General features: G+C 50.4%; 4 protein-coding genes across 10 annotated transcripts; 2 read left to right on the forward strand and 2 right to left on the reverse strand.

Moving 5' to 3' along the window:
- Nucleotides 1-736: 736 nt before the first annotated feature.
- ZMIZ2 (zinc finger MIZ-type containing 2) lies at nucleotides 737-16,361 on the reverse strand. Of its 4 annotated transcripts, none has more exons than XM_082846197.1 (18): nucleotides 16,229-16,361; nucleotides 10,045-10,179; nucleotides 9,770-9,884; nucleotides 9,248-9,450; nucleotides 8,812-9,004; nucleotides 8,283-8,546; nucleotides 7,951-8,127; nucleotides 6,863-7,031; nucleotides 6,100-6,244; nucleotides 5,813-6,023; nucleotides 5,065-5,170; nucleotides 4,714-4,871; nucleotides 3,990-4,057; nucleotides 3,673-3,741; nucleotides 3,157-3,401; nucleotides 2,494-2,663; nucleotides 2,170-2,409; nucleotides 737-1,478 (listed from the first exon to the last, which is right to left on the reverse strand). In XM_082846197.1, exons 2-18 carry the CDS (start codon nucleotides 10,092-10,094, stop codon nucleotides 1,371-1,373), a joined length of 2,691 nt encoding a protein of 896 aa, XP_082702323.1. In that variant the 5' UTR covers nucleotides 10,095-10,179; nucleotides 16,229-16,361; the 3' UTR covers nucleotides 737-1,370. The 4 variants fall into 4 exon arrangements, with proteins under 4 accessions (XP_082702323.1, XP_082702321.1, XP_082702322.1 ...); XM_082846195.1 differs by having other exon boundaries at nucleotides 8,779-9,004; XM_082846196.1 differs by lacking the exon at nucleotides 737-1,478 and having other exon boundaries at nucleotides 1,524-2,409.
- Nucleotides 16,362-26,641: 10,280 nt separating this feature from the next.
- Nucleotides 26,642-103,417, reverse strand: OGDH (oxoglutarate dehydrogenase). 2 transcript variants are annotated; one of them, XM_082845986.1, is made up of 23 exons: nucleotides 103,349-103,417; nucleotides 89,853-90,101; nucleotides 75,179-75,370; nucleotides 73,294-73,396; nucleotides 58,969-59,084; nucleotides 55,689-55,843; nucleotides 55,403-55,549; nucleotides 54,788-54,878; nucleotides 54,232-54,411; nucleotides 49,932-50,060; nucleotides 41,475-41,654; nucleotides 40,982-41,134; nucleotides 40,182-40,284; nucleotides 39,879-40,007; nucleotides 39,380-39,530; nucleotides 39,012-39,139; nucleotides 38,665-38,843; nucleotides 38,120-38,191; nucleotides 37,405-37,533; nucleotides 36,749-36,821; nucleotides 28,154-28,317; nucleotides 27,801-27,955; nucleotides 26,642-27,703 (listed from the first exon to the last, which is right to left on the reverse strand). In XM_082845986.1, the coding sequence occupies exons 2-23, from the start codon at nucleotides 90,072-90,074 to the stop codon at nucleotides 27,583-27,585; spliced, it is 3,072 nt and encodes a 1,023-aa protein (XP_082702112.1). In that variant the 5' UTR covers nucleotides 90,075-90,101; nucleotides 103,349-103,417; the 3' UTR covers nucleotides 26,642-27,582. The 2 variants fall into 2 exon arrangements, with proteins under 2 accessions (XP_082702112.1, XP_082702113.1); XM_082845987.1 differs by lacking the exon at nucleotides 103,349-103,417 and adding an exon at nucleotides 102,084-102,163.
- Nucleotides 103,418-115,460: 12,043 nt separating this feature from the next.
- TMED4 (transmembrane p24 trafficking protein 4) lies at nucleotides 115,461-118,474 on the forward strand. The gene is made up of 5 exons (XM_082846323.1): nucleotides 115,461-115,627; nucleotides 115,830-115,930; nucleotides 116,043-116,168; nucleotides 116,428-116,574; nucleotides 117,008-118,474. Exons 1-5 carry the CDS (start codon nucleotides 115,501-115,503, stop codon nucleotides 117,155-117,157), a joined length of 651 nt encoding a protein of 216 aa, XP_082702449.1. The 5' UTR covers nucleotides 115,461-115,500; the 3' UTR covers nucleotides 117,158-118,474.
- Nucleotides 118,475-121,058: 2,584 nt separating this feature from the next.
- On the forward strand, nucleotides 121,059-130,191 carry DDX56 (DEAD-box helicase 56; the record flags this gene model as incomplete). Of its 3 annotated transcripts, none has more annotated exons than XM_082846282.1 (14): nucleotides 121,059-121,118; nucleotides 121,208-121,369; nucleotides 121,944-122,104; nucleotides 122,250-122,420; nucleotides 122,533-122,623; nucleotides 123,208-123,452; nucleotides 123,717-123,836; nucleotides 124,347-124,460; nucleotides 124,558-124,652; nucleotides 125,782-125,855; nucleotides 125,994-126,083; nucleotides 126,778-126,883; nucleotides 129,455-129,528; nucleotides 129,938-130,191. In XM_082846282.1, the coding sequence occupies 14 exons, from the start codon at nucleotides 121,059-121,061 to the stop codon at nucleotides 130,013-130,015; spliced, it is 1,641 nt and encodes a 546-aa protein (XP_082702408.1). In that variant the 3' UTR covers nucleotides 130,016-130,191. The 3 variants fall into 3 exon arrangements, with proteins under 3 accessions (XP_082702408.1, XP_082702409.1, XP_082702410.1); XM_082846283.1 differs by having other exon boundaries at nucleotides 129,941-130,191; XM_082846284.1 differs by lacking the exon at nucleotides 122,250-122,420.
- Nucleotides 130,192-132,672: the final 2,481 nt, after the last annotated feature.

Genomic DNA, 132,672 nt, shown 5'->3' on the forward strand with positions numbered 1-132,672 from the left:
TCTCTCCACTTCCGTTCCCTCAGCCAGAAAAGCCAGAAGCAAGGCTGCAGAGGGACAGAAGGCCCACACCTGGGGTTCCAAGATGTCAGCAGGCAACGTGGAGCCCGCCCACACCAGACGCTCCCCCCGCGGCAGGTGTCCGGGGGCGCCCTCCCTCCTCCCCCAAGGGACACATAAGCCTTTTCTGCTGGACAGGAAGGCCCTCGGGGAGGCTCAGGCAGCTAGCACACAGAGGAAGGCACTCGGTCCGGCCCCTCCTGAGGCCTCTGGCCCCATAGCTGGCTCCCTGCCTGAGGCAAGCCCACACAGTGACGTGGTGGCAGATGCGTCTCCCAGCCCTGGTGACACTTCACCAAACAGCTCTCCTGCCAAAGCCAACTTGGGAAATTCCAGGGACAAGGAAATTTACCCGGGGTTGCGAACAGCTGGGCCTTGGCTTGGAGCAGGGAGCCCCGCCCAGGCGCAGGACGCAGGTGGAGCAGGAAGGAGGGACTCACCAGGTCCACCACGAGGGAGTCCTTTAATAGAGATGGGCGGACAGGGGACACAGCTCGGCCCTGCACCTGCAGGCTGCGGCTCCTCCCCCACCTGGCGTGGCCCCAGGGTGGACACGGGAGAGGTGTGGTTTTAAAAAACACAGTGAGACCAATTCTTCACTTTCACAGAGAAGGGGAGCTTGGGGGAGCCGAGTCCGAGCCCCGCCTCCAGCAGGAGGGAGCTTGCCGCCCCCCCCCCCCCCCCCCGACCGCTGTCTGCACACGGCCAGGGCAGGAGCCCCGGCTGCACAGAGGCCCAGCCACCCTACATCTGTCAGCGTTTCTACGCTAGGTACACTGTTGTGCTGTAGAGGCCCCACCCCCAGCGTCAGCCTGAAGCCTCGGGTGGGAGGAGGGACACCCCCAGCCCCTGCCACAGGAGGCTGGGCAAGACGGGGCCCCGGGACAGAGCAGCCCCGCTCCTCACCGGCCCAGGGCCAAGGGGTCATTGAAGTAAAAAGGTCAACGGTGGACAAGATGCAGGCCGGTGAGAGCAGGCAGGGGTCGGGGGGCCAGGGGCGGCAGGTGTGCACGAACCAGGCAGGGCTGGACAAGCATGGGTGGGGTGCGGACGGGGCAGGGACAAGGGCGGGGCTGGGGATCTCATCAAAAACAGTTCTGCAGCTGCAAACTGGGCCAGCGAGCACCACCGCCCAGGGGTCCCCTCCCAGCCAGTGCAGGGCCGCCTCCAGCCTCCAGGGCCAGGCGTCGGGGCGCGTCCTGGCTCCAGGTGTACGTGTGGGGAGGGCCGCTGGTGTCGGGGGGGGGCCGGGCTGGAGAGGAGGGTGTGCGACATCTGCGGGCATGTCCCCGTCGGCCAGGTGGTCAACAGGATCAGTTGTTCTCGAAGAGAGCGAGCAGGTCGTCACTGCTGTTTGTGGGGAGGTCGGGTGGGCCCAGGTAGGACAGCAGCTCGTCGGGGTTCGTCAGTTCCGGGAGCAGCTGAGGACAAAGCAAAGCCGCCAGCTTTGGGCCTGGGTCCCCAGCCGGGGCGCGGCACAGCCCTGACCCCGGCACAGGCTGGCACTGGAGCCCCTCAGCCTGCTCCGCACAGGGGCTCCTCCAGCGGAAGACTGCTCTGTGACCAGGAGTCACCTGTGACAAGCTGTTCAAGGACAACATGGAGCACCCAGGACCGTGAGGGCTCCCTGACGTGAACAGGGCGAATGCAGAAGGCGGGATCCCACTCCCTGGGATTTTCTGCTTTGAGCTGTGCTTTCTACATTTTTTCACGTTGAACTTTGTATTCATTTACCATGGTCAAGAGACAGTCACCTGTCTTTTTTGCACTGAGTCTGGCTCACATACCACCTGTGAGTCAGACAGGTCAAATCAGACCCTAAGGCCAGGGTCACCAGCTACAAGCCAAGTCTTCTCGGGGACTCTGCCCATGCCACGGTGGCACCCAGGTCCCCAGGGCCAGATGTCTGGACACAATCACCCACGGCTACTCTGGATACCTCACACTCGTCAACAAAAGCGCTGACGTCACCCGACCAGCTCTCCCTGCGTCTGGAAGTCACGGTGGTATCACTGTCCTCCCTTCTATGAAGCATGTGGACCCTGGGATGACAGATAAGCCACACCCCAGCCCCGGCTCCAAGTGCTCCCCAGCACGGGGCCCAGTACTCACGTCCAGGCCCGGTTCCGGGGCCTCCCCTGCCCCAGACACGGGGGGCCCCATCATGCCTGTGGCAGCACTGAAGGCCAGCTCACCGATGGGACCCGAATTCACCGGGCCCAGGGGCTGCCGGGATGCCGGGGGAGGGTTTGGATGGTGCAGCTGGGGCCCTGGGGGGCCTCCAAGGTTGGGGGCGTGCAGCCCCGGAGGCCCAGGGTTATGGGCCGGGTCCAGGTGACCCGCTGGTGCCATCTGAAGGAGGAGAGAAGAACCTAGTAAAATGGCCCAGGGGCTCTCCGGGTGGACAGCTCGTCAGCCCCCCGCCTTGGCACTGACCTGGCCTGGGAGGCAGGGGGCAGATCTCTCCGGTGTCAGGAGGCTGCTGGGAATGTCGGACTGATAGGAGACAGGGGGGGGCCCCGGGGTGAACTCAGCAAGGGTCGGGGTGCTGGGCGTGGTGGGCGGGAAGGAGTCGGGGAACGTCCCGGGTCCCAGGAAGCTGGAAGCTGAGAGAGGAGAGCCAGGGGGCTCATGCCGGTAGAGCACGGAAACAGGCCAGCCACAGCGTGGGCAGGACTCACTGAGCTCACCCAGAGAACGTCTGACTTTACGAACTTGCTATTCGGCAAAGGGCATTTCTTCTCATTGCTGCTGGGGGAGCTGGCTGATGACACTGCCAGGAGGCTGCGAGGGGACAGGAATGGGACCCACCGCACCCAGACACTCCCGCACGCGTGGTCGGACGGGGCCGGTCCATGGAAGTGTGCCAGCACAGACCTTTGTTCCAGACTACTGGGGAGGTACGTGCAGCTGCAGCTGGAGGCCCTGCTGCCCATCCCCGCCGGCTCGGCCGAGGCTGCGCCTATGCCACCAAGTCCCCAACCAGGCCCCCAGGCTCGCGGCCCTCGGAGTGACACGTCCACAGGCAGCAGACTGGTGGGAGAGGACGGATCATTTGCCCAGGGCCGTCTGTTTCTAGGGCAAGCCCCCTGTACTCACCCTGGCTGGGGTAATCGCCGGCAGCCGGGGCTGAGGGGGGCTGGAGGGGGGCGAAGGGCGCGGCCCCAGGGCCCAGGGCAGCGATCATCTCCATCACGCTGGGCATGAGCACGTGGGCGGGGCTCACGGTGCGGCAGCGCTTCAACGCCGGCCCGTCCGGCTCCTCCTTGACGTGCACGTCAGGCTTCACAGGCACTGGCTTCCAGCTGCACGTGGGGTCGATGGTGATCTCCTCGTAGTCAGTGCTGGGCGGGGACATGCAGGGCTGGTCACCACCTGTCCTGCTGCCTCTCCTGGCCCTGGGCCATTTTTAGGCAGACCTCCCACTCAAATGCTTGTGGCCACCCAGCACATTCCACGTGCTTGTGGGCTGCGGGCCTGGGTCAGATGTGGATTCCGTCCACGGCCTGGAGTCGAGCCCGCTCCACGCTGGATCAGCATGGGGTATCTCCCCACCTGTCCCAGGGCTGCCCTCTGCTGACCAAAGATGCTGGGGTTGCAGGAAAGGAGACTCACTTCTGAATGTAAATGAGGATGCCCAGCATGTACTGGTCCACCTCCAGGCCCTCCAGCAATGCCGTCTTGCTGTAGAAAACCAAGGGGACACACAGCTCAGAGGGCTGGCCCAACCTCTTCCCGGGCACAGGCCCTGTCATGTCTCAGCCCCCGGTGTGAGGTAACCCTGCGTGACGTCACTGCCCTGAGCCACTCCATCCCTCCTAGCCTGTGCTGTGAGCCCCACACCTGGCTTGTGGAAGGAAACGCCCATTAACAGCCTCAGAGGAAGTGCCACCCGCCCCCAGAGCCGTGGGGACCATCTCTGACACACTCACTTGCACACGGGGCACCTCCAGGTCCCTCGCTCACAGTTGAGCTGTAAATAGGACTCCAGGTCAAAGCACTGCAGAGAAAGGGCGAGACAGTTCCTCACACTGGGGCCGGGGCGACCCGGCCATGCTCTGTGGCTTCAGGAACTTGGGGCTTATTTACTGCCTGCGTGAGAAGGCTCGGCTCCCAGGCTTTTACCACGGCATCATCCTAACAGATGTAAGAGACGGGACAGCCTACGCAGCCCTCCCTGGGAATGACGTGTGGCCAAAGCAAGAACTGGGCAGCTTTGCCCAGTCAGGGAATGACTTCCAGGACGTGGTGTGGAGGAAAAACATGATGCAGAGCGATGTTTACCGCTTATGTAACCAAAAGGTGGGCGGGGGGGTGGAGGGTGTGTGTGCACGTACTTGTCTGCACGCAGAGCGTTTCTGCAGAGACAAACAAAGGCGCTGCTCCTGGGGGCAGGGTGGGGAGAGGACAGCGCCCTGCATCCAGGATGCCGTTTAAAATCGGACCCCAAGAACGCAGTGAAACGGCTGTTACGCTTAGAATAATGTTAGAAGAAACAAAAGCCCAGTTTGAGGGGAGAAGGCAGGGGAGCCAGGCCACCTGCCCACTGGCCGGCCTGTCCTGTCACCTGCCAGCCGAGGTGCTCAGAGGCCACTCCCGCTGAAGACAGTTAAAGGGCAACGGAAGTTCTGGCAAAGCTCTGCAGTGGCCACCTACCTGAATGTGGCGACAGTCATGGCCTCGGGCAGGGAGCTGGATCCTGCGGAAGGTGATGGGGCACTTGAGAGACACCTTGATGGCCGTCTGCTCCACCCCGTCCTCTCCGTTGGGCCCAGGGGTGCCAGGGATGGTGCCGCTGCTGAAGTTCCGCTTTACTGACATCAACAGGGGAAAGGAGGACGTGGGTGAGGGCCGCCAAGCGGGACCCGACCACTGCTGGCTCAGCACCTCCGAGGGGCGTTCCAGGGCTGACTGCTGCTCTCGGCACACAGCCCCCGCCCCAGAGAAGGCAGCCTTGTCTGTCATGGGGCCGGCTGCCTGGGGCCGAGGAACACAAGGGCCACTCACTCTTGGTGATGCAGTGCTCGGCGGGCAGGAGGCGCTTCTTGAGGAGACCCTGCAGCACCGAGCGGACGGACGGCCGGTGCACCAGCTGCAGCACGAAGAGGTGGGACTGCAACAGGAGGACCCGGTCAGCGGGACGTGGCCCGGGGAGGCGCAGCGCAGGCCCGTTCTCCTCTTGTGGCTAACGCACAGGCAGGCCACCTGCTGCCCCTCCCCGGGGAGCCCAGGGGACCAGGCCCACACGTATCTGGAAAGCTCACTGTGTGTCTGCACCAACCACGGCCTCTCTGTCGGAACACAATTATCTGAGAGGCCCCTGAATGTGCCCTGCCTACAGCAACCACCTTTATCCACGCTGGTCCAAGTGAAAACATCCCAGAACTGCATCGGGGATGCCCGCCTCTGCCCCCTCCCACCCGGGCTGATCAGTGCTGTGCAGCTAAGTGCATCCTGCCTCTTCTAGTCCTGGATCCGGAGCCTGCTGGAACCTGAATGACTCCTTAACAAAGACTCAGGGTCAGCTGGGACTCAGGACCCTGTGAGCTTCCTCCAGGAAAGAGGCAGGCTCAGCTAGTTTCCCTTACATAATTAACACAAGCATCAAATTTAGTCACTGAACCTAACCCGAAAGCAGCAAGGGCATTTTTATTTGAGATCCTTTACTTACAAGGCCCAGGATGGGAAGAAGGAGAGCCAGTGCCTCTTTCTCTAGCCATGACGCCCCCAACCCAGCCCCGCGGAGGGCACTCACGCAGCAGCAGGCCGTGACGGTGATCTGGATGGTGTTGCGGCCCGGCTGGCACACGTGCTTCAGGTAGAGGGGCTTGTGGGAGGTCTTGTTGTCACCACGCTCGATGGTGAGCGGGGTGGCGTTGACGCTGACCTGCACCGAGGCCGGCCAGTTGGTGTTCATCTGCCGGTCCTCGTGGTGGTAGCACTTGAACTGCAGCTCCAGGTCCGGCCTGCACGGGAAGGATGGATGCTGAGAGCGAGGGGGCGGTGCGAGGGGCTGCAAGCTGGGGGCAGGCACCCACTCACCTCAGCATCAGGGTCTTGTAGACGGAGTCACGGAGCTGGAAAGCGTGATTGCTCACGGCCAGGTTGTGCTGCAGGCGGAAGGGCTCCAGGACCACCCCGTCCCGCACGGGGAAAGTCAGCCGCAGCTCGTCACAGGGGCCACTGCCTGGAAGCAGGCCATGCCGGTGTGAGCAGGCCACCTACAGGATGGCCACCAGGCCGAGCGGCCTGCCCCCGCCCCATCGCGGGGGCTGTGGCCCCTCCTCCCCTGCCATGGGGCTGGGGCTTGGGCAGCATCTCTCCCGGGACCCTGGGCTCGGCCTCCACCTCCAACGGGAACAGATCTTGGTGTCCCGCCATTCTGTCCTGCTCCAGTAGGAGCCCTGAGAATGATCCCTGAATCATGACCAGAGAACATGCCCCACCAACCCCAAAAAATGGTGCCTCTGGTGCTTTCAGAGGGGGTAGGAGGCAGAAGAGGTGAGAACGGGCCCCTGCTGTCACCCTAGTACTCAAGCTAGGGTTTTAGGACCCCCAACTGCTGCTGCAGTGGTCTCCCAGAAAGCAGGAGTTCTTAACCAGAAGTGGGCTTCAGGGGGCCCCTGAAACCATACACAAAACTGTGCACATGGCTATTTTCCTACAGAGGAGATGGATGCTTCAAATGGATTTGCAAAGAGGTCCATTAATAGAAAATGAAGGTGAAGGCCCCCTGCCCCCGCCAAGGTCCCTGCAGGACTCTCTGGAGCCCTGCCCATCTGTCCCGAGAGCAGACCTCACTCACCGGGTGGTGACGGGTGCAAGCTGCTCACGCCGGGCTTGAGGTCGGGCAGGAAGGGCGACTTGACCTCCTGGCTGGTGGACATGTAGGGGATGCTGCTGCCGGGGGTCATGGGCGGCGTGGGGCTCCCTGGCAGTGGGGAGCTGGGGTAGCCGGGGATGGAACGGGCGGGCTGTGGGGTTGAGCAAACAGTCAAGGTGGAGTGGTGTAGGGGTAGAGTTTGTTCTTGGAGCGCCCAATGGGAACGGTCAGACCAGGAACGGGCAGGGAGTCCACGCCTCCTCCTGCCTGGGCGCCCTCTCTCCAGGCACCCACCCCATGGGCCTCCCACCGCCCATACCCCACTCAGGCCGGGCTGGCTGTAGCTGGCGCTCCCCCCGTTGAAGCGGGCACCCTGCCCGCTGAACTGCTCTGCGGGCTGCAGGAGAGAAAACCGCGTGTGCCTGGGACTGCCGCCTGCCCCTGAGCGCTCACAGGGTCCTGGACTTGACCCTAGGAGAGGGCTGGGGACAGGGGGGCCCACCACACACACGGGTGTTGGCTTCTTTCTTCTTTATAACTTTTTGTGTCTTCTAAATAATCTACAGGGAGCACGTGCTGATTTCATAATTTTAAGAATGACCATTACAGAAAAAGAGCTGACCCCACGCATCAGAGGGGTTTACGAGGAAGCCACAGAGAGGCTGAAAGGACACAGGTACACACACCTCCTGTCCGCCCTCCAGCGGCACTCTTATCGCTCGGGCCCCTCCCCTCAAGAGCTCCTGGCCCCTCTGGCCTGTCCCCTTGCTGGGCTTCTCTGCAGCAAGCAGAGGGGATGGGGACACTGTCCCTGAAGGACACGCAGGTGGCGTGGGTGCCTGCCTGCTGCTCCATACACTGAATCTCACAGAGGGGCCTTTCGTACCTGGACTCCCCTCCTGGGAGCTGCCCTACGCTGATCAGGGCCCCCGGGAAGCTCCTGGTTGCTCGGCCACCCAAGCACACGCGAGCCCACTCGCCAGCCCCGGCTGCCTCAAGGTCCGCCTGTGTCCCACAGGGCTTGGCGTGGGCCAGCAGGGGCTGCAGAGGCCCGGGAGAAGCGGCCCTACCTTGTAGTGCAGTCCCGCGGGGCTGGGGGTGGACAGGGACTGGCCCGCACCCTGCTGCAGGGGCAGCCTGTGCCCAGGGTAGGAGGACGGGGCGGGGGGCTGCCCGGGGCCAGGCGCGTACTGGGTGGCGGCGGGCGTGTACTGGCCTCCTGGCAGGTACTGCTGCCCAGGATACACCTGAAGGAGGAAAGAGGCAAAATGGCCAGGAGAAGAGGTGCTGGGGAAGCCCGTTCCCAGGGAGGGAGGGCGGTACCCACCCTGTCAGGCACAGCCGACTCTCCCTCCACACAACGGCTCTGAGGGCACTCGGGGTGGGGGGCCTGACCACTCACCTCACTGGAGTAGGCTCTCTTGACGCCCTGTCGGGGCAAGGGCTGGGCCTGGGGGGGCCCAGGGTACCCGTGCTGGGGCAGGCGCTGCCCTGCATATAGGGGCGCTAGGCCCGCTGCCCGGGTGGGGTTCATGCCCATGGGGCTCATGCCGGAGGGGCCCATCAGCCCTCCCACGCTGGCAGGGTTCATGCTGCTGGGGACACTGGGCCCCCGGGGACCGCCGTGCTGCAGGAACTGGCTGTTAAAAGACTGTCCGGCCCCCATCTGGGAAAATAAGAGAGGAACCATCCAGGCCTTACCCACCGCTGTGGGCGCCAGCCTTGTGCCCACCCCCTGCAGGCGGGCTCCCCCTCGCCCCCCCCCGGCCTGGGTTCTCTCCCCTCAGCTCCCTACTCCTTTCCCGCCTCATCTTCATCGGCCCCGGCACACAGCGTGCGTGTCCCCAGGGCCTCAATCCTGGCTGCCTGACAAGACCCTGCCTTCTGCACCAACGCACACGGGCCGCACAGGAGGAGCTGCGGGGCCTCACCGCTCCGTACTGGCTCAGCTCCTGGCTCTGCTTCTCCTGGAGGGCGGCCACGGTGGCCGTGGCCGTGGCCGTGGCCGTGGCGGCAGCAGCAGCCACGGCAGCAGCCGCCGCTGCTTGAGTGAAGTCGGTGGAGGGCCGTGCGGCGTGTGAGGGAAGGCCCAGGCCCCCCGGCCCCCCCGGGCCGCCCGCATACCTGTAATAGACAGACGGCTCAGCTCAGAGGCGCTCCCCTGCCATCTTCCGGGGGGTACACGGCACCCGAGGGGAGCCCCATTCTTTCCCACACACCCTCCTCGTTAGCTTGGGAGCCGGCAGGAGCCGCAGAGATGCAACGTTCAACACATCAGTGTCACACAGCTCCCAGGTGCCCAGCAAGTTAGCAGCGTCGCCCCCAGAGGGCTCCTAGCACGCCTGCCAGGGGAGCGGTCCTGCTTACCCAGCGGTGAAGCCGGGGCCCCCGGGGTAGCCCCCGCGGCCATACACCCCTTGCTGCACGTAGCCCTTGTTGGCACCGCCCTCACCGAACGCCTGTTGTCCCAGGCACTGCGGGGAGTTCAGGGCAGAGCTGCCGCCTGCCATGCCGGGCATCATGGAGCTGCCGGGGGGGCTCCCTGCGGGGCCCATAGGGTTCCCCAAAACCTACAAGGAAGCAAGAATCACCAAAGGACACCATCTAAACAACTTGCTTCATGCCGTGGTTCTAAAGTGCTGGAAAGGAGAGGCTGGGCAGGTGAGGAGGTGGAGGTGGGGGCAGAGGGGAGGGTGGTCCAGTGGGGGGGGCAGCTGCTCACAGGTGGGGTGTGGAGGCCAGGTGAAGACAGGAGGAGGAGATCCCACGCCACGTGTGGAAGAACTGGTCTCTGAGGACGTGGGAGACTCAGGAAACCCTGGCTCCACTTCTCCGAGATCTGAGGGGGGCTCTGGCGCCCCTCGGGGCGGGGCCCAGGTGTGGGCTCACCTGGCTCTGCGCCGCGTTGCCGACTCCCCACACGGTTGTGACCACGGACAGCGATCCTGCTGGCTGAGTGGCACTCTGTTGCCAAGGCACCGCCTCATAAGCGAATGGACCATCACTATAAGGAGAGGGGCAGGCGGGGAGGCTTGGTCAGGAGGCCGCAGGTGCCTAGAACCCCGCCTGGGAAGAAGCGAAGGTTGGGAGCAGAGGGGTCCCGCTCTACCACCCACCCGTGTCCTGGGGCCCGAGCGGGGAGGGCAGCAGGAGACCCCACTCACCCGTGTGGCGCGGGGGGCAGGGCGGGTTTCATGGGGTTCATGGGGTTCATTGGCTTGGGAGCAGCCTTAAGGCCAGGTCTGTGGGTGGCAGGAAGCAGCCCTCACTGGTGCTTACGTGGGACTCAGATGCTCTGGCTGCTGGGACAGGAGGGAAGGAAGTCAGTGGAGATGCTGCCGGGAGACCCCTATCAGCACCAAGCCCCGTCCTTCCTCTGCTCCAACCGATGAAGGGTAGGGCAGGTGAGACGGGGACCCGGGGGCCCGCTCAGGGGGCTCAGGGAAGCCCGGCATTGGCCCTACCCACGCTGCCCACCCTGGCAGATCTCTGCCCTCCCCAGCCCGGAAGCCAGCACTGACCCTTTCTGACCGGGCCCTGCCACCTGGAGCCCCCGGAATGGTTCTGGAAGCAGACTTTCTGATCCCCCAAACTTTCCACGTTCTCCCTCCCCCACACGAAAGCCTGGATACGCATAAAAGCCAGGGGACATCCAGAACCCAGCTGCCAGAATCCCCTGCCTCCACCCCACCCGAGGGGGGGGCGGGGAGGACAAGGCCAGAGGCCTAGGAGTGCCAGACAGCAGGCGTCACCTGCTCAGGGTCTGGGGCCTGCCCACTATGGGGAGGGGCCTCTGCATGCCGGAGGTGGGGGTGGGGGTGGGGGTGCAGCACCAGGTCAGCTAACCTGCAGCCTGGGGCCAGGCAGGGGCCGGAACTAGGTGTGGAGCCAGCAGCCCATCCCTGGCTGGCAGACCCCCAGCCCCAGGGCTTCTCCCCAGAGCAGCAGAAGGGCGGTGCGCACAGGGGCAAGGCGGGAAGACTGACCCCCACAGATCCCGGTGACCCGCACGGTGAGCTCCCAACAAGGCGGGGACGCACACACAGCGCAAAGGGCGGAGGGTTGGTGGGCACCCAACAGACATGGCAAGGGGCCAGCGGGGACACAGCAGCCATGGCCGGGGGACACGCATGGAACCTGTGAGCCCGTGCTGGGATGGGGCACCGCTTCCTCCCACTCTGTGGGGCTGGCTCTCTTCCCCTTAGCACCTCAGAAAACGAGCAAGGCAGCAGCCGGCTGCCCCTCCTGGCTGCCAACGCCTCCGACACCTCCACAAGCAAACCCTCCACCAACCAGGCCGAGGGCCCTTGCTGGCACCGCCAGGGCCACCTCTCACGCGCACCTCCACCCAGCCTAACCACAGAGGCATGCTGGCTGTGGCTGTCTGGGGGTCTCCGGGGACGCCCCTGTCAGTCTTCTCTGGGTCGAGGTTCCAACCTAGAGCACCACTGCCTTCTAGGGGCTGCAAGGCCTCACGCGCACGCACACACCACCTGGGCAAGCTAACTTCTGGTGGCTCAATCCCACCGCCTCAGCACTCACAGTGCCACCCACCCAACCCCAAGGCTCGCATTCCTGAGCGCTGACCAGGACCTCACCGTCAGGGCAGCCCAAGCGAGGCAGGATTATATCGTCATGTCCTCTGCAAATACAGTCCTGAAGGCGGCACGCGGGGGCCGAGTCCCTGACCAGGGCCCCAGCGCAGGTGGGGGATACAGTGGGGGCTGTGACTTGGGCCCAAGGCCTCCCACAGAGCACTGGGGTGAGTGGTTCCCAGAATCGCAGCAGAGCCAGGGCTGGGAGGAAGGTGATGGACCGGTCAGACAAGAGGAGTGAGGCAGCTGGCGTGCCTGTCCACCTCACGCCTGGCCCTGCTCTCCTTCCTGACGCCCCTCCCAGAGGAGTCGGGCCCCAGACCACATGCCAACCAGGAAGCAAAGGCCAAGAAAGCAGGAGGCTGGTGGCTCCAGAGGGCTCAGGGGCCCCTGGACTCAGCCCTCGGAGCCAGAATCACTGAGCCAGGCAAGGGAAGGCTGGCTGTCCCCAGCGAGGACAACCCCCAGGTTGGTGACACTGCAGTGGGAGGCTGGGGGTGGGGAGCGCTGCCGACAGCCAGAAACGCCCCCTAAACCTGCTGAGCGGGGCCTGGAGCAACACGCAGCGCTTTTAGGACTTAGAATACAGGCGGGCTGCTCTAGACTGTGGTATTGGCAGAGGGACAGACACACAGGTCAATGGGACAAACTAGAGAGCCCAAGACAGACCCAGACAGAGTTTCTGACAAAGGTGCAAAAAGTATGCACTGGGGGAAGGACAGCATTTTCAACAAATGTGCTGGAGCTATTGGACGTTCACAAGCAAAAGACAAAAACAAAACAAAAAAACCCTAAACTTAACATCTTATACAGAAACTAACTCGAAGTGGGTCACAGATTTTAAATGTACAGCACAAAACCGTAAGAACTTTCTTAGATTTGACACCAAAAGCATGATCCATAAAAGGAAAAACTGGAAACTTTTGTTCTGTGAAAGACCCTGCTAAGAGGATGAAAACACAAGCTATAGACTGGGAGAAGTATCTGCAAGCCACGCATCTGACAAAAGACTAGTATCTAGAGTACATAAAGAATTCTCAAAATGCGAAAGCTAAAAAAAATGAGAAAACAGGCAAAAGACACGAAAAGACATTTCACCAAAGAAGGAATACAGACGGCAAATAAGCACATGAAAAGATGTTCAACATCACTGGCCATCAGAGAAATGCAAATTAAAACCACATCGAGGTATCACTACACACCTATCACCATGGCTAAAATAAGAAATAGTGATACCACCAAATGCTGGCTAGGAGAAACTGGATCTCCCATGCATGGCTGGTGGGAATATAAAATGGTACAACCACTCTGAAAAACGATTCGGTAGTTTCTTATAAAACTAAGCATGCAGCCACTATACAACCCAGCACCTGCACTCCTGAACATGTATCTCAGAGAAGTGTAAACTTATGTTCACATAAAAATCTGGACGTGAATGTTTACAGCAGTTTTATTCCTAATAGCCAAAGAATGGAAACCCAGATGCCCCTCAGCGGCGAAGAGTTAACCAACTGTGAGCCTGGAGGCATAAAAAGGAAGAGCTACTGATACAGGCACCAACCTGCAGGAATCTCCAGAGAATCATGATGTGTGGAGAAAGCCAGTCCCCAAAGGTTACACACTGTATGATTCCCTTTATATAACATCCTCAAAATGACGAAATTATAGAAATGGAGAGCACACTGGTGGTTGCCAGGGGTTAAACGTGGGGAGAAGGGAAGCGAGTGGGAATATAAGAAGGTGGGGATGGAAATACATGTATCTCAACTGTATTGATGGAGTTAGTACCCTCCTGTGATACTGTGCTACAGTTTTGCAAGATGTTACCACTAGGGAAAGCCAGTAAAGGATACAGAGCTCTTTGTGTTATTTCTTATAACTGCTTATAAATCTATAATTCTCTCAAAATAAAAATTTACTTAATGTACAACCGCGACTAGCTCTCTCTCCCCACAGAGATGCCCAGGGCAATCCTTTCCCAAAGCTGGTTGGATTGGCCAGGTCCACTCTGCTGTCCCAGAAGCAAAGGACAGGGAAAAGCAGGAGGAAGACGGGAAGACAGCCCCCCCCTCCCCCCGGCCTGGCCTGGGTCAGAGCCTCAGGGCAGGTGGAGCACGCCGGAATCTAGGACTGCTCAGCCCCACTCTGAGTTCGCAGGGTGGGGTGGGGCCTAAGACGTGCATTTCTAACAAGTCTGCAGGTGCTGCCGCTGCTGGTACTCGGACCACAATCTGAGAGCCCAGGGGAGCTGGGGAGGAGGGGGACAGGGCAGGTGCAGGGCGGGGGGGCCCCCCGTGGAGGGTGCTGGCCTGGGGCCCAGGGCAGCTTCCTACATCACGTGACTCTGGGGAATTCCAGCCCCACGGCTGTGGACGAGACCACAGACATTTCCAGTTCCCCCTGAGCTTTCTGTGCGGGGGCAGTGACTTCCTGACCTCCTGCCAAGCTCCTAAACCAAGTCTGGTCTCCTCCCTGAGAAGCCCCAAACTCTCCAGGTCAGGGACCCCGTGACCCTCTGCTCCTGACAAAGGGAGAGGCGTGCTGTGAGCACAGACCCTCCTCCCACCTCCTGGCCTCAGAGGCAGAGGTAAGAAAGAGCTTGGGTGTGTGTGCTTCCTGCCGGCTGGGGGCTCTCCCTGTACACGGACACTCGCTGGAAGCCAGGACCTCGGCAGAACGTCCTGGCTTGAGGTCAGTCTAGAAGGCCACAGGGTTTTCTGGGGGTCAGATTACATCTTCCTCCCGAAAAAGAGCTACAGACAGCTCACTACCCAGACCCTTCTTCCCCAGGACCTCACAGCGCCTGCACCACAGTCTCCAAAGGCAGACATTAATTAACATGGGTCCGCCCTCTTCTACCTCCGCTCCGTTACCCCCGCCTAGTCACCCAGGAGCAGCAGGCCCCGCGACACACCACCCAACCCCAGGAGGGCAGGGACTCGCTGCCTCCCCCCGCAGCAGGGGGCCCACAGTTCCCAAGGTTCCAGTGACGGGCCCCAGCCAGAGGAACACCAGACACGCTCAGAGAACGGAGAATGATAGCTCGAGCATCGCAGGACACCATGGGGGGGGGGGGGGTCACATGCTCCAGTGGCTCAAAGTCCTGCCCTTCTACTTGGGAGACCACACACTGACTAGCATAAGTGTTAAGAGTTCATCCAGGGGCTTCCCTGGTGGCACAGTGGTTGCGAATCCTCCTGCCAATGCAGGGGACACGGGTCGAGCCCTGGTCCGGGAAGATCCCACATGCCGCAGAGCAACGAAGCCCGTGCGCCACAACTACTGAGCCCGCGTGCTGCAACTACTGAAGCTGGCGCGCCTAGAGCCCGTGGTGCACAGCGAGAGAAGCCACTGCAATGAGAAGCCCGCATACTGCAATGAAGAGTAGTCCCCGCTTGCTGCAACTAGAGAAAGCCCGCACTCAGCAACGAAGACCCAACACAGCCAAAATAAATAAATTAAAAAAAGAGTTCATCCAAAATGCCCAGGAATGAGCATTTCTGAATGGCCCAGGTGTGGGTCATTTCAGAGAACAGTTGAAGGGTTGCACTCTTCTGGGCCTCAGTTTACAATGTGTAAAATAGGTACGTGGTGGCCACTCTAGGACTAGGAAAAGGGAGAACACGTGACCACCTTTAAGTCATCAGCCCCCAATCCCATCCTGGACCCAAGCGCCAGTGGACACTCCATGGGGAGGCCTGGCTGCCCTTGGCGATCAATCCAATGATCAGGAATCCTCCCCGGGGCATACCCTACCAGTCTTTCACGAGTGGCTCTGAATCTGTCATTCATCATCTCACCTTTCTCTTCCCAGCCAAGAGCCACCCTCTGGGTGTGACAAGTCCCCAAGGCCAGTACTCACGGGGTGAGGCTGAGATTCCTTCACTTATCCTGTCACCTCTCTCAAGCTTCTTCAACGGAAGCTCTCTGGTTCTAGTATGACAGGATTTGGTGGGTGAGTCTGTGTTCGCCCTATCAACTGTCTTACAGATCGAGTCACATGTTCTGTGTATTTCCCTGTGAAATCTTCTGAGATAATATTATACGAAGGACTTAAAGACATCACCATGGATATTCTGCAACTACCGGGAAGAGCGTATGGGGAGCAGGCTGTAGGGGAGCAGGTCAGGGGGGAGGTGGGGAAGGTCCAGAAGAGCAGGGCAGGGGTAGCAGGGTAGCGCGGTGGGGGGTACAGGGCAGCGGGGAACAGATGCGGGAGGCTAAGGCAACACACGCCGGGGGGCAAGACACCCTCCCGCCTGACTTCAATATGTCCTGTTGGGAACAGGGTATCTCCACCAAAAGCACGGCTGGGGGCTGGAAGGTCAGGGTCGCCAGCCCCAGAGCCTATCTCCGCGGACCTTACATCCGCGTGCCGGCGGCGCGCACGGCCCGGAGGGGCCCGAAAGGTGAGCTTTCAGGCCACACCGCGGAGAAGAGGCAGCGGGACCAGCTTGGGCGAGGGCCCGGGTCAGCCTCTTGCCCCAGACCCCTCGGGTGCTCGGCCGGATTCCGGCCAGCCCCAACAAAGGCTCAGGTGAAGGGTCGCCTCGGCGCGCACGGGGCCAGTCGGCCCAGGACCACGACGCACGCGCGGCAGGTGCGGCAGGTGGGCGGCAGGGCCGGCTCCAGCCCCGCCGGGGCCCCGCCGAGGCGCTGCAGAGCCGGGCCCGGGGACGCCGCACCTGCCGCCGCCCGCACCTGCCGCACCTGCCGCCCCCGCCGCCCGCACCCGCCCGCCCGGTCCGCTCACCTCCAAGCGGCCCGGCCAGGCCCCTCGCCGCCGCGGCCCACGGTCCGCGCCGCTCCATGCGCTCAGCCCGCCCTCAGCGCCGCCCGCCGCCCCGGGGCCGCCGCGGTCCGCGCCATCTCGCCGCCGCCCGCTCCGAGGGCACAATGGAGCCGCCGCGCTGCTCATGCATATGCATGACGCCGCGCGCCGGCCCCGCCCCCAGGCCAGAGCAGTGGAGCCCCGAGTCGGCGCTCAGGAGCGAGTGGCCGCGGGCCTGCGCAGGCCAGGGCGGCGGGCCGGGCGGCGGGCCGGGCGGGGGCGGGGCGGGGGCGGGGCGGGGCGGGAGGGCGGGTTGGGGGCGACCTGTGCTCCCCGCCCCCTTCACACCTTTCCAAACGCGGCGTCTGCAGAGTCACCCGCGCTTCCTCTTCGCTCTCCGCCGGGGCGGGGCGGAGGAGGCGGGTCCAGAAAGAGGGCGGGTCCAGGAGAAGGGGTGGGACGGGGCGGGGCCTAGAAGAGGGCGGGGCCTACGGAGGTGACCCGGTGTCAACCGGCCACTTCTGGGAGGGGTCTTGTAAGGAAAACCACGCGGAACCAAACAAGTCGCTTTCCTCGCTGTTCTTCCCTCTTCCCAGAGGGCGGCCCTGTTGAAGCGTTCTTAAAGTCATTCGAGTTCTAGCCAGATGAAGCAACCTCTGATCAGTTGGCATCTTCATATGCTATTAGCAGCCTTTATTTGCAACTATTTTCTACCCTTCCTTTAGGAAGACCACGTTCTCCCGATTACCCACAATTTTTTTATTGTGGTAAAATACAATATCAAAGTTTACCATCTTAACCAGTTTTAAGTGTACAGTGGCATTAAGCACATTTCCCACTGTTGTGTATCCATCACCACCATCCATCTCCATAGCTTTTTCATCTCCTAAAACTGACACTCTGTACTCATCAAACAATAATTCCTCATCCCCCTCCCACCCACAATTTTACTTTCTGTCTCTGAATTTGACTACTCTAGGGACCCGTTAGAAGTGGAATCATACAATATTTGTTTGTGACTGGCATATGCCCTGAAGTTTCATCCCTGTTGCAGCTGGCATAATTTCCTTCCTTTTGAAGGCTGAATAATATTTCATTGTGTGTGTATACCACATTTCGTTTATCCATTCCTCTATCAATGGATGTCTCACAATTAACTGTTTTTTAAATTTTTATTTATTTGGCTGCGCCGCGTCTTAGTTGTGGCATATGGGGTCTTTGTTGTGCCGTGCGGGAACTTTAGTTGTGGCATGTGGGATCTAGTTCCCTGACCAGGGATCCAACCTGGCCTCCTGCATTGGGAGTGCAGAACCTTAGTTACTGAACCACCAGGGAAGTCCCACAATTAACTTTTTTTTTTAAACAATTCTTCATTTATTTATTTATTTTTATTTAATTTGGCTGCGTTGGGTCTTTGTTGCTGAGTGGGGGCTTTCTCTAGTTGCGGCCAGTGGGGGCTTCTCTTGTTGCGGAGCGTGGGCTCTAGGCACATAAGCTTCAGTAGTTGTGGTATGCAGGCTCCGTAGTTGTGGCTTGTCCCACAATTAACTTTTAATATTGCTGAAATTTCTTCCCTCAAGGTTATCTGAACCCTGTGCTCTGTATCCTTTGAGAACCATTACTTCATTGAACAAATATGGCCGGCCTGCTGTGTGCCAGTCACTGGTCTGTGCTCTGAACGCCCCAGTGACCACGTTTGAAAGTCCTCTCTGGCCCCACTAGAAGGGACAAAGAGAAGGAAATGACTCACCAGGTAACAATGTTTCCATCAGGGCAAGGGTTAGGAAGAAAAATAAAGCAAGACCGGAGGATGGGAATGCTGGGAAATGGGAGGGGGGAATTCTCTAGAGAGCTGGCCCCGAGAAGAGACAGCGTGAAGGGGGAGGCAGACCCCATGGAACCTGACCGTCTTCTGCCTCCAAGAGGCTGTGAGTTTGGGGGAGTTGCAGGCAGGTTCCTGGAAGAGGCCAGAAGTGGCCACACCAGGGTGCTGCATTTGAACTCTGCAGGCAGCTCTGTTACCTCCTCCCAATGCCACTGGGAGATGCTGTTTGGTGCCCACTCCCATCTTTGATTATGTGGATTGTTAGAAGAGTCTCCCTTAGGGGACTTCGCTGGAGGTCCAGTGGTTAAGACTCTGCTCTTCTGGGACTTCCCTGTGGCACAGTGGTTAGAATCTGCCTGACAATGCAGGGGACATGGATTCGATCCCTGGGCCGGGAAGATCCGCGGAGCAACTCACCTCGTGCGCCACAACTACTGAGCCTGCGCTCTAGAGCCCGTGTGCCACAACTACTGAGCCCACGTACCACAACGACTGAAGCCCGCGCACCTAGAGCCCATGCTCTGCAACAAGAGAAGCCACTGCAATGAGAAGCCCGCACACCGCAATGAAGAGTAGCCCCTGCTGGCCGCAACTAGAGAAAGCCTGCATGTAGCAACGAAGACCCAATGCAGCCAAAAAAAAATAACAAATAAATAAATAAATAAATATAAAAGACTCTGCTCTTCCACTGCAGGGGTCGCAGGTTCAATCCCTGGTCAAGGAACTAAGATCCTGAAAGCCACGCAGCCAAAAAAAAAAAAAAAAAAAAAAAAGTCTCCCTTATTTACTGGAAAAAAATCTGCCTCCCTAAAATCTCCCGTCTACAACTGTATAAAATGAGAATCCTCATTTTGGTATTTGACAGCTCTTCAGGTATTAGAAGAAACTTACTCCCTTGGAATCTGCTGTTGGAAGACAAACACGCCCAGTTCTTTAAGTGTTAACAGCCACAGGATTTCCAGACCCCATACGGATTGACCACTCTCCTTCAAATGCATGACAGTTAGACAGTATCCTTTTAAAAGTGACACTGAGGGACATCCCCTGTGGTCCAGTGGTAAAGAATCCACCTTCCGGGACTTCCCTGGTGGTCCAGTGGCTAAGACTCCGTGCTCCCAATGCAGGGGGCCTGGGTTCGATCCCTGGTCAGGGAACTAGATCCCACATGCTGCAACTAAGAGTTCGCATGCTGCAACTAAGACCCGGCACAGCCAAATAAATACATAAATTAAATAAAAAAAAAAAAGAATCCACCTTCCAATACAGGGGACGCAGGTTGGAACCCTGGTCGGGGAACTAAGATCCCACGTGCCATGAGGCAACTAAGCCGGCGTGCCACAACTACCGAGCCCAAGCACTCTGGAGCCCGCCCATTACAACTAGAGAGAGAAAAACCCACACGCCACAAGTAGAGAGAAGCCCACACACCACAACAAAGAGCCCACATGCTACAACGAAAGAGCCCGCATGCTGCAATGAAGGTCCCGCGTGCCTCAACTAAGACCTAATGCAGCTAAAAATAATATAAAAAAGTAAAAATTAAAAAAAAAAAGTGACACCAAGAACGGGACACAATATTCTAAATGTGGCCCGCCTAGCACAGCATGGGGGCTTCTGTGGGCCTGCTCTTTCCTGCAGTTAATGTGGCCTAAACCAGAATTTGGTTTTTAACCAGGACCTTCAGTTATTATGACTGGCTCTTAAGCACAATAATTTGACGTGATCTCGGCTTGCAAAACTAACTTTTAAAAGAAAAAACTGCTACTTTTTTTGCAACATATTCTAATTGTAGAGAATACAGAAAAATGTTCATAACAAATCAAAACCTTCCACTGTACAAATGTTGAGAGAGGGCTTCCCTGGTGGCGCAGTGGTTGGGGGTCCGCCTGCCGATGCGGGGGATGCGGGTTCGTGCCCCGGTCCAGGAAGATCCCACATGCTGCGTTGCGGCTGGGCCCGTGAGCCATGGCCGCTGGGCCTGCGCGTCCGGAGCCTGTTCTCCGCGGCGGGAGGGGCCGCAGCGGTGGAAGGCCCGCATACCGCAAAAAAACCCACAAATGTTGAGAGAGAATCCTTGTTATTTTGGTCTATTTTATCTCTGATGGTTCTCTCTGCATATCTGTGTGGTTTGGAGATTATAGCCTTTATGTGGTTTTGCATCCTTATTTTTTCACTCTGTTAACAAACATTTCCCTTCTTATTATCATTATCTGTGATCCTCATAAAATAAATGCTGCAAAGATTTATATAAAAGGATGCTTGCTGTGGCATTATCTATGATATTGAAAAATTAGACACAAGCTGTATTCATTCATTCAACAAACTTTTGTTGAGCTTCTATTTGCTAGACACTGTTCTCAGTGCAGGAAATGTGGCAGCTAGTAAAACAGACAAAAATCCCACTGTTGTGGAGCATTCATTAGTAAGCCAATAGTTCAATTCTCCTAGGTAATAGTTTAGTAAAACATCCCCATAGGTTGGAATTTATGCAGCACCCAAAATCATGTTTTTGAAATATTTAAAGGTATGAGAGGGACTTCCCTGGTGGTCCGGTGGTTAAGACTCCACACTTCCACTGCAGGGGGCACGGGTTCTATCCCTGGTCGGGGAACTAAGATCCCACATGCCGTGGGATCATGGCCAAAAGAAAGAAAGAAAGAAAGAAAGAATAGAAAAGAAAAATAGGATACAAAGTTGTATGATGCTAGCTGGTAAAAAACATTTATGGAGCAGACAATCTTCCACAAGCCACTAATCATTATGAGTAGAGAAAGGTACCTTAACAATAAAGACATGGATCAGACACTACCTTAACCAAGTCAGCATCACCAAGTGTGGGACCAGCTGACATCCTATGCCCTTGGTGTGATGCTCAGTGTTGACACAGAAAACTGCATTTGGAAGTTCCAGCCAAAAAGGTTCAACCTGAATTGAATCATGAGAAATTCTTGACTGCCTTTCCTTTGTTTCTGCATTCATTCACTCCTGTAATTAGTAACTGTTTGAATCTGCCCTTTGGAACTCAGGGAAGGTCTAGGAGGCTGAAAGCCTTTTTCCTATAAATAAGAAACGGGGGAGGGCTTCCCAGGTGGCGCATTGGTTGAGAGACCATCTGCCGATGCAGGGGACACGGGTTCATGCCCCGGTCTGGAAGATCCCACATGCCGCAGAGCGGCTGGGCCCGTGAGCCATGGCCGCTGAGCCTGCGCGTCCGGAGCCTGTGCTCCACAACGGGAGAGGCCACAACAGTGAGAGGCCCGCATACTGCAAAAAAAAAAAAAAAAAGAAAAAAAGAAACGGGGGACATGCAAAGGCTTTTGTACCCTAGAGGGCCCCACAGGGTCCTGCTCTATTTCAAGGACACCAGAAAGACCAAGAAGTAAATGCAGTGCCATGATCCTTGATTGGACTCTGGATGGAGGAAAAAGACATTATTGGGGGGGCTTCCCTGGTGGCGCAGTGGTTAAGAATCCACCTGCTAATGCAGGGGACGTGGGTTCAAGCCCTGGTCCGGCAAGATCCCACATGCCGCAGAGCAACTAAGCCCGTGCGCCACAACTACTGAACCTGTGCTCTAAACCCTGCGAGCCACAACTACTGGAGCCTGCGCACCTAGAGCCTGTGCTCCACAAGAGAAGCCACCGCAACAAGAAGCCTGCGCACTGCAACGAAGAGTAGCCCCTGCTCTCTGCAACTAGAGAAAGCCCGTGCGCAGCAACGAAGACCCAACACAGCCAAAAATAAATAAATAAATAAATTTTTAAAAAGAGAGAAAAGGGTAAAAAAAAAAAAAGACATTATTGGGACACTTAGGGAAATTTGAATAAGGGCCAGAGATGAGATAATAGCATTGAACGGATGTGAAATTCCCCGAGAGTGATGGCTGCACTGTGGGTTTGGAAAATGCCTTTCTTCTTAGGAGACTGTCAAGGAGAAGTATTTAAGGTGAAGGGTCATGAGGTCAGCAACTAAGCTCACATGATTAAACCAAAACAACTAAGTGTTTGTAGATAGAAATAAAGGAATGTGTCATATTAGATTTCCCAGCATTAGCTGGGAAATCTAAAAAAAGTATTTTTAAAGGCATTAAAAAATGATAGGAAGGAATGAGCCAAACTGTAAGGATGGATGCATTATTTGTAGATTTGGTAAAAACTATTTAAAATTCTTTAAAATACTCTTGATGACTGCCTAATTTATTTGATAGGTGCTTCATGATTTTCCTTATAGGCAATAGGAAACTGAAACCAATCAAACAGGGTAGAGCACCAATATCGTGGTTTTTTTGTCTTTGTGTTTTTGCGGTACGCAGGCCTCTCACTGTTGTGGCCTCTCGCGTTGCGGAGCACAGGCTCCGGACGCACAGGCTCAGCGGCCATGGCTCACGGGCCCAGCCGCTCCGCGGCATGTGGGATCTTCCCGGACCGGGACACGAACCCGTGTCCCCTGCATCGGCAGGCGGACTCTCAACCACTGCGCCCCCAGGGAAGCCCCAATACCGTGTTTTGAGAGTACTGACTCATCGGGTGAGGGGGGACCACAGCCACGAGATATGTCAGACTCTCCACGTAAGCAGATAGGTTAGGGTGTCCCAGAGAAAGAGAACCAGGCATGGCTTTCTTGACATAAGAGAAGACGTTTTTAGCCTAAGCCATTTTGTGATCTAAGCCAGACCAGAATGCTTGGTCTTGAACAGGTCTCAGTAATTAAAAATCTTAAGGATAGTGAGGGAGTGTAGGAACAAGGGAGAAGCAATCAAGAAACAATAGTTCAGGGCTTCCCTGGTGGCGCAGTGGTTGAGAGTCCGCCTGCCGATGCAGGGGACACGGGTTCGTGCCCCGGTCCGGGAAGATCCCACATGCCGCGGAGCGGCTGGGCCCGTGAGCCATGGCTGCTGAGCCTGCGCGTCTAGAGCCTGTGCTCCGCAACGGGAGAGGTCACAACAGTGAGAGGCCCACGTACCGCAAAAAAAAAAAAAAAAAAAAAAAGAAACAATAGTTCAGTGATAAAAAACAGAGTCCTAGTTCCTCCTCAAGGAATATATACGTGGGGCTACATCCCACAGGCCTACGAGGCCTGTACCTGTTCAGCTTCCAGACCTGAGAAAGAGCCCAGAGTCAGCCACAGAGACATCAATGGTTTAAAGGATGGGGAAGCTTACAGTTCTAGAGCAAGGTCCTGGAGCGACTCCCCGGTGGGCGTGCTGGACTTGGCGGAAGTCGACGCTCTGGGGGGGGGGGCGGGGGAGGTTGCCAGTTATAGGGGGAATTGATGAGTCAGATTGGCTCATCGGTTACCAGGGAAACCAGCGGAGGGGCACGCCCCTCACCGCCCCTTTGATAAGAACAATCATTAGCTGGGGTTTGGAGCAAGTAGGAAGGTCAGTCCTGTGAGCAGCATGTAGGTGAAGCAGGCACTGGTCGAGCAGGGGATGGACAGAGAGCAAGAGAACAGACACCTCGAGTGGCCTGACCGTACACAGTTTCTCCCCGAAGAGCAAACCTGGGGAAGTTTTAAGCTAAGAGTACATGCATGTTCATGTAGCGGCTTCGGTATTGGAGAGAGTCCAAGCTTTACTTGATTGAAGTCACGAGGGTCAGAAGACGTCAACATCATCATTAACCTTAGGTTCCTGTTGATCTAGTGGTTGAGCACCTGAGGGGGGCTTAAATTCTGCAAAATGGCTCAAGAAAGTGCTTCAGGCCAGTCTTTACCAAAGAAGCAGAACTGGGAGTCTGGATAACAGGTGATTTGTTATCTTTGCTATTGTTACTTCTCTTGCCTGATAACAGTTTGACCTTTTTTTCCCTTAAGATCATTATTACTGAGAACTGTTTAAGGGCAAACTCTTAAATGTTCTCATCACAAGAAAAAAAAAAAATGGAAACGTGTTGACATACGTGAACTAGACTTATTGTAGTGACCATTTCACAATATATACAAATATCGAATCATCATGCCGTCAATTTTATTGGATTATAGTTGATTTACAATGCTGTGTTAGTTTCAGGTGTACAGCAAAGAGATTCAGTTATACACATACATATACTCATTCTTTTTCAGATTCTTTTGTCATATAGGTTATCACAGAATGTTGAGTAGAGTTCCCTGTGCTATACAGTAGGTCCTTGTTGGTTTCCAATTGTTATGTTGTACACTTGAAACTAATATATGTCAAATATATCAATTAAAAAAAGGGTCAAGAGGGAGTTGAGGTCCTGGGGGGAGGTGATGGGGCTGCGGGGAAGGGGTCTGCCTTGGTGGGAGTGAGGCCCTGGGGGAGGCGAGGGCGTGGGGGAGGGTAGACTACAGTGCAAGGGTTAAGTGCTGGGGGTGAGGCCGCACGGGGAGGGGCAGAGCAGCCCTGCTGGAGGGGACCTGGACCCCATTCCTTTCAGCTGGGTGTGGCAGCTGGGACTCCCAGGGGACAAGAGCTGGGGGAAATCTGAGAGGTGTGGTTAGCTTTGTAGTCCGGCCCCAGGTGAATACTACCCTACTGGGCAGCTCACTGCCCCACCTGATTGAGGGCAGAAATAGGTTTGACACTGATTCCAACTCCACTTCCAATGGAGGTAAAATCACCCCAGTGGGTGGACACCTGACACGTCAAGGGTGAACTATGGGTAAGGCCTCAGCCCCACCTGTGCCTCACCCCGAGCCCCTCCTCTCCCCCCAGCACCCCCCAGGCCCACCTGTCCTGGGGGCCGCTCCCGGGAACAGGGACGTGGCAGGCTGACCCTCTTCCTACACTTTCACAGGTGCAGCTGTCAGATGGGCCTTTTTTTTTTTTTTTGCGGTACGCGGGCCTCTGATGTGGCTTCTCCCCTTGCAGAGCACAGGCTCCGCACGCGCAGGCTCAGCGGCCATGGCTCACGGGCCCAGCCGCTCCGCAACATGTGGGATCTTCCTGGACTGGGGCACGAACCCACGTCCCCTGCATCGGCAGGTGGACTCTCAACCACTGCGCCACCAGGGAAGCCCAGATGGGCCTTTAATATCCAGAAAGGCCAGGAATCCACGTCAGGTGGCCCAGGCACTCTCGTGCACACACACATACATGCACGTGCACACACTGACATGCCCACACATGCATGCTCTCACACACTGGTCCGGGTCCTCTGGAAGTCTAAGCATATAGGCTGCTGTCCTAGACTGTGAGGCTTCTTCCTTCTCACCATTGCTCTTTTCGTTTTAGGAAAGGGGCGACTGAGAACCATAGCAGAACAGAGCTGACCAGAGAAGCGTTTGTCTGGCGGGTGGCCCAGCGTGGCCTGATTGCCCCTCATCTGCAGACCCAGGCAGAGCTGTGGGAGTGGGAGAGACCCAAGTCCCTCGCCCTGTCCCTTGCAGATGGGCCAGTGGTGGTGGCTCCTGGGAGCCCTGAACTCCCTCAGGTACCCCACCAGGAAGCGCCCAGACCCCCTTGGGCTCTTGGCTCCCCTGTACCCACCGACCACATTAGAAGCAGCAAGAGGTGAGGGCGAACTTCCATCTCGTGTCTCAACCCGATGTGCTCTGCCTCGGGGTAAGAGTGGAACCCTAACTCACCACACAGAGTGAAGGATGGGGACAGCTGCCCCCTTAGAGCGCCAGAATTCTCTCCAGGGAAAGGGGCTCCTGACTCCTTTTTTGCCTTTTAGCTCTAATCTGCCTGGCTGACCGCATCAGACACGGGGACAGGGTGCTGGTTTTGGAGCACACACAGGAGCACAGGGGCAGGTGACAGCTTTTCCCCTGCCGCTACCTGCCCAAGGCATGCCAGGCCCGGAAGACTCTTGGGCAAGCCACAGGACAAAATGAAGACATTCTGAAAAGCCTTCATGGACAAGGGACCCGGGTGTGGCCCAAAGGATGGGGTGAACGGCAGGGGGCCCCACTGCTGGAGGGTACCCCCATGTCCACACCCAGGCCTTTCCCTGAGCTCTTTTTCAGTGCCGGGACCTCTCCAACCCCCAGAAAACCAAGGCTGGCGTCCTGTGGGCTGAAGGCAGTGGGGCTCTTGTCAAGAGGGGACACGGCCTCATAAGGGCTCCGCTGGCACGGCTGGCTCCCCTCCAGAGGTCCAATGAGCTGCTTGGGCTCCTGGAGACTGCTAGCAACGTCCCAGGGCGAGCCCACCACCCACGCTGGCTGGCTGAAGCACAGACTGCAGAGTACTTTTTTTTTTTTTTTTTTTGGTGGTACGCGGGCCTCTCACTGTTTTGGCCTCTCCCGTATGCGGAGCACAGGCTCCAGACGCGCAGGCTCCGCAGCATGTGGGATCCTCCCAGACCGGGGCACGAACCCACGTCCCCCGCATCGGCAGGCAGACTCTCAACCACTGCGCCACCAGGGAAGCCCCAGAGTACTTTTTTAGATGGAGTGTTGGGGGACCTGGGAGCAGGGGACACTCAGAAACCAGGGTGTGTCCAACACAGTCTGCAACAATGATGACGGCGAGGCCAGGCCGGAGGGAGGAGGCTGCGACGCCACCCCTGTGCTGCCCCGCAGGCACGCAGGCCCTGCAGCGAGGAGGGGCTGCTTCCCAGGCAGGGCGGAGCAGAAAGAATGACACCACACAGGCCCAAGGATAACTTAGTTTATGGGTCAAGCCAAATGCAATGCAAAGTTGTTTTCGTTATTTTTTTTTTTTAACCAAAATAAATAAATCAGATCTGTCCCTGTGACAGGTCAGGGGAGCTGGCCCCCGGCCTAGTGCTGCCCCTCACTCCTGGCCCTCCTCTCCCCTTCGGACCAGCTTTGGCACAGCAGAGAGAAGGATGCTTCGGAGTCTCCATCGTGTAGAAGGAAAGAGGAAAGGAGGTGGAACTGGAGGTTAAGGGAGGGCAGGACCCAGATGAGCAGCCTGCGCCTGCGCCCGAGAGCCCCAAGTGGCGCTTCCCGCCACGCACACCCCACAGGCCCGGGTGCCACCCAGCTCTAGGCGGGTGGAGTGTGCACGGCCCGGGACCCTCTCGAGGGGAGGAAGTGGACGCTGAGGAGAGCAGACCCGCCCTCTCTGTGCAGGTCAGTCTTGGGCCGTCTCCCACCAGCCAGCCCGCGGCAGTGCCCTCTGCTCACTGCGCGGCGAGGGTCCCGACAGAGCCCTCCCACCCCACAGAGCCTCTGACCGTGGTGGCTCCTCTGAGGGGTCTGGGCTCAGCCTGAGGAGAGGAAGCCACCCTGCTGGGTGACAGGGACCGCCAGCACAAGGGTGTGCCACATGAGGCGGGCCCTGGGGGTGATCCGGGGGTGAGGGCAGATGTGACCCTCCCAGGACTCCTGCGGGGGCTGCCTCTCCTCCCCCCGATCTCCACTGCCTCCATGAAGGCTGCTCAGCTGGACAGAAGTCACAGAGCCTGGGGAGCACCTGGCCTGGGGGCAGCCGAGCACGTGGGGGAGCGGCTTAATTCCTAAGTGAGCGAGGAGGGGGTGTGTGTGGTGCAGGGACGGGCAGAGGCGCGGGCAGCGCGGAGCACTATTCTGTAGTGGAGAAGCAAGGGGCGGTCGTGAGGCGGAGCCCAGGCAGCATCTACGAGAACTTCTTGAAGGCGTCCAGGTCGAAGGCCGTGTCCAGGAGGCGTTGCAGCTCCGTGAGGTGGGTCTTCTTGTTGCCGGTGGCTGGAGCCGCTGCTGGGTCCCGGCCGGCGTACCTGAGGGGAGCGACAGTGCGCGGTGATGGTGAAGGCCCCCGAGGGGCCCGGGCCCCCTTGCCCTCCCCGGGCCCCAGCCGACTGCCCGCGACCTTACCACACAGGCTTGGCGCGGTTGATGGTGGTCCGCAGCCTGGGCTTCACGTAGTCGTAGTAGCCTTGGTTCTTGTGCTCCTCCTGGCACCAGGCCAGCTCGGCGCTGGGGTACTTCTGCACCTCCTGCAGCAGGAGGTCGAAGGGGAAGGGCGAAAGCTGGGGAGAGAGAGAGGAGCTCCTGTCAGGAGAAGGTGCTCAGAGTACTGGGCGAGGCTGGTGTCCTAGAGGGGCTGGCGTCCCAGGTGAGGAGCTCAGTGACCCCTGAAGGATGTTCTGGCAACTCTGGGAAAGCTCTGGGGTCCAGACACCCAGAGGAGGAACGCCAGGACCGGCCTGGGCACCACCTGCCCTCACCTGCTCAATCCTCGTGATGGCCACTTGCTCTGCCATATCCCGTGCTTTGCGCTCTCGGGTAAGATCATAGTACACTTTGCCGGTACAGAAGAGAAGTCTCTTGACGTTTTCTGGGTTTTGGGCTGCAGGGCCGTCTTCTGGGATCACCCGCTGGAAGTGGGTACCTACAAGAGAATCCCCACAGCTGGGGGTCTGCTCAGGACTTGGCTGAGGGTGTCCAGGGCCCTCCCTCCACGAGGTGGGGCTGTGCCACAACTGACACCAGAACATTTAGTTTCTGAGGGTTAGGGCTCTCCCCCACTCGCCAGCCTGTGATGCCCTTGCATTAATCCACACTGAGAGAGCCTAACCGGCACAGTAGGCAAGGCCAGCCTTGAGGAGCAAGGGACATCAGTTCATTCTTCAGAACGACCTACCTCAGACTTCAGGGACAACTAGGTCTAGAAGACCATCCCATGACCACTCTGCTCAGACTCCTCATGAGTTTACAAATACTAAAATTTGCCACAATGGAAACTAGAGCAAATACTCAGATGCTCACGGCCGGGACCATTCCCCTGCGAACAAGGCCGACTTCAGGAAGCTGCATTCAAAATGAGGGGTTCCCTTAATGACACATAAGCAACACACAACATGCTCACATTCACGTCCACACGCAAATGCTAGGATTAGAAGGACACTACCTTCACATGAGAAAGGCCAGATATGAGAGACCCACCGCGAACATCATACTCAATGGTGAAAGACTGAAAGCATTTTCCTAAGACACAAACAAGGCAAGGATGTCCGTTCTCACCACTTCTATTCAGCATAGCACTGGAATTTCTAGCCAGAGCAATTAGGGGGGGAAAAAAAAAAAAGAACTAAGAAGTATCTAAATTGGAAAGGAACAAATAAAATTATCTGTTTGTTTTACATGTAGAAAACCCTAAAGATTCCACATACAAAAAAACCCTGTTAGAACTAATAAATGAATTCAGCAAAGTTACAGGATAGAAAATCAACACTCAGAATTCAGTTGTATTTCTATGAACAATCCAAAAGTTAAGAAAAAAAAATCCCGTTCAAAACAGCATCAAATAAATAAAATTACTTAGGAATAAACTTAACCAAGAAAATGAAAGACTTGTACACTGAAAACTATAGAACATTACTGAGAGAAATTAAAGAAGACACCAATAAATGGAAAGTCATCCATGTTCATGGATCGGGAGACTTAATATTGCCATGATGTTAATATTATCAAAGCAATCTACAGATTCAATGCAATCCTTATCAAAATCCCAATGACAGGGACTTCCCTGGTGGTGCAGTGGTTAAGAATCCGCCTGCCAATGCAGGGGACGTGGGTTCGAGCCCTGGTCTGGAAAGATCCCACATGCTGTGGAGCAACTAAGCCCATGAGCCACAACTACTGAGCCTGCGCTCTAGAGCCCGAGAGCCACAACTACTGAGACCGCGTGCTGCAACTACGGAAGCCCATGCTCTTAGAGCCCGTGCTCCGCAACAAGAGAAGCCACCGCAATGAGAAGCCCGCTCAGCACGACGAAGAGTAGCCCCCACTCGCCGCAATTAGAGAAAGCCCGTGTGCAGCAACAAAGACCCAACAGAGCCTAAATAAATAATACGTCTTAAAAAAAAATCTCTATGACATTTTTTCAGAAATAGAAAAGTCCACCTTAAAATTCATGGAATCCCAAAGGACCCTGAATAGCCAAAACTATCTTGAAAAAAGAAAAACAAAGCTGGAGGACTCATGCTTCCTGATTTCAAAACTTACTACAAAGCTACAAGATCAAAGTGGTACTGGCATAAAAACATATATAGACCAATGGAAGACAACAGAGGGACCAGAAATGAACCTTCACGTATATGGTCAAATGATTTTGACAAGGGAACCAAGACTATTCAATGGGGAAAGGAGAGTCTCTTCAACAAATGGTGCTGGGAAAACTGGATATCCACATGCAAATGAAGCTGTACCCTTACACCATACAGACACACTAACTCAAAATGGATTAAAGACTAAACACAAGACTGAAATTATAAAACTTAGAAGAAAACATGCGGAGATTGGTTCAAGATGGAAGAGTAGAAGGAAGTGCGCTCACTCCCTCTTGTGAGAGCACCAGAATCACAACTAACTGCTGAACAATCATCAACAGGAAGACACTGGAACTCACCAAAAAAGATAGCCCATATCCAAGGACAAAGGAGAAGCCGCAAAGAGATGGCAGGAGGGGCGCAATCACAATAAAATCAAATCCCACAACCGCTGGGTAGGTGACTCACAAACTGGAGAACAATTATACCACAGAAGTCCATCCACTGGAGTGAAGGTTCTGAGACCCACATCAGGCTTCCCAACCTGGGGGTCCGGCAACGGGAGGAGGAATTCCTAGAGAATCAGACTTTGAAGGCTAGTGGGATTTGACTGCAGGACTTCGACAGGACTGGGGGAAACAGAGACTCCACTCTTGGAGGGCACACACAAAAAGTAGTGTGTGCATCAGGACCCAGGGGAAGGAGCAGTGACCCCTAGGAGACTGAACCAGACCTACCTGCTACTGTTGGAGGGTCTCCTGCAGAGGCAGGGTGTGGCTGTGGCTCACCGTGAGGACAAAAAAACTGGCAGAAGTTCTGGGAAGTACTCCTTGGCGCCATTAGCCCCACCAAAGGGCCAGTAGGCTCCAGTGCTGGATCACCTCAGGCCAAACAACCAACAGGGAGGGAACCCAGCCTCACCCATCAGCAGACAAGTGGATTAAAGTTTCACTGAGTCTTCCCACCAGAGCAACACCCAACTCTACCCACCACCAGTCCCTCCCATCAGGAAACTTGCACAAGCCTCTTAAGTAGCCTCATCCACCAGAGGGCAGACAGCAGAAGCAAAAAGAACTACAATCCTGCAGCCTGCAGAATGAAAACCACAATCACAGAAAGACAGACAAAATGAAAAGGCAGAGGACTTTGTACCAGAGGAAGGAACAAGATAAAATCCAAGAGAAACAAATAAATGAACTGGAGATAGGCAACCTTGCAGAAAAAGAATTCAGAATAATGATAGTGAAGATGATCCAGGACCTCGGAAAAAGAATGGAGGCAAAGATTGAGAAGATACAAGAACTGTTTTAACAAAGACCTAGAAGAATTAAAGAACAAAAAGAGATGAACAATACAATAACTGAAATGAAAAATACACTAGAAGGAATCAATAGCAGAATAACTGAGGCAGAAGAATGGATAAGTGACCTGGAAGACAGAATGGTGGAATTCACTGCCGTGGAACAGAATAAAGAAAAAAGAATGAAAAGAAATGAAGACAGCCTAAGAGACCTCTGGGACATCATTAAACACAACAACATTCACATTATAGGGGTCCCAGAAGGAGAAGAGAGACAGAAAGGACCCGAGAAAATATTTGAAGAGATTATAGTCAAAAACTTCCCTAACATGGGAATGGAAATAGCCACCCAAGTCCAAGAAGCACAGAGAGGCCCAGGCAGGATAAACCCAAGGAGAAACACGACGAGACACATAGTAATCAAACTGACAAAAATTAAACACAAAGAAAAATTATTGAAAGCAACAAGGGAAAACGACAAGAAACATACAAGGGAACTCCCATAAGGTTAACAGCTGATTTCTCAGCAGACACTCTACAAGCCAGAAGGGAGTGGCATGATATATTTAAAGTGATGAAGGGGAAGAACTTACAACCAAGATTACTCTACCCGGCAAGGATCTCATTCAGATTCGATGGAGAAATCAAAAGCTTTACAGACAAGCAAAAGCTGTGAGAATTCAGCACCAACAAACCATCTCTACAACAAATGCTAAAGGAACTTCTCTAAGTGGGAAACACAGGACAAGAAAAGGACCTACAAAAATAAACCCATAACAAGAAAATGGTAATAGGAACATACATATCGATAATTACCTTACACATGAATGGATTAAATACTCCAACCAAAAGACACAGGCTTTTAGACATATGCTGTGTAAAAGAGACCCACTTCAGACCTAGGGACACATACAGACTGAAAGTGAGGGGATGGAAAAGATATTCCATGCAAAGGTAAATCAAAGAAAGCCAGAGTAGCACTACTCATATCAGATAAAATAGACTTTAAAATAAAGAATGTTACAAGAGACAAGGAAGGACACTACATAATGATCAAGGGATCAATCCAAGAAGAAGATACAACAATTATAAATATATATGCACCCAACATAGGAGCACCTCAATACATAAGGCAACTGCTAACAGCTATAAAAGAGGAAATAGACAGTAAACAATAATAGTGGGGGACTTTAACACCTCAGTTACGCCAATGGAAAGATCATGCAGACAGAAAATTAATAAGGAAACACAAGCTTTAAATGACACAGTAGACCAGATAGACTTAATTGATATTTATAGGACATTCCATCCAAAAACAGCAGATTACACTTTCTTCTCAAGTGCACATGGAACATTCTCCAGGACAGATCACATCTTGGGTCACAAATCAAGCCTCAGTAAATTTAGGAAAACTGAAATCATATCAAGCATCTTTTCCAGCCACAATGCTATGAGGTCAGAAATCAATTACAGGGAAAAAAATGTAAAAAACACAAACACATGGAGGCTAAACAATACATTATTAAATAACCAAGAGATCACTGAAGAAATCAAAGAGGAAATCAAAAAATACCTAGAGACAAATTACAATGAAAACATGATGATCCAAAACCTATGGGATGCAGCAAAAGCAGTTCTGAGAGGAACGTTTATAGCTATACAAGCCTACCTCAAGAAACAAGAAAAACCTCAAATAAACAATCTAACCTTACACCTAAAGGAACTAGAGAAAGAAGAACAAACAAAACCCAAAGTTAGTAGAAGGAAAGAAATCATAAAGATCAGAGCAGAAATAAATGAAATAGAAACAAAGAAAACAACAGCAAAGATCGATAAAACTAAAAGCTGGTTCTTTGAGAAGATAAACAAAATTGATAAACCATTAGCCAGACTCATCAAGAAAAAGAGGGGGAGGACTCAAATCAATAAAATTAGAAATGAAAAAGGAGAAGTTACAACGGACACCGCAGAAATACAAAGCATCCTAAGAGACTACTACAAGCAATTCTATGCCAATAAAATGGACAACCTGGAAGAAATGGACAAACTCTTAGAAAGGTATACCCTTCCAAGACTGAACCAGGAAGAAACAGAAAATATGAACAGACCAATCACAAGTAATGAAATTGAAACCTTGATTGAAAATCTTCCAACAAACAAAAGTCCAGGACCAGATGGCTTCACAGGTGAATTCTATCAAACACTTAGAGTAGAGCTAACACCCATCCTTCTCAAACTCTTCCAAAAAATCGCAGAGGAAGGAACACTCCCAAACTCATTCTGTGAGGCCACCATCACCCTGATACCAAAACGAGACAAACATACTACAAAAAAAGAAAATTTCAGACCAATATCACTGATGAATATAGATGCAAAAATCCTCAACAAAATACTAGCAAACAGAATCCACCAACACATTAAAAGGATCATATACCATGATCAAGTGGGATTTACCCCAGGGATGCAAGGATTCTTCAGTATACGCAAATCAATCAATGTGATACACCATGTTAACAAATTGAAGAATAAAAACTATATGATCATCTCAACAGATGCAGAAAAAAGCTTTTGACAAAATTCAACACCCACTTATGATAAAAACTCTCCAGAAAGTGGGCATAGAAGGAACCTACCTCAACATAATAAAGACCATATACGACAAACCCACAGCTAACATCATTCTCAATGGTGAAAAACTGAAAGCATTTCCTCTAAGATCAGGAACAAGACAAGGTTGCCCACTCTCGCCACTACTATTCAACCTGGTTTTGGAAGTCCTAGCCACGGCAATCAGAGAAAAAAGAGAAATAAAAGGAATACAAATTGGAAAAGAAGAAGTAAAATTGTCACTGTTTGCAGATGATATGATACTATACATAGAGAATCCTAAAGATGCCACCAGAAAACTACTAGAGTTAATCAATGAATTTGGTAAAGTTGCAGGATACAAAATTAATGCACAGATATCTCTTGCATTCCTATACACTAATGATGAAAGATCAGAAAGAGACATTAAGGAAACAATCCCATTCACCATTGCAACAAAAAGAATAAAATACCTAGGAATAAACCTACCTAAGGAGGCAAAAGACCTGTACTCAGAAACCTATAAGACACTGATGAAAGAAATCAAAGAGGACACAAAAAGATGGAGAGATATACCATGTTCTTGGATTGGAAGAATCAATATTGTGAAAATGTCCATACTACCCAAAGCAATCTACAGATTCAATGCAATCCCTACCAAATTACCAACGGCATGTTTTACAGAACTAGAAAACATGTGGCAAAAGCTTCATGACATTGGGACTTCCCTGGTGGCACAGCGGTTAAGAATCCGCCTGCCAATGCAGGTGACAGGGGTTCGATCCCTGGTCCGGAAGATCCCACATGTAGCGGACCAACTAAGCCCATGTGCCACAACTACTGAGCCTGCGCTCTAGAGCTCGTGCGCTACAACTATTAAGCCCACGCGCCACAACTACTGAAGCCCATGTACCTAGAGCCTGTGCTCCACAACAAGAGAAGCCACCACAATGAGAAGCCCGCGCACCACAATGAAGAGTAGCTCCCGCTCGCTGCAACTAGAGAAAGCCTGCGCGCAGCAACGAAGACCCAATGCAGCCAAAAATAAATAAATTTATTAAAAAAAAAAGCTTCATGACATTGAATTTGGCAGTGATTTCTTAGATGTGACTCCAAAGGCACAGACAACAACAAAAAGAAGAGAAAAAGTGGACTTCATGAAAATTTAAAAATTTTGTGCATCCAAAGACAACACACAGGGACTTCCCTGGTGGTCCAGTGGTTAAGACTCCGCACTCCCAATGCAAGGGGCACGGGTTTGATCCCTGGTTGGGGAACCAGGATTCCACATGCCGTGTGGTGCAGCAAATAAACAAACACACAAACAGGCCTGGAAAAAAAAAGACTACACACAGATGGAAGAAAATAGTTGCAAGTCACATATCTGATAAGGCATCAATATCCAGTAAACAGAGAGAAATCTTACAACCCAACAACAAAACAAACAACCCAATTAAAAAATGGGCAAGGACTTGATTAAACATTTTTCCAAAGATAACATACAGATGGCCAATAAGCACATGAAAAGACGCTCAACATCATTGATCATTAGGTTAACAAAAATCAAAACTGTGATGAGATACTACTTCATGGTCACTAGGATGGCTATTATGAAACAAAAACAAAAACCAAGAAAACAAAAATAGAAAACACTAGTGTTGGCAAGAATGTAGAGAAACTGGAATCCTCGTGTATTGCTGTGAACCAGTATGGAAAACGGTACGGTATGCCTGAAGAATTACCATATGACCCAGCAATCTGCTTCTTGGTATATACCCAAAGGAATTGAAAGCAGGGTCTTGAAGAGAGATTTGTACACCCATGTTCATAGGTGTACTAATAATTTTAGCCATTATCCCCAATGGCTAAAATGTGGAGGTAACCCAAGTGTCCACTGACAGATGACTAGATAAGCAAAAAGTGGTATAAAAATACAACAGAACATTATTCAGCCTTAGAAACGAAGGAAATTCTGACACCTGCTACAACATGGATGAAACTTGAGGATACTGTGCTGAGTGAAATAAGCCCGTCACATAAAGACACATACTGTATGAGCCCACTCACATGCAGCTCCTAGAGCAGCCAAACCCACAGAGACAGAAAGCAGATGGTGGGTGCCAGGGGCTGGGGAAGGAGTGGTGATGGGGGAGTTCTTCAATGGGTGCAGAGTTTCAGTTTGGGAAGATGAAAAAAGTTCTGGGGATGGACGGGGTTGATGGTTGCACAATGACGTGAATGTGTTTATTAATGCCACTGAACTGTACACTTAAAAATGGCTAAGATGGTAAATTTTATATTATGTATATTTCACCATAATAAAAAAAAAATGGGAAAAAAACCAAAGAAGGGGTTTACCTTGACCGAAGATTAAAGGGGGCTCCATGGCTGGGAGCAAGTGGGCTCCCCTGGCCCTGTAAGCCCGGGGTTGTGTGGGGCCACTGTGTGCTGTCAGCCACCTGATGTCTGCTGTCCGGGGGGAAATCTCAGTGCTGTGGGCCTCACCTCACACCACTGAGCTGCCATGTTACGTGGCAGCCCCTACCCACCGGTGCTTCTCCTCTTTTCCTGGCGGTGAGCTGCCATCAGCCCCCCAGGAGCAGTGCCCAGGCAGCAGCGTGAACTCTAACCTCAGACTCACTTCACTGCCTCTGAAAGAGTCCTGCGGGGGTGCACCCAGGCAGGGGTCACAGACCCCAGTGGGACGCGAGACATGCTGTTTGACCAATTTGCACATGAGCTCTGACATCCAGGCTGTCGTGTTCAGTGGTCTTTACCCAACAACCAAAAACTGTGGCAAGGACCAGAGTGAGACTGACCAGAATAAGCCCCCCACAGAGTAGCAGTGAAGACCCACTCCAAATGCTCACCCCGCTCAAGCCTACCTGGAAGCATCTCGTCAAAGCTGGATCTGGCCTCAGGGTGCCGCAGCAGGGACTTGGGGGTGAAGATGATTAACTGAAACACAGCAGCACAGGCTCAGGTTCTAAGGATTCCAGAAGGAGGGCCAACAGCAAGGGGCTGCCCAGGCCTCGCCTTCAGAACAGGCATCTAATGCTGCCCTCCCAGCTCTACGGTCAGGTCAGCGGGATCCGCAGGGTAGAGGTGAAGAGAAGGAAAACAGAACGATGCGGTTTCCCCTCGTCCCCTCTCCTCCGCCCTGAGACACTGGGCATCCACTCCTCCAGGGTCTGTCCCAGCCTGCTCGGAGCCCTGGGTGCCCCCTACCCTATACCTGGGGAAGACCCCTGAGCCTTTCCTGACGTCCTTGCCTGTGGCCAGGGCTGTCCTGTCCCATGGGCCTGCCTGGCCCTGCACTGTGGCCGGCAGCAGCAGGGGGCATTCTCCCCTTGGACCCTTCACTCACACTCCTACTCACCCTTCCACACCTCACCAAGGAGACTGCTTCCTGGGGGCTCAGCCCTCCTCCAAGCTCAACGCACCATCTACGACCACCCGCCCACAAGTCCATCCTCCCATTGGGCTGGGGCCCTGGAGTTCTCAGGCCAGGCCTCTCTGAGCTGGGACACCCCCAACTGACCGGCTTCCGGAAGGGCAGGAGAATCTGGCGACGCAGCACATGGAAGAAGTTGCCAGGGGTGGAGCAGTTGACGACAACCCAGTTGCAATCGTACAGCTGATTTATGTCGAAGTTGGCTTCCTTAAGGTCCTGGAGCAAGGAGGGAAAGGGCCAGAGGCCAGGCGGCACTGAGCACCCCGTCGCAGGGGGCATCAAGGCAGAGGGCCTCACGGCCGCAGCCTTAGGGTGCCACAGCTCCTCCAGAGATGCACACACAGGGGGCACTGACGAGAGCTCAGCCAGCCAGCCCCACGCTCTGAATGGGATTCTCAGTCCCATGTAATCCCTATTTCTCTGAAAACTACTGCCTGGTCTGGGACAGATACAGGTTCTACCTAAAACCAATTCTGATGTTCCTTAGAAACAGAACCCTCCAAATTTCCTTTTAGCTCTTAAAATTTCACTAGAATCACCCCAGAGTTCTTTCCTCTAAACTGTTTGCCTGAATCAAAATACAGGCAGTATCACTCCTAGAAGCTTCTGCTGTAGCTTTCAGCGCCTCTGCTTTCTACAGCAGCAGGGACGACAGGAGGCAGCCTGGCACTGTCTTCTGTGCTCTAAGAAGGCCTCTCACTTTGTGGAGACCAGCAGGCTCGGGGCCCACCTGCGACTCCCGAGAGGCACAGAGCAGTCGTGCCTTCAGAGTTGCCCACAGACGCCCAGGTGTGCCACTCACCGGCAGGACGTCTGGGTCGTCATTGCACATCTGCAGGAACCGCTCCGGCCTGGCAGAGGAATGTTCCGGACCCTGGAATCAGACACACAAGTTACAGATCAGGAGCTTCCCCCATGCTGACCGTTGCATTCAGTACATCTCTTCCTTAACCAACTTGCTCATTTTGGTCTGAAAAACACCAAACTGTCTCTTTATTGCTGGCAGTTTAATTCCTTCTCCTCCTGCACATGGAGCATGGAGGGGGCGTTTCCACATCAGGACAGGGCCCAGCACTCCTGGTTCCTCCTGGTTTCCAAACCCGGTTCTTAAGCAAGCCCCCCACAGGGCCTGGCGGAGGAGGAGGGAAGAGAAGAGGGAACACCGGAGCCTGGGAGGTCCCCGTCCGCACTGCCACTTCTCATCAGTAACGGAGCAGGACCTGCCTCTTGCCTTCCAAGGGAGGTGGGGAACACCAGCAGAGCCTGTACGGTGCCAATTTCGGGGTCAGGGTCCTAGGCAGGCCCTTCCCACGTTCTAGGTCTGCCGGGAAGGGGCGGGGGCCTCACCATGCCCTCCATGCCGTGGGGCAGCAGCAGCACGATGCCGTTCTGCCGCACCCACTTGGCTTGTCCCGGGCAGATGAACTGGTCGATGATGCACTGGGCCGTGTTGTGGAAGTCACCAAACTGGGCCTCCCAGAGGACCAGGGCGTTAGGACTGGCCATGGCAAAACCCAGCTCAAAGCCTGCAGGGCAGGAGGGAGGGAGAAGACCGGACAGGAGTCAGCTGGTGGGCGGGAAGGGGGCTGCAGGGAGGAGGGGAGAGTGGGGCGGAGGGGAGGAGGGGCAAGGGGTGGCAGGGGAAGCAGCGGGGAGGCGGCAGGGAGGAGGGCCTCGCAGGCTGGGGTGCTCACCCAGGACCCCGTACTCGGACAGCGAGCTGTTGCACACGGTGTAGGGGGCCTGGTTGGGCCAGAGGTGGTTCATGGGGATGCAGGTTCTCTTGTCCACATTCTGGTCGTGCAGCACGTGGTGGCGATGGCTGAGGGAGAACAGCACAGATTAGCGGCAGAAGCCAGCCCCGTGCACCGCCGGGGGAGCACAAAGCCCCGTTCTTAACAGAAGCGTCTCATCAGAGCCGGGAAAGGGTGCTTCTGGGTCTGAGCAATGGGATCTGATGATTTTCTCCTGGCAGGGATTTTCTTCTGGGAGAGGAACTCCAGAGCCCTTCCTTTCCATCTCCCATGCTTTGAAGGGCCCACAAGAGCACCGGGACCATTACCTGAAAGTGCCCCGTTCCACGTCCTGGCCGCTCAGCCGGATGTGGATGCCCTCCTTCAGGAGGGAGCCGAAAGCCATGTACTCCGCCAGAGCCCAGTCCACCGTCCTGTTCTTCACCAGCTCCCCACGGGTCTTCAGGATCCGGCTCAGCCCTGCAGAGACAGGGTGCTCACCAGCCGCCCGGCACCCCCTCTCGGGACAAGAGCTGAGCTTCCTTTGGCCCCAGCTTTTGGGAGTCCTGACTCACCGGGAGAGTGGGGAAGGGAGCTGAGTGGAGACCAGGCCAGAGCGGCCGTGACATCCCATCCCTTCCTCCACTGCTCCGCCGGCTGAGGACCTCGCCGGGGCAGGGGTGAGGTGAGGCGAGGGCTTCCCTCATCCAGCCACCCCGGCCTTGAACGAAGCAGGGACCTAAGGTGGGCGAGGACTGGTCTCATGCTGGGACACAGTTGGCACTGGACTCGGCCCAACACTTCCAAAGGTCCGGGTGGCGCCCTTACCTCCGTGAATGGTGAAGTTCTCCACAGGCACGGAGCTGGCCACGTTCCCAATGTGCGCGAGAATATCCTCCGTCAGGCCCGTGGAGGGGCAGGTCATGCTCCTGGGCTGCCCGTCCAGCGTGAAGAAGCCTAGCAGAGAAGGGGCAAGCTGACGCACAGGTGCCACTCCTCAAGGAGCCGTGGACACGCGAGATGCTGTGCAGCGGTGGCCAGGACCGAGAGCCGAAGTCAGGGGTCCGAGTCTAGGGCCCACAGGGTGTTGTGGAGCGGGGAGGGGGCTCACTGGTGGCGTTCCTCACTCACCAGGCCAGGGGGAGTCCAGCCAGTGCTTGATGTGCAAGATCTTCTCGTCCTTGGACCTGGTGAAGGCCTCCTCACAGATCTTGTCATACTTGGAGATCTCCTCCTGGAGGGTCGGGCCCGACACAGCCGTCAGGGCCGCTCTGCACAGGGCACGCCAGCCACACGGCCAGTGCGCGCCTGCACCTCCTGAGTGCAGAGTCCCTCAGACTCCACTGGCCTCCAGGCCTTCTCCTCCCAACACGCATCACCCCTGAGGTCTGTGGGAAGCTTCTGTTTTATTGTTTTCATTCCCGTAGCTGCTTCTCCACAGTTGCTGGCTGCAGATCCTGCTCTAAGTTGGAGCCCTGTCCCCGCCCACCCTCTCACCATATTCTTTCGGATGAGTTCTCATGGCTCCGAGCACAGCCCCTGAATACGCAGCCCTGCTCCATTTCTCCATCACCCTGCACGGGCCTTCGCACTCATAACCAGCCAGAACTGACCAGGTCACAGCAGGCCCTTTACGAGCTGGATCCCTCATCAGCCTCTCGCCCTCTCACCCCTGTGCACTGGACTCTGTAAGCCAAGGAGGCCACTGCCTTGTGCCAAAGTGCTCTCAGGTCCCACCTCCCTCACCCAACTCCTCAGTAGCCTGGACTCTCCAAGAAGTTATGCACCGAAATGCTATAGTTGTAAATATTTCACGTGTTCTCACTTGGATCCTAATTACTCTGCGAAAGCGAGCATTTGCCCTGTGGTGGGCCTTCTCTATCCCTCCCTGGCTCTGGAAAGGCCCACTGGGACCAGAGCCGGGGACGCACCTCATACTCAGGCTGGTTGACCACGCCCTGCGACACCAGCACCTCGGCATACTTCTGCAGCACGGGCTTCTGCTTGCGGATCTGCTTGTACATGAGCGGCTGTGTGAACATGGGCTCGTCCATCTCGTTGTGGCCATTGCGTCGGTAACACACCTGAACACAGCCAGGAGACGCCAGCATCACGGACCATGTTGGCTGGGACCCAGGACCCACGAGGACCTGCCCCCATTTCTCCTATGTGACACCTCAGTTTACCTCTTCTAGAATTAGGGTCCTGTCTCTCACTCCTTCACTCGCTAGAATTGCTTTGACTGTCACATGAGATGAAACGAGAGTGACCTGGGGCTATCTCGGGACAGGATTCCAACTACCTTCTTCCCCAGGTCAGGTCACCCAGGCAGAAGATGCAGGAGCCCTCAGGAGGGGCAGTGAGGTGCCCTGGCTCTAGGGAGCCCTGACCCCTCTCTTCAGGACACGGGCTAAGGTCACTCACCAGGTCCACCACCACGTCCTTGTGGAAGGTGCTCCTCCACTCGGCTGCCACCTTGCACACGTACATGACTGCCTCCGGGTCATCCGCATTCACGTGGAAAATGGGGGCATTCACGACTCGGGCCACATCGGTGGGGTAGGGTGAGGAGCGGGCCATGCGTGGGTCGGTGGTGAAGCCGATCTGCAAGAGACAGGCAGCTTGGCCAGGGGGCTTGGGCATGCTGCTGAGCATGGGTGGGGCAGAGGTGGGGCAGGGCAGAGCAGGCCCACCCTCCAGGCCAATGGCAGGGTGGAACCAGGACAGGGGGTGGAGCCGAGGGCAGGGCAGGATAAGAGGGCAGGAGCAGGAATGTATGTGTCTGAGGGTGAGGGCGGGGCTCACGGCAGGCAGGGTGGAGCCTGAAGGCCACTTGCTGGAGGCCACTTGGCTGCCCTTGGCCTACTCTAAGACAGTTCCCAAAGGCTATTTTTTTTTTAATTGTTTTTTTTTTCCTATTCTGGTAACAAAATTCATACATGTTCAACAGAGTTTGGAAGACAGTTTAATGAAAAATTAAACAAAGTCACTATATTCTACCAGGTTCAGTGTAAATATTTTGATGTTTTCCTTTCCAGATGATTTTCTTTGCATGCATACACATGAAATATAAATATAAAATTTCAGATCCTATCATTTCTGTAGTTTTGCACTTTGGTCACTTAACATTAGCATTTTTTTCTTTGGAAAGAAAATTAAAGGCCTCACCACTTAGATGTACTGAAACTTAATCACATATTCGTAATTTTATAACCTGCATTTAACATTTATTTTCATGGGGACTTCCCTGGTGGTCCAGTGGTAAAGAATCCGCCTTCCAGTGCAGGGGATGTAGGTTCGTTCCCTGGTCGGAGAACTAAGATCCCATGTGCTGCGGGGCAACTAAGCCCGCGAGCCACAACTACTGAGCTCACGCGCCTCAGCGAGAGAGCCTGCGTGCCACAAACTACAGAGCCCACGTGCCACAACTAGAGAGAGAAAACCCACATGCCACAACTAGAGAGGAGCCCGCATGCCACAACGAAGAGCCCACATGCCACAACAAAAGATACCGCATGCCACAGCTAAGACCTGACGCAACCAAAAAAATAAAAAGGAAAATAAAGAAAATACCTAAAATTTATTTTTATGGACTACTTCAAACATATAGAAAGTATGATAATACTATAATGATCACCCATGAACTCACAAGCCAAAATGAACAAATCTTAACAGTTTCAGGACTTTTTATACATTTCTGCTACAGCTGGCCCACACACAGAGAGCACGGCCCTGAAAGTGGAGGACATAGTTTCTACATGTTGCAATATGTATTCCACGTGTCCATAAACAATATATGGTATATTCTTAGGCTTACTGTTCACTAAAATTTTGATATCATTCAGACTTATGGAAAAGTTGAAAGCATACAGAGAACTCCCAAGTCTTTACTCAGATTCACCAACTGTTGCCATTTTGCCCCTTTTCTTATTCATGCTCTTTCCATTACACACGCACGCACACACATACATTTTTCCTAAACCATTTGCAGGTAAGTAGCAGACGTCCCTATTCCCTAAAACATGGACATTTCATTACCAGCCAGAGTGCAGTTCTCGGCCCAAGCAATTTAATATTACAGAATACCGTTATCTGACCCTCAGTAGACACATTCCACCAATTGTCCTAACGATACCCAGTCTTTCTTGCCTCAGTCCCATATCCAATCCAGCACATCACCCTGCATTAGTTGTCACCTCTCTCTAGTCCCCTTTAATCTTGAAGCCTTCTTGCTTTTCTTGGGTTTTCATAGCACTGACATTTTGGAAGAGTATTTCCATGTCTTTTAAACCATAGAGATATACAGTCTATGTACCTTACATATGGTGTCATACTTTATATGCTGTGCAAATCCTTTGCAACTTGCTTTCTGTTCAATATTTATATTCATGGTTCATCCAGGGTGAAACATGTACCTCTACTTCCTGTAGTAGAGCTTAGTGAAATCTAAGTACTGAATAGTATATACCACAGTTCATTTATCCATTCTCCTGTTGTTGGACATTTAGTTGTTTCCAACTTGTGGTTAATACACTGTTACTGTACACATTCTTATGGAGGTTTTCTCCAGCAAGCACTGAGTTTCTCTGCAGTACTCCTAAGAAGGGAAAACTAAGCCACAGGGTCAGAACATTGCACCTAAATACCATCGAGTGCTCTCCAAAGTGGTTGTACCACTCACCCTCCTACTAGCAGCATGAGTAACCTGCATTTACACTCACCATGTTGTGACCGTTTCCCCAGGATATTAAATATTTTAATGATTATATAATACTGCTTCCTACGGCTTTGCCAAAATTTATACAAAGACTCTTTGGTTTTTATAAACATTCTTTTTTTTTTTTTTTTTTGTGGTACGTGGGCCTCTCACTGTTGCGGCCTCTCCCGTTGGAGAGCACAGGCTCCGAACGCGCAGGCTCAGCGGCCATGGCTCACGGACCCAGCTGCTCCACGGCATGTGGGATCCTCCCAGACAAGGGCACGAACCTGTGTCCCCTGCATCGGCAGGCGGACTCTCAACCACTGCGCCACCAGGGAAGCCCTCTTTTTTTTTTTTTTAACTTTTCCCTGAAAAATCTTTTCTTAAAAAAGTAAATTTATTTATTTATTTTTGGCTGCATCGGGTCTTTGTTGCTGTGCATGGGCTTCCTTTAGTTGCGTCGAGCAGGGGCTACTCTTCGTTGCACTGCACGGGCTCTAGGTGCATGGGCTTCAGTAGTTGTGGCCCGTGGGCTCTAGAGCGCAGGCTCAGTAGTTGTGGCGCACGGGCTTAGTTGCTCCGTGGCATGTGGGATCTTCCCTGACCAGGGCTTGAACCCATGTCCCTGCATTGGCAGGCAGATTCTTAACTACTGCGCCACCAGGAAAGCCCGATAAACATTTTTTTTTTAGTAAGTTTTTTTGTTTTTAAAATTTATTTTATTTTTATTTTTGGCCGGTTTGGGTATTCGTTGCTGCGTCCCGGCTTTCTTTAGTTGTGGTGAGTGGGGGCCACTCTTCATTGTGGTGCGTAGGCTTTTTGTTGCGGTGGCTTCTCTTGCTGTGGAGCACAGGCTCTAGGCACACAGGCTTTGGTAGTTGTGGCACACGGGCTCAGTAGTTGTAGCTCGCGGGCTCTAGAGTGCAGGCTCAGCAGTTGTTGCACACAGGCTTAGTTACTCCGCGGCATGTGGGAATCTTCCCGGACCAGGGCTTGAACCCATGTCCCCTGCATTGGCAGGCGGATTCTTAACCACTGCACCACCCGGGAAGCCCCCCCACCCCGCCCATAAACATTCTTATACAAAAGCATTTAGCAACTGATGGCTTCCTTAGAAGAAAAATTCAGAATAGGAAATCCTACGTGTGTCCTTAGAGAAACAAGAGCCTCAGCAAAGCACGTCTTTCCTTTCCTGCTACAGATCTTACTGGCCCCATGTCATGATTGATGTTATCAAAAACAGTAAAAAGATTTAAGAAAACATTAGCAAAACTGTAGTTTTTACAGAAGTCTGAGAATTATTTATTTATTTATGATGAATTGCTTTTACATAAACTCCTTTATTACACTGACTAAAGAAAAGATTAGAAATAGTCACAAACTGATGAGAACATTAAAAAAAGATGTACCAGGGAGAATTCTGATGAGCACTTACAGAGAACCTTGATCAATCCCAGGGTCCATCTGGGTCTGGGTCTCCCCATAGGGAAATGAGGGTAGGGACCAGGTAAGACAGTGATCATAATATGAACATTACAGCTAGAACACCACAGAAAGTGAACTGCTTCGAAGTTTTGAGACCTCAGTCCCCCAGCTGCCCTCCCCAATATCCACCACTGTTACCGACTTCATTTTTTTTATTTTTTAAAAATATTTATTTATTTATTTGGCTGTGCCGGGTCTTAGTTGTGGCATGCGGGATCTAGTTCCCTGACTAGGGATTGAAGCCAGGCCTCCTGCACTGGGAGCTCAGAGTCTTAATCACTGGACCATCAAGGAAGTCCCTGACTTCTTCATCTTTAAACACATATGGTGGGTGTACGCATACCCACCCACTCACACACACACACACAGATGCAGCTATACTCCACGTTCTGCTCTGCACTTCTTTTCCCCACTTAACGTACCTTATAGTTCACTTCAACAGTATATATAGATCCCACTCTCGCAAATGGTTTTATTACACTGCGGTTGCAGTTAACTTACATTAGTGCTTCTTTATGGGCCAGGCACTATTCTGAGCACTTTATGGATATTAATTTATATGTATTAATTCATTTAAGCCTTGTAACACATGGATGGATACATCATAAACTACTTAACCAGCTCCCTACTGATGTAGTGGTAGAAATTCTGGTTTCTAGTCTTGCTGCAGCAGTCATAGCTTCCCCACAATGCCCCTCCATACTATTTACTTATTTCAGTTTTGTACATTTATTTTTTCTTCCAGTTTTATTAAGATATTAATTGTGCAGCAGTGACATATATATTATGTACATATTATATATATATATATATATATATATATATATATATATATATATATATATGTATATATTTTGGGCCACACTGTGTGTCTTGCAGGATCTTAGTTCCCTGACCAGGGATCAAACCCTGGCCCTGGCAGTGAAAGCACCGAGTCCTAACCACTGGACAGCCCGGGAATTCCCCAAGTGATATCTTTAAAGAAGACATTTGGGAGTGAGTGTACTAGTAGGAAAACCCCACAAAGTGGAACTGCTGGGTTTGAGAGCCAGAGGGGACGCGAGAGGCAAATGGTCTATCCTGGTTGGAGCCCTGTTTCCTTCAACCCTGCAGCTCTGTCCCTGGCTGCCCCCATCCACGCCACTACCCCTGCTCCCACATGTGCTGGGTGCTCTGCAGCTTTCAGGGCTACCGCGTCAACCTGCAGATGCAGCTGGGTGGGCCTGAAGGCCCCAGATTTGGCTAACTAAGGCCCTCACCCAACCCGGACTCTGCACCTTCTTCCCTGTCCCGTTTTCAGTGTCTTCCCCACCCTATTAAATTTTATCCGGTGCAAAAAAAAAAAAGGAACAGGGGGCTTCCCTGGCAGCGCAGTGGTTGAGAGTCTGCCTGCCGATGCAGGGGACATGGGACATGGGTTCGTGCCCTGGTCTGGGAAGATCCCACATGCCACAGATGGCTGGGCCCGTGAGCCATGTCTGCTGAGCCTGCGTGTCTGGAGCCTGTGCTCTGCAACGGGAGAGGTCACAACAGTGAGAGGCCTGCATACCGCAAAAAAAAAAAAAAAAAAAAAAAGGAACAGGTCTGATTGTTGGAAGTTCTTTTCATTCAGCTGAAATCTGCTGCTTCCTGGTAACTGCTATGCATTGGTGCTGACTCTGCCCATTATATTCCTTGCTTCGTGAAGCATTCATTTATTTGAAAACAGCTCTTATGCTTCTAGGAGTCTTCCATCTTCTGGGCTACATGGTCATGGCTTCCTTTTAGGGTAATTTTCCAGATACTATGCCATCCTAAGACTCTCTCCTCTGGACACAGTCTCACTTAAGTTCAACCAAAATGCTTGACCTTCTGTCATAAGAAGTTTGACAAACCAAAGGCTTACCTGTACTGTATTTGTGTAATGTGATTCTTTTTTTTTTTTTTTTTTTTGTGGTATGTCGGCCTCTCACTGTCCCCTGCATCGGCAGGCGGACTCTCAACCACTGCGCCACCAGGGAAGCCCATGTAATGTGATTCTTAAATTGAAATACTGTTAAATGTTTATATTGCCAAGATGGAAGGTTTCAAGTCAATGAATAAGAAATAAGAAACTAGAAAGAGAAGACTAAATTAAACCCAAAGCAAGTAGAAGGAAAGAAATTACAAAGAGCAGAAACCAATGAAATAGAAAACAGGAAAACAACAGAGAAAATGCAATGAAACCAAAGCTGTTCCTTTGAAACCAACAACAAATCTATATAACCGAGAAAAAGAGAAAACACACAAATTACCAGTATTAGGAATGAAAGAAGGGATAAAACAACAGACCCTAATAAGAGAACATTGGAAACGTTATGCTCATAAATTTTACAACTTAAATGAAATGAAAAAATTCCATGAAAGACAGAAGTAACCAGAGCTCACTCAAGAAGAAACAGATAACCTGAATAGTCTTGTATTTACTAAAGAAATGGAATTTACACTTAGAAAAAAGTGCTCATAGGGACTTCCACTTCTGGAAGATGGAGGAGATGTACCTTCCCCTCCTTCTCCTGCTAATAAGTACAATTAAAAACCCAAGGCATTATATATATAAGACAAACACTGAAGGCAGACAGAAGCAAGCAGATCAGCCGGGGACCTCCGGTCCCGAGGAACGACTTGTGATCATTCCCAGGGCTATCTTTTTGCCTCATATAGCCCAGATTTAGGGCTAGGGAAGCAGGCAACTCAGAAACGCCAACAGGCATAGCAAAAAGACGTTTCAAGGAAAGTTGACTCTCTCTGTCCAGAAGACCAGGAACAGGCCAACTAGCAGTACAGAAGATTTTTAGACAATCATCACCCTGCTGCAGCCAACCCCACAGAAAACACCGTGGCCACCCCCACTTGCCCCAGCAAAGGCCCGGTGTCCCCAGCAGCCCCCCTAGGCTGCTGGTAATTAGGCAACCACTCCATCCCTGGTATTAGTGGCGGCTACTTGGGAAGCAGTAACAAAGCACCCTTGTCCCACCCTCCGTCCCCTCCCTTCCCTGGGTATCAACAGACCTGGGGTGGGGAACCTGGACCCCTACCCCACCTGGCAGTAACAAGTGTCCCCCAACCCCGACCCGAAATGTCCAGAGGACACCTTCTATAACAGGAGATTTAAATAAGATTCTGAGTTTCATAACATATCCTCAAAATGTCTGGTTTCATAAGAAATCACTTGTTATACCAACAACCAGAAAAATCTTAGCTTGAATGAGAAAAAGCAATCATTAGAAGCCAACACTGAGATGACACAGATTTTAGAATTACCTCACAAAGACCATAAAATTAAAATTCATAAAATTCAAAGCAAACTTCATAAAAATACCTCAATAAAAATTATGAACATTCCTAAAATACATGAAAAAATAGAAACTCAGCAAAGAAACAGAAGATACAAGAAGAACCAAGTGGAAACTTTAGAGTTGAAAAAACAAACAAACAAACAAACCCCCCCGGGGGGGGTGGAAATCAGGGGAAAAAACCCCAAACCTGAATGGAGGCGCTCTATAGCAGAATGGAAGGGAGAAAGGAAAGACTCAGAGAACTTAAAGATGGAACAGAAATTACCCAATCTAAACAAATGGAGAGGGACTTCCCTGGTGGTGCAGTGGTTAAGAATCCGCCTGCCAATGCAAGGACCACAGGTTCGAATCCTGGTCTGGGATGATGCCACATCATCCACGGAGCAACTAAGCCCGTGTGCCACAACTACTGAGCCTGTGCTCTAGAGCCCGCGCACCACAACTACTGAGCCCACATGCCACAACTACTGAAACCCACGTGCCTAAAGCCCGTGCTCCACAACAAGAGCAGCCACTGCAATGAGAAGCCCGCGCACCACAGTGAAGAGCAGTCCCAACTAGAGAAAGCCTACGTGCAGCAATGAAGACACAACGCAGCCAAAAATAAACAAATAAATTAATTTTAAAAAAAGAATAAATAATCAAAAAACTCCCCAAAAAACCGCACCAAAAAAACCCAACCAATCAACCAAGCAAAAAACTCCTGGGATGGAATTCACCTGACTCTGGAGACTACTCATGGAAAAACTTTTTTCTTTAAAAAAAAAAAAATCCCCCTGTGTCTTGGGCTTCCAATCCCTGTGAATGATCTTTGCTGTACTCTTCCAGATTGAAGACCATTCCTGTTAGCATCTCAGCCCCTACCCAAAAAGCAGTAAAGACTCTCTGTGTTTGGTCATCTGTTTAAAACACAGTTCAGAGGTTGTTTTTAGACCTTTCTCTTTCCTTGGCACCTTTTCAATATCTATTTTATGAAACAACCTATAATGAATTATTTCCATTAAAATTAATAGTTTAAGAATATATAATGCCATGAGAAAACACTGTGGTAAATAAGAAGTGGATATAAAACTGTGTATGGAACCCAGTTTCTTAAAAGAGGAAAGCCATCTATATGCTTGTGGATATAGAAGAAAATATTCTGAAATAACACCATGATCTTAAACACTGTAATTAAAATCTCTCCACTTTAAAGAAAGTTTCCTGTTTGTCCAAGTTTATTAATCAGAAAACAACAAATGTATTAAATGATGAAACCATGTCATTCTAAGTAAGGCTGATGTGAGTGTAGAAGCCTCAGGAGAAAGTCTAATTGATGCTGTGGCCTCCACAGCCTTCTCTGCTGCAAAGACCCCAGAGCCTGCCTGGAGCCCAGGTTACCTGGTTGTTGACGACCACGTGGACAGTGCCGTGAGTCGTGTAGGACGGCAGGTCACTCAGGTGGAAGGTCTCGTACACGATGCCCTGGCCGGCAAACGCAGCATCCCCGTGCAGAAGGATGGACATGACCTGCAGACATGCAAAGGAGACCCCAAATGTGACATGGTCCTGACCACCACGTCCACAAGGCACACTGGAGATTCAGTCACAATCCACTTTTCAAAAAATGATGTATTTTGAGATAATTTCGAACTTAGAAAGAAAATGGCAGGAAGGCACAAAGACCCCCAGGCCCCCCCAGCACCCCCTTCCCCCTGAGAATGTGCTCCACGAGGGTGCCCTCCATGTCTGCACACCAGCCACCCTGCCATCGTCTGCTGCAGAGCCAATGCCCACCACCCCTGAACCCACCACGCAGGACCCTCTCATCAGGAAAGCAATGCTGGCCCAGACCCCACGTGGATGTGCTCTTAGGGGCACGCCTCTTTAGCCTCTCGACCTGGAGCAGCCCATTGTGTCTCCCGTCTCCACGTCGCGGACAGGCCTTGGGCTCCGATGGTCCTGTGTGACCAGACTCAGGAACGGTGCATTCCGTACCAGGGGACGCCAGAGCTGGCCTACCCCACGTGGATGAAGTTGACTTGGATCACATGGATAGATAGCTGTTTCTCCCTTTTTTTTTTTTTTTTGGTCACGCTGCGCAGCATGTGGGATCCTAGTTCCTCAACCAGGGATCGAACCTGCACCCCCTGCAGTGGAAGTGCAGAGTCTTAACCACTGGACCGCCAGGAAGTCTGTGTTTCTCCCTTTAAACTCGCCATTTCTCCTCGGTAACGAGAACAGTGAGGAGAACTTCTAGATCCTGCTCCTTACCACACCTCCACCCACCCAGCAGTCTGAGTGGCACCCCTGGGATGCTGCCAGGTGTCACTCCTACCTTCACACGCTGGCATTCCACAAAAGCTTTCTCTTCTCGACTTCTATTTATTTGTATGAATATGTGCTCCCGGATCCCTGTTTTATCCAGCTGGCTGTAACTGACTAGTATCTGTAGTTATTTGGATGCTCACACTGCCCCATACTTGGCGTGGGGGTCCCGTGCCATCTGGACAGGCCCCATGGCTCGTGGGGGCCTCCGTGCTTTCTGGCACAACAGAGATTTCAGCCCCCTGCTGCACTGTTCCTGCCCAGCCCTGGAATCAGACACTTCTCTAAGGAGCCTGGTTCCTTCAGTGGAGGACGGCACTGAAGACTAGTATTTGTGTGCTCATCACCACTAGAAACATCACACTTCTAGGCTCTTTCAGCACAGAGCCAAAAACCAGATGCACAGGTTCACGTACACAGAGATTTCTAAATCTGTACACTGTACAACTATGATGCCTACAATTCCAATCCTTTTTCTGGGCCTTCCTCCTTCCGCATTTATAAATATCTCCTACACCATGAGACACTGTTCCCACTGTCCTCAACACATTACCTGTTTGCTTGGTACAGCCCCACGGCCCTGCCACCCCTGCTCCTTGACGCCCTCTTGCTGTGTTTACTCAGCTCCTGTCACCTCCCTGGTCCGCAGCGCCAGGAAGAGAAGGTCCACGTGCTCTTCAGGGACAAAAATCTAGATTTTTTTTTTTTATCAGAACCCCATGTGTCCTGCCCTGAGGGACACAGGGACGCTGTCTGGGACAGGTGGAAGTGGACACAAGTGTCGGGTCTGCGCAGGGACCTCCTCAGAGGATTGCAGCCTTGCCAGGGCCCAAACGACCGGGGGACACGGTGCCTCTTCCTGCTCGCCAGGACGTGCGTTTCTCTGCAGAGCCTTCTCTGTACAACCTCGGCCTTCTGCCGTCGGGCACCTCAGGGTCAGCCTCCCCTCTCCTCACGCTGTTTCTCTTGATCTTCTGGAGAAGCTGTATTGTGCCCCTTGCTAGGCTGCACTCGGTCCCTTGTGTTCCTCAGCGCAGAGCTGCTTGCTAAAATCACACACCCTGGCGGCCCGATCTGGACCCAGGTAGGAGCGGGCCTCCGTCCGTGGCAGGCCACCCGCGGCACTAGGGAGCTGCTTTCCCACATGAATGCCCCAAGGGCCACATCAGCCCTGAGCCAAGCTGGGTCAGGCTCAGTCTTGCACCAGGTTATAGAACAACCTTGGCCACATTTATAGAAATTACATAGTTTTTTCCTGAAACACTGAAGGTTATGTAACAAATACTCTAGCTCCCTGGATTCTGGGTTTAACAGAAATCAGATAATTGCCTGAGGGTTTGGGAAGAGTAGCCAGGAGAGCAGGTGTGAAGGACTGGTGGGGTCTGGACCGGCCCGCTGAGCACGGGCAAGGGTGGGCTCAGATAGAGGGGCAGGGGCAGGGGCCTGGAGGGATGGGCCGTCCACGCCAGGCAGGGCACTCCCATGGACAGGGCACTCCCTCAGACAAGTGCCTGGTGACCACACAGGGCTAATCAGCCTCTCCTGGCCTCACAGGATGGATTGCTGTGATCATCTGAAGCATGTTAGACACCCTCCACCACTTCTCCCTAGTTCTTTCATTCCTTTTCAGGATGTCTCCATCATTCTAAGCAAGCGATGCTGGAGTGGCTTGTCGTCTGTAATTTATGAACGTGGATGTCACAAAGTTTTCTGCAATCCTGTTCCCTTCCCTGGCCCCAAATGCCTGGGCAAGGGCCCCAGCCACAGACAGCGGAAATGCTGGAGGCACTGGTCACTGATGCTGGTTTCCTCCCTATCCGTCCCCGGCCACTGTGTCACTGGTGGTCTCGGGGGCTGCACAGGAAGCCACTTTCTACCCTCTTGGAGTTTCTGAGGCACCATCCAGGCCCCCAAGCTCAGCAAAGTAACTCTCATGTCCCGACACCCTCCCCATGGGCCACACTCTTTGTGGTGCAGGAACCACTTCCTGTTCCCAATGCCACCTCTGGTTGGGATCCCGTTACCCTCTAACCGTCCAAACACAGTACGAGTAGACTCACAGTGTTTTAAATTATAGAACCTAGTAGACTAATGCTTGGTTCCACCTCTAAAAAGTCTGACCCCTCTCCAGGGCATTCCTGGGCCAGGCTGCCCTGCCCAGCTCCTCCCTGCTCTGCCCACAGCACAACCCCACCTCCATCCTTGTCCTTCTTTCATCTCCAGAGAATGTCCTTTTCTTCCCGTCTACCTAAATCCTGCTGTTTCTTTAATTAAATACGACAACTACCTACTCTATCGATGAGAGGATTTGACTGCCTTTCATTCCACTTCCTTCCACACCCATATACCTCTTCTGAAGTTCTTCACCAGTGAACCTGCAGCTTTACATCACGTTGTGTATGTTCTGTTAGCTTCCTCACATATGACCCTATTTCTAGGAAGAACAAGAGATGCTTGGGAGTAGGGTGGTGATGCTGACTTTGAACATGCCCCAGAATGCACACGCAGACATTACAAAAACTTGATTTTTCTTATTGCTTGGCTCTGAGGTTATCATTAAGTAATAAGAACTGTACAATTTGTTACAGACAGACTCCTACTTTGAGGTTAAACAAGGACAAACAGTTAAAATCCACTGAGGATTTCTATACGTAAGTAGGCTGTCCAACCAACATTAAACATTCAGCGTCACACACCTGGAAAATGCCGGTACCAGGGCCCCCCGGAACTCGAGCTGTTCTCCATCTCTAAACGGTGCCACCCTGCTACAAACTCGAACACCTCTCCTCCCATCTGTATTTTTTTTTTTTTTTTTTTTTGCGGTACGCGGGCCTCTCACTGCCGTGGCCTCTCCCGTTGCGGAGCACAGGCTCCGGATGCGCAGGCTCAGCGGCCATGGCTCACGGGTCCAGCCGCTCCGCGGCATGTGGGATCTTCCCGGACTGGGGCACGAACCCGTGTCCCCTGCATCGGCAGGCGGACTCCCAACCACCGCACCACCAGGGAAGCCCCCCATCTGTCAGTTTTACAGTTCCTCCTTTAGGCTCACCCACATCTTTTCCTTAAGGCTCTCTCCTCCTGTTCAGTGACAAAGGCTCTTTGTCCGCCATGATACTGTACAAGACTAGCTTCTCCACAGGTGTGGTAACAATGAAAGCAATCTACTCCCCACCTAGCTCTGGTGGTCACAACTTGGAAGGAAGCATTATCTGTAACGGATTAATTTATTAATACTATGGCTACTCTTTCAAGATCCATTCAGAATATTTTGCTAAATTCCAGAAACATGAGGTCTGGGACGTGCCTGAGGCTGTGGGCCGGTCCTGGACCATCTGGCCTCAGGGCTGCCCCTGGCCAGCCCCCGTGGCCTTACCTTCTTTCCCTCGGTGTCCCCGCAGTAAAACTGCTCAGCTTTAGTCTTGCCCATCACCACGGGATCGGCAGCCTCCAGGTGGGAAGGGTTCGCCACCAGCGACAGGGTGATGTTCCTGTCGGTCACACGGTTGATCCGCCGGTGATACATGCCCAGGTGGTACTTCACGTCTCCAGAACCCTGAAGGTACAAACAGTCAGTCTTCATCCTGGGCGTGGAGATGCTTACTCTTCACGACAGCCCTGTCCTGTATTATTTCTCCTCCCAGAACCCCCACTCCTGGAAGGATGGAAAGCCTTTCCCCAGAATGGCTCTACCCAGGGCACAGGGAGAAGGTCCCTCAACCAGAGGCGCACATCCCAAACCCCAGCGGGGAGGACTGCGGGGGCTGCCAAGCCTCTGATCTCTCTTTTCTCCGGGAGGTCGGCCACCGGCCACCTCCTTTGTGAGTGGTATGGAGGATCCCAGGCCCAGGTGCTTCCGGAGAAACAAGTGGAACCAGGGTCTGGTGTGGGTCAGAGCTATGCTAGTTTCTAAAAGAAATCAGGTGTCTCACCTCATCAGCTGCCTCCAGCTTTGAGTCGAACTGACAGAAAATCTGCTCCAGCTCCTTCCTGATGACGTTTGCAAGCACGTTCAGCCGCCCTCTGGTACACAGAGGAGCGAGCAGGGCCTGAGCTGTGTTCCGGGCAGCAGGCAATGCTGTTCTAGCCCCTTCCTCCCCCGATGGACAGGCAGTGCCTCGGTTTGCAGCCCGAGAGGAGCTGAGAGCAGAGCTGATGGGACACTCAGCCTCTGCTTGCCCGGCACCCAGGGCCACGACGAGGTGGGAGGAAGAAAGGTAGAAAACGGAGAAACACTGCCGGCCTGCGGCGAACGCTCCACCCTCAGCCTCCGCTGCCGCCTCAAGCTGAGGTCTCCGCTCCACGTCACCGAGCAGCCTTCCCTCTAGGTTAACCTCCCTCAGTGGTGATCCCGACAAGGGCATGAGGCCAAGATGCCTGCCTAAAACCACTATGGCCTTGAGTGTGACAGTGGCTACTGAGGGAGGGGGATGCTGTGGCGATGGCTGTCCCAGGACAGGGGTGCAAGTGCGTTCCAGGCGAGCCAGCCTCCTTGCTTGCCTAGTGCCCCACCCCGTGCTCTGGATGCATGAAGGGCAGCCAGGTACCTGTGCGGCATCCCCATGATCACGTAGTCCACTCCGTTCTCACTTGACTTGTCAATGATGGTCTTGAGGGCAGGAATCAGCACCTCGCAGCCTTCGAGACCAAAGCGCTTCTCAGATGACCACTTCCGCTGCAGGAACTCCTCAAACCTGGACAGGAACCAAGCCACTCTGAAGAGCCAAGTCACCAGGGCCAACCTTGCTCTCGTGGGGCTGTGGTCACGCTCCAAACCCACCCACCCCTGTCAACAGGCTGTGCCACACTGACGGGACCAGTGCAGCCCCGTACCTGGTGGAGCGCACTAGCCGGGCCAGCAGGGTCCGCTTCTCCTCGTTGGTGAACTGCATGATCCCAGGCGTCTCGAATTTCTGCCGGATCCACTGGCACTGCTCCAGGTCATTGATGAACATGAACTCCACCCCAATGTGCTGGCAGTACGCCATCTGTTTTTCACACACACACACACACGATCAAGGGGATGTCCCCACAGGCGTGTTGACTGCCCACTCAGCCAGAAGGCTGGCAGGAACAGGTGGCCTCCCTTTCAAATGCAACAGAGCCAGCTGTGATCTGGGGCACCAAGTTTGGGCCCACAACCTCCTCTCACTCCGAACCTGGCCATGAAATACTTCCTCCACAGAGTACAGAGCCCAATAGGCAGGGAGGGGACAGTGAGAACCACTAAGCCGAGACATGCTCCCCTCATGGCGGGAGGACAGAAGCACCAGCCCAGGGACGGGGAAGCTCCTGGGGAAGACAGGTTCTCTGACCTCAAGGTCAGACTGTGCCCACCACCCTGAGAAAGAAAGGCCCTGTGCTGCCGGTGGATATCACAGCTCAGTGGCCACTTAAGTTAGCAGGCTTTTATTTATTTATTTTTAAAATTTATTTATTTATTTATTTATGGCTGCGTTGGGTCTTCGTTGCTGTGTGTGGGCTTTCTCTAGTTGTGGCAAGCTGGGGCTACTCTTCGTTGCGGTGTGCGGGCTTCTCGTTGTGGTGGCTTCTCTTGTTGCGGAGCACGGGCTCTAGGCACGCGGGCTCCAGTAGTTGCGGCACGCAGGCTTCAGTAGTTGCGGCACGTGGGCTCAGTAGTTGTGGCTCATGGGCTCTAGAGCGCAGGCTCAGTAGTTGTGGTGCACAGGCTTAGCTGCTCCACGGCATGTGGGATCTTCCTGGACCAGGGCTCAAACCCATGTCCCCTGCATTGGCAGGAGGATTCTTAACCACTGCTTTTAGGAATTTAAAAAGCAATGCCCTGGTGTGAAAATAATTTTTTAAAATTAATTAATATATATATATTGGCCACGCTGCACATCTTGTGGGATCTCAGTTCCCTGACCAGGGATCAAACCCGGGCCACGGTAGTGATACCGCTGAATCCTAACCACTAGGCCACCAGGGAAATCCTGACAATAAGTTTTAGAGCCCACAAATGCCTTTCACCGTCTTCGCAGCAGTCATGCTGACCAAGCACTTAGAGGGCCGGGTTCTGCTTGGTGGTTCTGTCTGTGACCCCCTTTGGTTTTCACAACAGACATGGAAACTGGCTGGCACAGTGCAGGGTGAGGATGCACCTGGGATCCCAGTGGTGGGTCCAGATGTGACACCAGAGCAGGGGTGGGCACCTCTGCATGTTAATTCTATGATAATGAAACAAAGGGACATTTGCTTGAACTCAAAATAATGGCCAACCACAACGCGCTCGCTATCATCCTAGCCAAGAGGAGGAAAATCTTGCCTAGGGACAAAAAGAGGAAATGGAGCTGGGAAAGACCTTGGTGTTTAAGGTGTTTTCATTAACTCCAAAACTATATTTCCCTGAGGACACCTCATGTGATAAACTGGGAACTTTTAAACTGGATGCACAAGAAGCCCAGGGATGGGGGGTGCTGGCCTGCCTTCCCTGACTTCAGAGCCAGCGCGAGTCACCACTTCCACCGGAGCTGTACAGTGACAGTGCCCTGATCTACTGAGCCGCAGAAGAAAGTGTATTTCTACACAAACACATTTGAGAAAACATGGCCCAGCCACAGCGTCTGTTAACATGAACCTTGAACCTTCCTCCATCAGCTTAAAAAAGGGTGCATCTTCCCTGGGACCCAAGTCTGAGTTGTAAGCCTAGCAGAGAGGAGAGGAAGGGGTGGGGAGAGAGGGGAGGGGAAGAGAATGAAGGAAGGGAAAGGGGGAGAGGAGGGGGAGGGAGGAAGTGGGGAGGGAAGAGGCGGGGAGGGGGAGGGGGCTCCCTCCTTTACCCATGGAGGCAGGAGAACACGCCCGTGCTCCTTATGCCTGATGGGCAGTATGTCCATTACTGAACAATTAAAGGCTCAAAGGAAATTATTAGGTCAAAAACAGTATGTCTCCATTATTATCAGCATGAATTTAGCTATTAACTTGGACACATAGTTACTGGGCCCCTGGATCATATTTTGTTTCTCCTGTTCTTGGCTCAATCCCCAGGAGAAAAGGGCAGGGAGTTTTAGGTGCCGATTCTTAGCTTCTCTCTCTAGTGAGACGTTAGGAAGCCAAGAAATTGCACTCGCTCTAAATATTCAAAGAGCTGCAAGTTGATTATTATGTCACAGGACCAAGAACATACTTAAGCTCTGTCAGCTCACACAGCCGCCCAGTGCACGCACATGTCACGTGTAAACATACCTAACCCACCATCATCGGGTGAGTGTACACAAATATCTGTAAACAACGAGAAGGGGTATTCCGAACTGGGACAAGTTAGAATGGCAGGCTCTCTTGGAAGAGTCCTGGACGTGGGGCCCTCTGGGGACAGGGGGTGCTATGGCTGGGACCCCTGGAGTCCAGGTCCAAGTGTCCACAACAGCCCAACTCCTGGGTTCTGGCACTGGATGAAATGAGAGCCGTGCATGGCTCTCTGCCCCTTTCAAATGCTAGATCAGTACAACCTGGGGCTCGAGCAGTCGCTTGTAAACACAGCTGCGTATCCCTAGCTCTGGGAGATTTGTAAAAATGCACATTTCCAGGCTCCAAAACCAGAGCTGACTCAGTTGGTCGTAGGTGGGCCAGGAATCTCCCCAGGCGTTCCTATTCAAGTTGGCTTGGGAATGACACCCTTTATTTACCTAATGCTTTAGGACACATTTTTTTTTTTTTTTCCTGGTACGTGGGCCTCTCACTGTTGTGGCCTCTCCCATTGCGGAGCACAGGCTCCGGACTCGCAGGCCCAGTGGCCATGGCTCACGGGCCCAGCCGCTCCGTGGCATGTGGGATCCTCTCGGACCGGGGCACGAACCCGTGTCCCCTGCATCGGCAGGCGGACTCCCAACCACTGCGCCACCAGGGAAGCCCAGGACACATTTTTTAAAGTCGGAAGCAAAGTCTACATTTTGTTATGGTTGATTGTAAAAATAAAAAAACATGGAATTTCATCAACAAAATAGCAAAAAACAGAACAAAACAATTCCCCTTCCCTTACATTAAAAAAATATATAGGATCAAGAGAAAAACAACCTAGTCTGGAGGCCTCCTGCCAACACAAGTTTTTAGCAAGTCCACTGGAGTTTTCTGGAAATGACTTGTGTTTTCTTACCTCCAGGCGCCGGATGATCTCCCGCAGCGGAAGGGCCGACTCCTGTCCGCCGATGAACGTGGTGGTGGGCAGGTGGAAGACCTTGTCCAGGTCAGACTCGTCCAGGCCGTAGAACCCTACGGGGGTGAGGAGAGATGGGCACAGCCATACGGGGGCCACAGTTTAGGAAAAGGGGGAGGGACTCCCCAGGGGAGAGAAAAAAGAAGAACAAAATCATAAAAACCTCTGTTATGTATGAAAATACATACTATATTACAGCCAGAAACACAAAGTTTAGCAACAAACAGAAGCTGAGTATATTACTGGCATCACAGGTAAAGGAGAATAAATTCATATGATGCATATATTAGTCCAGTGCACCAATTATTCATAATTTAGAGAAAAATGTATTTCAAGACCCCACAGACACAAAGCGATTTAGGTTTGAAAAGGCACTGGGTAAGTCAATCAGAAAGCAAATGAAAAACAGTTAAGGAGAGAATTCAAGTAGAAAATGAGGAACTGGACTAGACTAGGTCATATATGTCTTAATGGTGATGGCATTTGTATGTGGTGAGTGGAAGCTAGGAGACTGAGAAGTGAGGGACAGTCACCAAGAAGCCCAGTGGCCTGCGGGAGAGCTGCCAGGCAGCAGGGCAGAGGCTTCCACAGCCACCTCTGATGAAGGACGGCGCCATCTCCTGGAAGACCTCCAACTGCACATGAAGACCCATCCTCCAGACAGCGCTCGTAAGTCACAGATCTGATTATCGCTCTCCCCAGTCCAATACCGACACGTATTTACTGACTAATTGCTAAGGAACCGACTATCACTGACTCATCACTGCTATTTGCTGAGCACCACGTGCAAGGTGCCTCCTCATCTGAAAGCATATTTCAAACTGACAAACACGTGATGGAGCGGAGGGGCTCTTTCCAGGGCATTATGCGCTTGTTTCATGTTGCAATAATTATCAAAGGGGAAGAGACTTGGAGGAAAACTGCCCAGTGACACTATAGGTTAGGCTCCCACCCACAAGATATTGGCTGGAGTGAGGCAAGGTGCAGTTCACAATCCCAGACGCCAGGATGAAATGTGAAACGAGCACCCACAGTCTCTAACACCTGACTGTGCAAGATCAGACAGTCTCCCATTTCCTGGCCTAATTAAGTGTAAATAAGACAGAGGGCCCAGTAAGGGACCCAAGCAGTCGCTTGCAAACACAGCTGTGTATCCAAATCTCTAGGGAATTTGGGAGATTTGTAAAAATGCACATTTCCAGGCTCCAATGCCAGGACTTGACTCAGTTGGTCATGGATGGGCCATGAACATCCCTGGATGATCCTATTCAAGCTGGCTTGGGAACCACAGCTTTTATTTATCTAATGCTCTAGGACACTTTTTTTTTTTTAACTTTTAAAAGCAAATTCTATGTTTTTCAACCGTTTTTTGTTTCATTAAAACAAAAGCAACCTGGCTTTTTTTCACCTTGAGGTGGTGGTGGTGATGGTAGAGTGGCTTGGTTAAGCTATGCACCCGTTTCCTGCCGTTATTCTATCAAGAATGAGGATGGGCCATCACGTGGGCCTGATAAAGCATGGCTCTGGCCTTTCACAGCCCAGCTCTCAGTGTTTATGGAGGAAAACCAGACTTATTTGGGGGATACTTTTCCTAGCTCATGGGAACACTCAGCAGTGGGGGCTAAGGGAACCGGGGTATCCAAAGAGTGCACACTCTGTTGGGAACAGTTTGAACATTTTGATTGTGGAGTTAACCAACGACTTGTGTCCCAGAGGAGAACGTGGGCTTGTCGTGACCTTTCAGCATGAAGAGCCCTTGGCCTCACCACATGTGTGATTCTTCATTTCCATCACCGTGAACTGATCATTCTTGGGCTCTACTACTGAACTTCAAAACTGCTGGCCTTGCCTCTGAGTTCTTCAGTCATTTGACAACTTAAATCTACAGACGTCTGGGAAGGTAGTATAGACATATGCCTACCTATTCCCCCACCAAGTGCAACTAAAAACCCCAGATATCATATATAAAACAAATGTAAGATGACGCCAAAGGGTGGAGAAAAAAGCCAACCAGCCAAGGAGGTCCCTAGGTTTCCTTCTGGGCTCCCATATCCCAGACTTGGAGCAAAGAATGTGGAAACTTCTACAGGTGTAGACAGAAAAAGCCCCAACAAAAGCTGCTCTCTTTAAAGGACCAGGAGAAAGGCAGCCTCGCAGGACAGAAAACTTTTAGACTGTAACTGCTCTGTTCCACCCAAACATACGGAACACACTGCAGCCCCATCAACACCCTTGTCAGGCTGCAGTGCACTCTGACCTCTGACCCCACCCAAAGGTTTCAAAGAAGGCCCAAGAGGAAGCCCAAACTTTCATTCCCTCTGGGAGGTAATGCACTAGCCCACTCCCCCACCCTAATGTCAACAGAGACTTTGGGGCCCAGAATGTCCATCTCCACCGGGGAGTAACTAGGTGGGCCCCTCCCTACCAGAGCAGTGTTCAGAGGAGCCTTGCAAAGATTTCAACAAGATCCCATCTCATAGTACCCAAAATGTCCTGGTTTCAATATTAAAAAAAAAAAGAAAAATCACTTATAACAAGAACCAGGAATATGTCAGATTGAACGAGAAAAGATAATCAATAGACACTAAGATGTTAGAATTATCTAAGATTCTCAAGAAGCCATTATCAAATGATGTCAGTGAGCGATTAAAACATGAGAGAGACATGAAAAAAAAAATTAAGTCTCAGCAAAGACACAGAAAGTCTCTGCAAAAAATTAAGATACAAAGAAGCACCAAATGGGAAATTTTGAAACTGCATAATATAATAACCCAAATTAAAACTTAGTAAACGGGCTCAATGGCATTATCAGAGGACAGAGGATCAGTGAACTTAAAGGGAGAACAACAGAAATCAACCAAGCTGAAGAATACAGAGAAAACAGATTGGGCGGAAAAAACGGAAGAAAGTCCTAGGGACGTGTGATGCTGTAACAAAAGATTTCACAGTTGTGTTGATGAATCCCAGAAGGAGAAGAGAAAGCGGGAGGCTGAAAACTTCCCAAATATGGCAGAAGACTTACTCCACAGACTCAAGAAACTCAGTGAGCTCACAAAATAAAGCCAAAGAAATCCATGTCAAAATATGTTACAATTAAACTTCTGAATTTAAAGACAAAAAATCTTGAAAGCAGCCAGAATATAGTGACACTTTGCCTAGAGGGCAAAACAACTCAAATAACAGTGGATTTCTCAACAGAGGACAAAACAACAGAGGACAAAATAATAGAGGATTTCTCAACAGAAGCCATGGAGACCAGAAGGAAGTAGCACCACACTTACCAAGAGCTGAAAGAAAAGAACTGTTTCCCCAGAATCCTATATACAGTGATAATATCCTATAGGAATGAAGGAGAAATCAAAACATTTTCAGATGAAGAGAACTAAGAGAATCTGTCATCCTAAATGAATGGCTAAAAGAAGTTGTAAACAGAAAGGAAATGATACCAGAAGGAATCAGACAGGAGGAAGGAAGAAAGAACATGGAACTAAAAAATACAGGTAAATAAAAGACTTTCCTTCTCCTCGTGGGTCTTCTAAATTATGTTTGATGATTGAAGCAAAATTTGTAATATTATCTGATGTAGTTCTAAACATATGTAGAGGAAATGTTTAAGATAACTATATATTTTACATGGAGAGAAGGAAGGGATGTAAAGGGAGGTAAGTACACTTCACTTGAACTGGTAAAATGATGACACCATTAGATTGTGATAAGTTATGTAGTGATATAACACCTAAACAGCCACTAAAAAGGCTAAAAACCACTAAAAACACAAAGAGAGATGATCAAAAAGACTATATATAAATAAAAATGGAATTTTAAAGTATAGGTTTAAAAACCTAGAGGAAGTCAGGAAAAAGAAAGCAGATAAATGAATAGGGCCAAACAAAATGAAGGATAAAATGGTAGACTTAAGCCCTAACGTATCAATAGTTACATTAAATATAAATGGTCTAAATATACTACTTAAATGACAGAGATTGACGGAGTGGATTAAAAAAACAGGACTCAACTATATGCTTGACTTCAAATACAGTGATTTAGGCAGACTGAAAGTAAAAGGATGGAAGAAGATATGTCATGTAAAACATGTCCAACAAAAGCAGGAGTAGCTATATTATCATCAGATAAAGTATATATTAGAGCAAAGAAAATTACTAGAGACAGAGAGGGACATTGTATGATAAAAAGATCAATCCACCCAGAAGACATAGCAATTCTAATTGTGCGTGCACCAAACAACAGAGATGCAAAATATGTGGGAAAAAAACACCAAAACTGAGGACTGAAAAGAAAAATAGACAAACCCACAGTTCGTCTGGAGGCTTCAAAGCCCTTCACTCAATAATCGACCAAAAAAGTAGATAGAAAGTTGCCAAGGATATAGAAAGACTCTATAACTGACAGGATCTAATGGACATTTATAGAACACTTCACCAAACAACAGCAGAGTATGCATTCTTTCCAAATGTCCATGGAACAAATGCCAATTCAGACAATATAGTGGGCCATAAAAACACCTCAACAAATTTAGCAGAACTGAGGGACTTCCCTGGTGGTCCAGTGGTTAAGCATCTGCCTTCCAATTCAGGGGATGTGGGTTTGATCCCTGGTCGCGGAACTAGGATCCCACATGCCATGGGGCAACTAAGCCTGTGCATCGCAACTAGAGAGAAGCCAGTGCGATGCAACTAGAGAAGCCCACGCGCTGTAACAAAAGATCCCGCGTGCTGCGACTAAGGCTCGACGAAGCCAAAAACAAAAAAATTTAGCAGAACTGGAATTATATGGAGTACATTCTCCAACAACAATGGAATCAAACTAGAAATCAATAAGAGAAATATAAAAGGAAAATCTCCAAATTCTTGGAAACTAAACAACACCCTCTAAATAATCCATGAATCAAAGAAGAAATATTAAGGGGTATCAGAAAATACACTGAACTGAATGGAAACGAAAATACAGTATGTCAAAGTTTGTAGGACAGCTAAAGCAGTTCTGACAGGGAAATTTATAGCAGTAAATGCAAACATTAGAGAAGAGGAAAAGGCTCTAATCAGTAATCTATAAGATCTTACCACAAGAACCTAGAAAAAGAAGGAAAAAAAAAACAATACAAAGAAAGCAGAAGTAAGGAAATAAAGATAAGAACAGAAATCAATGAAATTGAAAACAGCAAAACAGAAAAATCAATGAAACAGCTGGTTCTTTGGAAAGATCAGTAACATTGACAAACTTCTAAAAGGACTAACAGAAAAAGAGAAGACACAAATTACCAGTATCAGGAATAAAAGGGGATATCAATACAGACTCTGCAGGTATCAAAAAGATACTAAGGGAATACTATGAACAACATACACTTGACAACTCAGATGTAAACAAACCATTCCTAGAACAACACAAACTGCTGTTACCCACCCACTATGAAAGAGATAATCTGAATAGCTCTAACTTTTAAAGAAATCGAATTCATAAATAAAAAGCTTCTGAAAAAGAAATCCAAACCCATATGGTTTTGCTGGGGAATTCTACTGGACGTTTAAAGAAGAATTAACACCAACTCTACACAGTCTCTTTCAGGAATTAGAGTAGGAAGAAAACTTCTCAGCTTATTTTACAAAGCTAGAATTACCCTGATACCAAGAGCAGACAAAGACAGTCAGAAAAAAAAAATTACAGACCAATATTCCCTACGAATACAGATACAAATACATATATATATAGATGCAGCAATATGCACAAAGAATTATATACCATGACCAATTGAGGTTTATTCCAGCAGTACATGTAAGTTGGGTTCAATACTTGAAAATCAATCGATGTAATCCACCATTGATCAGGAACAAAGCAAGGATGTTCATTCTTATGCCTCTTAGTCAACATGGTACTGCAAGGTCCAACCAGGGCAATTGGGCAAGAAAAGGAAATAAAAGGCAAACAGATTGGAAATGAAGAAATAATTGTTCCTATTTTCAAGTGAGATGATTGTCTACCCCCAAAATTCTAAAGAATCTACTAAAAAAAAAAAGTCCTAGAATAAGTGAGCTCAGCAAGGTCACAGGACACAACATAAAAACAATCAATTGTACTTCAAGATATTAGTAATGAATAGAGGGACACTAAATTTTTTTAAAAACAGGAAGTACTGACATGTAAATCTAACAAAACATATACAGAATTTGTATGCTGAAAACTACAAAAAGCTGATGAAAGAAATCAAAGATCTAAATAAGTGAGACATACTATGTTCATTGATTGAAGGGCAACATAGTAAAGATGTCAATTCTCCTTAAATTCATCTATAGGTTTAACACAATTCCTACCAAAATGTCAGCAAGAGTTTTTGTAAATGTAGACAAGCTTATTCTAAAATTTACATGGAAAGAGACAGGCCCTAGAACAGCCAAGGCAATTCTGGAAAAGGAAAATAAAGTTCAGCAGCTACAGTAATCAAGACAGTGTGGTACTGGTGGAGAGACACACCTATTAAAAGAACAGAGAACCCAGAAACAGACCCACTGAATAAGTCCAACTGATTTTTGATAAAAGTGTATAAAAGCAATTCAATGATAAGAAAGACAAACTTTTCAGTTAATGGTGCTGGAGTGATTGACATCCACAGGCCAAAAATAAACAAACCTTGATCTAAACTTCATATCCTATACAGAAATGAACTCAAAATGGATCACAGAGTTAAATGTTAAATGCAAAACTATAAAACCTTTAGAAAAATACAGGAGAAAATCTTCAGGATCTAGAGCTAAGAAAAGAGTTCTTAAACTTGATACCAAAAACATGATCCATAAAAGGGAAAATTGATACACTGGACTATAGAGTTTAAAACTTTTGCTCTGTAAAAGACCCTATTAGCCGAAGAACAGAAGAAACAACACAAAGGTCCTTCAGTGAGTAAATGGTTAAAACAATTCTGGGACACCTATGGCAAGGAATGCTACTCAGCAATTAAGAAGGAAAAAATTAGTGTTAGAAAAGCATGCTGACTGAAAAATGCCAATTCCAAAATGTTACATATTGTGATTTGTAAAACATTCTTGAAATGACAAAATTATAGAAATGGAGAACAGAACAGTGGTTGCCAGGGGTCAAACATGGAGGTGGGGTAGAAGGGGAGTAAGTGTGGCTACAGAGGGGCAGCAGGAATGGCCACTGGAGTGATGTAGACCTCTGTGGCTTGACTGCTGTCAGTGTCGGTATCCTGGTGTGATGTACTATGGTTTACAAGATGGTACCACTGAGGGAACTGGCTGAAAGGCATATGAGAATGTCTCTGTTATTTTTCATAACTGCATACAATTATTTCAAAATGAAAAGTTTAATCAAAACTAGAGTCTCACAGACATGATAAGATGGAGGAAAAGAGAACTTCTGAGTGACACCTGGCATGGAAGGAAGACTGGCCACTGTGGTGAGTGACAGCAGGCAGATGACCCCCGGCACCCCACTCTGGATTCTTCAAAGGTGCTCTGCCCAGAACCAAGGGTCATTAAGGACTCCTTACTTCATTAAGTAACGTTTTATCAGTACTTTAGTTGTCCTTCAAACATGGGAAGATCAAAAGGGAAAAAATGCCCAGGAAGCAGAATCTGAAAGAATCCAGAGTCCAGTCAGAGGCACAGTGCAGGATGTGGAGGAAACGACGTGCCAACATGCAGAATGTAGTGTGGCCTCAGGTCCCCGCTGGCTACAGCAGGAGCTAGAGACAGCCTACGCTAAAGACGGAAGCCCAGCGAAGCGATGGTGGACACGTGGAGGTGAAAATGCTCTTCAGAACACAAATGGACAGAAGCTAATATGACATGGTAAGTAGCTCTACCTGTTGGATAACAGCTATATGACAGGAAAAACATATCTCAAGACAATTAACAAACTTCAAAACACTCGACAGAGTTGTGTCAACTTTCCCCAAATTGCATGCTGGGGAAAGCTGCACATCCTGCTCAAATGAAGTCCTCAGCTCCAGAAAAGTGAAAGGCTCGTTATTTTCATACCTCCTACTGTTAGCATTCGAAGTCGTTCCTTGAAAACTGCAAGATCTGAGAGGCAGAGTGGGATAGCATGGGTGAGTGCAGAGGGAAAAAGACAGGCGAGTTAGTTTAAAAAAACCCCAAACACCCAAAACCCTACACCATTACCGCAGGAACAGGTAGCACAAACACTGTCACACAGACATAGACACTGAAGGAGAACAAGGGAGGGGGGATATGTGGTCTGATAAACATGGAAACGGTTCATGAACAGCTGGAATAAGGTGAATCTGAAGGAGGGAAAGGCCGCTCCCTGAGACCGAGAAGCCACCGTGTGGTGGCAGCTGAGGCCTCCTCATTTCCCCATCCTGAACAAGTGGCCGACACAGAGCTCTCCTGGGAAGTCAAATCCACCCAGTCCAGACTGCTTTGGGATGAAAAAACTGGGGAAAAGAAAATGAAAAAGCCTAATTTTTGTGTCCCATTCCTCAGAACTGGAGCACTAGGCAGCAGACTAGACCCAAAACCTCAAGCTCCTGCTGGATTCTAAAGAGTAGAAGGTAGGTCCTTGGTCTCCCCTCTCGAGAAGGTAGAACCAGGATGGAGGAACTCAGCTGCTGAGGACACAGGCTGAGAGCCACACACGTGCACAGCTGTACACACTCCTGCCCCACACCTGGAAGCTTGCCTGGCGCTAGTGAAAATCAAGATGTTGATCTGGACACACAAAATGCCTCCTGACGCTGGTTCCCTGGGAGGGTGGGCCTGGTGACTGAGGGGTCAGAGCATGGTCACTGGCACTGTGGCTGCTCCCTGCCCTGGGAGTAGAGAGGAAGGCCAGCCAATGCACCCTTGGACGCTGATGGCAAGAGCTCTGCCTCAGAGAGGACGGAGATGCCTGCTCTGAGTGGGTAAAGCTCTCCTCCTCGCCCTCGAGGACGGCAGCACCTACCAAAGACCTCAGAGCCAGTGGCTCTCAAGACAATGGAACGTCCGGGTCCTACACAAAAGCATGGATGCTTTGCTTAAGGCAAGGATGAAGACTCTTCATTTTTTTCCTTCAATCCTCATAATCAAGACATACGACCATGCCAAGGAGCCATAAGAGTTGCCTGTGGGACTATCTCCCCACCTCCCCTGCCACCTCCCCACCCGCCGCCGGCCTCAAAGGGAACTGCAAATGTGCATCTGTTAAAAAAAATCTAGGGACTTCCCTGGTGGCGCGGTGGTTAAGAATCTGCCTGCCAATGCACGGGACACGGGTTCGAGCCCTGGCCCGGGAAGATCCCACATGCCGCGGAGCAACTAAGCCCGTGCGCCACGATACTGAGCCTGCGTTCTAGAGCCCGTGAGCCACAACTAATGAGCCCATGTGCCACAACTACTGAAGCCCGCGCGCCTAGAGCCTGTGCTCTGCAACGAGAAGCCACTGCAATGAGAAGCCCGCGCACCGCGATGAAGAGTAGCCCGCACGCAGCAACAAAGACCCAACGCAGCCAAAAAATAATGAAATAAAACTAAAAAAAAAATCTAAAGGCAATATGGTAAAATGTTTACATTTGTTCACCGCGGGTACTGGATACGTGGATGCTTTTATTCTTATCTGCACTTTTTGGATATTTTTAAAATAAAATACAAAGAAAAGACACAAACCAAAGGAGAATGGAAAGAGAACAGATATTCTGGTTGTCATTTACAGAAAGCGCAAGGGATTCCCAGCACCTGAGCACTTCAAAACATTTTTAAAAATTACTTCTTGATGAGCACAAGATGCTCTGCTGGAGAGACAGAGAACGGCTGAGATTTGGCCGTGTCGTTCCTAAGTGAAGCATAGCCGGCAAGAAGCAGGGATGTGCCTTGGTCTGCCAGTTCCTGGGCATCCAGGACGGAGGACACCCCTGCAGGGGGAGGTACCCACAATGACCTTAGCTTGGCCTGCCCTCCTGAGTCACTTGGGGAACCTGATCCCAACTCTTCACTCAGTGGTCTGGTGGCACCACACACTCACTGCACACAGCTGCCAATAAATGCTAAGTAAACTGCCCTCTATTGTTCTGAAATTATGAAAGCAGATTAAAATTCAACTCTATTTTTAGCTCATTCTTCCTAGCCATCAAGGGGGCAAAACTCAACCAGAAAGAACGCTCTGGAAGGTCAGACGGGTGGGGAGACTTCCTGTCCTGCTGTGCTGGACATGAAGTAGCTAAAATGTTGCCATCATTTGGACTTTTGAATTGCCCTTTTAACTATTTAACTCAAGCTCATTTCCTAAGACTGACAATTTGCAAACACTAATGGTAAATAGAAGTTTCACGCCTTCCTCTATTTACAGAATTTGTTTTGAGTTCTCCTTTAATTATGTTTAAGTCTCACATTTAAGTAAATTCTAATCATTTTGTCACTGTGAATAGTTATACTATAGAATTTATACAGAAACCACAGACGATGGCACTTTTAAGCTGGAATCTAACTCAAATGCTGCCCTTGGAAGAGGAGAGGAAATGGAGGGCAAGAGCTAATGAGAACTTTCACCATGTCCCCACCCAGCCAAGGGCAGCTCTGCTGAGGCCAGAAACAAGACTGCCCCACGCCCCGTCCTCACCCCAGCGAAGCAAGGACTGCATGCCAGCGCAGGACTGCAGCCTGGAGGGGGAAGAGCGCACAGGCTGTCTGGAGTTGATTTGTTTCTACTTAAGGCGGCAACAACCCCGACCCCAAGGGACTCGCTGTCAAAAGCTGCACGCTGACCCCTCTTTAGGGCCAACCAGGAGAGGCCTCGCTAGAAAACCTGATCCCATCTGGAGACTTCCCACCTCTCCCTAGGGAGGAATGTGGAATGTGTGCCCAGGCATCTCAGGTTGGAGCTCAACTCTCCTCCACCCGACGCGACATAAATCAAGATGCTCTTCTGGGGGACACCTGGAACCTGGCTCCTAACATAACACATTCTGGGAAAAGGCCCCCCTTTCCTAAGCAGTCACCGCACAATTCTAGACCATAACCCACACCTGAGAAACTGTTCTAACATTAATTGTTAAATTTTAATCAAAATAATCGATAACCCCACCATCTCAATGATATTTCTGTTGCATTCACAGTATGTTCTGTGTGCACGTGTCTCACGGTGACCCTGACATGCTAGGACCATCCAGCAGCTGGAGCATGTCGGCCAAGTCGGCTGTCTACCTGTTAACACTCTCTACCAGTGACTGCAGGGGCCATGAGTATTTCTAGGATGTTAGCATAGGGAACCTAGGCCAGCGTTTCCCAACCTTCTCAGAATTGGTCAGAAAAGGGCAAGAACTCAGTGGAAACTTTTCATATTTTCCACCTTATTAAAAAAATTTTGAGGGGACATCAGCCCCGCTCGCCCTGCAGACCTGCACTGGCTAGCGCTGCCCTTGGGAACGGCTTCCTGACTTCACCCAAGGCTCGCAGCTGTTCCTCTGGCCCTCATGCTGCTCCAGCAACAGCACAATGCTCAAATACCTGAGGGGTGATCACCGCCTGGGCCTCGGTTTCCCCACAAGAGGATGGAGAAATCGTGCCGCATCCACTGGGAGAAAGGAAGGGCAGCTCAGGGGTGTTACGAGTGGGACGCAGGCTTGGGGAAGGCTTCTGTGCAACACAGGACACCACTGCAGTCACTCACTTACCCCAGACCAACACGTGGGCCACGCCGACCCCCTGCTTTGGCAGGTCCCTGCCCCGGAGCTACCCTGTCTCCTCGTCACTCAGGGTGCAGCCCAGTCCTTACTACTACCAACTCCTGTGGGACCCACTCTGGGTTATTTGCTCCATTTCTTGGTTTCTAAATATATATCTTTACCAGAGAGACCAACAGCTACTTATCTCAAAAGATTATTAACAATCACAGTGGCTCACACCTTCATGGAGCTTAGTAAGCTCCAGGCACTATTCTCAGGAGTTTATTTAATTCTGAAACAACCTAACAGACGAGGAGACAGAGACAGAGGCACACAGCTAGTCCTGGCAGAGCCGGGCTTCCACATAGGGAGCTAGCTCGAACCCAGGCCCTGAGGTTCGGATAAGATGGTGGGCAGGAAAGTGCTCTAGGGACTGTCCAGTGTCCCTGAACAGAGCGGTCACGTTGGACCAGTTGTTTTCATAAAGACCTACATACATCAAGAGTGAGATAATTTAAGACTAACTTTCCTACACTAACCCCATTGATCATGACTTTTAGGTCACACTATTTTGAATTCTCGGGATGCAGTGACCTTTTCTCCTGCACAGGAGGGGGCTGCTGCCCAACTTTCTCCTGCTGTTTCTGAAGGGCTCCCAGCTGCAGGATGCCCAGTCTTCCTCAAATGAGCTCAGGAAGTTCTGGGCCATCTCTGTGTGTCTCTGGCTTATAACCCTCGCCATGCTGACGCAGAACCTCACAGGGGCACACTCGGGGCACTATTCCAGAGTAGAACGTAAGGCAAGGCCGAGATGGCCAAGAAAGAACTAGGAAGAAGGACAGAGGTCCTGCCTCTGCCCCTGCCCCTGATGAGAGCTGTGAACTGAGGAGCCAGGCAGCATCAACAGGCCTGGGGCTCCCACCCTTCACAGACTCCTGGGCTGGGATGGCCTGGGGGCGCTTCCAAGAAAGCCCCACCTGTGCCTGTGGGCGGCGGGCGCCATCCCACCCTGACCAGTCTTGCGTGGGACAGAGAAGAGCTCCAGGCTCCCCAGGCAGTACTAATGAGCTGGGAACCACCGAAAAAGGTCCGTTTTGATACCAAGAAACTAGCAACCAGGGATGGCACAAGGAACAGGGGAGATGCAGTTTCGGATGGGAGAAGGAGATCCCACCTCCCCTGTGCCTTTCTTGTTTAAATGCCTGACTGTGCATGGGAACACCAGGCTCTGTGGCCTGTGCCGGGCTGGCTCTGCAGTCATCCTTTTCTGGAGAGACAGCTCCAGGGCACAGGGCCTTGAGCTCTCATCAGGCAGCTGGTGCCCTGGGGCTCGCAGGCCTCTCACGTAGAGGGGGTGCTCTGCCCTGGACCTGGAGGGTACTCACGGTGCCGAGGGGGCTTCAGCACTGGTGAGCACAGGTTGGGTCGGGCCTGGGTGCTGCGGGGACTAAGTGGCGAGGAAGAGGAAAGGAGCTCCAAGCGTCCTCAGGGACACTGCAAAGTGAAGCTCACTTCTGGGGTGCACAGTTGTCACCACTCAATAAAGTAGCAGGATTAAGCTCACGTCCTGCCGACAATCTGAACTGGCCCTATTTAATCATATTCAGGAGGGCTTCCCTAATCTTTCTTCCAAAAACTGCTAAAGTGCAGGTACAAAGTAGAGGAAACCCTGCATTACCTAGGAGTGTTTCTGAAATGAAGACGGAGCAGAGACGAACCTCTAACAGCAATTCCAGGGCCAACACTGTTTGAAATCCAGCCTTACCTGACTAGTGCCTGACCTCCCACGTCACAACTCGGACACGCCTCTAAGGGCATTCGGGCACCACAAAGTGTTAGTGACTGTTATTCAGGAGGCAAATTTCGTCCCCTCCCAAAGAGCAGCGTTAGGCAGGTAGGTAATCATCAGTTTTATTAGCATGCACAGTGTTTCTCGAAAACAACCTGGCCATTTAAAAATTAGTCACGTCGTCATTTCTGCAGCACAGGTTAGCAGCACGGTGACTTAGAGCAGGTTAACTTGAGAAAGCAACCGCAGGTGTGAGCCCAGCCACGCCCCTCTGCTCAAGACAGAGAGGGTACGGTGAGCGGGACTACAAGCGCCCGCGGGGACGCCTTCCAAAGTTTCCTCAGTATGATCACCGGCATTTGAGAATCGAGACACCCAAACTGCACCACCTGCTCTGGAATTCGCCCTGTCAAAGGCAGGCCACACCGTGCTTCGGAGCAGACAGTGTGCGACAACGGTCCTGAGCAGTGCCCCGTCTGGGGCAGCACTGCCCTGAGATCTGGAAACCGAAGCCAGACGAGCTGGTCTCTGGAATATCTTCTGACCCACCTGCCTGGGTGGGTCATCTTTTTCTCTGTGCCACAAACCTTTTCTGCCCCCAAATTTTACTTTCCAATTTTGAGACTTAGATAATTGAGCTCATACGATCTGGCTGAAAAGCTGAGATAAAAATAACTTGCCCAAAACACACTAAGGCTACATGACTGATAAATGTCAAGTGATCAGAACGAAGGAAACTTAAGAGTCTTTCCCTTCCGCCTGTGGACGTCCTGGCTGCCACAGGCTGGGACACAGAGAGAGGAACCACGCAGCGCAGCGCTGGCCGCTCTCAGACCCTCACCAAGTTTGTCTGTGGATGAGATAATATCAGCGGGCACGGAGGAGTCCAGATCAGCATCCAAAATTCCCAGGGGGTCCAGCTGTGCTACATGGTGCCCTCGTATCTACGAATGGGCCAGCGATGGAGAGGGAAGGACACACACAAAAGGACAGGAGAAAAAAAAGAGGGAAGGGGTAAAAAAAAAAAAAAAAAAGTAAAATTACATTAAAATTAGTGTTTACAGATTAATTCTCACCCACGTTTGAAGAAACAGTTACTGGAGCATCATCAAAATTTACACAACTAATTCCGAGAGGATCAAGTTTTGCAATGTGGTGACCCCTGACCTGGAAGCAATAATACAAGCAGTCATTAAGCAGGTCCTGTGGGCTGTGGCAAGGGGTAAAAGTTGCACTTGGTCAAACCTTTCCCTGAGAGTGCCAATGAACCCAAACAACAAAGTCAGTTAGTAAAAAGACTTACAATAGTTTGTTTTAAAGCACTATTGTGCATAAATGCACTTTTATAAAAAGGGGATAAGCTCCTCAGGTTTTGATAAACCTGGCAGTCTAAAAGGACCCGCTTCTCGGGATCCTTCACAGTTTTCCTGGATAAACAGAAATGGGATATGCTGGGGACTTTAGCTCCAGTGCGAAGACCACTCAGCTTAGAACACGAAGTCCCTAAGGAAGGGGTGGGTGTGGCCCTGCTGCGTGGGTCAGGGCACAGGGGGCACAACAGCAGACAGCTACAACAGGGACCTCAGTGCCTGATCTGAACCATTTAAAAGCAAAAAGACACGTAAAATCCCTTCCAATTTTGTTTCTTTAAGTCTTGGATACTTTATCCACTGTTTCTTGCTAACAATTTGGGAAGGGGAGCAGTTGCTGAGAAGTCACTTAAAGACCAACAGAAATGACTGAGGCTGAATAAGTCAGGCAGTGGTCAGCACACACCAACTGTGCCTCTTTCTACAGAAACGCCCACTGTGAACGGCGTGCGTCTCGTCATTTGCCCTGGGGAGAGAGCCTGACTTGCCAGGCTCCAACAGGACAGACCCACCCTGTGCTACCTGTCCTGACACCTGTGGCAACTGGCCCCGTGGGCGGAGGGGAATGGTCCACATGGCCATTTCCAGGAAAGAGAACATCGGAGACAGAACTCTGTGGTGTGACACCCCTGCTACATTGCAGCAATGCCAGAAGAGGCAGCAGGGGAGCCCATGTCCTGGCAGCTCCCAGAAGGGCCTCCCCGGGCCCGATTTCTCCTCCTTTCCTCCTGAGAACTACTCACAGACCAGGTGGTAAGGTCTGAATTCTGGGCTCTTCTCCACACCACGCGGATATCCTGGAAGGGGCTTCTGGGCTCTGAGAAAGGCCATGGAAGCCCTTGGTTCTGCATGAGCCTCCTCCAACGGGGCTGACCACTGACTGGAATGCTCCTGGAGAGGTGGCCCCTCTGCAGGCTCAGCTGCCCCTCACCTGCCTCTCCCTGCTTCCATGGGCTCTGCTTCTATCCCCAAACCCTACAGGTTCATTTTGTCTTATTGCATTTGGGCCCTAGCAACTGAGAAGGGGAGCAGCACACCCCTCCCGGTCACTGCTCCCTCCTGGGCATCGGCACTTCCCCTGACGCCCGGGCACTGACCGCGTTTCCCTGCTCACAAATCATTCTTGCCAAGCTATGGGAAGAAATAAGGGCAGGTGCTAAAGGTGGCAGAGGATCTGCTCAAACAGGGTGAGACTGCCTGGGCTCCTTTTCTCTTGTCATATGTCATTTTTGCCTCCCTCCAGCCCAGAGCAGGGAGAGAGAGCGCCTAGTGTTTGGTGGGGGTGAAAGTTAAGCGACAACCTTCATGGGGTCAGCAGGGCACTCTGTCACGGATGGCTGGCCGCTGCCACCTTACCTGGTAGGCCCTGATGAGAGACTGCACTGCCAGGTGATCCTCCACCAGCTTGTCCACGTTGGGCTGAACCTCCACCAGGGGCTGCGCTCTGGCCACAGCTGACAGGGAGCCCAGGCTCAGGGGGAGCGGGCTCTGGTAGGCGGTGCCCGGGGGCGCTCCGGCGTTGGTGTTTCGGAAAAAAATGTCCCATGACTGAAGACAAAGAAGGAACACACATGTCACTCCGTTGCTCCCCTAAGGCCTAGGACTCATTTTTAGCCAAAAAGAGAACTGTTCTTGGCAGGTAAGCCTTGATTATGCCCATCTACCAGTAGCCTGGTTGGGTCAACTTCTTCCTAGTTTGGATAGCCTGCTTCTGCCCCCAGAGGGTGGCTCTCTCAGAGGCTGGGCCCCTGCTTCCATCATTCCCTCAGATGCGCCTCCTCACCCCAACCCTCCGACGCAGATGCCCTCCCATCAAAACCCCCAAGGCCCAAGGCCGAGCAGCTCTGCCCGGCTTGTGGGTGCCAACTGCTTCCATGGCAGGCAGCCCAGGAGGCAGGTGAACAGAGGCCTTCCTGCCCCATCTGTTCCCTGCCTAGTCATCCGGAAGACCAATGCTCGTGGCCCTCCTGCCTGTAGGGCTGCCGCTGCCCCAGGTCCTCAAACCCCAACTGGGCCTCCTCAGGGGAACTGAGTGCATTTAGATCCTCTTTCCAGACCCCAGAGGCGAGGCACAGCTTTTGAAGCCCAGGCCTGCTTGCTTGTGCTTTCTCGCCGGACATAAAACAGAAGCAGGGGGACTTCCCTGGTGGCACAGTGGCTAAGACTCTGCGCCCCCAACGCAGGGGGCCCAGGTTCGAGCCCTGGTCAGGGAACTAGATCCCAACACGCATGCTGCAACTAAGAGTTTGCATGCCGCAACTAAGGAGCCCGTGCGCCGTGGCTGAGGAGCCGGCGAGCCACAACTAAGGAGCCCACCTGCCGCAACTAAGACCCGGCACAACCAAATAAGTAAATAAATATTAAAAACAAAAGCAAAAAAACCCCAAAGAGAATCAAGGCCTTTATGTAAGAGGCAGCCCGGAGCTTGGACCTGTGAAGCCTGAAGCGTCCCCACTGACCCCTACAGAAATAGTCTTGTCACTAAGGGCTCAGGGTGTGCAGTCGGAGGCAGAAACTTAAATCTGAGCTCTGAGATCTTGGCAAATAACCTAAATTTCTGTGCTCAGTTCTTTCATCCGTAAGATGAGGACAAAAAAAATCTATATATTCTTCATAGGTTTTTTTGTAAAGACTAAAGGCATTTAGCACACAATCTGGTAGGCAGTTGGCATTACTGGTAGTAACTGGTATTACTACTGGTTTCAACTTCCTTTGTGCTAATGTGAACTAACTCCTCTTCCTATTATTTTTGGCTATTTTGTATTTGATTCAATTTTTTCTTTTCTTTTTTTTTTTGGCCATGTTGTGCGGCTTGTGGGATCTTAGTTTCCCGACCAGGGATCGAAACTGTGCCCCCCCCTGCAGTGGAAGTTCGGAGTCCTAACCACTGGAGTGCCAGGGAATTCCCTGATTCAATTTATAATCTGCATAGACATTGTGAACTATAATAGTTTATCTCATACAAAGACGTGAAGCTTAAAATAAAATTTTAGAGGTCAGAGAAACTAAGACTTAATAAAATGCCATTGCCAAAAAATATATATTAAAACTCAGAGAGTCTAGAAACATGAAAACATTGTCTTTCTTCTCTGCCATGCATTTTCCAGTTTCTAAGATTCTTCTGTCAATAAACTCTGGTTAGACTTCTTGAAAAATCTGGAGAGGAGAAACTTCACTAGACTTTTGTTCGCCCTCCCAGTTAAGTGCTACCAAGATGTTGTCCAGATGGGCTCGTCTGGGAGCTTGGGCAGGTATCGAATGGGTCTATCTATGTCTGGGCAGAAACCCTGAGACTGGTCCTGAAGCCTGAAGGTCTTCTGGCTTTTCAGGCAGGCTCTTTATGACATGTAGACGTACTGACTTGGACGGTCCGAGAGAGATGGCTGCATGCTGCTGCCAGTCACAAACCCCTGGGATGCGCACAGGCCTGGAGCATCACACAAGGCAGCCCGGCCTCTCACCGAAAGTGTTTCTGAGGGGAGCTTTCCAGAATGTTTATATCATTCTACAATAAGAACACAGTCCTTTTGTATTCAAAAAGATTAATTAAAAAAAATCAAACTATTAGGGATAATAGTACAACACGGTGAATATACTAAAAACCAGAATTGTACAATTTTTACATGTGAATTCTACCTCAATAACAATTTTTAAATGTTTTAACATATCTCACTATTCAAGGTTTTACTGTTTTTACCTTTCTGGTTAATTTTCAGCATGTCAGCTGATGGTAGAAGGGAGCTCTGGGGTTCTCTTTTGGCAAAGGTCATAACACCGACTGCAGAGCACCTTGCATCACGTGACCTGACAACCAGGGGCATTCTACACCCAGGGCTTGGAACCCCAAGACCATTCTCTCCCTCTGAGTCCTCTAACAGGGGTAAAAGCAGTATGCCCACCAGAGAAAGCAACCGACTTACTCTTGGGAGAGAAAGGAGAGGATGCCTCAGGATCAGCAGCCTTGGGCAAGGTAAGGCTGCCCCAAGCTCGGCGGCGCCCACCTGGTTCCTTACACAGGCCTAAGGAGCAGACACGCTGGACACCCCCAAACATTTCTGACTCTGTGAGCTCGTACAGCAGGCCATGCAAGCTCCACGCATTCTGGGAGCAGCTCTGGCCCAGGGCTCTCCCTGGCCCCCACCCATACCTCCAGTAACCGAGGGCCTGGACTAAAAGGAGCCCCGTTGATAGGGTAGGGGATGCGGCAGGAGTCAGCCCAGCCCTGCACGGCAAGAACCAACAGCACACCGTTCCTGCCTTGTAAAACCTCATCTAGTTTCTGCTTTGCCCCCAGCGGGCTCTAGCACTGGCGTCCCCACGCTTACGTGTGTCCACGCCAAGTCCTGCTCTGGACATTTACCCTGGGGCTGCAGGGGGGCTGAAGGACAGGGCATGACCCTGAAACCAAGTAGCCTCTGGAGAGCAGCACACAGGATCCCAACTTTCTTCAAGCCTTAAACACTGTCTTCTTCCCCACAGAACGCATGAACACATGTGTAGAAATGCAGCGGCAGTCGCCCAACGACAAGACCTTGGATGGAGAGGGTCCTCTGGCTGCACGCCGACCCCTCACCCTGATGGGCACCAGCTGCTGACAGGCCCAGAGCCAAAAGGCATAGCAAAAACCACAAGTTCACCTCTCTTTAGAAAAATCAGCTTTGAATAACAAGAACAGTAGTGGCAGCCACAGAGGTAGGAGCAGTTACCACACTGATGTTCCAAGCACCTGGAATGCCAACTACAGCCTCCTGGGGAGAGGTTCAGGCAGGCAGGACTGACAGTGTGGTCACCAGGCAGAGATACGGATCAGGTTAAGTAAGACAGAGCAACCCTTACAGAAACAGCGTCTCTCGGGCTGGCTTACCCTTGCCAAAGCCAGCAAACAATAAAATCAAAGGATTTCCAGGGCTGACACCCGGAGGGGAGGGCGCAGGCCAGGCCCCTGGGTGGCAGTGGGGTGGGGAGGGAAATCGCAGTCATCGGGCCTCCTCTCTCTGACCTTCTTTTGTGCTTGGGATAAAACTCCAGGTGATTTTCAATTGGCTGAGGACAGCGACACAGACTGAAATTCTGCTCAAGCTGGAGGCGGTCAGAAAAAACTGGTTCCTACCAGTATTGCAGAGAGCTGGGAACCACTGGGAAAGAATATGCCAGGAATGCAGCTTCCTCCGGTCCCGTAATTCACCCCCGCTGCGCATGCTTCCCTGCAGCTCCGGCAGGCCCTCCCCCGCACGCTCTGGGCAGGTGTGGGTACCTGCACTCAGATGAGGGCCCGCCCAAGGAGCCCACCCCAACAAACAGCAAGCCCCCTTCCACCAGATCCGATCAGTTTGCACACGTGGGTGACAGAAAGTTCCTGGCGGCATACACTTTGCAAAACCCTCGCACCGCAGCTTAAAACTGGTAAATTTTAATGTAAGTCAGACCTCAAAAAAAAGTTGATTTAAAAAAAAGGCTGTGAAAATGAAGGTCATTTTTTTTGGCTTGTAGGTTTCACCGCCCTTCAGAGGCAGAGCTTCTCTCCCTCCAGCATCTTCTCCAAGATGCCTCTTCCACTCCTCCCCTCCCCACACCTGAACTGGCTTCCACCTTCGTTCGGTAGTAGCCTGCACCTCCCCCACTCCTGCTGCCTGGGGCGCTCATCCCCTCTCCACACACTGACCCGCGTCATCTTCAACCTGTGGCTCTGCCACTATCTGGAGAGGGTTCCCCTTCTGATAATCGCAGCCCTCATTTGCACACATCTGAACTTGAGGCTTTGTTTACCCGTATGTCTACCTGCTGCCAGTTCTGGTTCTCTCCCCAGCAGCGGCCTCCCTGCTGTCAGAACCAAGTGTCTGCAGACCCGCTGCAGGGACAGGTGACCACGAGGCTGAAGTGACCGGTCAGTGGGCCCTTTCCCAAATGAAGAGAAAACTTCAAGAAGAGGACGCCTGTGCGGTCCCACATGCCCCCTGCACGTGGAGCTTCGCGGCCTCCGTGCCATAGAGGCGAGCAGCCCTGGCCCGTCAACGGAGGTGTAGGCAGGCCACCCACCTCCCATGAATGGGTTTAAGGCCATCAACTTGTTGCTGAAATGACTTAAACCAAAACACGATAGATTTCAAGTACAAATAAGTATAACATTCTGGGTGAAGTGAAACCAGAATTCTTACATTTAATTTTAGATAACTAAAAGCATTTAACTGTAGTACATGAAGGTCTGTTTTCAAAAGCCATTAGCTCCTCTGCTCCCCCATACACCTCCCAGGCTTCTCACAGCCCCAAAGGGCTTTCCCTGCCGCCCGCCGCCAGTCCTCTTCTCCCCAGTTAGAGGGAGCTCTTCAAAGCTGCAAACACATCCCTTCTCTGTAACGTCTAAGGAAGCGGGTCCCGTGCTTTGCACATAGTAAGTGCTCAACACACCTGCTGAGTTAAGTTCAGACAGGTCAGACTCCTTCAAAAGCGAACATCTTGACAGGTGTGGTGTCAGATGCAATGTCAGGTGCAGTGGTAGGGGTGGTATCAGGTGTGATGCTAGGTGCTGTGCTCCCTGGGATGTCAAATGTGGTGCTGGGGGGTATTAGCTGTGGTTCTAGGGGTGGTATCAGATGCAGTGTTAGGTGTGATGCGAGGTGGATGCCAGGTGCTCGGTCTGGCGTGGTCCTAGGTATGGTGTCAGGTGTGGTGCTAAGTGCTGTGCTAGGCAGGGTGTCAGGTGCAGCAGTGGGTGCGGTGACAGCTGTAAGACCGTGGACCGTCCAGAGTCCTCATCTCAGATAAGGTGCTGACCTCAGTGGCTGTGGGAGTGCTAACCAGGGGACGTGGGCGTCAGTGGTTCAGTGAGGCAAGCAGACTTTACCCTGTTGATTGTCAGCAGATCACAAGAGTGTCAGGGCCAAGTTCCTGACTGCGAAGGTCGTGACAGAGACTTGCTCACGAAGAGTTTGGCTTTGGAGGGGTCACAAACCTGCTACCAAGCGCCCTTCCCCACCCCGTCTCAAAGTCCCCCGATGTGTGTCAGATACGTGGGCCAGCGCAACCGTGTGACCTACCGGGGCCACGCACAGGCTGAGCCCACCAGAGTGGGCCTGCCTGCTGCCCGCCCGCTCCTGGGCGTTGGGAGCCCCAGTCCTGACCCCCACAGGCTGGGCGAGGGCCAGGGAAGTCGCGTCAGCTCTCTGTGCCTCATTCCTTGCCTATAAAGGTAGGGAGCACTTACTTAGGACAGCCCTGCACCTGTGTAGCTTTTTACACCTTAAAAAGCACCTGTAGGTATACTTGTATTTGTTCAAGAAGCTGATGATCAAAGCTTAACCCCAGGGTTACTAATGCTTATTCTAGCTGCTCAATTCTATGACTCTGGGTTCTGGACTGGCCAGACCACTTTCTCTCGTGCAAAGTCCCCTTCAGATGCCCTGCTGTCTCGTCTCCACCTTAGCTATGGAACAAACCCCACCCACCCGCATCATGCACCCTGGTCTAGAACATGATGTCACCTGCTAGCCACCACCACCCTCTGCTGGGCGCCCTGCCAAGGACCCTGACGTAAAACACCACGCGGGGGAGTGGGCGGGGCAGCCTCTGGCCACCTCTTGAATGGACCAAACCCCAGGCTCAAAGGCCATCACAGTTGATAAACTAATGACTGCCGGGTCTGGACGTCAGATGCCAGCGCTGTCACAAAAAACCATATCATTATGTTCTGATACTGACAATGCTTTTTAACTGCCACAAACGTGAAATTCAAGGGAACAAGTGACCAAGGAAAACACATGCATGGCCAAACAAGGGTTTGGCGGGTTCAGGCTAATTCAGTCAAGTAAATGGACAGGCAACAGCTCCCTGAGCCAAGGATGGTCACCTGTGACTCGCTGGCCGACAGCGCCAGCCGTCCTTAAGGAGGTGCCGCTCCTCAAGGACCCTAGTGCCCTGGAGGGAGCTGGCACTGCTCTGAGGCTGCACGTCTCCCTACCCACCCTGCACAGGGGCTCTTCCAGCTTAGAAAGTGCGCTGGCAAATTCTGCAATTATTTCCTAAGCGCCTAGCTTTCTGTGCACACCAGCCCAGCTATGGCATGGAGCTGAGCGATTCATGTTTGTGCTGTGTATGAAAAGCCTGCATGGGGCAGTGTCTACAACCCTCCTGCTGTGCCCTGTCTGTGCCAACTGCTGGGCTCCATGCCTTTCCTGAAAACACCGTGTGGGACTGTCCAAACGTCCCGACGAGACGATACCTGGGGTGATGGGGCGAGAAGACCCGCGGTGGACAGCCACAGACCTGCACAAAAGGTTCCTGCTTCAGGGCTAGGCAGTCTCGAAAGACATGCATAGTGCTGGGCTGCAGACCCCTCCAACCACCAAGGCAGGGCCTTGCTCAAACTGTCCCCAGCTGAGGACGGGTGGGGCCATGTCCCGACCCAGCTCACTGCCCACCACCACGTCTAAGAGGCACCAGGATCAGGGCCTGCCTGTCACCACAGATCTATTTATACTGGGAGCAGTTAAACTTGGGCGTTCTGCTCGGGGATGCCTCAGCCACAGAAGCCAAATGAACTGTGCTCGATTAGAGTGATGCTGTTATTTTTAAAGCACAGTGTAGCACAGGCGAGAGAACATCTCCAGACAAGTTCTACTATCTTCTCTCTGTATGGGCGTGCAGGTAAAATGTCAATAAACACACAAGATTAGCTAAGAAAAGCTGCCTCAGCTCTGCTCTAAGGAATCTGCTGATAGAGGAATGATACTCCCTGGGTTTCTGCCCTAAAGGAAGTAGCCCCATCAGATCATTATAGAAAGGACTGTGGTAGGCTGCCCAGTGGCCACACGTCCTCCCAGGTCCACAAAAGGCCCCCTGCAGTGGCCATGTGGCTCCTCCACTGGGGGTGAGCCCTTGGGGGCTGGCCTGAGACTTGCTTTGACCAAGGCCATGGGTGGGAGTGGCAGTGTGAGTTGTGGGTGGGGCATCCAAGGCCTGCAGCCTCTCCTCCTCTCTCCTCTCTTCTCCTCTTGGAGCTACACTGAGGACTTGTGAGGGAGTCTCTCTGGTACCCTGGCTGATGGCAGGGCCTGGTGGATAGCTAGCACCAAGCACCAGATGTGAGGGGGTCCTTTGCGGGGCTGCAGCCTGGCCAAACCTCAGCTGCACGGAAGCTGGGAACCATGAGAAAGACTTCATTGGTGGTGTTTCGAGTTGCCAAGTTTTGGGCTGGTTTATTACACAAACGCTCATAGAAACCAGACTTTTACTGCAGGAGAATATTATACGCAGGACGCCTGTGACGGCTCTCATGCGCAGTTTTTCTGGCATTCCTCAGGAAGTGAGAGCCCTTGCCCTCTGCCTGGCGGTCCGCACCCAACAGTGCATTCTGTCAACTCAGAATTGCAACTCTCAAGGGCGGCTGTGTGGGACCACAGTGGGCATCTGGTCCCCACGCGCCTAGTGGATGGCCCCACCTGGAGGACCTAGCCCAGCGGAGCCAAGCCTCAGGCTCCGAGAGAATTCTGGCTCTGCGAGTCGGGACCACTTAAGAGAGAAGGCCCTAAACTCAGAACCTGCCCATGGACAGCAGAGCCCAGAGCCCAGCAGACCTTCAGACCCCTCGCGGGGGCCTGGCACAGGCGGAGTCGGGGAGTGAGTGGCCTAGAGGCTCTGGACTGATGATGTGATCACCACCACAGCCCCTTTCTGGGAAAGGCCCCAAAGAACGCCTCTGGCTGACAACGCTCCTTCTTCCCTTTCCCAAAGAGGAGGTGCCAGGTAGGCGGCTGGGGCAGAGCTCGCTGCGCCCTTCTCAAGAGCTGCCCCAGGGACTTCCCCGGTGGCGCAGTGGATAAGACTCTGCGATCCCATCGCAGGGGACCGGGGTTCAATCCCTGGTCAGGGAACTAGATCCCACATGCATGCCACAACTAAGAGTTCACATGCCACAACTAAAGAGTCCACCTGCCACAACTAAAACCTGGTGCGACCAAAAAAAAAGGAGCTGCCCCGGCCCCGAGGTTAACTCGCTCCTTTCTTGCTCTTGGTGTCCACCTTCCCCTTGAGGTCGCTCTGGATCTCTCTCTCCAGTTATCACTGACATTTAAAAGCCCACGATTCTTGCTTAAAATACAGTATAAAAGGATAGGCATTAAAAAATCACGCTCCCAAAGATGCAGCACGCCTTTACTCCCAGCCCGCCCTCCGGCCACCGCAGGCTTAGTTAGCTCTCCATCAGTGTCTGACACCCTCACTTTCTGCCAACTGCTCAGGGGTCCACACTCCCACAGCGTTTCACAAACTAAGCCAACACCCCTCGGCTTGATCTCGGGGCCTCTCCACGTATGTCGCAGCTCAAACTGCTGGTCTTCACTTTGCTGCCTTGGGCTCCTGGTGCCGAGCCTCCCAGGAGCTTCTGTGAGGGCTCGCTGAGTGCCCCCCGACCCTTCCCATGCCCCTGCAGCCCTCTGCCTTCACACGTGCCTCTTCTGGGTACAGCCACCCTGTCCCTGGCCAGGCCCCTTCCTTACCCTTCAAAACTCAGAACAACTGGCGCTTCCCTGCAGAAGCTGGTGAGGTTTACTCTGTATTCTAACTGTGCTCGGCTTACTGAAGTCCCCACGGGCCCACGAGCTAGCGGGCCCTGCACACTCACACCTCCTGGCAGCCAGTCGACGCAGTCCTCCAATAAAACTGTCGCGAGCTGTGAACCGCTACACACATAAGGTGAAGGCACTGCTTCAGGACCCTTACACTTTCCAGAGGTGTTAATTTTATGTCCCTGACAGCATAAACACAAATTCTTTAAGAGTAAAATACTATACTGAAGTTAGGGAAGATGTTCTTTGTTGGTTTAGTCGATTTAACACAAAAAGTCACCAGGGTTGAGATTCATCCTGATTTAGGAAGCTGAGCATGGAGGGGGAACTTCAAAGTAAGGTTTAACAGCCTCGATCACTGAAAGCCCCTGAAGTATACCACGTGTGTGCTTTTCCCCAAGGCCAGCAAAGAACTAGGGCGAACAGCGGCTGAGTTTTTAAAGTGCAGCCAAGGCAGTTTCAAAGCTGCAGAATGAAAAGGAACGGTGTCACCCCATACTGGGGACGACGTGTGTCTGTTTCTGCTCTGCTTGTCTGGTTCAATTACAGAAAATAACAGCATTGTGTTTCACGAGCATGGAAGGAAGAAGCAGAAGTGCCCGGCCCAGAAGGGTGGCATGGCCGAGCTCAGAGAGGTGGGACCGAGAGTCTAGGATCTGCATGTCGAGCGCCACACAGAGCTCTTGTGGTGACCACACTGGACCAGAGAGCTGTTACTACACGTGGGAGCTGGGCCGCAGAAGGCAGGAGAGGAAATGGACACAGTCAGCAAGATGAGGAAGACAGGCTTTTAGGAAGTGGGCAGGGGTCACTCAGAAGGCCCAGGCAGGGGAAGTGAGCTCCGATGCACCAAGGACGTCCGTGGTGGCTCAGTGAGCAGGGGCACAAAGGGCACCACAGGGTGGAGAGGGCACAGGGCCCGACCCTGGGATCTCCCCGCAGGGCTGACACCACGCTGTGACTGTGGTGGGGGTGGAGGTGAGGGCAGGCACCTGCCTCTGCTGCACAGGAGGGGCTCGGTGAAGGCTCAGCAACTCTCAATTACCTGTCTGTGTGAAACACTAACAAGGGCAATCTGGCTTTGACTCTGTTTTTAAGACATAAACAAAAATAAGATGCTACCATCTGACTTGTCCCCAACATGGCCAAGACCTTAATGAGGGAGGGCTTTGCACGCTGACAGAACAGGCCCTGGCTGACGGGTCCTAGGGGGGCAAGGGGCGAGCTACACTTGACAAGGTGTTTACGACTGGAGCGCAGAGGCCGAACTGGAGAAAATGATGGGGAAGAGATGGCTGTCTAGGAGAGGACCACGCCAAGGGACGAAGAGCAGAGGGACGGCGAAACGGGGTGCAAAGGCAGACCCAGGTAACTGGGCGCAGAGGCACGGGGAGCGCTCGGGGGCTTGCACCCCTGAACTGCTTGATTACTTTACCACAAACATAACATTCACCATTAAACATTTAGAAATAAAAGCTTTCTTTTTTTTTTTTTTTTCGGTACGCAGGCCTCTCACTGTTGTGGCCTCTCCCGTTGCAGAGCACAGGCTCCGGACGCGCAGGCTCAGCGGCCATGGCTCACGGGCCCAGCCGCTCTGCGGCATGTGGGATCTTCCCGGACCGGGGCACGAACCCGTGTCCCCTGCATCGGCAGGCGGACTCTCAACCACTGCGCCACCAGGGAAGCCCTAAAATTTTTCTTTAAAGATAGGGATACGACAAAATTATAAAGTAAATTATAAAGTCAAACGTGAAAGGGCAGCTTTAAGATAATCACAAAGAGCTGAATATAGACTGAGAATGAGATTATAGTATTAGAGAAGTATCTTGTTAATTTTGTTAGGTGTGGTGAAGAAACCATTCCCTTGATAGAGCCACTCAGATGCATTTATGACAGAAAATTAAGTGGGGAAGGAATAGATTTTTAAAGACTGGCAAACTGCAGAGAGCTACTGAAGTTGCGTGATGGGTCTCCTCACGGAGGTTCATTTCACACTCCTGTCAACTGGGGGAAGAAAAAAAAAGCACAACGTGAGAGTTGTGAGTTAAGTTTTATTTGCGGCAAAGTGAGGACTATAGCCCGGGAGACAGCATTTCAGAGAGCTCCGAGAAACTGCTCTAAAGAGGTGGGGGGGAAGGTCAGTATATTTGTGATTTTCGTGAAGGGGGAGTCCATGCAATCGAGCACACATTTTTTGCAGAAGGTTTCTGCTAGTCACGAGGAGCAGACAGACCATGAAGGATTTTAGTGCTTCTCTAGATACAGGGAGATGACAGAATTGGGCTCATAAAATCTTCTCCTGAAGATATCTATCTGAAGACCTGTTCTCCCAGCTTTCCCCAGAGCACAGAGTGCTTCATTCCTGATCTCCACCCCCTGAACTCCTTTCAGGGGGTGTTGAAGGTCAGCAGCTGCAGAGCTCATAATCTGATCCTTGTAGAGGTAGATGCTAAGTGTCAATTTGTAATTGACACTCCTATCGTATGTTTGAAAACGTCATAAAAAGTTTAAAAAATAATAGGAAAGCAGAGCATAGAAGGGCAGGGAGGGGGAAGATGCTAAATCTGTGCTGTTTCTGCTGGACACAAAAAAATTCAGTCCTAGCAGTTCCTCATAAGCCCTCTGCAAAGGGAGGGAAAAGAATGATGACAGAACCAGCTCTCAGGACAAGGAATGTGACATCCCTTATGTGATGCAGAAATGAGAAATCAGAAAGATGATCAATCTAAATCTTAAAACCTAATTTTCTTTATCTCTCCCTAAACTATTTTTTCTAACACAGAGTACAAACAAAGCATTCTTAATAAAACCAACAATTTCCAAGGCCTTCCGTGGGTCACAAATGCCTTTGAAAATCTGATGAAAGCTCTGGATCCTGTCCCTCAAAACATGAGCATACAACAGGTATTGGGCCTAATTCAACTTGGAGAGGTGATCAAGTCCACTTTGCTGGGATGGCCGCAGAGGGACACTGCCATTGTAAATGTCCACTGATTTACACCATCCTGTCCCTCTCCCTCAAGGAGACGCTGTGTCCCCTGGAGAATACTGACAACAGAAACCAGCACATAAAATCTGGCCCAAAGATGCCAACCTGCATGTATTCTCTTATTAAACTGAAAAGTCCTTTTTTGAGATCCTTTACCCATATCCCCCGCAGAATCTCTCAAAGAGGTGCTAAAGAGGTGCTTGCTCTGACCTGCGGAGCCCAAGGACCCAATCCTCACTCTGCATTCTTCCTCAGCAGGCTGCATCTATCTGTGCCTGTCAGTAGTCCTCTCACTGTGCTGTCCTCATCCCTGGGACAGATGGACACGGTGACCCTCCCACGCAGCCTGAGAACCCCCAAGTGTTACCTTCCTCGACACCGTGTGATAAAAATCCTTTTCAAGAATAGGTGGAGCACAGAGCATTTTTAGGGCAGTGAAAATACTCTCTATGATACTATAATGGTGATACATGGCATTATGTATTTGTCCAAAACCACAGAATGCACACCACCAAGAGTGAACCCTAATGTAGGCTATGGGCTTTGGGTGATGATGACACGTCAATGTAGGTTCATCAATTATAACAAATGTTGTAACTCTGGTGGGGGATGTTGATGGCGGGGAGACTGCATGTGGGGGGCAGGGGGTACATGGCAAATCTCTGTACCTTCCCCTCAATTTTGCTATAAACCTAAAACTGCTCTACAGAATAAGTCTGTTAAACAATTTTTGTTGTTGTTGTTGTTGTTTTGTGGTACGCGGGCCTCTCACTGCTGTTGCCTCTCCCGTTGTGGAGCACAGGCCCCGCGGCCATGGCTCACGGGCCTAGCCGCTCTGCGGCATGTGGGATCTTCCCAGACTGGGGCACGAACCCGTGTCCCCTGCATCGGCAGGTGGACTCTCAACCACTGCGCCACCAGGGAAGCCCTAAACAATTTTTTTAAAGCAATAACGATAACGATATTAATACAAATACTAATAATGGTAACAGCCACTGTGATGCTTTCAGCCCCACTTTCCAGAGCTCTGCACCACAGAGCCACAGTGTGCTTTACCACTGCAACCCATTCCCGTGACACCAGGCATTCACACACGGACGTTCCCCAACCTAGATCCCTGTTAACTTGCAATAGCTCACTCATGTGCTATTCTCCCTAAAACCAAATATAACTTAAGAAGACTTGGTTGGTTCCATAAAGAGGTTACGTCTGAGAAAAGGAAGGCAAGGGACAGCCTGGACACAAGATGAAAGTCTGATTCTGAAACCTCTGGGCTAAGTTTATTTGAGAGATAACCTTGTAGTAACTGTCTTCAGAAACCGCTAATATCTGACATCACAGGCAGAGGCACTTCTTTCCGGGCAGTGCATTTGTCTACAGTCTTGGGAAACATACCGCAGATCTCCTCCCACAGGAAACCAGGTCTCATCTTGCTCATGGAGCAATGCAGCTTCCAGGTTGCCATGGAAACGTTGCTGGGCAAGGAGGTTCAGACCAAGAGGCGGCATTCCTGATGAAACGGGACTGGTGGCTCCCGCAGTCAAACGTACCCAATCTAAATGTCACTAGTGCTTCAGGGTAAAAGGGTAAAGCTTACACTCAAGGGCCCAATGGAAGCAGGCTGCCTTTAGATAGCAAGTCCCCAAAATTCACAAGAGCCAGATCAACAGTGACAACAGCCAGCCTCCGGTGGGCACTTTCTCTGCGCAGACACTGAGCACCTCACACATACTGTCTCCTTCACACACCCCGCAATGGGGCACAAGGAGTCTGAGCAACTTGGGGATCTACCCTCCAGCTTCTGCTGGGCCAGCTGCCTGACCTGAAAACCAAGAAACAGTCATCAAAATCCATAAATATCACGGGCCAAAATGCTGTGAAGAAGTTCTCCCACTAGGCACGCTCTGTATCAAGTAAACGTGTGAAGAGAGAGGCTCTAAGGAAGAGCCTCACTGGTTAACACAGAGAAATTAGAAGGAAGCCTTCACAGAATTTACTTTCAAATACAAGAGAAAAACGTGAACATACTGATCTAAAATGTCATTTATACAGAAATCACACGAAATGGTTTTCAGGTGTTCCGAGGACAGCGGGACAGAGGAGCTTCCTGCGGGGCCTCTCCTTCCGTGGGCTTCCTTTCTGCAGCATCACCATCCTGCAGCAGCCTTGGTGAGAGCCTGGGAGTGGTGCAAGTGCCCTCTACATCCTTGCCGGTTTAACACGTTGGCTGTTCCAGGGAGCAAGGCCTTGAGCGCGCCGCACACGGAGAGAGGGACACGCCCCTCCAGAGAAGGCGGTTCCAGTTGGGCCTGGTGTGACGGCCGAGCTGGGCTGACGCAGAGAACTCGGGTCGGTGGGGCTTCCAGCCACCTGCCTGCCTTCCTTCTTGACGGTCCTCAGAACACATGCACTTACCTGGATGGCCAGCCACCATCGGCCAAGACTCCAAACACACGAAGACACCTGCTCCTCTGAGCCTTACCTTGTGTACACTTTTGGGGTTTTCCAACCAAGCATAGTACATTTCCTCCACATAGTTCGAACTAGTCCCGCTGAGGAAGGGCTCCGCAGCAACGGGGGCAGTATAGCACCGGATCTGCCCAAACGTCCTAGCTGCTGCTGGTCTGTTTTGTGAAAATGTCTTCACAGTCTGGGAAGCCGTCAACGGCCTCAACTTAGCAGCACAAGTCCTTAAGTGAAACATTCTTGTCCTGAAGTCTCTCACGACCGTCTGCACCAAAAAAAGAAAGAAAAGTTAGAAAGAGCATTGTAGCAGCCAAGGCTACTGGGGGAAAACCTCGCAGACTGTGGCTGGAGGAGAAAGACCCTGTAAATACATTTGTGGCCGCGTGCCCTGCTTCAGAGAGCACGACACAGCATGAGGTTGGTCACAAACTGACCAACCTCCTATGTACAGGGCCTGTGCTCCACATGGGGAGGAGAGAACACAGCTGTAGAGGTATGGTCTTCCCCTGCAAGTTTCAATCTAGTTTGAGGGATACGATATATCATGATAAATATGTGACGCCCTGTAAGTTTATACGTTATATAAAACAACTATAGGCAAAGGCAACAAAGATTAATGAATGATTAGATTAATATAATTGTAAAATGAGAAAGATACTTTCTAATCTATTCGGAGACTACCGAGTACCCGCTGGACTCACGGTATTCTGGAGAACACGGAGACATTGGAAAAATATTTTGCTCACCCTCAAATAATTTATCTTTGAGCAGCAGAAAAAAAAATTTTTAAATTAAAAATTACAGCGACAGCACTGAGCGCTTGAGAGGCACAGAAAATGCCAACACAACTCCATGGGAGAAGCCGCTCCTCCCAGGTGTTCCTTTCCGGAGGCTGGGAAAGCTTGGGGAAGGGACGGAGCACAGGGAGGATTTTGCTCTGGAGAGGCAGAACGGCAGGCATTCTAAATATAAGAATCAGGAGGAGGAAAGACACAGAGGTGGAAAGGCGAGCAGAACACAGGGGAAGAGCAAGAATCGTCTTGTCTGGCAAGAGAGGTGGACTGGCTGGACAGCCAGGGGTCCTGAGCCCCGTTTCCTGGGACTGGGAGTGGGCTCTGTGGGAGGAAGCACGGGCAGCAGTGACTACACAAGTGTCTACCTACCTTGGGGCGCTCTGTGGTCATCAACTTGACATGTTAGGATCCTTCACGAACCCCACCAACTCCCTAGAAGGCAGGCGCTAGCTCTTCTGTTTTACAGGTCACCTTTCTGAGTCTAACTTTCCCCCAAGGTTGAATGGATCTTGAGTTTGAGGATTGTAATTTTACTAAATCTAGTATGTAACTCTATATACGCTAGCCATTTTACAAAAGCAGCTGATGCACCCACCAGATCATGAAAGAGTTTAGACTGTCCCCAGAGGGGTCTTGAACCACTTCCAAGCATGAGTCAGAATCCAGATGCCTCCGGGAAGGGACCCAGTCAGGAAGGGATAAGGACACTGTGCAGTTCCTCTCCACATAAAGATCCCGGCACCTTCCAGTCAAAGCGAAAGAGGCTGTGGGAGGGGAAGGGAGCCCCAGGGCAGGGACGAGGCTCACCACAGCCCTCTGCCCTGAGATACAGTGCCTGCTGGCCTAACACATGGTTGCCCTTAAATCTGCCTTAAAGCAAGTGCCGGGGCTGTCAAGTTGGAATTACACCCCACCTCCACTCCTGCCTGAAGGAAATCCAAGCTCTGAGACATGCTGAGAATTACCCAGAAATAAATGTTACATAAACTATCCTCTACACAGTTTATACGAACCCTTCCTCTTAAGCCAAATATGATCAGAATACGCATAAAGGACACTGACAGAGTGTCTGGCCTGTTCTCCTGCTCAGAAAAGACAGGTCAGCAAAAGGGAAAAGCAGAACAGGTACTTTAAAAACAAACTGAACAACAAACAAAAACTTCCTCCTTAAAATTTAAAGATGAACAAGCCTATATTTTGCTATAGAATGCAATCTTAACTCCTTTTCTTTTTAACCTTAAGTAACTTCAGTAGTTCTTCCTACCTCCAACTATACTCCCATTTTCTCTAACAGGCAGACAAAGAAAGACACTGATGGCAAAAATACTACTACTGCTGCTTTCCACGTTAATTTTTTTAAAAATTCAGATCCAAAGGAAAACACTCATTTTTTTCCTCCAATGTCATTATTATCTAGGCAGCTTGAAACACTCGATGGCCCCTGAGCTGGGGTTTTCTCCTAGAACACAGCAGTATCATCACCTCCATTAGTATCATCACCACCATTAACTGTCATTATTCAGTTGCTGCGATACCCAATTAACAGGCACCACACTGACAAGCACAAAACTGCTCGTTTCATGTGTTCTTCCCAATGCAGTCCTTCCAATATGATACTATAAACAAACCACGTTACCTAGCTATCTACAGTCACGGAATCTGACAAATAGCTCAGTGCTGCCGAGCACTGTTACTAGCAATTTTCAAACTTCCCTTAAGATGACTCATCGGAAAACCTGCCCTTCAGCAGATGGCTCAACATCCCCGGCCTCCACCCTGGGAAGACCAGGAACAGCTGTTCTCTATCCACGATCTTATGGACCCACAGAGCAGACAGCAGGTATATATACATTTCAGATTTTGGTAGGGTCAGATTCCATCCTTCCAATTCCAGAGTCAACATTATGAATAGTGCACCATTTTTGGTAGAAACACTGAATTGTTCAAACACTTTCATGAAAGCTTCGGGTTGTCCAAGAAGTCCAAGTGTTCTGACTTGTGGTTTAGAACAATATTTCTACTTGACAAGGGGGCCAAAAATTCTCAATGGGGAAAGAATAGTCTTTTCAACAGACAGTGCTGGGGCAACTGGAGATCCACATGTGAAAAAATGAAGTTTGGACCCCTGTCTCACACCATATACAAAATTAACTGAAAATGGATCAAAGACCTAAATGTAAGAGCTAAAACTGTAAGACTCTTAGAAGTTTTATAACTTCCAAGTTAAAATGGAATAAATCTTCATAGCCTTGAGACAAACAACGTGTCTTAGGACACCAGAAGGACAAACAACAAAAAAAATAGACAAACTGGACTTAAACAAAATAAAAACTTTCGTGCTTCAAAGGACAACATCAAAAAAGAGAAGACAGTCTAAGAGTAAAAGGAATATTTGCAAATCATAGAGCTGATAAGAACTCTTACAACTCAATAATGAAAATAAAAATAACCCAATCAAAAAACTGCCAAAAGTGACTTCCCTGGTGGCGCAGTGGTTAAGACTCCACGCTCTCAATGCAGGGGGGCCCAGGTTCGATCCCTGGTCAGGGAACTAGACCCCACATGACGCAACTAAGAGTTTGCGTGCCACAACTAAAGATCCTGCATGCCACAGGGAAGACCCCGCATGCAGCACAACCAGGAGCCCTCGTGCCACAACTAGGACCCGACGCAGCCAAATAAATAAATTGATTAATTTTTAAAAAATTGCCAAAGGATACGAACAGACATTTTTCCAAAGAAGACACACAAATGACCAATAAGCACATTAAAAGATACTCAACATCATTAGTCATTAGGGAAAAAAATGCAAATCAAAACCACAACAAGATACCACTTCATGCCCACTAGATTAGATACAATCAACACAAGCAAGTGTTGGAGAGAACGTGAAGAATTTAGAACCCTCATACAATTCTGGTGGGAATGTAAGTTGGTGCAGTCACTTTGGAAAACAGTTTGGCAGTTCCTCAAAAAGTTAAACATAGAATTACCATATGACTCAGCAACTCCACTCCTAGGTATACAACCAAGAAAAACAAAAACATACGTCCACACGGATGTTCACTGCAGCATTATACGAGCCCAAAAGTGGAAACAACTCAAATGTCCATCAACTGATCAATGGGTATACAGAGTGTGGTATAGCCATACCATGTAATAGTATTAGGCAATGTAAAGGAATGAAATGTTGATATCTCTTGCAACACAGATGAACTTTGAAACTTTTAAGTGAAAACAGTCATTCACACACAAAAAACACATGTTGTATGACTTCATTTATGTGAAGATGTTCAAAAGAGGCAAATTGATACAGACAGAAAGCCCAAGACTGGGGGTAGCAAGGATAAGATATAACAACTAATGGGTATGGGTTTTATTTTTTGTTTGGGGGGGGCGGGGAATGAAAATGTTCTAAAACTATTGATAATGCTGATGGTTTCACAACCTTATGATATACTGTAAAATGTTAAATTGTACAATTTAAATGGGTGAATTGCATAGTATATGAATTATACCTCAATAAAGTTTTTTGTTTTTAAATGTTTGTGAACAGATTTGCCCAAACCTAAACTTTATTTTTTTTGCCACATCACACGGCATGCGGGATCCTAGTTCCCCAACCAGGGATCGAACCCGTGCCCCTTTGCAGTGGAAGCATGGAGTCCCAACCACTGGACCACCAGGGAAGCCCCTCAATAAAGTTGTTTTTAAAAAAGTCTAAGAAGAAACATAAACGAGCCTATCCCTATCAATAAAGTACACAAAGTGACACTATCTGTAACCCATTAATTTCAAGATGCAAGTATAAATCTATACATTTGAGAAAAATAACATTAAAAAAACCCCAAAAACCAAAGCAAAATTTGTTTTTAAGGGCTCAGTGCTCTGCCCTTAGGAAAATAAAACAGTTTATCTGTGCCTGGACATTCCCCAGTCAGGCAGCACACACCTTACCCAAGGCCACCTCCCCATTCACAGGATGAGGAGATAAACTGACTCCTGACGTCTACCACCCTCATGCTGGCTAGCAGAGGAGTAATTAAAGAGGCAAAAACAGCCTGGGCATTTCTCAGGACATGAGTCTTTTAGGGAAAAGCATCATTAAATGATTGTTACCATTGTGTGTTGCCTAAGAACCATTTTAAAAAAACTTACCTTGAGAGACTTTTTGTTTTTTGTTTTCTTTTGGTTTTGGACTCATTTAGATTTTCATGATGAATCAAGAAAACAATGCTTGCTACATACCTATCGCTGTTAATCCATTATTCTAGTTTTAGCAGTGATACAAAGACATTATGTACAGGGAGAGCACAAGTACCAATTTTCTTTTACTGGCTGAGAATCTCAAGAGAATGCAACGTCTTTCACTTGTGATGCCTCATCAAACATAAACTGAGGGATTGAGAGGTAGTGCAGAGTACTCAAACTACAAAGGTACTTTGCCGTTATTACACAGAAACGGTGGTTGAGCCTGCAGGGCAAACAGGCAGAGTGACTCTTCCTTGCTGTGTGAGCCTTAAATGTATCACTTGATCTGTGTTCGTTTCCTTTGCCATAAAGTGAAGGATGCAATCACTTCTGTTCCCTCAATGTTTTTTGTAATTATGATACAAACATGAAAGAACTTTGCACACTTTAAAAGTACTTTTATGGGACTTCCCTGGTGGCGCAGTGGTTAAGAATCTGCCTGCCAATGCAGGGGACACGGGTTCGAGCCCTCGTCTGGGAAGGTCCCACATGCCGCGTAGCAACTAAGCCCATGCGCCACAACTACTGAGCCTGCTCTCTAGAGCCTGTGAGCCACAACTACTGAAGCTGCGTGCCACAACTCCTGAAGCCCGCGCACCTAGAGCCCGTGCTCCGCAACAAGAGAAGCCACTGCAATGAGAAGCCCGCGCATCGCAACGAAGAGTAGCCCTCGCTCACTGCAACTAGAGAAAGCCCGCGCACAGCAATGAAGAGCCAACACAGCCAAAAATAAATAAATTTTTTTTTTTTAGGTATTTTTATGACTAAAGAACTATAATCTACCAGAAGAAAAAAAAAAACCCCACCCCACAACTAATGGTATGTCTTAAAAAGCTGAAGTTCCCGAGGTAAAACTAAACAGAAGTAAATTTGGAGTGGGTAGCTGACCAGATTGCTGGGGGGGACTTCCACCTCTGAAGTGGGAACCCCAAACAAGCTTCAGTGCATGGGTCTGAAGACTGATCCATCCTGCCCAGACCGGCACTGTGTTTCCAAAGGTGCCCTGAATGCAGTGGTGTATAGTATAGGTAAATAGGCACTTTTTAAAGGTGTTGGTTAAAGTAGAAATTATTAAATTTTTATGGAAAGCAAGGACACTTGTCAATATTTATTAAAAATTTAAAAAGCACATACAGGACTTCTGTTTCCCACTAAATGCAGCTAAAAACATGAGATGCTTCATTTAACACAAAACAAAACAAAAGACTCTGAAAGGTGGAGAGGAGACAGACTGGAAAGGGGCCTCGGGGCCCCAAAAGACTGAGCACTGAGTTCTCGGTTTTCCTTTTGCCTCATATAGTCCAGGCTAGATGCTGAAGAAGCTGGCAACCCAGAAATACCAACTAATGTAGACCAAAAAAAAAGCTGCAGTAAAAGCCTGCCCTCTCTGGCCAAAGGACCAGGAATGGGGCAGCCTAGCAGGACAGAATACTTTTAGACAATAACAACTCTACTGCAACCAACCCCACAGAAACACTGTGGCCCACTCCCACTCCACCTGGTAGTGTCAGAGGAGATCAGGGACTTCCATCCCCACCAGGTGACAATGAGCCACCCTCCCCACCCCAACAATCTAGGAGGGAGCCTGGATTCTACTCTCGCCCAGCAGTAACAGGGCAGCACCTTTCCCTTCCCAGGCAGGGTGGAATCCCAAAGGTGTAATTGGGAAATTACACCCACACAGCAGTAACAAGGAGTCCCTACCCACAGATACCAAGGAGGCCAGGTGAGGAGCCTCTACCTCCATAACCAGGCAGCACCTCCTACCCCCCCAGCAGTGTCAGAGGAAGCTCACCAACACCAAGATGACACAGATGTTAGAATTATCTGGCAAAGATTTTCAAAGAGCCAGCATCAAAATGCTTCCACAAGCAACTAGAAACATACTTGGAACAAATGAAAGTAGAAAGCCTCAGTAAAGAAAAAGAAGATATAAAGAAGAACCAAATGGAAATTTCAGAACTGAAAATTACAATAACCAGAATAAAAAATTTGATGGATAGGTTAAACTGAAGAAAGAAGAAACAGTGAACATGAACATGGACAAACATGAACGAAAGGAATTTCGCAATCTGAACGGAGAAAACAGACTGGGGGAAAAAAAAAGAACAGGACCTCAGGAACACGTGGGACTATAACAAAAGACCTAATGCTGAATATAAAATGTCATCAGAACCTCAGGAGGAGCAGAAAGAGGAAGGGGCTGAAAACGTATTCAAACAAATAATGGCTGAAAACTTCCCAAATTTGGCAAAAAGACATAAACCCATAGATTCAAGAAGCTGAGGGAACCCCAAACAAAATAAACCCAAAGAAATCCACTCCAAGACCCATCACAAGCTTTTGAAAACTACAAACAACTTGAATAGCATACTTCTCACCAGAAACTATGGAGGCCAGGAGAAAGTGGCATAACACTTTTCAAGTGTTGAAGGAAAATAACTGTTAATCCAGAATCTTATATCCAGAAAAAGTATCCTTCAGGAACAAAAGGGGAATAAAGATCTTCTTAGATGAAGAAAAACTAAAAAAATCTGCCGCCAGAAGACCTACCCAAAATGAATGGCTTAAGGAAATCCTGTAAACAGAAAGTAAATGATAAAAGGAATCTTGCAACATCATGAAGAAAAGAAAGAACAACAGAAAGGCAATGTATGGGTAAATAATAATTTCCTTTTCCTCTAGAAATCTTCTAAATGATGTGTGATTGATGAAGCAAAAATTTCAACACATCTGATGTGGTTCTAATGATATGTCTGTAAAGGAAATATTTAACACATTACTGACTGGGGGATTTTTGCAGAAACTAACGCCTGTGGCCATAATACGTCTCCAGTCAAAAATGTGTTAAAAGACAATTTTAAGTGGAGTAGGATAAAGTGATGTAAACAGAGATATGGTTTCTATACTTCAAACTGATAAGATGATGACACCAGTATACTGTGATAAACTATGTATATATAATGCCTAGACAACCATTACAAAAGCTACACAGATATACTCAAAAACACTACATATAAATAAAAGCAGAATTTAAAAATATGTTCAAGTAACCCACAAGAAGTCAAGATAAAGAAAGCAGAAGAACAAAAAACAAAAAAGGAAATAAAGGATAAAATGGCAGACTTAAGTCCTAACATATCAATAATTACTTGATATGTTATGTAAATGACCTAAATGCACCAATTAGAAAACAGAGATTGGCAGAATGGATAAAACAACAGGATCCAATAATAGAAGAAACTTCAAATGTAACAATACAGGAAGGTTGGAAGTGAAAGGATGAAAAATTATATACCATGAAAACATTAATCAAAGGAAAGGAGAAGGACTATATTATTATCAGATAAAGTAGACATCAGAGCAAAGAAAATTACCAGACACAGAGATATTAATGACAAACGGTTAATCCACTAACAGGATATAGCAATTCTAAATGTGTACGCACCAAACAACATAATTGCAAAATATGTGAATCAAACCAATAAAAGAGAAAGGAGAAAAAGACAAACCTACAATTATAGTTGGAAACTTCAACCCCCCTTTCAACAAGAAATGGAAAAGCTAGACACGAGGTCAGCAAGGATACAGAGAAACTCAACGAAAGTACAAACTACCACAACTCACCCAATTTGAAATAACTATTAAAGAAATTTCACATGCAATTTAAAAGTTCCTGGAAAAGTAATTTCCAGGGAATTCCCTGGCAGTCCAGTGGTTAGGACTCTGCACTTCCACTGCAGGGGGCATGGGTTCGATCCCTGGTTGGGAAACTAAGATCCTGCAAGCCACGCAGTGCAGAAAGAAAAAAAAAAGAAAACGTTATTTCCAGGCCCTGATGGTTTCACTACAGAATCCTATCAAATGTTTAAAGATTAATTAACTCCAAACCTACACAATCTCTTCCAGAAAATACAAGGAGGAGAACTTAGCAATTCATTTCATGAAGCTAGTATGTCGCTGAAATGAAATCCAAACAAAGATAGAAAAAAGAAAAAGGAAAAAAAAAGCTTTAAACTCATATTCCTCATGAATACAGATGCATATAAATAACCTTGACAAAATATAGCGAATAGAATTAAGCAATATATAAATGCAATTATACACCATGACCTAACGGGGTTTTTTCCAGGGATGTAAGCTAGTTCAATATTCAAAAAACAATGTAATCTACCATACTGACAGGCTAGAAAAGAAAAATCACATGCTCATATCAATAGATGCAGATAAGCACTTGATAAAATTCAACACCCATGATAAAAACTCTCATAAAAGTAGGAATAAAGGGGAACTTTAACTTAATATAAAGCATCCACAAAAGTCTACAGCAAACACATACTTAATGGTGAAAGACTGAACGCATCTTTTTAAAACTGGGAGCAATGTAAGGATGTCCACTCTCATCCCTACTACTCAGTGTAGCACTGAGAGTTGCAGCCAGAGCAATAAGGCAAGAAAAGGAACTAAAAAGCATATGTATCAGAGAGTAAAACATAAAACTACTACTATTTGCAGATGACATGATTATCTATGACAAAATCTCAAGGCATCTACAAAAACACTTATAGAACTAATAAGTGAATTCAGCAGGGTCACAGGATACAAGATAAATATACCAAAAAACAACTGTATTTCTACAAACTATCAACAGACACATGAAAACAAAAATTTTTTTAAAGGAAATAGTATCAGTCTAACAAAACGTGTGTAGGACTTGTATGCTAGAAACTAGAAAACACTGATGAAGAAAGAAAAAACCTAAATAAATAGACATACCTTGTTTAAGGATTGGAAGATTGAACATAGTAAAGAAGTTATCTCCAAATTGATAAACAACTTTAACACAATTCCTATCTAAATCCCAGCAAGAATTTTTATAGATATAGGCAAGATTATGCTAAAATTTATATGGGAAGGCGAAGGAATTAGATCAGCTGAAGCAATTTTGAAAAAGGATAATGAAGTGGGAAGAACCAATCTACTTAATTTCAAGAGTTATTATGTAGTTGCAATAATCAAGACTTGTGGTACTGATGGTGAAATAGACAAAAAGACCAATGGAACAGAACAGAGAACTCTAGAACAGACCCATACAAGCACAACCAACTGATTTTTGACAAAAGAGCAAAAGCAATTCAACGGAGAAAGAACAGTCTTTTCAACAAATGCTGCTGGTTGGATACATATGGGGAGGGAAAAAAAAAAGAAAGAATGAAAGGAAAAGAAAAGAAAGAAACCACTCGAACTAGACTTCACACCTTATATAGAAATCAACTCAAAATGGATTATAGATTTAAATGTACAACACAAAACTATAAAACTTTTAGAATAGTATGTAAGAGGAACTAGAGCCAGGCAAAGAGTTCTTAACTTGATGCTAAAAGCACAACACATAAAAGACAAAATTCATAAACAGGACTTGATCAAAATTAAAAGCTTTTGCTCTGCAAAAGATACTGTTAAGATGATGAAAAGACAAGCTACAGACTAGAGAAAATATCTGCAAACCACATATCCAGGAGAGGACTAAAATGTGTAAGAAATTCTCAAAATGAAACATTAAAAAAGGCAAATGATCCAATTACAAAATGGGCAAAAGATATGAAGAAGTTTTTCACTGAAGAAGATATACCCATGGCAAATAAACACATGAAAAGACATTCAATATCACTAGACATCAGGGAAATGTAAATTAAAACCACAATCACTACACATCTATTAGAATGGCTAAAACTTTAGAAAATGGTAACATCACCAAACGCTGGCAAGAATATGCAGAAACTGGGTCACAAATACATTACTGGTGGGAATATAAAATGGTAGTCACTCTGGAAAACAGTTTGTCTATTTCTAAAAAAAAAAAAAAAACTAAACATGCAACCACCATATGACCTAGTGATTACACTCCTGGACATTTACCTCAGAGAAAGGAAAACTTATGCGTACATAAAAACCTGTATATAAATGTTTGTAACAGCTTAATAGCCGAAGAACGGAAACAATCCAGACGTCCTTCAATGGTTGGAGAGTTAAACCAACTGTGGTACATCAATAGCCTGGACGCATAAAAAGGAACAAAATGCTGACATAAGACAACAACCTGCATGCATTTTCAGAGAATTACACTTAAATTAAAAAAGCCAACCCCAAAAGGTTACTTACTGTATGAGTCTCCTTATGTAACACTCCTGACACGCCAAAATTACAGAAATGGAAAACAGATTAGTGGTTGCCAGAAGCTAAGGAATTGGAAGCAGGATGGAAGTGGGTATGGCCATAAAAAGGTAACAGGAGGGATGCTTGTGGTGATAGAAATGTTCTCCATTTTGACTGTTATCAATGTCAATACCTGGTTGTGATATAATACTGTAGTTTTTGTAAAATGTTATCATTTGAGAAAAGTGGGTAAAGGAACACTGAGACCTCTCTGTACCATCTGTTATAACTGCATATAATAGATTTGCATGTACAATTTCTCAAAATTATACCATTCTAAAATAAATTTCTCAATAATTGTACAATTATCCCAAAATAAAACGACCTAAAATTTTAATGGAGACGATACAGTACTTCCGTCAAATGGGGCAGTGAGGAGTAGGACTGATTAAAAGCAGATGTGAAACACATAGATGTATATGCAAGATCTACAGGTAATAAACACGGTAAATATTTCACATTTAATAAACTGTGCATTCAAATTTAAATGAAATCAAAAGAAATTCATATTTCTGAAATTAAAGTTAGTCTTTAAAAGTAACTGAATTTTGGGACTTCCCCAGCAGTCCAGTGGTTAAGACTCTGTGCTTCCACTGCAGGGGGCGCGGGGCTGGATCCCGGATCTCACGTGCTGAAATTTGGTGATGGTTGCATACTGTAAATATACTACAAACCACTGAACTGCATACTTGAAAGAGTGAATTGTATGATACATGAATTGTATCTCAATAAAGCTGTTAAGGAAAAAAAAAATACTCGAAACTTGGAAACTGCTCTCAAAAATATAATCAGGATACTCTGATATTTCTCCAACTTTCAAGAGCTAGTCCTCAGCTAATATGCAAAGCTAGAATAGTATTATATACTTTCATACCGCGCAGGTCTTACACAAAAATCTGCGCGGTTGGACTGCTGCACGTCCTGACACAGTGCAAACAAGGCTTCATCCCAGGTGATTCATCCTAAAGGTGCTCAGAGCAGTGTACCTGGAAGTGGGCCTCTAGTCCCTGCTTCAAGGCGCAGGACTGCAGAACAAGGCGCAGAGAAACCCCAGGACAGAGTTCACACCTCAGGCCTGAGTCATCTGTTCTGGGCGAAAAGCAGAGAAAGCAGTTTCTTATCTACTCGTCTCTCGCCACCGGTTTTCTACTAAGTCTCGGTACCCAACTTACACCGACATCAGGTAAAAGGGAAAAGGTACACTAGTGTGTTCCTCGAGGAAATGCACTTCATCTCAACATGAGCTATCAAACCCCTGGAAGAAAGAGGAGTATGGTGGCGTACCGTGCACGGTAGGGTACCGCAGGGTATTCTACTCATCCAGGGTGTCACCCCAAAGAGCTCACAGAGAGGATGGGTACCGAGGGTGCTGAGTATGGAGGGATCCTGAGTATATAGGTACTGAGTACGGTATGCTGCGGCAAAGTAATCCACTCATCAGGGGCGTCACGCTGAGGAGCACAGAGAGAATGGGTACGGTGCGTCCTGAGTACAGTAGAGATACTGACCTAAGGTAAATGCTGCGGGGTAATCCACTCAAGGGTTCACCCCAGGAAAGGGCAGGGAGGATGGATATAGCGGGTACTGAACACAGAGGATACTGAGGGGTAATCCGCTCCTCAAGGGAGTCACCCCAAGGAACACAGGGAGGATTAGTACGGTGGGGTACTGAAGAAGTGGGGGTACTGCGGGGTAATCCGTTCCTCAAGGGTTCACCCCAGGAGCAAAGGATCAGCCCGGACAGAAGCCGACCAGCGTCTCCGCGCTCTGGAAAGGGAGGACTGCCCACAATTCGCAGCCGTTTCTTCCAAGGGCGTGCCACCCTTCCATCCGTCCGGGTGTGGAGAGGACACTGCCGGGCGACTCCCACGTGACGCCTCCTCGACCTTGGGGGTCACCCGCGCCGCGGCGCCCATTCCCTCACATCCGCCGTGCGGCCCACCCCCCTGCCCGCTACAGCCAATGGAGCGCCGCTCCGCGCCCCGCGCGACCTCTGCGCACGCCCGCACCCGCCAATCTCCGCCCGCCAGGAGACGCCCGCCGCGCCATTGGCTGCCACGCCCGTCTGTCAGGCCCCGTCCCACCCACCTCCCCCCGTCAGCCCCGCTCCAGCCAGCTTCACTCCCTGTCACCGGGGTACCGGCCGCAACGAAGGCGCGGCGGCCTTGCCCCCTGCCGCGACCCCCGCCTCCTGCCCGACCGGCGCGGAGCCTCCCAAATCCGGCCGAGCCCGGCTGCAGCCCGAGCCTACCTGTCTCCGACTCAGCTCCACCCGAATGAGGCGCCGACACCCCACTCCGGGGCACCAAACTCTCGGCCCCGCCCCGGCGTGCGGCGTCAGCACGCCGCCCCGCCCTGGGAGGAGAGGGACCGCCCCTAACTCGTGAGCGGGGTCTTGACGTCACAGAGTTGTGGCCTCGTTGCTCTTGGCGCGTTCTTGGGGGAGCAGTGCGGATGCCCAGGCTGCGGCCGGGAGTCGTCCGGCCGGTCCCTACCGGGACGCGTGACGGGTCTGAAAAGGGGGTCTGCACGTTGCTAAGTAGTGTCTCCTGCAGTGGGTTGTCAGGAGCCCTCTGATGGAGAGCTGACCTAGTCTGTGCTGCCAGACAGAAAGGAACCTTGATCGGCAAATGCGCGCTCGAGGCGCAGCAGGTAGTGGCCCGGGGGAGTGAGAACCAGGAAGCCCCAGCGCCGACACAACGGTTTCCCAAAGTGGGCAGCGGGATCGCGGGGACCTTCACGTGGTGCATGGACGGTGTATCATGCCATTTCATCGAATACAAATGGTCATCTGCTTTCAGAGCTTATTTTACTTACTGCTGAAAAAGAAAAAACAGTGTTACTAGGACACCTCGATCGTAAGATGCTCTATTTCAAAATGTGGGGGGAAAACGGTCAGATTTGATGAACTATGGTAAATTGTAGTCAATCACATACTGAGAAAGCCCTTGCAGTTCTTCTGTCTTCATTACAGCAAGGAGAAAGCCTCATTTCGTGCTAGTGTATCCTTAGCTCCACTTTTTCTTCTTTCCCTTTTTTGACAAAGAGAGATAAGAAATTAGGCTGAAAACTTTTGGTGGATACTAATATAGGTAGAACTTAAGTTACTTTGTCTTCCTGATTTGTGACAGTTTATCTTTGACATTTATGGCAAGTGATACTGGTTTTCTGATTTACAGTAATAAAAAGTTTTCTTTTGGGGGACTTACCTGGTGGTCCAGTGGTTAAGACTTCGCCTTGCAATGCAGGGGGTGCGGCTTCGATCCCTGGTTCGGGAGCTAAGATTCCCACATGCCTCAGGCAAAAAAGCAAAACATAAAACAGAAGCAGTATTGTAACAAATTCAATAAAGACTATAAAAATGGTCCACATCAAAAAAATCTTAAAAAAAGAATATAATTAAAAAAGTTTTCTTTTGTAATAAAATTTTCCATTTTAAGACTACATTAACTAGATAGTAGTATGGGAAGGTGGCATCCAAATGACTGACGTTAGGGAAACGCTGTTCCACCCTGTCTTGAATTGTTCTTCGGTGTTTATTCCCCAAAACTTGAAGACAAGGGCTGTGTCATGTGGCATAGCCAGGGACACTGGGGTGACAAAGGCCAGCAATCTGACCATAGGGATCTGACCATGAAAGCTCCATAGAGGACACAAGTGTCTGAATCTGGGCTGAAATTCAAACTGAGGACTTTGCCACCTGCTCACAGGTGTGATAGACTTAGAGCGATTTCTAAATTTCTAAAAGGGAAAGGCAAAGTAGGAGGTGTTTTTTTCTTTTTTATGTAGGAAGTATAAGTGCTTGTAAGAACAAAATTGGGTTGATATGTGGGATAAGGATCTGGAGACAGAAAGTGAAGGAACCAAGGAAAAAACTTCAGTATTTTTTTTCCTTTCTCTTTTTATTGTGGTAAAATATATAAAAGAAATAATATTTGTCATTTTAAAGGACAATTTAGTGGCATTAATCACATTCACAATGTTGTGCAACCATGACCACTATCTATTTTACCACTCCAAAGAGAAACTCTGTAACCATTAAGTGATAAAGTCCCATTCCCCTCCCCTCTTGTTTCTTAGTAACCTCTACTATCCTTTCTGTCCCTATAAATTTGATGACTCCACCTACCTCATATAAGTGAAATCATACAGTATTTATCTGTCCTTTTATGTCTTGCTTATTTCACTTAGCATGTTTTCAAGGTTCATCTATGCTGTAGCATGGGTCAGAATTTCCTTCCTTTTCATGGCTGAATAATATGCCATTACAGCACTATACTGCACCTTGTCTATCCATTCATCTGTTGATGGACACGTGGGTCATTTCCCCCTTTTGGCTTTTGTGAATACTGCTACTGTTACTGAACCAAACTTGGGTCCGCTCACCAGACTGGCAGCGAAACTGGGTTGACACCAGGTTGTGGTGAAAGAAAATACAGCATTTATTGCAAGGGCAAGCAAGGAGAAAAGGCAGCTCATGTTCAAAAGACCAGAACTCAGGGGCTTTCAGGAAAGGGTTTTTAAAGGCAACGGTAGGGGAGAGGGTTGCAGGGTGCCTGGTCAGCTCGTGGACATTCTTCTGATTGGTTGGTGGTGGAGTAAACTAGGTGGTATTTCGGGAGTCAGCAACATCAACCTGGTTCCAACTGGTCTGAGGTCTATGTGCTTGTGGTCAGCATGCAGTTAACTTCTTCCACCTAGTGGGGGCTTTCGTATCTGCAAAACAGGGAGATTTTTCAGAGTATTATCTGTGGCCCTTGAGGAGGAACTAAAGGTCCTTCCTTGCCTTTGTTTTATGGCTAAACTATTATTATTTGGTCTTGTTTGACTGTTTTCCTTTGTTTCTGCATTTTCGCATTTCTCTGATTAAATTTGTTCTTTGGAACATGGGGCGGGCCTAGGAGGCTAAAGCTTTTCTACGAACAAGAGGCAGGGGAGGGACTTCCCTGGTGGCACAGTGGTTAAGACTCCGCACTTCCAATGCAGGGAGCCTGGGTTCGATCCCTGGTCAGGGAACTAGATCCCACATGCATGCTGCAACTAAGAGTTCACATGCCACAACTAAGGAGCTCATGTGCCGCAACTAAAGGAGCCTGCCTGCCGCAACTAAGACCCGGTGCAACCAAATAAATAAAATTAAATATGAAATAAAAAAGAGGCAGGGGACACTGGGGTCTGTCCCTGGGAAGGTCCCACAGGGCGCTTCATGGTTCCACTACAATGAGCATTGGCTTACAAGTATCCATTGAGTACTTGTTTACAATTCTTTTGTGTATTTCCTAGGAGTGTAAGTGGTTGGTCATATGGTAATTCTATGTCTAGCTTTCTGAGGAAGTGCTAAACTGTTTCCCATAGTGGCCACACCATTTTACATTCCCACCAGCAATGCATGACATTTCCAATTTCTCCACATCCTCTTCTTATTTTCTTTTAAAAATTGTATTGTAGCCATCTTAGTATGTGTGAGGCGATCTCATTGTTGTCTTGTTTTACATTTCCTTAGTGACTAATGATGTCAAGCATTTTTTTTTTTTTTTTTTTGTGGTATGCGGGCCTCTCACTGTTGTGGCCTCTCCCGTTGCGGAGCACAGGCTCCGGACACGCAGGCTCAGCGGCCACAGCCCACTGGCCCAGCCGTTCTGCTGCATGTGGGATCTTCCCGGACCGGGACACGAACCCATGTCCCCTGCATCGGCAGGTGGACTCTCAACCACTGCGCCACCAGGGAAGCCCTCAAGCATTTTTTTTATGTGCTTATTTGCCATTTGTATATCTTCTTTGGAGAAAAGTTTATTTGAGTCATTTGCTCTTTTTTGTTTTTAATTTTTTTTATTCATTCATTTATTTATTTTTTGGCTACATTGGGTCTTCCTTGCTGCGCTTGGGCTTTCTCTGGTTGTGGCGAGCGGGGGCTACTCTTCATTGCGGTGCACGGGCTTCTCATTGTGGTGGCTTCTCTTGTTGTGGAGCATGGGCTCTAGGAGAGTGGGCTTCAGTAGCTGTGGCATGCAGGCTCAGTAGTTGTGGCTCACGGGCTCTAGAGCGCAGGCTCAGTAGTTGTGGTGCACGGGCTTAGTTGCTCCGTGGCGTGTGGGATCTTCCCAGACCAGGGATCAAACCCATGTCCCCTGCATTGGCAGGTGGATTCTTTAACCACTGTGCCACCAGGGAAGTCCCCTGCCCTTTTCTGAATTGGGTTTTTTGTCTCATTGTTGAGTTGGAGGAGTTCTTTATATATTAATCCCTTATCAGATATGTGAGTTGCAGATATTGTCTCCCATTCTGTAGGTTGTCTTTTACTTTCTTTATAATGTTCTTCATTAAAAAAAAAAGTATTTATTTATTTGGCTGTGCTGGGTCTTAGTTGCGGCACGCGAGATGTTCATTGCGGAATGTGGATCTTTTAGCTGTGGCATGTGGGATCTAGTTCCCTGACCAGGGATCAAACCTGGGCCCCCTGCATTGAGAGCACAGAGTCTTAACCATTGGACCACCAGTGAAGTCCCCTTTATAATGTTCTTTAATGAATAAAAGTTTTAAATTTTGAAGTCCATTTTATCCATGTTTGTTGTTGTTGCTTAATGTGTTATGTGTCATAGCCAAGAATCCATTGCTAAATCCAAGATCATGAAGATTTCCCTTATGTTTTTTTTGTTTGTTTTTTTTTGTTTGTTTGTTGTTTCTGCAGTACGTGGGCCTCTCACTGCTGTGGCCTCTCCCGTTGCGGAGCACAGGCTCCGGACGCGCAGGCTCAGCGGCCATGGCTCACGGGCCCAGCCGATCCGCGGCATGTGGGATCTTCCCAGACCAGGGCACGAACCCGTGTCCCCTGCATCGGCAGGCGGACTCTCAACCACTGCGCCACCATGGAAGCCCTCTCTTATTTTTTTATTTCTGTTAGGTCAGTAGTAATGCCTCAAATTTCTGATTTTTTAGTGATTTATATCTTCCTTTTTTTTCCTGTCAGTCTAGCTAAAGCCTTGTTAATTTTATTAATCTTTTCAAATAATCAACTTATACCTTCCATGGACTCTATTGCTTTTCTATTCTCTGTTTTATTTACCTCTACTTTTTTATATATAATTTTTAAGATAGCCTCATTTGCCATTTTTTCTTTCTTTCTTTTTCCTTTTCTTTTTTTGGCAGTGCTGTGCAGCTTGCAGGATCCCTGAGCAGGGATGGAACCTGCACCCTCAGCAATGAAAGCGCAGAGTCCTAACCACTGGACTGCCAGGGAATTCCCTATTTACCTCTACTTTAATCTGTATTATTTCCTTCTTTCTGCTAACTTCAGGTTTAGTTTGCTTTTTTTTCTTTATTCTTTCTATTTTAGTTCATCAAAGTGTAAAGTGAGGTTATTGATTTCTTTCTTCTTTTTTAATGCAGGCTTTTACAACTATAAATTTTCCTCTGAGCACTGCCTTCACTGCATCCTGTGGCTTTTGTTCAGTATGCTTTTTCATCAAAATATACATTCTGCATTCATTCAACAAATATTTCTACCAGTTTGGGTCTAGGTGCTGGGGATACAGAAGTGAACACAACAGACAGGCAGGATCTGTATTGTCATAGTGCTGACCTTTTAGGGTAAACCAACAAGACAGAAATTGATGATTTGAAATCCATAAAACAAGGTGCTGTGATAGACAATCACGGTAGCACTGCTTTTGTTTTTAAAATATATTTTATTAACTAGGTAACACATCCATTTGGTTCAGAAATCAGAAAGATATTAAAAGGTCTAGTTTGCAAAGTCTCCCTTGCACCACCCCTGTTACCATCCACGTCATTATCTGCTGGCCTGGCAGACCCCTTTCCTGCCAGGGGTAACTCTTTATTTGTTGGATCATGGAGCAATCAGGTATCCCAGGAGGAGAGCAGAGATGGAGGGAATTCAGGGGCTTGGAGAGTGGCCATTTACTAACTAGGACAGAAGTATTCTGTAGTTTACACAGCACAGCCATACTGGTGTATATTTGCTGAATATTCATGTTACCTATAAGTAACCACTTATATTATAGTCTTATATATTCTTCCAGCATTTTTCATGCAAATACAAACACCAAAGATAGCATACTATGTACTGTCTTCGGCACCTTGCTTTTTTAACTTAGCAAAATATCCTGGAAATGTTTATAAATATATCAGTTCATAAAGAGTATCTTCATTTTTTCCAGTGGCATAATTGCATAGAGTGGTTTTGGTGGGGACAGCTCATCTTTGTTCCATATGGTATTGACTGAGGCAGCTCCTCTGGGACTGAAGGATCCAAAAGAGCTTCATTCTGTTAACTGGTGGCTCAGGCTGGATCTCATATCATCTGGGTTCCAAGAGAGTGAAAATGGAAGCCACAAGGCCTCTTAAGGTCCAGGTGCCAGAGCCATACAGCTTTTCTTCCACTGCATTGAATTGGTCAGTGCAAGTCACAGGGTCAAAACCAGATTCCAGTGGAGGGGAAATGGATTCCACTCCTCAGTGGGAAGAGCAGCATGTGCACATGGGGATAGGAGGGATTGTTGGAGAAGGTCTTCACAGACATTCTACCACACCAAGGTCCAATCAAGGTTCACGTCTTAATTAGTATTATCCATCTTTAGTTTCTTAAATTAATATTTATATTTCTCCCACTTCCCCCCGCCCCTTTTTTGGCTTTAGTTTTTGAAAGGTTGGAGTCAATTGTTCCATATTCTGGATTTACCTTATTATTTCCTCATGATGTCTTCTAACTTCTGAATTTCCTGTAAACTGCAAGATGGACAAAGGCCTAATTGAAATTAAACATAACTTACAAAAATATTTTGTATTCATAGATTACGTTTTACAATGAGTATCTTTTGCCTGAACAGGATCATTTAAAAATCTAAGACAGGACTTCCCTGGTGGCGCAGTGGTTAAGAATCCGCCTGCCAATGCAGGGGACACAGGTTTGAGCCCTGGTCCAGGAAGATCCCACATGCCGCGGAGCAACTAAGCCCATGCGCCACAACTACTGAGCCTGTGCTCTAGAGCCCACGAGCCACAACTACTGAGGCCGTGTGCCTAGAGCCCGTGCTCCGCAACAAGAGAAGCCACCACAATGAGAAGCCTGTGCACCACAACAAAGAGTAGCCCCTGCTCATCGCAACTAAAGAAAGCTTGCGCGCAGCAATGAAGACACAACGCAGCCCAAAGTAAACAAACAATTAAATAAATTTATTAAAAAAAAATCTAAGACAGATCAAGTCATTCCTTACTCAAAACTCACCTAAGAGGTTCTCATTTATTTTCCAAGGTCATTAAATGGTCTAAGAACCCTACCTAGTCTTCCCACGCCCATCTGTGGCCTCGTTTCCTCCTACTTTCCCCCTCACTCTCTCTCCTCCTGCCACACTGGCCTCCTTGAGCTTCAATTCACGAGACACACAACAGCCTTGGGGCTTTCACTGTTTCCTCAGGTATCCATGTAACCTGCCCCTTAAGGGCCTCTCTCACACAGCATCTTCTCAGGGAACCTTCCTTGGCCACTCTTCTATATCCCATCCCACATCTGACCACACACTTGCTATATTAGTTTCCTGTGGCTACCATAACAAATTACCACAAACATACTGGATTAGAAACAACAGAAACTCATTCTATCACAATTAGAGAGGGCAGAAGTCCGAAATCAAGTTGTCAGCTGGCTGTGCTCCCTCCAGAGGGTCTAGGAGAGATTTCATTGCTTGTCTTTTCCAGTTTCTGGTGGCTCCAGGCATTCCTTGGTTTGTGGCTGCCTCACTCCAATGCCTGCCTCTGCGATCACACGGCCACCTCCTTTTCTCTGTCTCTCTCTTTTTTAAGTGTACAGTTGAATGGCATTAAGTACATTTACAGTGTTGTGAAACAGATCTCCAGAACATTTTCATCTTACAAATCGGAAACTCTGTACCCATTAGGCAACTTCCCCTTCCCCTTCAATTCAACCACCATTGTACTTATCTAATGTCCTCAAGGGTCATCCATGTTGTAGCATATTGCAGAATTTCCTTTTTAAGCCTGAATAATACTCCATAGTATATATGTGTCACATTTTGTTTATCCCTTATCTATTCACCCATTGATGGACAATTGGGTTGCTTCTACCTCTTGGGTATTGTGAATAGTGCTATGAATATGGATGTGCAAATATCTTTTCATGATCCTGCTTTCAACTCTTTTAGAGATCTACCCAGAAGTGGGATTGCTGGGACATACGGTAACTCTGTGTTTAATTTTTTGAGGAAACTCAATACAATTCTCCATAGTAGTTGCACCATTTTACATTTCCAACAACAGTTCACAAAGGTTCCAGTTTCTCCATATCCTCATCAAGACTTGCTATTTTCTGTTTTTCTTTCTTTTTTTTTAATAGTAGCCATCCTAGTGGGTGTGAGGTATCTTCTGTGTCTCTCATAAAGACACTTGTCATTGGATTTAGGGCCTGCATAGATAATCCAGGATTATCTCATGAAGATCCTTAATTACATTTGCAAGATCCTTTCTCCAATTAAGGTGACATTCACAGGTTCCAGGGACTCATACATTGACATGTCTTTTTCCAGGCCACCATTCAACTCATTATACTCCCTTTATTCTCCTCCTCGATACTTATCTCCATCTGACATGCTATATATTTACTCATTTATCTTGTTTATTGACAGACAATAACCAAGATAAATCCTTGAGGACAAGGATTTTTGTGTTTTTTTAACCAGTGTGTTCCCAGGGTTTAGAACAGTGTCTGGCACAAATGGGTACTCAGCAGATATTGGCTGAATGAATGAATAAAGGGGTAGCTAGCCTAGGTAAATGTTGGCAAAAATTCCCACCTCCCACCTTTGAGGGGAAAAGGTTTGGGACCTCGGGAATTAGATTACTTAAGGCAGGTTTCTTCCTGTGGGGAATGCAATCTTCTTACAATTACCCATCAATTAGGACAAATTTCAGGGTCCTCCTAAAAAAAAATTAGAAATACAGATACCATTTCTTGCTAAAAGTGAATTAGGATTCCTTGGATAAATGGCTGATTTGGTGTCTAGGGCAGGAAAATGTACAAAATGGAATGTAAGGAAGCCCCTAAACGCTACTGGAATTGTGTCAAAAAAGAGCATGGCGAAAGTGTTTTATGAGAGAATTTGAGCTTTAAAAAAGGGTAATGGGTTTAATGGATTTAAACACATTTTGTCTTACTGTAACTCCTTGGCTCTAGATTTAACTGTTTGAAGGATGTACCAAGGACAGAGAAACCTGTTAAATGACACATGAATAAACAATCAACCAAATCCAGAATGTGGAAAATTCTATCGGTCAAATGATCCAGTTGCTTCAATAAGTAAATGGCATCATCATCACCATCAACAACAAAAAGGGAAGGGGAATTGTTAATACAGTAGTCCCCCTTATCCATGGATTTGGCTTCCTGTGGTCAACTGCAGTCTGAAAATATTAAATGGAAAATTCCAGAAATAATTCATAAATTTCAAATTGCTCGCTGTTCTGAGTAGCGTGATGAAATCTTGCTCTGTCCTGCCTGGGAAATGAATCATCTCTTTGTCCAGTGTATCCCGCCCATTTAGTAGCCCTCTTAGTTATCAGATTGGCTAGCCCAGTATCACAGTGCTTGTGTTTAAGTAAACCTTATTTTAATTAATAATGGCCCCAAAGTGCAAGAGTAGTGATGCTGGCAATTCAGATATGCCAAAAAGAAGCCGTAAATTTCTTTAAGTTGAAAAGGTGAAAGTTATTGACTTAATAAGAAAAAAAATCATATGCTGAAGTTGCTAAGATCTATGTTAAGGACGAAACTTCTGTGGAATTTTAAAGAAGGAAAAAAAGAAATTCATGCTGGTTTTGCTGTTGAATCTCAAACTGCAAAAGTTATAACCACAGTGCATGATGAGAACTTAAGATGGAAGAGGCATTAAATTTGTACAACAGAATATTTTGAGGGCCCATATTCACATAACTCTTGTTAAAGTATAATTGTTCTATTTTGTGATTGTTAATCTCTCACTGTGCCTAATTTATAAATTAAACTTTATCTGAGGTATGTATAGAAAAAGAACATGGTATATATGGAGTTTGGTACTATCTGACATTTCAAGCATCCACTGGGGGTCTTGGAATGTATCCGCCTTGGATAAGGGGGGACTACTGTGTATCAAAAGAGGTTTAAGAGATATCTCAATGAATGCAGTAAGCAGACCTGTTTAGACCTGATTAAATAATCCAAAGTTTTTTGAGACGGGGAGGGGGGAGGAATTGAATATATACTATGTATTAGAATTATTAAAGAATGATTTTTAATGGTGTTGGGTATGATAATGGTATTTTTAACGGTCCTTTTCTGCTAGAGACACACTGAAATATTTATAGGTGAAACTATATGATATCCAGGGAGTCTTTAACACACTTGAGGAAACAAAAATGCAGAAAGGGATAAATGAAATAAGAAAGGCAAAATCTTGACTGTTGTTGAAACTGGTTTATGAGTATATGAAAGTTCATTGTAGTTATTCTACTTTTATGTTTCGAAATTCTCTTATTAGAAAATTTAAAACAAATTTTCAACCTTTCTTTGTTCTAATTCCATGCGCAGTAAGAAACTTTCTGGTTTGATTTTCACCTTCCTCCATCCCAAAAGAGGGGTGCTGTAACTAGGAGATGTAAACAGGCCTCATGGACCTACTCATTCTGAGTTTTCCTCATACTTTTCCTCAATTTTCTTAGCCCAGATCTTCAGTCTCAAGTTGTACCAGTTTGTTCAAAGAAAGGAGAAAGACGCAGAGAACCTGAAGGGGAGGAGCCGGCAAACAGGTTAAGTCACTTAAACCAGAAGACTGTCCCCCACTGGATTTGTATGAGATCACATGTTGTTCACATGACTGCTGAATGTGGCCAGATTGTGCCTTGTTGTTCATTCCATTAGAGAAGAGTTGAGTCACAGGCTAATATTTAACAATCAGATTTCATACTGAAACCCAAATTTCCAGCTTCTTAAAAAGATCTTATTTTCCATCCTCACCGCCGAACAGCTGCTCCTCAGGGAGGTTTGCCTTGTAAAACTTCTTTAATTCCACAAGGATGTTTGCTTTGGTTCAATCCCACTTCTTACGCGATAAATAGGAGCATATGCAACACTAAGCACGCTATTACAGGGTTTCTTTGTGTTTAGCAAGGAAGGCAGGCAGCAGAGCAAGCAATGGGCCCCCACTTGCACTTGTCACGGGCCCATAGGAGCCACGAGGACAGGTTTCGTTCTGCTCCACATTTCTCTCCACTCTGAGCCCCAGACCACTGCGGGCCAGTGGAGCAGACCCGCAGTCCAAGGGACTGCATGTCCCATATCACCTTCACCTAGGGGACAATGGGCAGTCGGACAAGTTGAGAGAGCAATACGGGCTGGAGAACACAGACGGAGACGCCGCCAAGCCTCGCCCCGCCCTTCGGGAACAGTCTAGCGACAACTGGACCGTCCCGCATCGTCCCTCCTCCCACACATCTCTCACCTGGAGCCCAATCTCCACCTCCTCTCCCAGGTCAGCACCCCCGGGTGACTATCTGTGGATACTTCAGTGTGTACCCCTAGCAGGGGAGTGTCAGAAAATAACCACTGCAACACCGACATCGCATGCAAAAAAACCCGACAAACTCCTAAAATCAGGAACACCTAAAAGCCTGTTGGAGCCCCACTGGCTCGGAATGTCGTTTCCTGTCGGCTGGACTGCAGCCCCATCCAGGCAAGGCCTCCTCTCCCGGGTCAGGGACTCCAAAGGCCGGGCGGGCCTCTCCTCCAGGCGGCACCGGACGCGCCTAAGGCCCCTGCACGCCAGAAGGGCTCTCGCACCGACACCCGCCCAGCCTGGGTCTCGGGAAGTGCCCGTCGGCCCCTGGGCTCCGACTTTCCCGCCTTGCGCGGACCCCGAGTCCGGACGCCCCGGGGGACCCAATCTTCCAGATCTGGGGCCCGCCCTCCAACCGTCCAGATCTGGGACACAAGCCCCGGCGCAGGCCAGCAGAACTCTAAGCAGGATCTGCAAAGAAGGCGTCAGTCCGCGCTTACTCTCCACTCCGCAGTGCCGCGTTTACTGGGAGCGGGGCGTAGGCGCGCGCATGCGCACTGGGTATAAACCGCTCGTTGGCCGGTGACCAAACAGACTGCGCAGCCAGAGAGCGGGAGGGAAGCCCCGAGCGTCCTGCGCGTGCGCACCCTCCCCTCGGCTGTGCATCCTGGCCTGGAAGACGCACGCGAGGCGGGGCAGAGCGGACGCAGGGAGGGAGGCACCGCGCACGCGTATTCTGCGCCGGGTCTTGCTGCGTCGTTTGAGAGCTGGGCGCAGGTGCGCGCATGCGCCCTGGGCGGAGGGGCGCGCGTTGGCAGGTGTTGGGGCTGGGCGTCGGCGGGCAATGGGGTTGTTGGCGCTGCTGCTCATCGCGCTGTGCGCGCCGGGCGCCCGAGGGCTCTATTTCCACATCGGCGAGACCGAAAAGCGCTGCTTCATCGAGGAAATCCCCGACGAGACCATGGTTATCGGTCAGGCGGGGCGAGGGTGGACAGGGCCCTGCGTGTCCTCCCGACGCGGTACGGCTCCCCGCTCCTAGCGGCGCCCTGTGGACGCCGGACCATGGCCGGGGGAGCAGTGCCCCCTGCCCGGCGTCCTGGGAACCGCGGCACCCCGCGGAGCGTGGGAGCCAGACGGACTAGGTAGGTTGTGACAGCTCCGTCTGCTCCGTAGGGAACTACCGCACCCAAATGTGGGATAAGCAGAAGGAGATCTTCCTACCCTCGACCCCCGGCCTGGGCATGCATGTGGAGGTGAAGGACCCTGAAGGCAAGGTAAGGCCACCTTCACTAGAGCTCTTGGGGTGGACAGAGCTCAGAAGACATGAGCTTGCACTTGGAGAGGTCAGAGTAGAGGCGGGGGCTTTCACTGACTGCTGTGCTGCAGGTGGTGCTGTCCCGGCAGTATGGCTCAGAGGGCCGCTTCACCTTCACTTCCCACACTCCTGGTGACCATCAGATCTGCCTGCACTCCAACTCTACCAGGATGGCTCTCTTTGCTGGCGGCAGACTGGTAAGAGAATTTTCTCTTTGGCCATAGCTCAGAATCTCTCACTTGGTTACAAAATTTTGATTTATTACCCTTATCATTTGTAACACTTTCTGGCACAGTCACAAGCAAGAAATAGACGTTGCCCTTCTGTCCCACAGCCAGGGACAAGAGTGGGTTCCATAGCCTGGAACAGACCATCGGAGGTCCCACCACTTAGACACCATAACCACAGAGTGTCTCTGACCTTACGACTTTGGGGTCCAACCCTGTTTCCTTCTAGCGTGTGCATCTAGACATCCAGGTCGGGGAGCATGCCAACAACTACCCCGAGATTGCTGCCAAGGATAAACTGACAGAGCTGCAGCTCCGAGCCCGCCAGTTGCTGGATCAGGTGGAACAGATCCAGAAGGAGCAGGATTACCAAAGGGTAAGGGCATGTCACTGTACTTGGACATGGCAGTTGACCTTTATACCCACTACACTTACTGGAAGTTTCTGCCTGGGGCCTTCCCTGCTTGGGAGATCAGCTGTTCAAAGACTGGAACGAAGGGCTATCAGCCGTTTTTTCAGCTCCGTAGAATAAAGGGTAGAGAGGACAGTTCACACGCTATCAATAGCCATTGCCTACCTCTTTACATTGGGATCTTGCTGAAATGGTAAGAGCGTGATTTCTGTCCTAGCAGAGATGCTTGTGGAGGGGCAGCATGTCACTTCCTTGGGGCACTTCCAGGGGAACCAGAGGCAGCATTTCAAAAGGCGTTTGGTCCCACAGTTGAGTCGTCGCACAGGAGGGAGGGGCCTCACAAATGCTGGGACTGTCTCTCCTACACATTTAATCCTGCGTCCATTGTCCTACGCAGTATCGTGAAGAGCGCTTCCGTCTGATCAGTGAGAGCACCAACCAGAGAGTCCTGTGGTGGTCCATCGCTCAGACCGCCATCCTCATCCTCACTGGCATCTGGCAGATGCGTCACCTCAAGAGCTTCTTTGAGGCCAAGAAGCTGGTGTAGTGCCCTCTCCATATGACCCCTTCCTGTCACCTCAGTTGTTTGGTACTTTCCCCACCCAATACCTTATCCATCTGGATTTTGAGGGAAGAAACAGTGAAAAAAAGAATATAAGCCACATTGGTTCCATGGCAACAAAGCATTCAGATCAGCCACTTGTTAACAACACTGGTTCTCAAGGACACAGGACATTGGTCCAAGCTTTCAAAGATCTGTCTTGGGGTTTGTGGGGAGTCAGAACTTACCCAGGACTGTCTTGCTGCTTTCGCCACTAGTGATTCCTCTCCATCCTGTCACAAAATGAGCAAATGTCTCTCCTACTGCTTTAACCTCTCTCTTCGTCTGCTTAGAAAGTAGGCGACCAAAATGCCCCACCGAGGAGGCCCCACCTCACTGCTCCCTTGTCAGTCCTGGGTTCACTCAGTGGCTTCGTGAATGTAAATAAGGGGCAAAGGCCCCAGAGGATTGAAATGTTTTTCTATATATTAGAACTATTTTTTGATAAAATTATATATTTTCCTTCCTAGTTGAAGTGTTACTGCCTTTGTGTGACTAGCTGAAAACACCAATGCAGTCTCTTCTGCATTGTTTACCAATGTATTCTTGATAACTACCATGGCAGCTCTCAGGATTTCAGTTCTCAGGGCCAGAAAGCAGACATGACAGCTGCTCTCAAGGCCTAATCAGAGGGCCAGGCAGAGAATTCTCTGGGACACCTGTGATTTCCGTCACACAGGGCCCGAGTTCAGACTGAGGCAGTGACAGAGCTAGCACAAGGCAGGGCACTCTTACCCTCCCATTTCCCTTAACGTTTATTTAAGCTGTGGTAAATGTTTTCTTCATGGGAACCAGATTTGGTTCTTTATACAGATTTTTCCAGTGAAATAAAGCGTGTTGTAGTAGCTGTGTTTGAAATGAAATAAGAGGCTGTGGGCAGAGGGGAGGCACAAAGGGAAATGGAGGAAAGGCTCTTGGTCTGGGTGCCTCTGCGGCTGACCCGGAGTGGATTTCAGCATGTGGGCTTGTGGTGCTAGAGCCTGGCCTGACTGGCGACTCTGGGGTTGTGGGAACGGACAGGGTGGTGGCTCAGCCATTCACAGAGCTCAACCAAGTAGACCTGTCAGCAAGGAATCCTGTGAGGAGATTACGTACCCGTTTCTTAGCTCCCTGGAATCATAAATTTAAACACATCTTAGTGTACTTCCCTCATGCCCTTCTGCTGTATAAAGCTTAATGCCCTTAGTTGCCCATTCTTGACGTTTTAGTTCGTGGTTTTATTTACTTAAAATACATTATTTATCTGACGTACAAAACTAAATTCTGCCCTCCTTGTTTTTCTCTTTATGTTCTATACTATTCCACGTGTGTGCCTACTTTCACTTATAAAAGTATATGCAATTTAGTTGTATAGGCTTTGTCATTTAATATTTTTGTAGATATTTTAAAAATTCTAATTCTGGATGGCCACGTTAACGGTCCAGTGAGGTGAAATGCCATAAATGACTCTTCCAAAATTCTTTGGATATTTAAAATAGTTCTTAATTGTCTTCATAGAATTAACACAGGGAAAATCAGGTAGCCTTGGAACTAGTCAGCGTGTGGACCTCTGGCCTGAGCCTCTTGGGGACCATGGGATGTGTCAGGAAGGGAACACATTTCTGCTCTGTGGCTGTTACTAGGAATCTAGCCAGCTAATCAGACACTGGAGGCTGGACTGTGGGAATATAGGAAACTACACAGAAGAGCTGGGGTGGCCTTCAACAGTTTGTCCAGCTGTGCATCTTAATTATGCTGATACATCAGTGTGTCCTCAGTTTCTCCTCCTGTGAATTTTTTGATAGGAAGGGGAGTGGAGTGAGGACAAAGGTGGGAGTATAGCACACCTTTACACTGATGGGCACTTGGAATCTCGATTGCCAGAGGACAGGCTAATAGGTGGTGGCTATGGGGAAAAGAAGGATTTCCATACTGGTGTGTGGTATTCAGACACATTATGGCCTAGGAAAATGTTTCTGAAAGTTCGGCTACATCCAAGGAATTCTGGTGATTTTCTTCCCCCCCCCAGTACTACCTTGATTCCATTCTGAAAGTCTTGCTTTCTTAGGTTATATAACACCCTTATCAAACAGCCTTCTACTTCCTTACCACAAAAAGGGGGTGGGGCGTAGGAGCCATTCTACTCATCCCATCATCCCTGACCCAGTCCCCAGCTCTCACTCGGACTGGTAGTCCCCATCTCCATCTTTTGGTCCCAGCCCCACTTTACCTGTGGTGCATGAATTGCTCTCAGTTCTCACCCTAACAACAGCCAGAACCTAACCTCTGGCTCTCATGCTGGGCCCACGTCAGAGGAGATTCATAGGGTCATGTGAGAAACTCGTCAATATAGATTCCTGGGCAACACTCAGGTCCAGCTGTTTAAGTAGGTTTATGTTTGGGGTGGTGTGGTAGGCAGAATAATAGCCTCCCAAAGATGTCCAGTTAGATGTACTAATTCCTGAAACCTGTGACTATGTTACCAAACATGGCAAAGAGGAATTAAGGTTGCTATCATCTGCCTCTAAAATACGGCGATTATCCTGGATTATTGGGGTGGGCCCAATATCATAACAAAGTTTCTTTAAAAATGGAAGAGGGAGGCAAAAGAAAGTTGCAGTGATGTGAGGTGAGGATCCAACCCTCCATTAACAGCTTTGAAGATAAAGGAAGGGGGCCACAAGCCAAGGTGGGAGAGGCAAAAAAGGGATGATTCCTCTAGAGCCTCCAGAAGGGAATGCAGCCCTGCCAACATTGTAATTTCAGCCTAGTGAGGCCTCCTCAGACTGCTGACCTACAGAACCATAAGATAATAAGTTTGTGTTAAGCCACTAAGTTTATGGTAATTTGTTACAGCAGCAATAGGAAACTAATACAGGTGGGGACTAAGAAAACTTTTTGTTTTTGGCCGCGCTGCACCACTTGTGGGATCTCAGTTCCCCCAAACAGGAATTGAACCTGGGCCACCGCGTGAAAACCCGGAATCCTAACCACTAGGCCACCAGGGAACTTCCAAGAATTCTTGTTTTTAACCAAGCTGTGCAGGCAACATGGGCTGCTAGGTTTGGGAACCCCAGAGCAACCTATCTTTTTGTTTCTTATGCCACTCATTCTTCCAACCTTCATCCTTGTACAATCCAATTGCTATGGCCTGTCCTTTGGATTGCCTGTGGCCCTGAACCTTAGCCCAGCCTCGGTGACCTCTGTTATATGCTGGTACACCCAGCGTCGCTTTCTACTCTCAAAGCCATTGCCCCGTTACAGATTCCCACGGTTCCCACCACTGCTACAGGCAAACAGCCCTGGAACACATATGCTGGTGCACTTTTCCTGAGTACAGCAGGTGGCAGAGCAATTAGTGCTTACAGATAAACCTGACAGAGATCTCCCAGATGCATAATGGTAGGAAAGGGCGCAGGACTCACCAGTGTTTCCCGAACGTGGTAAGCTACCACCCGCAGCATGCCTGTTCTTAGGTAGTACACAGACGAGCACTCTAAACATTGATGTATTTGTCAATATAACTAATGCTGGCATTACTGCCAGGGCGAGCCTGCCCCTGTCGCTGGTAACCTTAACCTAGCACGCCACTTGGAGGTCGTGTCAGGGAACCGGCGAGGACCCGAGGGGAGGGTCCCCGCCCGGGAGGGTCCCCGCCCCTCGCCGCCCCTCGCCGCCCCTCGCCGCCCCTCCCCGAGACCCCCGGCCGCACAAGCCACCGCAGCCGCAGCACCCCGCGTAACACCGGAAGCCCACTTCCGGGACGTGCTGACTCCTTTGAAGCTGATTGGTTGCTGCTCTGACGAGCCCACGCGTCATCGCGTGCTCTTCCTGTCGCGCGTGCGCGCTGTCACTACAGAGTAGCAGCATGGAGGATCCCGAAACTCTGGGCTTTGAACACATGGGCCTGGACCACCGGCTCTTACAGGTACCGGGGAGGGCTGAGGAGCCGGGCTGACGTGGAGAGGGGCGGCGGCAGGGCAGCGCGCCGCCTGAGCCGTCCCTTGTCTCCTCTAGGCCGTCACCGACCTGGGCTGGTCGCGACCCACGCTGATCCAGGAAAAGGCCATCCCACTGGCCCTGGAAGGGAAGGACCTCCTGGCTCGGGCCCGCACGGGTTCAGGGAAGACCGCCGCTTATGCCATTCCGATGCTGCAGCAGCTGCTCCACAAGAAGGCGGTGAGTCGGGGGAGGGGCCGGGAAAGGGAGCAGCAGGCGTCTGAGTTGCGTTGTGCCCTCTTGGAAAACTGTGCCCGCCCCCCGCACGCGCCCAAGTCTTTCCCAAGAACCGGGTTTTCTTTTGACCTCTTACCCGTGAAGCGTGGTCTGAGAGAACCTGGTGGTTTTGGGGTAAAACGCTCTGGCCTGGGATTCAGGTTACTTGGGTTCTAAGTCCGGGCCCTGCGACCACCGTTCTTTGTGTAATCTTGAGTAAATCGCTTTCTCTTGTTTATACTATAAAAAGTAGGCACATTTTCTTCTCCAGAAAAGCCAATGTCGTAATTGGTACATTTTAAGTAACTTTGTAACCATGAAGTAAGTTATCCTTTTTGAGGTCAGTGTCTGGGAAAAGAGTCTTCTATCTACATTTAGAGGTGGGTAAAGTAAGTGAAGGGATGACCAGACCACAACTGGATTGTTGTGAGGAAGCCACAGCAGTTGGGTCAGATTGTCTGGAAGAGGTAGAGAGAAGCATGCGGTGGCTGTGATGACATGAACCGACCGGCTGAAGTCTTTAATTCGTCTCTTGCAGACAGGCCCCGCGGTAGAGCAGGCTGTGAGAGCCCTTGTCCTTGTGCCGACCAAGGAACTGGCACGGCAGGCCCAGTCCATGATTCAACAGCTGGCTGCCTACTGTGCTCGAGACATCCGGGTGGCCAATGTCTCAGCCGCTGAAGACTCAGCCTCTCAGAGGTGGGTGAAAGCAACAGGGCTGTAGGGGAATGAGTTTGCACTGGGATGTGGGTTTGGGTTTGTGTGCAGCAAGAAAGAGGGCTAATCCAGAGTGAGGTCCCAGCTGCTACCCTCTCCCCAATACTGAGGTGTTGCCCACCTGCAGAGCTGTACTGATGGAGAAGCCCGATGTAGTGGTGGGGACCCCATCCCGCATATTAAACCACTTGCAACAAGACAACTTGAAACTGCAAGACTCCCTGGAGCTGCTGGTGGTCGATGAGGCTGATCTTCTTTTCTCCTTTGGCTTTGAGGAGGAACTCAAGAGTCTTCTCTGGTAAGGAAAAGGGGTTGTGAATAGACACTAGGACCTAGAGCGAGGGGGTAGTTCATCTGCCACAGTTAGAGGCTTTGGAGCTGGCGTCTGATGGGGCTGTGTTTCATTTTAGTCACTTGCCCCGGATTTACCAGGCTTTTCTGATGTCGGCTACTTTTAATGAGGACGTACAAGCACTCAAGGAGCTGGTACTGCATAACCCGGTAAGGGCCCTTTGGAAGCATCTAGAGGTGTTGACATGATACTCAAAAGGACTTGCTTCTCCCTTCTCAGAGGAACCCTTTGTTATTTGGGGTGGGAAATTATGGGTTTAGCATTCCTGGTTCTGATGTGCTAGAAGCCGGTAGTTGTAACCATCCCCCTGTCCCCCATCCTAAAATCACTATGTAGTTCCGGATGTCCGCTAGGAGCTTCAAACCATGCTTTGCCTAAAGCCTGAGAAGGGACCCCCAAGGGGCACAAAGGCTACTTTGAGCAGCAGGGCTAAAGTTCTCACCTTATGTGAACTTTACTCTTCAGGAAGGTTGCTGCTATAGGGGTTCTCTCCTCGCTACAGTCATTTATAGCATGTTTCTCTTTGTTCTGTGCCCCAAATGTTTGTAGTTTTGTAGTTTGCTGTTCTCTGTACACTACAACGGTTAGCGTGCTTTGAATTCTTACATTACACAGTTGGAGGGGACCCACGGTGCCCTGCCTAACACGTTTGTGCTGTGGTTGGTGAGCCAGTGGCTTGCAGTAGCATTTCTGTCTTCTTTTCTTTCCTGACCACAGGCCTGTCCTCCCCTAGGTTACCCTCAAGTTACAGGAGTCCCAGCTGCCAGGGCCAGACCAGTTACAGCAGTTTCAGGTGGTCTGTGAGACTGAGGAAGACAAATTTCTGTTGCTGTATGCCCTGCTCAAACTGTCATTGATTCGGGGGAAGTCTCTGCTCTTTGTTAACACAATGGAGCGGAGTTACCGGCTGCGCCTGTTCCTGGAGCAGTTCAGCATCCCCGCCTGTGTGCTCAATGGAGAGCTCCCGCTGCGCTCCAGGTGTGCCATCTCCCATGTTTTGGTTGAAGATCGTGCCCAGGCTCTGGGCTTGACTGGTCCTCGCTGACTTTATCTGTCACAACTCTGCGGTACCTACTGTAATTCCATCTTCATTTGAGGAGGTTGAGGCACAAAGATTAAGTCGGGGAAGAGTTGAAGAAGAGGGAAGAGTCAGGAAGGGTGACCGTTATGACCAAGCAGGGGGCAGGAGAGGGACCTCCAGCCTGCTCTTGGGGCTCACTTCCGTCTGCTCTCGGGCCACAGGTGCCACATCATCTCACAGTTCAACCAAGGCTTCTATGACTGCGTCATAGCAACAGATGCTGAAGTTTTGGGGCCTCCAGTCAAGGGCAAGCATCGGGGCAAAGGACCCAAGCGGAACAGGTGAGTCCATACTTCTCTCCTCCCAGCCCTCCCCAGGGAGACCCGCTTTTCAGCCTTTCAGAAGACTGTGAGTATGGGGGCAGGGAGTGAAGGGCCAACACACGTGCTGCATGGGCAGCATGAAGGGCCAGACTGCCTGGTTTGTTGGCGTGCCATCATCCTGTGAGGGGAGGTGGCCCAGCCTCCAGTGGCTGTGACTTTTGGGAAGGATCTTTCTTAGGGGGAAAGAGGAGTCCCCAGTCTCTGTCTGCCTAACGGGTTGGCTGGCTGGGAATTGTTATCGGATTGACGGTGGGCAGTGTTGCCCCAGAGCTGAGGTCAGAGCCCGGTTTGGCTGCCCCCACTACCCTAGTTCCTGTTCCAGTTCAGATGCTTAAGAGTCTTACACGTGTCAGGGTCCTGTAGTTCCATACAAGGCTTTGTGTAGAGATTTTGCGGATTAAATAAGCTTGAGAACGTGGCCTTGGAGGAGAGGAGGGGTCTGTCTGAGGTCGGGGCGTTTTCCTGCAGGGCCGCTGATCCGGAGGCTGGTGTGGCCCGCGGCATAGACTTCCACCACGTGTGTGCTGTGCTCAACTTTGATCTCCCCCCCACCCCCGAGGCCTACATACATCGGGCCGGCAGGTAGGAGAACTGGAGTGTGGCGGGCTGGGCACCTGGACAGAGGGCACACTGCAGGACACATAGCCAGAGACACGGGCTGGGCCGTCTCTCCTTGCAGGACGGCACGTGCCAACAACCCAGGCATCGTCTTGACCTTCGTGCTGCCCACGGAGCAGTCCCATCTGGGCAAGATCGAGGAGCTTCTCAGCGGAGGTAAGAGCCCAGCTCTCACTGGTCTGCGCCAGGGCCAGGCTTCTGCCATGACACCGTAGACCCGGTGGTGGTGATGGCAGCAGGGACACCGGCACAAGCAGCAGCCGCCCGCACACTTGGCCATGCTGTGCACCATGTCGCTCCACCTGTCCTTGCCTTTCCCTGGGTGGCAGGCACTGCCCCCCTTCACAGTCAAGCCAGCTGAGGTCCAGAGCCGTCGTGTAATTGGCCAAAGTCATGTTTATTCTCTGCCTCATGGGGCAGAAGGGCCAAGGGAAGAGGTTTGGGAGACAGGGTGGGACTGGTGGCATCTCAGCGGAGACCCTGGGAGAGGGGGCTGCTGGGGGGTTTCTGCACTGGCACCTTCGGGAGGTCATGCTGTAGCGGGGCAGCCAGGCGGCGTTCCAGGCTGCAGGAAGGGCACGCTAGCCGGGGCTGGGCAGGGCTGCTCCACCATCCAGCAGGTTATGGGTGGAGGGTCCAGCCTGGGCTTCCTGTGGGGCCTCACTGCTGCTCGCCACATGGGCCGAGAAAGGACATGCTCACCGCCTGGCATTGAGCCCTGGTCTTGTGTAGAAGGTGGCCTGGGGCACTGCGTGACAGCGGATCGAGGGACGACTCTGGGCCTTGCTTCTCTGTGCCCTGGTTTCCTTACCTGAAATGGGTGAAGCCCCTGCTGCACCGTCAAACCCCGGCCCCCGCCCCATCTTCTTTTGTAAACATCGAGTGACCCAGGACGCTACTATGACAGACCGGTGTCTGACGGAAAGGGCTGGTGCTCCTTAGTGATCCGCGGCTGTCATCACGGGTACCTCGTGGCTGGAGTGGCCTGGAAGGAGGAGAGTGGGCGGGTGGGCAGGTCCTGAGGCTGAGAGATGTGACAGGAACCCAGGACGTGGGGACAACAAGCTGCCCTGGCCACAGAAGAGTGGATCGCCTGTTGTGAACTGTCCGTGAGACCCAGGTGTTTTTGCGCACGTGTGCGCTGCGGGGAAGGAGTGGGCTGGCTCCCCGGCTGCCTCGCCTCAGCGTGAGGGGTGCCTCACCCCTACCTCTAAGCAGTAGGCCCCCACTAGACCCCAGCCTGAGCATTCAGCCCAGGGGAGCCTCACTGCCATCTCCTCCACAGGGAGCGGAGCCCCCGTCCTGCTTCCCTACCAGTTCCGCATGGAGGAGATCGAGGGCTTCCGCTACCGCTGCAGGGTGAGCGGGGCCCCCTGGGGTCGGGAGTGCTCGGAGCTTCTCTAGGACCCAGTGTCAGGCCCTTGCTGCTGAGCACCCCAGCACGGCAAGAGGGCTGGCTCACAGCCCCGCATCTTGACCTCCGGTGTCTGCCCCCAGGACGCCATGCGCTCAGTGACTAAACAAGCCATCCGCGAGGCGAGGCTGAAGGAGATCAAGGAGGAGCTTCTGCACTCCGAGAAGCTCAAGGTGAGGGGCCGTGGGGAGGGAGGGGCGAGGCTTCAGGACATCGCCCTTCCAGGAGGCTGGCCCAGCTATGAGCGTGAGAGGCAGTGAATTGGACAGCTAGCTGTGCCTTCAGCAGGTCGGTGGGGAGGAAACAGGCCAAGAGCGGGTGAAGGACGCCAGCTGTCCTGTTAGGAGGTGAATCAGCCTGGCCTCTGTGGTGGACAGTGGCCGTGTCCATCAGAATCACAGCTCCTGGAGTTTATTTTCTTGACGTGCACAGTCGCACGTGTGCCCGTGTTCGTCATGATTCCCCAGGTGGAAACACCCGGGAGTCCTCCACAGAGATGCAGGAAGCCAAGTCGGGTGCATCCACGCGGTGCTACACAGAAAAGGAAGAGGCGGCTGTTTGTGTGTCAGTGCAGGACGGCCCGTGGGGTGATGATCAGTGAGGAGGGTGTGGCAGGCTCCTGACCTCCCCACAGAAAGGGGAGTGGGAACGGGGACACATGCCTTCCCATGTGTGCAGAGCACTTGAGGGGAGGTGAGAAACCAGGTCTGGAGCTGGCTCTGGAGGGGGACCAGATGACCACAGATGAAGGCGGTGTGAGACCTTAGCCCTTGAAATTCTGGAAGACCGATTACCAGTTCAGAAACTCCCCTGTGAAATTGCAGAAGGAGGACTGACCCCACAGTGCCCACTTCTCTCCCCTGCCAGACATACTTTGAAGACAACCCCAGGGATCTCCAGCTGCTGCGGCATGACCTACCCTTGCACCCCGCTGTGGTGAAGCCCCACCTGGGCCACGTCCCTGACTACCTGGGTGAGCAGGGCTGGGGGACGCGGTGGGCGTTTGTCCCTCAGCTGCCGTGCACTGGGCTGACACAGGACCACGGGGACTGGGCAGCAAGCATGCACACAGACACAAACCCACCTCTGTTCACTCGCTTGAACTGAGCCGCACAGCCTCCTGGGTAGGCATTGCTGTCTCTGTTGGGGAGACAGGAAACCGGGCATTCAAGGCCAGGGGTTTTCGCCCCAGAGCCTGGCCCAGTGAAAGTGCGAGCCAGTACCTGGCCAAGCAGCCGCCTGGGTGTGGAAGGGAGTGACCAGGTGCGGGGGTGGGGGTGGGGTGTCGCAGGTAAGAGGCAGTGCTGCTGGTGCTGGAGAAGACTCGGGATTAGTGACCGGGCCAAGCCGGGGGGTGGGAGGTGGCTGGAGTCCCTAGAACAGTTGGCAGAGGGGACAGAGAACAGACCTTGTGGGGACAAGGGATGTCTGGGTTGCAGCTGTGAGGACAAGAATGGACCCTGAGATGGTTTCTATGATGTAGAGGAGGCCAAAGCCCAGCTGAGGTGTTCAGGAGCCTGGCTCCGTTTACACCTGGGTAACGATGTCCCTTGTGTCTTTGGTAACGAGTATGTGTGACTTTTATGCTGAAGATGCCTAAAGTGGGTTAAGGAAGAGGAGTGGTGAGTGCAGACCCCCTTCCCCAGCACCCCGCTGGATTGGCATAAACTGGCAGGTGTGGCAGGAGAGGCCCCAGCGAGTGGAAGGGAAGGATCCAGGAGATACGGGAAAATACCAACTTCCCCCAGGACAGTGAGCTATAGGGGACACCAGCCGGGGTCCTGGTCTGTGGAGTGAGAAGGGAGGGGGGAGAGGGGGTGGGAGTGCTCTTGGGAGTGGCAGCTTGAGGTGGGATCTCAGTTCCCTGAGTGGGAGTCGAACTCGGACCGTGATGGTGAGAGGGGCGTATCCTAGCCCCTAGACCACCAGAGACTAGTAGTGCCTAGGAGCAGGGCCCTGGCTTTTGTCTGCTTTGAAGAAAGAGTTCAGCAATTCTTTAAAATTCAGCAAAAAGTAGTGAGGTAAGTAAAGTTTTATTAGGAGGGAAGATGGGTGCAGAGGAGCATGGGTGGGCTCGAGAGAGAGAGCACGAGCCAGCCAGGAGCTTTTGGGGTGCTTCAAGTCACTTCTGTGGAGGCAGCTTTCCAGTTTCATCTGGCCAGTCATCTTGCTTTATCTGGCTCCAGGTCCATACCTGGTCTGACTCAAGGCCCTGCCGGATGTGCACGTGCATCTTTTAGCCAAGATGGCTTCCAGCACGAGGGTGTTGGGGAGGTTAGCAGACCATATTATGGTCTAGCGCCCCCTCCCCTGAGGAACTGTTTGCTCATGCATAGTTTGGGAGGTCTCCTTGACCCCAAGAATGGGAAATATGTGGTTTCCTTATCTTTTACGTAAGCAGCGCTTAACCCCTCTCTGTTCCTGCCATTCCCGTTACCTTGAGGTGTCCACAGGAGACAAAGTCCAGCTGCTTATCTTGTTCCTATTATTATCATCTTTATTTTCAAAGTGTAAACAGGAGGCTAGTTGTAAATGGCTAACCTGGGGCTCATCTATCTCCTGCCTCAGGAGGGAACTCCATCCTCTCTGTCACAAAGGAGCAAAGTCATTGCCAGAAGCGTGTGACCTAAAGGGGTCAAGGTGACGTGGGAGGGTGTGGCGGTGTGATGCCCAGAGGCCTGTCAGGACCTGTGTGGCCTGGCCGGATGGGACCCTGTGCTGTTGGGCAGTTGGGAGTGACAGCAGAGCCCAGGGATCATGTAGCAGGTCACGAGCAGTGATGGTGGCACCTGACAGGTGAGGAAGGATATGGGAGGAGGGGCCACATAGGAAGAAATTACATGTAGGGTTTTTTTGTTTCAGCAGCATTTTCTTTCTTTTTTTTTTTTTTAAATACTTATTTGGCTGCACCGGGTCTTAGTTGTGGCACGCAGGATCTTCGTTGTGGCATGCGTGATCTTTAGTTGCAGCATGCGGGCTCTTAGTTGCGGCATACAGAACTAGGTCCCTGACCAGGGATCTAACCCGGGCCCCCCTTGCATTCGAAGAGCGTAGTCTTAACCACTGAACCACCAGGGAAGTCCCAGCATTTTCTTTTCTCTGTTATACACTTACTGTGACAAATCTAAATACTGTAAAGAAGTGTTTTAGACGGTGAAAGTCCCCAGAATCCCACCCCTGGGGATAGCTGTTCTTCTGGCCCCGTGCATGTGTGATGATAGATAGTCGTGTGTTCTTAGGCATTTTAAGTGTGTACAGGAGTGCCAGGCACTGGCTCAGAGTGGGAGAGAGCACCCTGGGAGCCAGCTGGAGGGTGGAGCCAGCTGGAGGGTGGAGCCAGCTGGAGGGTGGAGCCAGCTGGAGGGTGGAGCCAGCTGGAGGGTGGAGCCAGCTGGAGGGTGGAGCCAGCTGGAGGGTGGAGCCAGCTGGAGGGTGGAGCCAGCTGGAGGGTGGAGCTGGCGGGCTCTCAGACGCTGGCTGAGGAGAGGGGCTGGAGCTGGCGCACGGGGTGGGCAGTGGCCGCTGAGCCAGATATCTCTTCCAGTTCCTCCTGCTCTTCGCGGCCTCCTCCACCCTCACAAGAAGCGGAAGAAGCCCCCTTCCTCTAAGAAGGCCAAGGTATGTCCCCTGGGGCCTCAGTGACAGCTGCAGGGCTCCCCTCTCACCTTGTTCCATTGTCGCCAGGATGTGCTCGCCCCTTGCCCTCAGGAGGGAGAGGTCCCGAGGACTGGCCCCAAACTCCAGGCCCCTGATCAAGGTTGTGGGTACTGGGGCTCTGCCTTGGCCACCCACGGGGCAGCTTCAGGAGCAAAGGGGGACCTGCTGTTCTGTCCCCACTGCCCTCCTCATCCTTCAAGCTACAGGAAGTAGAAGGTGGGCCCCTGTGGTGTCCACAGCAGCTCCTGTCCTTGGCTCACGGCCTGTACGGCTTGTCAAGTGGCAACGGCACCCCCTTTTCTGAGTCTGTCTCCTTTTGCTCACACGGACGTCCACTCGCCACAGCTAATCCACAGTTTTGCCCCCACAGAAGGCGAAAACCCAGAACCCACTGCGCAGCTTCAGGCACAGAGAAGAGAAGCGCGGACCCACAGCAGCGCCCTCCTAAGCTTGTTCAGGGCCTCTCCCGGGGCTGAGCACAGGGTGTGGAGCAGGCTTCCCAGCCTGGAGGGAGCTTGATTCCCGCACTGGATGGACTAGATTCGGGGCAGGCAGCACTGTGGCCTTCTAGACTTATGGCCAGGGTGGTGCTTTGCCTTTAACAACAGAATAAAAATCCTAGCTGCCCTGGTTTGTGCCTCCTGCCTGTAGGAAGGGGCCATCCCTGGAAACCTTGGGAATCAGAAACCACTTCCAGTAAGCAGTGCCTGGCTCTCTGCCTGCTGTGTACAGTGCCTCCTTGGCCAGAAGAGGTAAGCCATGCAGTGCTGCAACCTGGTGCCTTCGGGCCCAGGAGACACCTGCCCTCCTCTGGGTCTCTGGCCTAACCGCCAGCAGCTCCAGCCTTCCTGTCTAGGATTAGGCTGACAGCCTCCCTTCCCTGAAGCTTGGAAACGACTTCTCGCCTGCAGGGAAGATGGTCTTTCTCCAGATATGGGCACGTGGTAAATTCAGCCTTCCACTCTCTCAGGCAGCCAGGGACAGCTGTCTCTCCTCTCCAAACTGCTCTCTGCTCTGCTCCGTTCAGCACACCTGGGTGTGGTTTTTTTGTTTGTTTGTTTGTTTGTTTCAGTTCAAACTCATTTTCCTTTTGTTCAAGTCCAAGTTATCGATATATTACATGGTTTGGTACTCAAAAAGGAACACTTGTTCAGGTAAGGTAGTATGTTATCATCAGTATTTCCAGGTGGTTGTTTACAGTCAAGTAGCAGTATCAGTAAATCCGTGGGAAGCCCATCCATGGGGTTTACACTTTGTCAAGGCGCAGTTCCTCTGGAGTGGAGATTCCCAGTTCATTTAAAGTTCGTCTAGGTTCCTGGATGACGTTAGGGTAGATTTCCTTATGAGGTCGTGCTTTGACCTTAACCTCTAGGATGTGAACTGCACTAGCAGAATCATTTAAGTGTCTGCATGCCTGCAGTGATTTTGCATTCTGGAACCAGATCATAGCCAACTAGCATGTTCGCCCCTTTATGCAATTCCCAAGCGTCAGTATCTGGCTTACTGAAGTATGTCACCCAGCGAGCGTCACACTCCTCCTCTGTCTCACGTGACCCATGGGACTAGCAGCGAATTGACTGGCTAGCGGCAGCGGGGCCGGGGACTGGAGCGGGGTGCAGGAGGACTCGAGGGCTGTTCCAGGCGACTACGGCTGCTGCTACCGAGCGCCGGTGGTCAGCGGCGCCTAGCATGATGGCGATGGCGGCGCAAAGGTTAAGGCCAAGGAGAAGCTGGGTGTGAGCTCAGGACCACTCAGGAGCTCGTGGGGGCCGGACTCCACCTGGGTTTTAAATGCAGGAGTGGCAGTGTGACGCCCACACGCCCTGTTCCTTTGCTGTCAGCTCAGCTGCAAGGCTGTAACAGTAGAGGGTCCCAACCCACATCTGGGCCTCCCAGCTGCTGTCTGGAGGAGGCACGACGCTGATGACTCAGTGCCCTGGATTGTGCTGGGGAAGAAAGTCAAAAGTGCTTGAGTTTCTTTCAGAAAGAAAAGCAGGCGTCAGCGCCATCTGGTCTGCATGGCGGGAGGAGCCCGGATCTCTGGCTGCTGTTACGGTGTGTTGGGACTTGGGGTTGCTGGGACCTCAGGTTTGGGGTCTCCACATTTCCTGCTCCTGTTCTGAGGATTTCCAGGGAGCCAGGGTGTGCGTGGTAGGGGTTGCTGCTCGGGTGGGATTATCAGTGAGTGGAACAGCGGCCAGTGCAATGCAGCCAGCGTTCCTGCGGTCTGCCCTGGCCCGGGCGCCTTAATGGAGATCGGTTAATGGAGCTGAACAAAGATGGCTGCTTATGAGTGTCTGCTGGGTCCCAGAACTGTACCGAGAGCGTTGTGGGTGTCACTGCGCGTGGGACGAGCCGGCCTTGGAGAGCTTCCTGGCCCCCGCCTGGCTGCTGCCTTCAGTCTCTGCCAGACCTCCCCACCTGCTGCCCGAGGCAGGTGAGCAGCTGAGGCCTGGCCCTGGGGACACGACAGCCCGGGCCATCGAGGAGGCTGTCTGCTCTACGATGTGTGCCAACCTCGCACTGTAACCTTCCTCGTTCCTCCGCCTGCCACCTCCAGGCATCCCGGCCAATGAGCTTACACCCAGAGTCAGCCCGGATGCAGGAGAGTGGGCACCCCGGGTTCCCCCAGTGATGTTCCTTCTCAGAGGGGCCTCTGCTCTGGGCCGTGTTCCCATCTGGGCACAGAGCTGGGGCTTGGCGGCCGCGTGCTGGATGCAGGCTGTGTGCCGAGAGCCGTGCTGAGCATTCTACCAACATAAGGCTACTCCCGATTCCTGGGTGGGAGGCTGAGGCTCAGAACTTAACCTGGCGTCAAGGTCACAGGGCAGGTGATGGCAGGATTTGGAGGTCAGCACAGGCCTGCTCTGGTGTCTCGGGCTGGCCCGGCTATCCACGCCCACGGAGGAGTAGCCAGCGCTGCCGGCGCTCTCACCAGCGTGGGGCAGGTGCCACCCTAGGCACTTTATTACATAACCCTGGGCTGTGTTTACATAACCCTCGCTCAGCTGGAATGGGCCCTGGCACTTGGTGGGATCTGAATTGGGCGGGTTGAGGAGAGTGGTGTGTCCCCATGCCCTGGGTCTGCAGAGGGAAGGTGTACGG

The sequence above is a fragment of the Leucopleurus acutus genome (assembly GCF_964270905.1).
Source record: "Leucopleurus acutus genome assembly, chromosome: 9".
Lineage (NCBI taxonomy): Eukaryota > Metazoa > Chordata > Mammalia > Artiodactyla > Delphinidae > Leucopleurus > Leucopleurus acutus.

What these genes read in the sequence shown, in the direction of transcription:
- ZMIZ2 (XM_082846194.1), bottom strand. Translation starts at nt 10,094, where the DNA reads ATGAACCCCATGAACCCCATGAAACCCGCCCTGCCCCCCGCGCCACAC. An exon ending in TACAAGACCCTGATGCTGAG is followed by an intron (nt 6,024 to 6,099) that starts GTGAGTGGGTGC and finishes CTTCCCGTGCAG; the next exon opens with GCCGGACCTGGAGCTGCAGT. An exon ending in ATCCTCATTTACATTCAGAA is followed by an intron (nt 3,402 to 3,672) that starts GTGAGTCTCCTT and finishes GTCCCCGCCCAG; the next exon opens with CACTGACTACGAGGAGATCA.
- OGDH (XM_082845986.1), bottom strand. Translation starts at nt 90,074, where the DNA reads ATGTTTCACTTAAGGACTTGTGCTGCTAAGTTGAGGCCGTTGACGGCT. An exon ending in AGGACGTGGTGGTGGACCTG is followed by an intron (nt 41,135 to 41,474) that starts GTGAGTGACCTT and finishes GGCTGTGTTCAG; the next exon opens with GTGTGTTACCGACGCAATGG. An exon ending in AACCGCGCCAAGCCTGTGTG is followed by an intron (nt 27,704 to 27,800) that starts GTAAGGTCGCGG and finishes CGCTCCCCTCAG; the next exon opens with GTACGCCGGCCGGGACCCAG.
- TMED4 (XM_082846323.1), top strand. Translation starts at nt 115,501, where the DNA reads ATGGGGTTGTTGGCGCTGCTGCTCATCGCGCTGTGCGCGCCGGGCGCC. An exon ending in TGAAGGACCCTGAAGGCAAG is followed by an intron (nt 115,931 to 116,042) that starts GTAAGGCCACCT and finishes GCTGTGCTGCAG; the next exon opens with GTGGTGCTGTCCCGGCAGTA. An exon ending in TCTTTGCTGGCGGCAGACTG is followed by an intron (nt 116,169 to 116,427) that starts GTAAGAGAATTT and finishes GTTTCCTTCTAG; the next exon opens with CGTGTGCATCTAGACATCCA.